At 36.0% G+C, this 144,179-nt stretch overlaps 1 pseudogene; it reads left to right on the forward strand.

The window, feature by feature from the left end:
* Positions 1-36,743: 36,743 nt before the first annotated feature.
* LOC149237830 (glucose-6-phosphate/phosphate translocator 2, chloroplastic-like) lies at positions 36,744-71,950 on the forward strand (annotated as a pseudogene).
* Positions 71,951-144,179: the final 72,229 nt, after the last annotated feature.

Raw genomic sequence — 144,179 nt, forward strand, 5'->3', positions numbered from 1 at the left:
ACAAAACTCCATTATTGTGGTAACAATGTAATTCCCTTGACTATAAGACTAGCACAAATGTGCTACATCAATATGCCATTCCAAAACTCAACCAACCTTAATTAGAATGAAAAAAAAACCATAGTATTCAACCAACCAGTTAACATAACCAAAACAATAAGTTTCGATTTTTCGGAGTAATAGGATTTGGGGGTAGCACTTGAGATTCATAAAGAACAATATTTTTTGTGAACCAAAACAATATAAGTCTTTGAACTTGATTGCATGAAAACATAATAGTGACAGTTATTCACCTTTTTTATCATTCTATTCTTAAATATATAGGGTTTTATATATAGAGGTTTGGTGGACCCATGCAATGGGGGACGACAAACCATAGGCCCATGGTACAAGGAGTTAAACCAATTGTTTTGCACCAATGGTATCACCATATGACCAAGTTTAATGTTGGACAAAGAGACTCAAAGCTTCTTAACCCATATGATCTTGCGATATGATCGTCACCAAAGGCCCATTGGTCATTCTTATGCTATGTCATAGTGGGCACATGTCATGCCTTGATTGGGCCATGTGTCATCCAATATTTTCCTATTGGATAACTCAAAATGCCATATTCTCCTGCCATGTGGCAACCTCAAGTAATACCACATCAATAGGCTTATGTCATCTTGCCATGTATGCACTACACGATTTATCGAACATTAATAGGCACTTGTCACTATCCATTAATCTGTTTCCATGTATCATCAATATATTGGTCCAATCGGATCGATTAAACCTTGATCATATTTCCTACCATCTTGTTGTTGATCTGTCCAAAGCATGGTGTATGGATTTGAGACTTGCATGATCTTTAACTATGTTAATCAATATGCAACTCTGCAAATTAGTGCCCATTGATCTACCTTTCAAAAGGTGGACCCTCTCCTAACTTGAATGATATTTAATAATTAAATATTTTGGGTTTAGGCCTATAGTTTGGCCTTTAATTTTTTCCCGAGACTAATACTGATTGTTAACAAGACATAACTTCTTGTCCAAGAGGAGTTTTTCTTAGAGGAATGTACCTTTGGAAAGGTATCAACGAGCACTCCAAAACCATACTATTGGTAGGCGATTTTGAACATGTTAGCTTCATCGAAAACTAAAATAAATTCAAGCACCCATATCCTCATGTAATGATACCTTGTGAAAGGTCAAGTTGTCATACTACTTCAAAAAGTGATTTTCTATTGTTTGATCATTAATGATGGTCTTCCCGCTACTTTCCATACATCATCCTTGACATCAATGACAACACTATGTGCAACAAGCCCAAATTATTTCAACATATAAATCATGTGAAAGCCAACACACACACATGATAGAAGTATCAGATAGCCATCACAACCATCATGAGAGTGCACAAGAATCTTTCCAAAAGTGAAGAACTTCTCATTGATAATGTTGCAATTTCAAGTACATATATGAAAAATTAATCAAAACCCAATAGTGGAAGGTGGACTACTCATACCATCTCCAACATAAGTCTACTAGCCTCATTACAACTAAATCTAGAAAATACCAAGGGTAAGAGTGTTGAGATTCACCTAAGTTCTAATAGCCACCCAAAGTGCTAAAAGCCCTTTTCTAAGGCATGAGGTTATATTTATATAAATGGGTAGCTCACTCTTCACCTTCGGCATGATTATTCAACTACCTCATAACCTATTCAACTCCTAGTGACTTTTAATATTCTTATGGCTCTTACATGGATTTGGTATTTTTTATTTTCATGACAAAATAATATTTACAATATGAGAAAATAAATATAATGGGCTTTGATGTTGTAGGTTGTAAGGAAGATATTGCATTTCAAAACAGATCCTTTGTTGTCTCATCCAAACCGTGGGGTAACCTTGGTGCCAGTTGAATTATCCAACAATTGTCACTGATTACTAAATCTTTGGGCTTGCTTAGAAGCTAATGGATACTATAGTGAACATCTATAAATTGAAGGCCCCTCGTACACATTACTATTCCTTTACTAAAGATTACTCTATGTAATGATGATGGTTTATCCAATGGCCATTGAAGGAATATGGAAAGTAATGGAGAAAAATACATGTTGATAGATTCTGTAAAAAAATTCTAACTCCATGCATTTTCATGCGAGGTTACCCAGAAATGTTACATATATTTTATTTAATATTTTAATGACTTTTAATATTCTGATTAGTGAATAAATTTATACCCAGTGCCATTTTTAAATGTAAATGTACTAAATTTATACATAATGTCATTTTAAAATGTAAAGATGAAGAATGTATAGAAATCCCTTTATAAAATAGCCTCCAAACCATAAGAAGGGATGGAAACAAAGGGATTTGATTAATGAAGTGCAAAGTATAACGAAGGATAGTGAGAGAGTTCGCTCTGTTATTAATTGATTATGGAAATGTTATCTGTGGATGTGAATGGTCAAACAATTCTTCTTGTATTTTTCATCATAACATTTATACTTCTGGTTCAAGTGGGAAACCCTAGATGTAACATTTGTGATTGAATTTATTACATGTAAGACATTTAACCAATTTCAGTACATGTAATTTTGGTAACCGAGCATTGCACAAATATGATCAGTTAAAAGTGTGGAATTTCCTCATTATTTTACATTAATTCCCAAATATTTAGCACACATATTGCAGGGCATGCGTTAACTGTAAGTTTTCACGGTGCAAGATGCGTAACACTATCCACAACTGTTGCCTAACTGGTACAAATTATTAAAGAGTAGAGTGGAAAACAAAAATTACAAGAAATAGACAATGCTTCTGTTGAACTTTGAATTAAGCTGCTACAATTTTTCTCTTAAGAGGACAACTTCCTCTTCCAATCTTTCAATTTTTTTTCTTTCTCATTTAGTTATTCAGATAGGCATCATTGTATTCTTTTTTCTTCTTCTAGTTCAAATTTGAGGGAAACAATAGTGTCTTCATTTGGACTATTTTACTAAGAGTTCTAATTTCCCCTTTTAGATTCACTTTTTCTTCGAGTTCTTTAGCCTCAACTGAATAGTATTTTCTTTCTTTCTTCATCAACCATGCTTGCACTGCTTTCACTATCCCTTTGTTTCTTTGAGTAAAAGTTTTTTTTCTTCTATATTTACTTCTTCTTTTGAAATTTGGGTTTGAATTTGGATTCATCGTCACTTTCATTCAACTTAGCATACAAATAATTAGATGCATAGTAACCAATTACTCCACATTCAAGATATTTGAAAGGAAGCTTACCCTTGAACCTCTTGGTTCCTCTCTTGAGTTTTTTAACAAACTTTCTTTCTTCTTCATCAAAATTAGAGTCTTCTTCATCCTTTTGTTTATTTTATTATTTTTTCGCCTTGAAAGCTACTTCCTTGACTCTTGAATTATCTTCTTTGATTCTCAACTCATATGCAGAAAGAGTTCCATGGAGTTGGTCCATTGCCATCTTTTCAGCTTCTATTAATTCTTCAAGGGCAAATACTTTAGGGTTGAATATTGATAGAAGTGATCTCAAGATTTTTCGAACTACATAACTATTAGGGACATCTTCACCAAGACCTACAATGGAGTTAGCTATGTTTTCCACATGAAGGAAATATGAAGCAATGTTCTCATCATCTTCCATCTTCAAACTTTCAAATTTTCCTCTAATAGCTTGTAATCATACTTCTTTAACTTTCTTATCACATTCATAATATTTCGGAAGTTTATTCCATAGCTCATGTGCTGACTTGTATTGCGTTACTTTGATGAAATTTGACTTCACTAATCCTCTTAGGATAGCATGCTTCACTTGTACATTATGTGTGAAAACTACCTTCTCTACTACATCTATTGGAGTAGCATTGGGGACTTTATATTTTGTGTTCACAATTTCCCAAACTTCTACTCCTAAGGAGATGATATATGTCTCCGTCCTTATCTTCCAGAATGCATAATTTTTTCCATCAAACATGGGTGGATTCCCCACTGCCCTGGCAGTTTCCATTTCTTCTTGATGTTTGACCTTCTAGTAGTTAGCTCTTCCTAAAGGTACCTGCGTTATCACCACTTGTTGGCCCAAAAGTCACAGTCAGAGGGGGAAGTGAATTAGTGTGAGGTAAATTTCATAATTTAACAATATTTCTTAACATTCATCCATATAGTAATGAACCATAAACGTTATGTCATTAATTATATCAATTCATCTTCATATCAGTAGCATGCCAAGAGAAAACAACAAGACATGAATACATGACATCAAAAGGAGACAATTTTTCTTAGGTGGAAACCCAAATGGGAGAAAACCACCAAATCTTCTTCTACCATGTTTTCAATTCCTTTACATCAATTTTCAAGCCCCAACTATGGGATTCAATTACCCCCAAAATATGCAAGCTGCCACTTGTGGTAGGCGACAATCTAATTGAGTCCCTTACCCCGAAGATGTAAAAAGTTTCTCAATATAGGTTACAACTTGATTTAGGTTCCAACCTCTAGATTGAGTAGGCTCCAACTTGATTAAGGCTCCAAACTTAGAAAATGAGTAGGTCCCAAGCTGCTCTAGGATCCAACCTCATTAAGGCTTCAACCTCCTTTCTTTTCTTCATTGTGGACCTTTATTTCATCACATTTTCAAACTGGATCCACAATCATAAATATCATTGAGTCATACATAAAGTCTTGAAATACAATACAAACAGATACTAACCATACAACCTACTACTGCAACAATCATTGGCCATACAATCCAACAATTGCACTAATCACTGTCCATGAAAATTTCACACAACCTGCAATCAATGTCTCAATTGTGATCATTATTAATATTTGTTGTGGGTTGTCATACTATTGCCCCAAAACTCTACTCCAACTAGAACTGTAATCTAATCATTCAAACATTTTCTCAAAACTTGTTATCTTCATGTGTCTAAGATACCTACAATATGTTCATAGAATTTTCAAACATACACAATAGATTCTGGTCATTAGTCATGAGCCAAAATTATCAAACTTATCTAGCCGCATCTATCTCTGAGTCTTAATTTCCAAACACCTTGTGATTTTCAATTTGGATAAATAATGACTCAAAAAACCACAAAAACTATAACAAGCCATATATTAAATTAAATGTTTGACATAACCATCATTCAATGCATTCTAGAAAATGATAGAAAATCGATACTGGTTCTATAAAATGACTATTGGATTCTAGCCCTGGACACTGGAAGTTGCTAACATAGCTACAAAATGGGTGAATATAGTAAAAAAATCAACTAACCTATATGTGTTGTAGGTGAAACTTTCAACCACCCACATATTATTCCTTCGACTTACCAGTTGCACCTAAGTGTGCTTTGGCATACTAGGTGATCCTCATTTGATTATACTGGATTCACCATATTCAATGAATTCCATGTTGACTCTTCAAACCTCTATGGGTCCGTGTGGTTATACTATACTCACTATGCTTAATCTTGTCATCTCTTAAGGGCCATGGTGGTGATAGTATACGACATTGAATTCATCCATTGTGGCAACAATGTATGGCTTTGGGCTCTTCCTTGGGCTCTTCAATAATGGAAATAAACTTGGTTACAATACTCAAGTGGTAACAATGCAATGGCCCCGGCCTCATCCTTGGCCTCATACACAACGAAGACAAACTTGTTCACAAAAATTCATTATAGTATAAATAATGTAATGGCCTTGGCTTCATCCTCAGCCTCATCCATAATGGCAACAAGATCGATCATAGAAATTCATTGCGATAGTATCAATGTAATGGCCTCAACTTCATCCTCGGCCTCATCCATAGTGGCAACAAACTTGGTCACATAACTCCATTATTGTGGTAACAATGTAATGCCCTCAACTATAGGACTGGCACAAAAGTGCTACATCAATATGCCATTCCATAATTCAACCAACCTTAATCGGAATGAAGGAAAAACCATAATATTCAACTAACCAGTTAACAAAACCAGAAAAACAAGTTTCGATCTGTCGAAGTAATAGGATTTGGGGGTAGCACTTGAGATTCATAAAGACAATTTTTTTTGTGAACCAAAACAATATAAGTCTCTGAACTTGATTGCATGAAAACATAATAGTGCGAGTTATTCACCTTTTTTATCATTCTATTATAAAATCTGTAGGGTTTTATACATAGAGGTTTGGTGGACCCATGCAATGGGGGACGACAGACCATAGGCCCATGGTTCAAGGAGTTAAACCATTCATTTTGCACCAATGGTATTCACCATATGACCAAGTTTAATTTTGGACGAAGAGACTCAAAGCTTCTTAACCAATATGATCTCTTCATATGAATGCGACCAAAGACCCATTGGTCATTCTTATGTCGATTTCAAATTGGGCACATGTCATGCCTTGATTGGGCCATACGTCGTCTAATATTATGCCTATTGGATAACTCAAAATTCCATATTCGTCCACCATGTGGCAACCTCAGGTAGCACCACATTGACAAGCTTATGTCATCTTGCCATGCATGCATTATGCCATGTATCAAACATTAATAGGACCTTGTCACTATCCATTAATTTGTTGCCATGTATCATCAATGTATTTGTCCAATGGGACCGGTTAAACCTTTATCATCTTTCCTACCATCTTGTTGTTGATATGTCTAGAGCATGGTGGATGGATCTGAGACTTGCATGATCTTTAACTATGTTGGTTAGTGTGCAACTCTGCACATTGGTGGCCATTGATCTACCTATCCAGAGGTGGATTCTCTCCCAACTTCCATGATATTTAATAATTAAATATTTTGGGTTTGGGCCTATAGTTTGGCTTTTAATTTTTTCCCTAGACTAATATTGATTGTTAATAAGACATAAATTCTTGTCCAGAAGGAGTATCTCTAAGAGGAATGTACCTTTGGAAAGGTAGCAATGAGCACTACGAACCCATACTATTTGTAGGAGAATTTGAACATGTTAGCTTCATTGAAAACTAAAATAACTTCAAGCGCCCATATGCTCATGTAATGATACCTTGTGAAAGGTCAAGTTGTCATACTACTTCACAAAGCGATTTGCTACTCTTCAATCATTAAGGATGGTCTTACTGCTACTTTCCATACATCTCCCTTGAAATCAATGACAACACTGATATGAATTTAAACAGGAACGTAACAAATTATAGATATAACCATAAAAACAAAGATGTAGCATAAATAACACTTCATTTCATTAATATCAAATACTAAAATATGCTTACAAACATAATGGAAATAAGACTAGCTCGGGCGATGATAGCATATCTCTTAAAAGAGATGGGCAGCTACATGCATCTGAACTTTGTTACAATGAGTCTCAAGGGCCTATTTATTATTGGGAAAACATGATAAAACCCTAAACAACCAAAACCCTAACCCAAAGAGATGTAACACCAAGAGTTTATGGGCCCCATTGGGGTTAGTTGGGCAGCCAAATTCCTAAGGTCATAACTTGGTCATATTATCTCTATTTGGTGCGTACGATACCTTGTTTGAAAGGTATCTCCGAGCACTATAGGTTTTGTCACAGAACATTTCCTATTAGAAAGGGCCTACTACGGACCTTAAAAAAACGCCATTTAATGGGTCAAAACTGCTCTGGAATTTTAGGACCCGAAAAAATGGTAAAAATAGTAAATGTTGAAATAAAAAAGGAAACAAATGAAACTGAATAGAGGTCTAGGTGGGATAGATGGGTAGCCACCACTATCCACCTGGATCATTCCTCCCCCCTTAGGAAGAAATGGTCCCCATTGCATGTGGAACCTCCATGAGGTGAGGAAATTTCTATTGAACCTGGTCCCTCGTGAGCCACTTGCCTTGGTGCAAGAGTTCGCCAACTTTGACAACCCGATATAGTTGGATCTTTTATTGGCGAGTGTTCTTGACCTGTGTGTCCATAATTCGATCAGTTGTGGCATGTTCCATGCAATTTGGATTTAACTGTATTGTTGTGAGATGTTCTCCAATGTCTGATGTATCTAGTAATGGTGGGAAGTATGGTCAAAGGCGGTCCACATTGAACACTGGGTACATACCAAGGAATGGGAGAATGCTGAGCTCAAAATCATTGTCTCCCACATCCTTGGTAATGGTGTAAGGACCATATCGGAGTGGCTTGAGCTTCCGATGAGCTCCTGTAAGGTGTTATTTCTGCAAATGCAACCAGACTTTGTCACCCACTTGAAACTTGTGTGGCACCTGATGTTGATCATGTCACCGCTTGTACTTTCCACTTGACTTCTCCAAGATGTCGCGAACTTGTTGGTGGATGTGTTGGATGCATTCAATAAATCAGGTTGCTTTATCTGCCTCGAACGATACATGTGTGGATTATGTCTTTGTAGTCGCCTGAGGCATGGAAACATCAATCAGACACAACGGTTGAAATCCTAGACCCACTTGAAAGGGACTATGACCAATCGAGCTATGGAGAGCTCTATTATAAATTTTTTGCACATATGGAAGACTCTCATCCCAGGTTCGAGGATGCTTGGAGTTGTATATGTAGATTATGTGCACTATCATCTTGTTGATGACCTCCATTTGGCCATCAATGTGGGGATGGAAGGCAGTCGACTTACTGAGCTTGGTGTCCAATAGTGTCTAAAGGCTTGACTAGAATGTGCTCAGGAACCTGCTATCTCGATATGATCTAATGGTTTGGGGGATCCTAAAATGTACCCATACTCATTCAAAGAAGAGTTTGGCAGTGTCCTCTGTTGTGATACTCTTCTTACAGGCTGCCAATATAGCCATCTTAGAAAATTTATCCACGACCACAAATACACAATCATTACCATGTTTGGTAGAAGGGAGGTCAGACATATAGTCCATGGAGATGGATTCCCATGACTGGTTGGGACTAGGCAGAGGAGTGTACAGGCCTTGCTTTTTGATGGATGGCTTGGCGATGGCGTAGGCATTGTAGGATCTGATATATTTCCTAACATCCAGTAGGAGTTTTTTCCAATGGAACTACCTTTATAGTACAACCACAATTTTCTCCACCCGAAAGTGTCTTGCAATCCGACTGTAGTGCGCCTCCCAAATCATTTTGTCACACTTACTTGAAGGAACACAAATGTGGCACAAGTAAAAAAAAAGTGTCATGGAGGTGGAAATCAGGAACTTTCTTCCCATATACTAGAATCCGGTATGTGGAGGTGAACTCTGGATCATTTTTGTATAGTTGTGTCCATCCACAGGTCTCGTGACCACAAGAGTTGAGAACAATAGTCAATGCTGCAACTGGGGGTCGACTTAGGTAGTCTGCAACATGATTGGTGCTGCCCGTTTTGTATTTAATGTTTAAGTGGAATTGTTGCAAATACGTAGACCACTTATGATGACAATCGTTCTGCAACTTCCCCTGTGTCTGTATAAACTAAAGAGATCGGTGATCGGTGTGGATGACCGTCTCCTTCCCCAGAATGTAGTGCTTCCACTGTCGGAAAGCCTGCACGATGGAATACATTTCTTTATCATAGGTGGGGTACTTCCAAATTGTATCGGAATTTTTCTCACTATGATAGGCCATTGGATGCCCATGTTGGGTGAGGATTGCACTAATATCATATTCTAAGGCGTTTGTCTCGATTTCAAATGGCTGCTGCAGGTTTGGTAGTGTGAGTACCGATGGAAAATAGAGGCAATGCTTCAACTCAATAAATGCCTTCTATTGGGACTCAGACCAAGAAAAATTTGCTTTCACCCCACCCTTAGTAATTGGACTCAAAGGCCAAGTGATATGGGAGAATCCCAACACGAACCTCCGATAAAACTTTGCAAGGCCTAGAATGCTGCGAAACTTTGTTACAGTGGTTGGCTTGGCCAATCCTGAATGACTTGGACATTGGTCGAGCCCACATGCACGCCACGCTCATCTATGATATACCCTAAGTATTGGACCTGGCTCATGCCAAAGGCACATTTCTCCAAGTTGGCACATAGTTTGTGCTGCCGAAGGGTTTGAAGGACCTATCGAATGTGTTGCAAGTGTTATTCCCTACTCTTGTTGAAGATGGGGATGTCGTCCAGATAAACCACCAGGAATGAGTTGGTGAAAGGCGGCAAGATGTCACCCATTAGCCTCATAAAAGTAGCGGGGGAATATTTCATCCCAAAGAGCATAACCAACCATTCAAAAAGGCCTTCCTTGGATTTAAAGGTAGTTTTCCATACATCTGTGGGCTCTATTGGAACTTGGTGATAACTAGACTTCATATCGATCTTGCTGAATACTTGGCCCCTTTTAGTCGGACCACTAGGTCATCAATCTGTCGGATTGGATATCTTTTCTTGACAGTGATTTTGTTTAATGCCCGATAATCAATGCATAGCCTCCATCTTTCATCCTTTTTCTATACTAGTACAATCAAGCTCCCACAAGGCAAGGAACTTGGTCGAATGTGCCCTTTTTGTAGCAACTCCTAGATTTTCCGCTTAATCTCTTCATTTTATAGAATGGAGTGACGATATATTGGCCCATTGGGTAGAAGTTCTTCGGGAGTCATATCGATTGAATGCTTGACCTAACAATGCAAGGGTACCCATGTGGGTGAGGATAGGATGTCTCTGTATTCTTCCACGACCGCATCCACCTGCTTATGCTGCTTGGAGGAACCCTTCCCGAGGACCATGGACATGGCTACGATCTTCCCCTTACTTTGACAGTGAATCAGAAAGAAAAAAAAATTCCCAGTCTGGGATATGACCTTACTACATTGCTTAATAGAGATCAAAGAGATGGCGGTATGTGGGGATACCTCCAGTATCATGGATAACTTAGTACCCAAATAAATAATAACAGAGTGAGGTCTAGACTCATATACATCATGACGCTTCCATAAGTATGGTTGTCCTAATAATATATCACGAAATTCAAGAGGAGAAACATCACACAGTACCTCATCCATGAAGGACTTGATGCTGTAGGGAAGGTAGCACTACTGGCTAACGCAAATATCTCGTCCTTGGTGAAGCCACCCGGTGGTGTACGATTGTAAATGTGTTGTATTCAGTATTCCAAACCACTTCACGACCTCTGCTGGAATGAGGTTCGTTTGTCTCTCGCTGTTGACAATGAACTACAACAGAGAACCCTTCACCCACATCTATGAGTGGAATAGGCACTCCCCCTCTTCTATATCTTTAGGCTCAATCTTCTGAATCTTGGTGGTGGCCACCATGGCACTAGGTTCCGCGTCAATGATCTTCTTCCCTTTGTCATTCCCCTTGTCAGATTTTGACTTAGAGTCAGAACATGCATCAGACTCAGAAGCCTTGAGCTTGGCCACTAGTGACTACTTGGCCCGTCACTCACTTGTGTTGTGAGTGGAGCTCTTATGGAACTCACCCCACTTTACCATGTCCTTATTTGTCTTTGTTATGTTGTTCTTTGCTTGTGGCTTTGATGGGTTATCCTGGGTCACCCCGCCTTGGTTTTTCTCTTTTATTTGCAGTTTGGGGGCGCCTTTTCCTTGCTTTGGATTTGCAGATCCAAAGTCTCACTTTTTATATTTAAGCTTCTACTCAATATTGACAGTGTATTGGTACGTCGTGTCAAGCGAGGAGATGCCAAGGAACTCCATCTCATCCTGGATGTACCTATGTAGGTAGCCACGGTACTTGAGTACCAAATGTTTCTTAGAATCCTTGATACCCAACTTCGTGCGAAGGGTATGAAAAACATTGTAAACTCTAGCACGTCTTGGTCCTTTACCTATTGCAGTGTGGTCCACTTTATGTATCCTCATAGCTCCTAACAGGGTAGTACCACTCCTTGATGGCATCCTGGAATGAATGCCAAGTGGGTGTGACCAAAAATAGTGAGGGTGTACTTTCATCCTTCTACTCGCAGTAAGTTTCCCACCTGTCCTTGGGGGGGGGGGCTTTGAGAAGAGGAAACATAATCTTTTCTCGACTGGAAAAATCATGAACATAAAAATATCCTTCTAGCAGATTTAACCATTTATCTACGATGTCCGCATCTATCTAGCCCTCAAATATGGGAATTTCAAAGTTAACTTGTACCTTAAAGGGTGTGGTGCTTCCAGAGTAGTTGTTGGAAGTAAATGTGTCGCCCCTGGGTAGTCGCTGAAGGATCTGAGCAAAGTTGTCTATCATCGCTTTCCTTTGTCGCTCGAGGGCTTCTTCGAGCAAGATTTTCATAATAGTTCTGAATTTTATTCCATACCTCATGTGTTGACTTGCATTGCATCAATTTGACGAATTTTGACTTCACTAATCCTCTTAGGATAGCATGATTCACTTGTACATTATGTGTGAAAACTACCTTCTCTACTACATCTATTGGAGTAGCATTGGGGACATTATATTTTGTGTTCACAATTTCCCCAATGTCTACTCCTAAGAAGATGAGATATGTCTCCATAATTATCTTCTAGAATGCATAATTTGTTCCATCAGGCATGGTGGGATTCCCCACTGCTCCGGTAGTATCCATTGCTTCTTGATGTTTGACCTTCTAGTAGTTAGCTCTTCTTGAAGGCACCTACACTATCACCACTTGTTGGCCCAAAAGTCACACTGAGATGGGGCAGCGAATTACTGTGAGATCAATTTCTCAATTTAAAAATATTTACTAACATCCATCCATATAGTAATGAACCATAAACATTATGTCATTAATTATATCAATGCATCTTCATATCAGTAGCATGACAAGAGAAAACAACAAGGCATGAATGCATGACATCATAAGGAGACAAATTTTTTTAGGTGGAAACCCAAATGGCAGAAAACCACCAAATCTTCTTCTACCCAGTTTTCAATTCCTTTAAATCAATTTGCAAGCCCCAACTTGTGGGAGTCAATTACCCCCAAAATATGTAAGCTTCCACTTGTGGTAGGCGACAACCTGATTGAGCCTCTGACCTCGAAGATGTAAAAAGTTGCTCACTGTAGGTTACAACTTGATTGGGGCTCCAACCTCTAGATTGAGTAGGCTGCAACTTGATTGAGGCTCCAACCTTAGCAAATAACTAGGCCCCAACCTGCTATACGATCCAACCTCATTAAGGCTTCAACCTCCTTCCTTTGCTTCATTATGGACCTCTATTTCATCACATTATCAAACTGGATCCACAATCATAAAATATCATTGAGTCATACATAAAGTCTTGAACTACAATACAAACTGATACTGACCATACAACCTACTACTACAACAATCATTGGCCATACAATCCAACAATTGCACTAATCATTGTCCATGAAAATATCACACAACCTGCAACCATTTTCGCAATTGCGATCATTATTAATATTTGTTGTGGGTTGTCATACTATTGCCCCAAAACTTTGCTCCAACCAAAATTGTAATCTAATCATTCAAACCTTTTCTCAAAACTTGTTATCTCCATGTGTCTAAGATACCTACAATATGTTCATAGACTTTCCAAACATACATAATAGATTCTGGTCATTAGTCATGAGCCAAAATGATCAAACCTATCTAGCTGCATCTATCTCTGAGTCTTGATTTCCAAGCATCTTGTGAATTTCTATTTGGATAAATAATGACTCGAAAAACCACAAAAACTATAACAAGACGCATATTAAATTAAATGTTTGACATAATAATCATTTCAGGGAATTCTAGAAAATGATAGAAAATCGACACCGGTTCTATAAAATGACTATTGGATTCTAGCCCTAGACACCGAAAGTTGCTAACATAGCTACATAATGGGTGAATATAGTAAAAAAATAAACTAACCTATTTATGTTGTAGGTGAAACTTTCGACCACCCACATATTATTCCATTGACTTACCAGTTGCACTCCTGGTGTGCCTTGTCATACTGGGTGATCCTCATTTAATTATACTGGATTCACCATATTCGATGAATGCCATGTTGATTCTTCAAACCTATTTGGGCCCATGTGGTTATACTATACTCACTATGCTTAATCTTGTCATCTCTTAAGGGCCATGGTGGGGATAGTATACGACATCGAATTCATCCATGGTGGAAAAAATGTATGGATTGGGCCTCTTCCTCAGGCTCTTCAACAATGGAAATAAACTTGGTTACAATACTCAAGTGGTAAAAATGCAATGGCCCCAACCGCATCCTTGGCCTCACCCACAACGAAAACAAACTTGTTAACAAAACTTCATTACAATATCAATAATGTAATGGCCTTGGCTTTGTCCACAGCCTCATCCATAATGGCAATGAGATCGATCATATAACTTCATTACAATAGTAACAATGTAATGGCCTCAGCTTCATCCTTGGCCTCATCCATAGTGGCAACAAACTTGGTCACAAAACTCCATTACTGTGGTAACAATGTAATTCCATCAACTATAGGACTAGCACAAATGTGCTACATCAATATTCCATTCCAGAACTCAACCAAACTTAATAAAAATGAAGAAAAAACAATAGTATTCAATCAGCTAGTTAATAAATCCAGAAAAACAAGTTTCATTATGTCGGAATAATAGGACTTAGGGGTACAAATTGAGATTCAAAAAGAATAAATTTTCTTTTTTTTTGAACCAAAACAATATAAGTCTCTCAACTTGATTGCATGAAAACATAAAAGTGAGAGTTTTTCACCTTTTTGATCATTCTATTCTGAAATCTTTAAGGTTTTATATAGAAGTTTGGTGGACCCATGCAATGGGGGACGACAGACCATAGGCCCATGGTTCAAGGAGTTAAACCAATTGTTTTGCACCAATGGTATTCAACATATGACGAAGTTTAATGTTGGATGAAGAGACTCAGAGCTTCTTAACCCATATGATCTTGCTATATGATCGTGACTGGAGGCCCATTGGTCATTCTTATGTTGATGTCATAGTGAGCACATGTCATACCTTGATTGATTGGTCCATGTGTTGTCCATTATTATTCCTGTTGTATAACTCAAAATGCCATATTCGTCTGCCATGAAATTTCATACGAGGTTACCCAAAAATGTTACATATATTTTATTTAATATTTTAATGACTTTTAATATTCTGATGAGTGAATAAATTTATACAAAATGCCATTTTTAAATGTAAATGTAATAAATTTATACATAATGTCATTTTTAAATGTAAAAATGAAAAATGTATAAAAATCCCTTTATAAAATAGACTCCAAACCCATAAGAAGGGATGGAAACAAAGGGATTTGATTAATGAAGTGCAAAGTATAATGAAGGATAGTGCGAGGGTTCGCTCCGTTATTGAAAGATTATGGAAATGTGATCTATGGATGTGAACGGTCGAACAATTCTTATTGTATCTTTCGTTATAGCATTTATACTTGTGGTTCAGGTGGGCAACCCGGAATGTAACATTTGTGATTGAATTTATTACATGTAACACATTTATTACATTTAACTAATTTCAGTACATGTAATTTTGTTAACCAAGCATTGCGCGGATATGATTAGCTAAAACCGTGGATTTTCCTCAATATTTTACATTAATCTCAAATATTTAATGCGCATATCTCAGGGCATGCGTTGACTGTGAATTTTCAACGTGCAAGATGCGTAACACTATCCACAACGGCAAACAATAAAACCCATGCTATTGGGTATTGAATGCCCTCTAAGACACCATATTTAATGCACTCTAAGAGCTTGACGGGACAGCCCTGGTCATTCTCCTCCGCCTCCGCCTTGATCGCCAACGCCACCACCATTCCATGAGAAAGCTCGCATATACGATACATACGATACACGATATACAATGTACGCATACGTGGCCAGCGGGCCCTCTCCGTTTCCGTTGGCGTTAACGGATATACCCTTCCCACTCCCGATGTCGGAAAACTAATTGCAATCGGTAGCCTCTGACGCATTGTGTCTTTTCACTGTAATTCACAGCCTGTATCCGTACTTTCTCCTCCGTTCTCCCACTGATCGACCTGCTCCCTTCAGAATGCAATTAAAGCTTTCTATTCTCATTTGAAATTTGAATTTTGAACAACTGACGCGCCACATGAATACCTGGCAAGCTAGCGCCAAATGAATACCGGGCAAGCTAGCCTTTTAGCAGTATGTTTCTTCCTTTTTGAGCGAGCCCTCTTTTTTGATCGTAGCTTTTTACAGGTTGAAGATGTTTTTGAGCGTAGCTTTTTACAGGTTGAAAATGTTTTTGGATGATTTTGAGCGTAGCTTTTTACAGGTTGAAAATGTTTTGGATGTTTTTGAGCGTAGCTTTTTACAGGTTGAAAATGTTTTTGGATGATTTTGAGCGTAGCTTTTTACAGGTTGAAAATGTTTTGGATGTTTTTGAGCGTAGCTTTTTACAAGTTGAAGATGTTTTGGATTTTATTGCAGAAACTTGGGCAAACTCTTTCATTATAGCGCTTCTTCATATCCCAAGAATACCCCAAGAATGTATATGGTGGAAGCATATTTGAGAAATTGGCGTTTCCATTGTCGAAAGCTCTAGCTATGTATTAGGCATCCCCCAGACAATTTCAGTACAAATATTATTCTCACCCTCTGGACCTACAAAGATGCGTGCAAGGATTGAGGATCATCGCAAAAGTACTCAATATAGAGTCTATGAGGAAATCTGCATATACAACCAGGAGTCCTCTCATGGTGGGACCGCTAATGGATTTCAGAGTTGCCACTGAACACGTGGGATGAAGCAGCCGTGGCAAAATGTTTCATTCTCATGAAGAAGGTCAGGTTTGGTCTGTGTTAACAAGAACCATATGGAGTTGAAAAGTCTCAGGACGGTGGATGGCTGAATATTTAAGGGCAGCCCTGGAACCAACACACAGGCCACCACCGTGATGCTTGCATTTATAATTTTAATACTAATTTTTTTATACATATAACAAGGTTAACCATAACATTTTATTTTTATGGTTATCAAAATGTTATTTCGCATATATATGGGAATGAATATTTTCCGAGGAAGATTCTGAGGTAATAGACATTCCCACTGTTTCATGTAATATTAATGTGGTTGCTTTATTTAAGCGTTTGAAAAGTTTGTTTGGTAGTAGGTTGAGTTGTAAAGTCAGTGACTATAAATAGCATTACCATGTATTAACGTGTATTGCAGTGGCAAACCTATGCAAAAGTGTGTATTTTTGAAGATCTTATCGAGCAATCCTGATATTGCATAACCTTATTCCACTGTGGGATGTTATTGCTCTCTGTAATCTTGAAGTTATGGAATTTTTACGTTGTTTTCTATTTTTTCATGAATGTTTAGTTTTTTCTGTAATCATGAAGTTATGGAATTTTTATTATCTTTTCCAATTTTTCATAAATTATGGCTGAGATTATCAAAATTTTACCATATGTGTTGAAGAGATTGTTAGTTTTAGTTTTCTGCATATTTAGAAAGGTCAGTGAAATTAAATAAATATTATAAATTATTATATTATATTATTATGAATTTTTTTTATATTAATTTTTTTAAGAAAAAAAATATAATGTAATTTTTTTATATTATTTTAATGGTTAAAAAAAAATTGTAGCTTTTTAAATAAAAGTAACAAAAAGGAGAAATCTAAACTTTCAATTCGTTTTTAGCACGAGGTTAAATGTTATTTTAAAATTAGATGACTTTCATATATTATGGTAAGATAAAATTGTGTTTTCAGAATAAGATGAACCTATTATTTAAGACTTATGTGTGGAATAACACATGATTCCATTACTTAAATAAATATAAAGTTAGTTTTTCGTTTTTCGGATAAGATTTAAAATTACATTTAACTAAAAGTTTAGCTTTCCAAAATGTAAATAAATAAATTAAAATAATTTAATTAATTAATTAATTAATTTTTTTAAATTTTGGAATAAATAACATTTAGAATTACTTTTAATTGATTAAAAATTTGGATTTTAAGAAGGTAAATAAATAATTTATTACTAGAAACATAAGAAAGTGTAAATATTTACTTCTCATAAATGAATAATATTTTCCATATATATATATATATATTAACTAGCTCAAAGAAGAAAATTAATATAGCAAAGATAAGAACGAATTCTCATGAGCTCCATAGTGAAACAGGTCGTTGGACAGTTCTTAAAAGGCAATGGATGGAAAGGATTTGCCATATATGTGAGAATAGGAACATCCAGGATGAAAACCACTTCCTCTTAAAGTGCCCCGCGTACAACCACATTAGATCTCAGTTTCACAATATTTGTTACAATACTGACCTGCCTAGCCTTTTACAATGTCAAAATTATAGTGAGCTCGGAAGACTTCTCTCCAAGCTTTTTGAGCATAGTAATAAAATCTTAAATCAAATTAAATAATTTTTTTTAGGTCCGATAGACCAATGTTTGGTCTCAGGGGACGTTAACCATCATCATCATCATCATAACTGTTTTTATTGTTAATTAATAAATTAAATATGTAAATGAAAAATGTAAAAAAAATTATAAATAAATATTTTTATAAAACCTTAAATAATATATTTATGTACATAAATTGAAAATTATATATAATATATTTATAAATAAAATTTTACAAGGTTGCCATTTTACTTCACTATTGCAAAGTGGTGAAGGGAGGTGTGTCAAGATGTGTGGATAGGTGTAAAATTTGATTCTTTAATTTAAAAAGGGAATATTTTTAGTTAGATTGATATTTTTAAATAGATATGAGATATTTAATATTTTTAAAATCAATTTATATAAGTACATTTGGTGTAGAATACACACTCATGGGGTGTACTCTTAAGACATTCCTTGATGTGAAGGTCATGGGTTCAAAATTTAATGGGCAACAATCCACTCATGTTAAGGGTTGGTGTGGCCAAGGCTGAGTGCCATCCTTGAGTGATTTTGACAACTTATATTGCCCCAGGGTTGTGATTTCTCAACCCAAAAGTCTAGTGTGTGGTCATTTTAGGACTCACACAATTTAGCAAACAAAGCAAATATATAAATTTAATAATCTAAATTTATTTTTTTAATAGTTGTTGAATTAAATTTAATAAATAAATAAATGAATATTTATGTTTGAGTAAAATAAAAATATAAAATATTTACATTGGATTATTTATCAAGGTTGTAGAAATTTTTGTGTTTTTGAGAATGTGATATACAATTTTTGGTAAAATTATCAATTTTATTTATTTGTTTTAAAATATGTTTTTAGATATATAAAAATATTTAACACCCTAAAATACTTATAAAACATTCGAATTATACAAATTATATAGATTACGAAAATAGAACTTAGCATTTCAAAAAACTTTGAAAAGTTCACAAAATTGAAAGAAAAAACTACAAAAGACAAAATGAAATAAATGATCTATGTAATGGTATTGGTTTATACTTCAACCTTGGATTTCAAGATTATTTTCCATATATTCCTACTAAATCATTAGCTTTTGACATGCTTTGGAACAAGGCTTTTTGGGATCAACCCATAGAATTACTCCTCATGAATAAGTTCGTTTTTCTAACCTTTATATACAAGGCTTGCTTTGATGTATTGAATGGTAGTAAACTAAAGGTAGTAGAGATACCATTATTAATATGTTTTTAAGAAAAATCAACTAATAAAGATTTTGAATTTTTATTTATAAATATCATTTTGCTAGATTAATGCAAATTGTATTTTGGATTTTCAATATGTATTTTTCATAAATTAGGGTTGTTTTGCATTTTTAATATGTATTATTTTTCATAAATTAGGGTTGTTTTGCATTTTTTTTTAAAGAAACAAAGTAATATGTATTTATCATGTTTGATTGAGATTAAAATATAATTATGTTAGGGAAATGATTTAATTTTAAGTTATTTATAATTTATATAATTATTATATAAAATTATATTAAAAAATTAAAGTTTAAAATTTTTATTTTATAAAAAATAAAATAAACTAAAATTAATATACATTTAAATTATTGAAATTGAGTAAGTAATATGTATTTTAAATAATAATATAAGTTTAAATGATTTCTAACTAATGATACAAAATTTAAAAATATTTATATTTTTTCAAATTAATTTTTATATTGTATTAAAAATTCTTAGCTTTGGTAAATTTGAGATGAAAATGAAATCCAAGGATTTGTAGATAATTCCTAAATGCAAGTGGGTGCATCCAATATCTCCATAAAGATGTCAAAATTATGAAAAATGTTGCATATGAAAAAATATTATAGATGTCGCGAGTTGTGAGAGGGAAAAATCCGAAATCTAGGGTTCAGAGTAGTCGCAGAGGCAGCGATCCATGGAGGGGTGCAAAGGAGGGAACTCCACTCCCTCCTTCAAGCAGGCCGTGATCAGCAATGGGAAAAAACCTATGGAATATGATAGAGGACCTGCAAAGGGAAGGAATAAGAACTGTGAAAAGGAACAAGATGGACAAGAATCCAAGGATAATAGTATTATTAAAGAAAATGAGGAAGAAGACAAGGAACAGGGAACAAAAAACAAAGCACACATGGGCCCATGTAAGCCCAGAGCTGTTGTTACTCCTAGAGTCACGTTAAATGTGCGTGCTCTGCAGGAGTACAGGGACCATATGCAAACCTACGCAATCATTTGCAAATTCATGGGTGTATGGCCCATTGAAAAAGCCTTACAAATGTGGATAAAATACCATTGGAAGCCAAAAGGAAGTATCGATCTACACTTGGGTTTGAAAGTTTTCTTCACTGTAGTTTTTGCGAACATTGAAGACAAGGATAGAGTTTTTGAAGGTGGGCCTTACTTCTTTGCTGCTGCAGGTCTCTATATGAGACCTTGGATCATGAACTGTGTTCCCGAATGTGAGACCTTTACTTCAGTCCCGGTTTGGGTAAGGCTCTACTCTCTTCCACTTGATTATTGGCAAACAAAATCCTTAACAGCCATAGGAAATAAGCTAGGACGGTTTGTTAAAGCCTCTGAAGCCACCAGGAGGGGAAAGTATACTTCCTTTGCTCGAATATGTGTGGAGATGGACCTCTTTGGAGCTCTTCCAGATGAGATAATTTTGGAAGTTTATGATGAAGAATGGGTTCAAACCATAGACTACGAACATATTCTGTTTAGATGCCGCAAATGTCATGAACATGGGCACCTATTCAGGAACTGCCCTCTCACTAAAATAAAGAATCAGAGTAAAGCGAAAGCTGTGACAGACTCCGAAAGCTTTCACAAAGTGGCACACGAAGGAAAAGGAAGCAAGAGGGGATCAAAGGCCCATAAGTTTGAAGAGATACAAACCAGACAAAATAAGTTCCAAGTCTTGGAAGTGGAAGAAGAAGTTGACACTGTTAACACCCAGGTTGTTCCCTATGACTCCCAAGGGAATACGGCTGGGGTAACCACTAACCAATCTTTGGATCACTGTTTCTAGCCAAACTGTGATCAGAGAGGGCTCTCTCTTTATGATTTGTATCTGTTATGATAGTGTTTTAGGCTAGGTATTATGCACAGGTTTTGTTTATGTTTTGGTTGAAGAGTTTCTTTCAGGTCTTGTGATGTAGTGTTCAAAGAGTCAAATATCATTGGGAAATGGAGTCTATGGCTGCAGGTGTCTAGAAACCTTGAGGTGAATTGGTGAAACTTACAGGGCCATTTGGATACTTCATACAACAAAATTTTTGATTTATAACATGAACAGGTGAAACAACCAGTGAAAGCATTTAAGAATTTTCACTAAAGTACTTAAGTATTTCCACCAAACTAGGTATGAGAAACGGATAGATGTCTCAGGAGCAAACTTGAATCCCTGGGAATGTCTATCACTGCAAAAGATATAGTTTTAAAGTGCAGCAATTAAGAATTACACTTCATTCACTGTATCTGAAGAAAACATGGATAATAGCTTAGATTGAGTTCAGGGTAATCAGTGATTAAATCCTGGAACTATTCTTCTACTTTGCTATTAAGTGTAAAACATTTAAACAATAAAAGAGAACAAAAGACTCGAAAAACATGTAATACAGAGATTTAAGAAAGACTTATTGTTTTATGAAACACTCTGGAATCCTGCAACATTCACCATTCATCACAATGCATCAAGGTACGCCAAGCTTCGGAAATTCCATTCACCCTTTGTATTATTTCTCTGAGAATTTTACAGCAAGTGAGATCCCCAAAATGAAAATAACAACAACCCCTTAAGCTTATGTGCGGGGCGAATATATACTTACGATTTTTACAAAAATATCTGAGTTCTAAGTTATCTCAGACTTAATATTCTCACCAACTTTTGAGATATTATTATCAGAAATTTATTACAGCATTGAATACAAAATAAAGGCGTCTTGATGTTCTGTCAGAAGATATTTTGGCCTTTGGGAGCTGCTGAGTCGGTTGGGATATTTTGATCAGATGCTGGAGAACTCGACTTTATAGCTCGTGCGCTGTATTTTTGGGTCTGCCACCTGTGATTGTGATTGCTGCTGTGGTGACTAAATAGCCCTGCTGAGTTGGCTCAGCATCTGTCTTTTCCTTGTAGATTTATCCACCAAAATTATGCCTGTGCATGACTGCTCATAAACTGGAGAAAATTAACGCTACAGGTTCTGGCTTGATAAGATTATCTGTGTCAAATTCCTCCAGACTTCCTGTGTGGGCAATTGGTGCTTCATGATTGCCTCCATAGTTTCATCTGCTTCTGTATACTTAAAGAAATTTGGTGGTGCATCAAACAGGTGATCAATTTCATTCATAATAAAAAACAGGTTGTCCACCCTATCATACAAATTCTGCCCTGATGCTGGCCCTGTTTCTGCTGAGGTACTGGGTTGTTTTGCAATTTGTGCTGCAGCATGGGCATCAACCCTTTTGATGTAGTTTTCCAGGGTAAGCAGTCTTCCTACACTGCTTAATATGCTGGGGAGGCCTCTGTTCTGTAATGCCAGGAATCTGTCCAGGAATTTGTTGATTTCGGTCTGCATATCCTGTGTTCTCCTCTCCAGCGTCCCAACTAGGCTTCGTAGTGTCAGGACTCTTTTAACTACTGAGATTGTCTCAGTCCTGTTAGCAATTCCCATGGTAGCTAGTTGAGAGCTAGTTTTGTTATTTAAAATATTGATCATTCTGCTGGCAGCATCTGGCATGTGGCCAAGGCTTGCTCTAGCTCTGTATATTTCCCTGTTTGCCTTTGTAATGAGTACTATTTGCTCATCCATAGTCTCAATATACTGCCACTGATTGGTGATGGACCGACCAATGTTACCCCAGAGGACTGCTTTTAACTCTGCTGTTACCTTTTCTAGTGTGAGCTCCTTTTCAAGTTCAGTTATCCTCTTCTTTAGAGCTTTTACTTCTCGTTCCTTTGCAGCCTCACTCTGCTTGCTCTTATCAAATCTTTCATTTACTTTAGTCAAAGATTTTTTGACTTCATCAAGCTCTTTCATTTGAGCCTCAAGAACTTGGATTTCGGCTTGCAGCTTCTGCATATCCAGACTAGGAGTCTGCTCTGTTGTTGGTGTAGCTGTTGCTGTAGCTGGTGTTGTAGGCCCTGTCTGTTGAGGAGGAGGAGTAGTTGTTGGAGGGGCTTCCTCAAGATTGATTATTTCAGGAGGAGGCTGGGAGGTTTGGCCCTCTTCTTTTTGCTTTAATGCTGTCTGTAGTGCTGCCTTTGCAGCTTCTAATTCTCCTAGTTTGTCTTGAGTCCGAACCAGCTCCTTGTACAGAGATATCATTAGATCTGTGGCATCCTTTTCCAGCCTTTGCTGGGCAACCTCATCTATTTGCGGATGGATGGTAGCTGGGAGCTTGATTTTCTTTCTTAAGGCCGCCATGTCTGCATCCCTTAGCTTCAACAGTTCTTGGATACCTTTAACATCTTTAGGATCATGTCCCATTTCTATGATTACATCTTCCAAGGACTTGATTCTGTTGTCCTTGGCTTGTGATGATGCTCTCTCCAATTCCAGCTGAGAGGCTGTATTATCAAGGCTGCTTTTCAATTTGTAATTTTCCAATGTTTCATCTGCCAAGGAGGCATACACCATTTCACCAGTTTGTTTATGCAGTTCAATTTTATCCATAGGGTGTATGTCTTTGGCCAGAACCTCCATGTTGGTCCTCAGGTAATCCGAGGCAGATTGGGGATGCAGAGTTGTGGGCATGAAGTGACTCATGATCATTTTGCCTTCACTTACATCAAAGGCAGACATGAGTCTTTGCTGATTGGTGGGAGCCAGGTTCAGCAAATGATTGTACAGCTGTATTTTAATAGGATCACTCCTCCTTTTAATGTCGATAAATTGCTGTTTGATGCTTACCTGTCCTTCTTTGTGCTGGCTGGAGGAGCTGACCTCTCCTCCTATAGCTCTATCATGTTCATGCTGGAATGAACTGGCTGAAACTTCTCCGCTGGGTGGGCCCATGCCCGTTGCTTGTCTTATTGGTATGTCATCCTCTGGAAAGTCATTTAATCTTTGTCTTTTCTCTCCCTGATTGATGGATGAAGTCAGGGGAGTCTCTCTATCTCTTTTCCTGGTTAAGTCCTCCTTTTGTGGGGTTTGGAGGACCGAGGTATCAAAAGTAGTTTCTGCCCTAGGAGGCACTATTTTCTGAGCCTGTTGCTCAGTGGAACTTGGAGCATCAATCACTCTTTCTTGCTGCAAGGGCTGCTGTTTATTATATTGTACCTCTTCTTGCTGCTGCCCTTCTCCCTGCTGCTCCATCTCTTCTTGCTGCTGTAGCAATGTCTCCACTTGCTCTTCTGTCAATGGAGGTGGCTGCTCCACCTGCTTCCCTTTATCTTTGCTGGCTGTCTGCGGTGCTTTCCCGGCAGTTTGCTGCTGTGTTGTTGATGATGTAGCAGCTGCTCCAAGCTGTTTTTTGTATGAGAGGGGAACCTGTCCACAAGTTTCTAAGTCAGCTTCCTTTTGAATATTTCTAGCCTCTCTCTCTAGTAGCTCTTCATCAGTAATTTCCTCTTCTAGGGTACCTTCTTCCCAACTTAATGCATTGGCATACTGTTCAATCTCAGGTTGTCTCTTGTGTGCATAGCTACCCAATTTGTATTTTATCCTCCTGAGGGAGACAAAATGATTGGGGTCATAGGGTATCCATTCAAAGCTAGTTTGCAGTCTGAGGCCCTCTAGGATATTGTTTGCCTCTTTCCACCCCTCCTCTTTTCTGTTGTATAGGAAAGGACCCAGCTGGCTCCTTACTTTTAACTGTGACTTCTTGTTCTTGCTCTGAAAATGGAGGTAGTCTGAGTTCCCAAACTGTCTGAAATATTCCAAGGCAAAAAGCCTCATGGGGACATACCTTGGCAACCTAAACGGGTTCAACTCACAGCCATATATTCTGATGACTGTGTGTTTTTGGTAGAGGTACCAATTACCAATGCTGTAGGATTTATTCAAATGGAGAATTCTCCTCATGTCATCAGTTAGTCTTGGAGGAGGAATACCATGCAATACTGTCATGGCTGGATAAACGAATAAGTCAATGAACTCAGAGTATATGTAAGGTGATACAGAGGTATGATGAAAAACAGAGGTCCAGAACACAACTGACCTTGGATTTCCCTGGGCATTGAGTTGCTTCAAAGGAAAAGAGAAGGTGGCTGGCTGATAAAACAAGAATAGGTGGTATATGTATGAGGTATACCTGAATAGTCTTTCCCTCTTCAAGTTCATAAACTGGTCATGGATTTTATCTGCAATGTATGTAGCATAATCATAATGTACAGCTGGGGGCTTACCAGGAGAGAATAGAGACAACATTGCCATTATGCTTTCATCCACATCCTCCATTCCCTTGAATCCTAGGGCATAGCTGATCAAATCCACTAACATCCTGCCCAATTCATTCAAGTACTGATATCCAATAGGAGGAGTTCTGATGGATTCAGAGCCTGGTTTTACAAACAGCTGATTGATTTTAATGAGTTGGTCACTTGACAGCTTGCTCCCTTTCTTTATCAAATTCTGAATATGGAGGGGGGTCAATTGCTTGGCAGTATGGAAGTGCAGCATCTCATTTATACTCTCTGGGGTGATATGGAACAGGACTGAGCCTGTGGGGCTGATGACAGCTCTTTGGCTTGGGTCATAGCATTCCTGGCAGCTGTAGACCAACTCTGGCATAGGATTTACCTGGGGGAGGTTGTAGATGGGCAAGTTTGAGTCCCAAATCCCCAAGATGTCTGCTCCACTCAGGTGCTGGGCTTTCAACTCATTCAGCATCTGAATATTATATTTGGAGCCCATAAGAAACCAGTCCAGCATTTGATAATCCATATCTCCCAGGGCTTTCCATTCTAATTCCTGGTGAGGAGCGTTGAGGGGCTTGATATTCAGAGCAATAGGAGTGTCCATGGTTTTCTTTAAGCTCAACAACTGTAAGTGAACGGCTTAAAAGGATCAGCACAGCACAGAAGTGATTTTTGTAAAAACAGTTTGAGTTTCAGGTACCAGAGGAGGAAATTATACAACAGCAATTGAAATACTGTTTATATCAGGAACAGGGCTACTGTCTGGTCTCACTATGTCCTCTTCAGCAGGTGAATTCAGTAAACAAAAGTCTTTCGGGAATGCGCAGAGAATACCTTTTTTTTAGTGAAAGTACAGGCAACAAGGCTCAGCTGGCGTTTTTGGACTTCACAATTACAAATGGGGTATATGCAGAGGGAAATGGCCGGTGAAATTATGAGTTTTATCGTCTCTTTAGCCCTCTGAGTAATTTTATTTTCAACTGCAGGCGTATGGAGGATAGAAAACGGAAAATACCTGGTAATTCACGAGCAGAGGTCGTGCACGCGTGCAAGGTTGGTGCTGTGGAGGTCGCCTTGGTCAACTGAGTAGGTTGGCGGATTTCAGGACGTAAACGGTCATGCAGAGGAAACAGTAGAGAAATGCATAAAAAATGGAAAGAAAAGGCGTTTTTTGGCTTAATATGGGCTTTTTACGATTTTGGCGCTTTTTTAGTGATGACGTCAGCGGGTGACGTGGCGGTATGCTGTTGGTCCATGGAGGATGGTGCGGTGGCAGCCACGTCAACGGCGAGGTGGACAAATAACGGAGATAAGGACAAGCGGACGTGACGCGGCGATATGCTGTTGGACAACGGTTGGCGGTTAGGACCGTAGCGGTTACGGTTAAGGCTAGCCGCTACGGTCTCTCGGGGCGGTTTGGGTACGGTCCCGGAAGTGTCAGGCCTTGCTCCGAGAGCCTTCATCGTGCGACGCGTGGACTGGCCCTGACGTGACGCAACGTCACGTTCTCGGGCGCTAAAGGTCCGCTGCGGGGGCTGCTCCGATATCACTGTGGATCGTCGGATCCTTAGGATCTGATCCGACGGTGGGCGGAGCAACAAAGTGCTCGGGTTATATGCGCGGGCGGAAAACTTCAGATTATGGGTTTTTGCAAGGTTTTTCAATGTATTTCAATTAAATTGAACCCGCGCGCTGATGCTTGGAATAAACGCCAAGGGGGGGTTTGGACCTTGGTAATTTTTTCAAAGAGGGTTTGAGGTTTTTTTTTAATGCAAATGAGGGTTTCAAAGGTAAGTTGGGCTGTAGCAAGGGGGAGTGGGATGCGATAGGTTCACCAAAGTGACCAGAGGTCATTTTGGTTCCTCTTTTTTTAAGAACATATGGCTATAATGCCAAGGGAAGGGGTATTTATAAGATTTGGGGCTTTATACACCATAGTGTTAATATTATTAGGGGAAGGGTAAGATAGGGGAGCTATATAGTAAAATTAGAGGTTAATATGAATGAAGGGAGCAAATGAAGGGGATCTCACTGAGTTTATCTGAAATTGATTTAGTTTAGAGACTAGATCAAAATGAAAAGATTTTAGACAAGAAATGTGGCTTCTGAATGAACAAGAACCACCATAAAACCATGATCTCTCTCCATGAATCTCAGCTGAAAAGGGAATGTTAGTAATGAAATGAAGGGGGAAAGGGAGGTTAGTCATGCTCCTTGCTGCAATTTGATGGAATTAACCACTTTGTCCATTGATAGATTTTGCCTTGGCAAAACACCTTTTGACATATGTGCAATGGTGAAAATACCCTTTCTGCAACCACAACTGCTTACCCAGCTATTTTCCTAGCATTTTTTGTTTCTCCTTGGAGGGTGCACTTGGACTTGCAAACCCTTACTTGCCTTTTCTTTTCTTTGGCTTTTTCTTTATTCTTTTCTATCTACTTCTACCCTTATTTCTTCCAAGGTCCCAGATTGAGCTGTTGGGAACCTTCTCTTCTCTACCTGAACTACTTGTCTGCCAAGATTGAACAGTTTGGACAGACTCCTTTCTCTATTCTACAACAGAAAATTTAAACATGGCATGATCCAGATTAGACTTTTGGACCATCCATCAAAACTTTGAGGCCTTACCAAGTTATTGTCACAAATCAAACTTTGTAGGAAATATGTGATGTTTGAGTCATCAAAGCAGAGCATATTTAGACCTTCCATAGCCAATCATGAAATATGAAACCTATTGGTATAGGTATCCAACAGACACAACAGAACAGATGAAGGGGGAGGAATTAATGGAAGAAGAGAAAGAAGAGGATAAGGACAAAACACCAGATAAAATCCTACAGACAGAAACGACAAGGAGAGATACAAAAATAGAAATGGATCATGAGATGACCCATAGTGAGATGGAAACAAAGGATCAAGAACTTCAGGCGATTCTTGAGAAAGAGAATCTTAATCTGGAAGATTTCTTGTCTCAAGGAACTAAAGGAGGGATAGAATCTCTACCTCCAGAGGAGTTCAATAAAGTCCAGCAACTATATCTATGGAAAACCCAAAACATAGGACCCGAGAGGCAAAGAAGCAAGGAAAAGCAGAGCAATGAAGGGGTAAAAATGACAAAACCCATACCTGGATTAGAACCCAGAAACAGAGGAAGAAAAAGAGGTCAGAAAAAGCTGAACGAGTTATTAATGGAATGTGGAAAGCTCATGATAGACTCAGGTAAGATGAAAGACCTAACCAGCTACTCCTTTACAAATCTTTAATAATGAAGTTTACTTCTTGGAATATTAGAGGTCTTAATAGTAAAAGAAAGCAGAGATTGATTAGTAACAGAATGAAACAAATAGCTCTAGATGTGATCTTCATCCAGGAAACCAAATGTTCCATTCATAGATTAAAAGAGATCAATAGCAGATGGCTCAATAGTTATGAGTTCCTGGAATTCAAAGCGGAGAATACAGTAGGAGGTATACTCACCTTTTGGAATCGTAAGAAAATAGAAATTTTAGATGCGGAGGCATCTCGAGACTATCTTTCTGTGGTCATCCAGCCGGTAGGAGACAAGGAAACATACCTAATCACAAATGTGTATGGACCTCAAAGATTGGAAGGAAAGCTAAAATTTCTTGATTCTCTGGAGGAACTCAGGGACAGACATGCAGGCATGCCTTCGATACTGGGGGGAGATTTTAACATGATTAAATCGCTTTCAGAGAAAAAAGGTGGAATAAGAATTCAAAGTAAAAACTCTCTGAAGTTTCAGTCTTTTACAGATATTATGAAGTTATTAGACATGGTAACTAGCAATGGAATGTTTACTTGGAACAACAAAAGAGGAGGAGAATCTCAGGTGGCTTCAAAATTAGACAGATTCATGATATTGGAAGACCTTATGCTCTGTAATAAGGAAATTTCAGCACGAATCCTACCCTTTGGAGGATCTGACCACTGGCCCATTCTTCTGGAGGTGCAGAGTATTGGCACTCCAAGGAATAGACCTTTTCGATTTGAGAACATCTGGATTTCTCATCCAGATTTCAACAGTAATATTGCTAAATGGTGGTCAGAAGATTTGAACATTTAGGGCACCAGAATGTTCCTTCTTCAAAAAAGACTAAAACACATCAAGATTAGGCTCAAGGAATGGAACGAGAATGAATATGGCAACATTTTTGTAGCGAAAAAAGCAATAGAGGGTAAAATGCAGGATCTCAACTAAGTCCTTATCACAGACGAATTTGATGAAACCAGCAAGCATTATGAATCAGGTTTCGCACTATGGCACAGGTGTTGTCCTTGATGGCAACTCACTCAAGTGGAAAATCACTGTTCAGGCTCTCAATATAATAGAAAATAAGATACCCACAGGTGCGCTTAACAAAAGTTGCGGACCCACAAGTGCCCCAAACAAGAAGTGCGGACATACCCGTAGGTCTTCCGAACAAAAGGTGCAGACGTCAAATTCACTCACTTTCATGTAGAGAAGCGCGCGCATGTGGGAATTTTTATGATTGGTCCATGGTATCTCGTCTGACGTGTTTGATCCTATGGTTTTGGTCTATGGTATTGCTTCTAAAATATTGAACCCCGGTTTTTGGGTCCCTTGTATTGGCTGTCTATGGTTTTGATCCATGGTTTGAGTAAGAGCTTGCCTATAAAAAGGAAAGGAGATTAATTGGCTAAGCACTTATGTGTGGAATATCTTAAGAGGAACAAGACATGAAATAATTGTAATCGGTTGGTGAGTTATAGTTGAACCTGAGCATGAGAAGACAGATCAATTGAGGGGCCGTGATCTCTTTGGCGCATGATCAGATCTGTGGATCTGACAGTCTGTGGCACATTGGAGGACTAATAATTTGGCTCTATTCGGAGGTCCGCAGGTGATCCGCAGCGCAAGTTCAGTGGTGTGCAGCTCACCGACAAGATCAGGTGCGGAGGTACGTAGTCCAGTAGAAGGTGCAGTGCGAAGGTGCGCAGTCCAGCAGAAGCCGCAAGTGCGGAGGTGCGCAGTCCAGCAGACAGATCAGGTGCGGAGATCCGCAGTCCAGTAAATGGCGTAGGTGTGGAGGTGCACAGTCTAGCAGACGGATCGGGTGCAGAGATCCGTAGTCCAGTAAACGGCGTAGGTGTGGAGGTGCGCAGTTCAACAGACGGATTGGGTGCGGAGGTGCGTTGTCGAGTAGACAGAGCAGGTGTGGAGCTACGCAGGCTAGACACAAAAGAACTACGAATATTCGCAGGTTTCTATTGGTGAAGTTGCAGACTTTTCTTGAAATATTTTTTGACTGCCTTTTGTCTATAGCTGCAGAATTCTGGGTTTAGATTACTGGTATTTCTTGTCTGGTTATTGCATTCTGAGAGGCTATTGGTTGATTCATTAATTGATTGTAAAAGGAGATTGGTTGATTCACATGTACTTGATGATTATTTTATGTTCATGGATCTAGTATGAAAATTAATGAAACGTGGTCCTTGGAAGAAAAGAAGTAGGTCAGCACCTACGTACTAGTAGCTTAGCTAGTACAAGAGCTAAGGGGGTTGTAGCTCCCTTCCAGGAGAGTGTAGAAAACGAGAGAGGGTTGTAGCTCTCTGCAGGTTGCAGCTTGCATACTGGTAAAGGACTGCACCAGTACAGAATCATTGTAAAAGAAGTTTCTAATTGAAAGAAGATAGAGACACATTGCAGCAGGTGGTTTTCACCCACATTGGGTTTCCACCTTATATCTGGTGTTCTTTGGTGTGACTGTCTGTTTTTCTTGTTCCTGTTCATTATTATATGGTATTGACATTCAAATTAATGGTCAACATCTGAAGAATAAATTAAATTATAAATCTAGAGGGAATATTGAAAAGAATTTGATAATATTGATTCACCCCCCCTCTCAGTATTATTTCCAACAATTGGTATCAGAGCAGGTCCTTCAGAAGAAGCTTGATCGCTTGAAGGAAGATCTATCATCATGAGCAACTACGAGAGAGAAGCATTGATCAGGCCACCGATTTTTGGTGGGACAAACTTCGTATATTGGAAGGTAAGAGCCACTGCCTATCTTCAATCTCTTGGTACAAAAGTATGGGATATCATAGATACAGGGTACACTTTTCCGTCAGCAACACCTATAGATCCGGATGGTAAGAAGCAATATGAAACAAATGCAAAGGTTGTTAATACTCTATTAGGATGTCTATCTCAATCAGAATTCGTAAAGGTTATGCAGTATAAATTCGCAAAAGAAATATGGGACAAGATTGTTCTGAGCTATGAAGGAGATGAACAGGTAAAACGAGAAAAACTTCAAACCCTCAGTATTCAGTATGAAAATCTCAGAATGCACAATGATGAAAGTGTGGCTAACTATTTCATTCGTGTAGATGAGATTGTTAATTGTATGAAAAACTTGGGTGAAGAAGTAAAAGAGGCTGTTGTGGTTGAAAAGTTTCTAAGATCCTTGTCCCCTAAATTTCAATCTAAAGTTTCTGCAATAGAAGAAAAGGAGAATCTACGAAACCTCACTATGTCACAGCTGCACAGAATTCTGACCGCTTACGAAATGAGGAAAGGAGGACCATCAGACAGAAGAGAAGCTGCATTCAATGCTTCAGGCAAAGGATATTACTATGAGTTAGGACATCTATCAGAAGAAGACGAAGAATCAAATTTTGTCAAGAACCTTCAACGGGGTGCTGGAAGATTCAGAGGTAAGTTACCTTTCAAATGCTTTGCTTGTGGAAGAGGCGGTCATTATGCTGCAAAGTGTTCTCATAAAGACAAGCTTGATAAAGGTAAGGAACCTGTCAGATGGAACAAGAAACAGAATGTAAATAAGAAAAGTTATTACACTCATGAAGACAGTGACGGACTTTCAAATAGTGACAAAGATGAACGAGGTAACAATTATAGACTCTTAATGGCTTTTGAAGATGATGATTTCACGGATGCTATAGATGAAGAAGGTATGTATGAAGAGATTTCTAAACTTAAAATTTGTTTGAAAGAGAAAAATATGATTATTGATACTCTGCAATTCCAACTGGCTGAAAAAGAAAAACTTCATGAAAAGTTAGAATGTGAAATTGTTGGTCTTAGAAAAGAGATTGAGAAAACAAAAGCTCTTAATCTTAAATTTATTAAAGGATATGAAACTTTGGATGAGATTATCAATGTGCAGCATTCTCCACTAATTAAGACAGGTCTGTGATATAATGAAGAAGCATCTCAAGCATCCACCTCCAAAATTTATCTTGATGCAGCAAGGAGGAGCAAGCAAAGGCCTAATAGAAATCATCAGGTAAATCAGGGACAGTTTACCTCAAGAATGAACAAAGACTATCAGGTAAATCGGGGGCAATCTACTTTAAGGACAAACAGAAGCTACAACCAGTCTCAGGTAAAACCTTCTTAATTTGCCTCAAGAATGGATGGAAATAGAAACTACAATCATTTGGATGGTAGATTTGATAATCACAGGAGTTTCTTCAATGGCCAATGTTTCTCTTGTCATAACTTTGGCCACAAAGCAGTTCAATGTGTTTCCTATAAGACAATCATGACTAGAGAAGCTCAAAAACAAAGGAGCATGACTGGGATCATGAAAAGAACTTACAATAACTTTTCTGCTTACATTACAACATCATCACCATACTGGTGTGGAGGCGCAAGAAATCATTATTATTATATCTAAAAACATATTTTAAAACAAATAAATAAAATTGATAATTTTACCAAAAATTGTATATCACATTCTCAAAAACACAAAAATTTCTACAACCTTGATAAATAATCCAATGTAAATATTTTATATTTTTATTTTACTCAAACATAAATATTCATTTATTTATTTATTAAATTTAGTTCAACAACTATTAAAAAAATAAATTTAGATTATTAAATTTATATATTTGCTTTGTTTGCTAAATTGTGTGAGTCCTAAAATGACCACACACTAGACTTTTGGGTTGAGAAATCACAACCCTGGGGCAATATAAGTTGTCAAAATCACTCAAGGATGGCACTCAGCCTTGGCCACACCAACCCTTAACATGAGTGGATTGTTGCCCATTAAATTTTGAACCCATGACCTTCACATCAAGGAATGTCTTAAGAGTACACCCCATGACTGTGTATTCTACACCAAATGTACTTATATAAATTGATTTTAAAAATATTAAATATCTCATATCTATTTAAAAATATCAATCTAACTAAAAATATTCCCTTTTTAAATTAAAGAATCAAATTTTACACCTATCCACACATCTTGACACACCTCTCTTCACCACTTTGCAATAGTGAAGTAAAATGGCAACCTTGTAAAATTTTATTTATAAATATATTATATATAATTTTCAATTTATGTACATAAATATATTATTTAAGGTTTTATAAAAATATTTATTTATAATTTTTTTTACATTTTTCATTTACATATTTAATTTATTAATTAACAATAAAAACAGTTATGATGATGATGATGATGGTTAACGTCCCCTGAGACCAAACATTGGTCTATAGGACCTAAAAACAAATTATTTAATTTGATTTAAGATTTTATTACTATGCTCAAAAAGCTTGGAGAGAAGTCTTCCGAGCTCACTATAATTTTGACATTGTAAAAGGCTAGGCAGGTCAGTATTGTAACAAATATTGTGAAACTGAGATCTAATGTGGTTGTACGCGGGGCACTTTAAGAGGAAGTGGTTTTCATCCTGGATGTTCCTATTCTCACATATATGGCAAATCCTTTCCATCCATTGCCTTTTAAGAACTGTCCAACGACCTGTTTCACTATGGAGCTCATGAGAATTCGTTCTTATCTTTGCTATATTAATTTTCTTCTTTGAGCTAGTTAATATATATATGGAAAATATTATTCATTTATGAGAAGTAAATATTTACACTTTCTTATGTTTCTAGTAATAAATTATTTATTTACCTTCTTAAAACCCAAATTTTTAATCAATTAAAAGTAATTCTAAATGTTATTTATTCCAAAATTTAAAAAAATTAATTAATTAATTAATTAAATTATTTTAATTTATTTATTTACATTTTGGAAAGCTAAACTTTTAGTTAAATGTAATTTTAAATCTTATCCGAAAAACGAAAAACTAACTTTATATTTATTTAAGTAATGGAATCATGTGTTATTCCACACATAAGCCTTAAATAATAGGTTCATCTTATTCTGAAAACACAATTTTATCTTACCATAATATATGAAAGTCATCTAATTTTAAAATAACATTTAACCTCGTGCTAAAAACGAATTGAAAGTTTAGATTTCTCCTTTTTTGTTACTTTTATTTAAAAAGCTACAATTTTTTTTTAACCATTAAAATAATATAAAAAAAATTACATTATATTTTTTTTCTTAAAAAAATTAATATAAAGAAAATTCATAATAATATAATATAATAATTTATAATATTTATTTAATTTCACTAACCTTTCTAAATATGCAGAAAACTAAAACTAACAATCTCTTCAACACATATGGTAAAATTTTGATAATCTCAGCCATAATTTATGAAAAATTGGAAAACATAATAAAAATTCCATAACTTCATGATTACAGAAAAAACTAAACATTCATGAAAAAATAGAAAACAACGTAAAAATTCCATAACTTCAAGATTACAGAGAGCAATAACATCCCACAGTGGAATAAGGTTATGCAATATCAGGATTGCTCGATAAGATCTTCAAAAATACACACTTTTGCATAGGTTTGCCACTGCAATACACGTTAATACATGGTAATGCTATTTATAGTCACTGACTTTACAACTCAACCTACTACCAAACAAACTTTTCAAAAGCTTAAATAAAGCAACCACATTAATATTACATGAAACAGTGGGAATGTCTATTACCTCAGAATCTTCCTCGGAAAATATTCATTCCCATATATATGCGAAATAACATTTTGATAACCATAAAAATAAAATGTTATGGTTAACCTTGTTATATGTATAAAAAAATTAGTATTAAAATTATAAATGCAAGCATCACGGTGGTGGCCTGTGTGTTGGTTCCAGGGCTGCCCTTAAATATTCAGCCATCCACCGTCCTGAGACTTTTCAACTCCATATGGTTCTTGTTAACACAGACCAAACCTGACCTTCTTCATGAGAATGAAACATTTTGCCACGGCTGCTTCATCCCACGTGTTCAGTGGCAACTCTGAAATCCATTAGCGGTCCCACCATGAGAGGACTCCTGGTTGTATATGCAGATTTCCTCATAGACTCTATATTGAGTACTTTTGCGATGATCCTCAATCCTTGCACGCATCTTTGTAGGTCCAGAGGGTGAGAATAATATTTGTACTGAAATTGTCTGGGGGATGCCTAATACATAGCTAGAGCTTTCGACAATGGAAACGCCAATTTCTCAAATATGCTTCCACCATATACATTCTTGGGGTATTCTTGGGATATGAAGAAGCGCTATAATGAAAGAGTTTGCCCAAGTTTCTGCAATAAAATCCAAAACATCTTCAACTTGTAAAAAGCTACGCTCAAAAACATCCAAAACATTTTCAACCTGTAAAAAGCTACGCTCAAAATCATCCAAAAACATTTTCAACCTGTAAAAAGCTACGCTCAAAAACATCCAAAACATTTTCAACCTGTAAAAAGCTACGCTCAAAATCATCCAAAAACATTTTCAACCTGTAAAAAGCTACGCTCAAAAACATCTTCAACCTGTAAAAAGCTACGATCAAAAAAGAGGGCTCGCTCAAAAAGGAAGAAACATACTGCTAAAAGGCTAGCTTGCCCGGTATTCATTTGGCGCTAGCTTGCCAGGTATTCATGTGGCGCGTCAGTTGTTCAAAATTCAAATTTCAAATGAGAATAGAAAGCTTTAATTGCATTCTGAAGGGAGCAGGTCGATCAGTGGGAGAACGGAGGAGAAAGTACGGATACAGGCTGTGAATTACAGTGAAAAGACACAATGCGTCAGAGGCTACCGATTGCAATTAGTTTTCCGACATCGGGAGTGGGAAGGGTATATCCGTTAACGCCAACGGAAACGGAGAGGGCCCGCTGGCCACGTATGCGTACATTGTATATCGTGTATCGTATGTATCGTATATGCGAGCTTTCTCATGGAATGGTGGTGGCGTTGGCGATCAAGGCGGAGGCGGAGGAGAATGACCAGGGCTGTCCCGTCAAGCTCTTAGAGTGCATTAAATATGGTGTCTTAGAGGGCATTCAATACCCAATAGCATGGGTTTTATTGTTTGCCGACAATGGTTGTGGATTGTGTTACGTATCTTGCACGTTGAAAATTTGCAGTCAACGCATGCCCTGTGATATGCGTGTTAAAAATTCGAGATTAATGTAAAAGGATAGTCTTAACGTTTCTTGAATGTTGAAAAGTTATAGTCAACGCATGCCCTGCGATTTCCACGTTAAATATTTGAGATTAATGTAAAATAATGAGGAAATTCCATGGTTTTAACTAATCATATCCGCGCAATGCTCGGTTAACAAAATTACATGTACTGAAATTAGTTAAATGTAATAAATGTGTTACGGGTAATAAATTCAATCACAAATGTTACATCCCGGGTTGTCCACCTGAACCAGAAGTATAAATGCTATAACGAAAAATACAAGAAGAATTGTTCTACCGTTCACATCCACAGATCACATTTCCATAATCTTTCAATAACGAAGTGAACCCTCGCACTATCCTTCGTTATACTTTGCGCTTCATTAATCAGATCCCTTTGTTTCCATCCCTTCTTATGGGTTTGGAGGCTATTTTATAAAGGGATTTCTATACATTCTTCATCTTTACATTTAAAAATGACATTATGTATAAATTTATTACATTTACATTTAAAAATGGCATTCGGTATAAATTGATTCACTAATTAGAATATTAAAATTCATTAAAATATTAAATAAAATATATGTAATATTTTGGGTAATCTGGTATGAAAATGCATGGAGGTAGAATTTTTTTACAGAATTTGTCAACATGTATTTTTCTGTATTACTCTCCATATTCTTGAATCAATGACCATTGGATAAACCATCATCATTACACGGAATAATCTTTAGTAAAGGAATAGTAATGTGTACAAGAGGCATTCAATTTATAGATGTTCACTATAGTATCCATTACCTTCTAAGCATGCCCAAAGATTCAGTAATCAATGACAATTGTTGTATAGTTCAACCGACACCAAGGTTACCCAAGGTTTGGATGAGACATCAAAGGGTCTCTTTTGAAATGCAATATCTTCCTCACAAGCTACAACATCAAAGTCCATTATATTTCTTTTCTCATATTGTAAATATTATTTTGTCATGAAAATAAAAAATACCAAAGCCATGTAAGAGCCATAAGAATATTAAAAGTCACTAGGAGTTGAATAAGTCACGAGGTAGTTGAATAATCATACTGAAGGTGAAGAGTGAGCTACCCATTTGTATAAATTTAGCCTCGTGCCTTAGAAAAGGGCTTTTAGCACTTTGGGTGGCTATTAGAACTTAGGTGAATCTCAACACTCTTACCCTTGGTATTTTCGAGATTTAGTTGTAATGAGGCTAGTAGACTTATGTTGGAGATGATATGAGCAACCCACCTTCCACTACTGGGTTTTGATGAATTTTTCATACATGTACTTGCAATTGCAACATTATCAATGAGAAGCTCTTCACCTTTGGCAAGATTCTTGTGCACTCTCATGATGGTTGTGATGACTATCTGATACTTCTATTATGCGTGCGTGTTGGCTTTCACCTGAGTTATATGTTGAACTAATTTGTGGCTTGTTGCACATAGTGTTGTCATTGATGCCAAAGGGGGTGCATGCAAAGTAGCAGAAAGACCATCCTTAATGATCGAAGAGTAGCATATCGCTTTGTGAAGTAGTATGAAAACTTGACCTCTCACAAGGTATCATTACATAAGGATCTGGGTGCTTGAAGTTATTTTAGCTTTCAATGAAGCTAACATGTTCAAATGCTCCTACAAATAGTATGGTTTCATAGTGCTCGTTGATACATTTCCAAAGGTACATTCCTCTTAGAACAACTCCTCCTGGACAAGAAGTTATGTCTTGTTAACAATCAGTATTAGTCTGGGGAAAAAAATTAAAGGCCAAACTATAGGCCCAAACCCAAAATATTTAATTATTAAATATCATTCAAGTTGGGAGAGTATCCACCTTTGAACAGGAAGATCAATGGCCACCAATGTGCAGAGTTGCACACTGATTAACATAGTTAAAGATCATGCAAGTCTTAGATCCATCCACCATGCTCTAGACATATCAGCAACAAGATGATAGGAAAGATGATCAAGGTTTAACCAATCCCATTGGACTAATAAATTGATGATACATGGCAACAAATTAATGGATACTAACAATGTCCTATTAATGTTCGATACATGGCATAGTGCATACATGGAAAGATGACATAAGCTTGTCGATGTGGTGCTACTTGAGGTTGCCACATGGCAGGTGAATATGGAATTTTGAGTTATCCAATAGGAATAATATTGGACGACACATGGACCAATCAAGGCATGATATGTGCCCACTATGACATCAAAATAAGAATGACCAATGGGCCTTCGGTCATAATCATATGGCAAGATCATATGGGTTAAGAAGCTCCGAGTCTCTTCATCCAACATTAAACTTGGTCATATGGTGAATACCATTGGTGCAAAACAATTGGTTTAACTCCTTGAACCATGGGCCTATGGTCCATCATCCCCCATTGCACGGGTCCACCAAACTTCTATATATAAAACCCTACGAATTTTATAATAGAACGATAAAAAAGGTGAATAACTCTCACTATTATGTTTTCATGCAATCAAGTTTAAAGACTTCTATTGTTTTGGTTCACAATTTTTTTTTTTTCTTTATGAATCTCAAGTGTTACCCCCAAATTCTATTACTCTGACAAATCGAAACTAGTTGTTCTGGTTTTGTTAACTGGTTGGTTGAATACTATGGCTTTTCCTTCATTCTCATTAAGGTTGGTTGAGTTATGGAATGGCATATTGATGTAGCACATTTGTGCCAGTCCTATAGTCGAGGGCATTACATTGTTACCACAATAATGGAGTTTTGTGACCAAGTTTGTTGCCACTATGGATGTGGTCGAAGATGAAGTTGAGGCCATTACATTGTTACTATTTTAATGAACTTCTATGATCGATCTCGTTGCCATTGTGGACGAGGTTGAGGACAAAACCAAGGCAATTACATTATTGATATTGTAATGAAGTTTTGTGAACAAGTTTCTTTTCGTTGTGGATGAGGCCGGGGCCATTGCATTATTACCACTTGAGTATTGTAACCAAGTTTATTTCCATTATTGAAGAGCCCGAGGAAGAAGCCAAAGCCATCATTCTTGCCACCATGAATGAATTTGATGGCGTATACTATCACCAACATGGCCCTTAAGAGATGACAAGATTAAGAATAGTGAGTATAGTATAACTACATGGACCCATAAAGGTATGAAGAGTCAACATGGCATTCATTGAATATGGTGAATCCAGTATAATCAAATGAGGATCACCTAGCATGCCAAGGCACACTGAGAGTGCAACTGGTAAGTCAATGGAATAATATGTGGGTGGTTGAAAGTTTCACCTGTAGCACAAATAGGTTAGTTTATTTTTTTACTATTTTCACCCATTTTGTAGCTACATTAGCAACTTTTGGTGTCCAGGGCTAGAATCCAATAGTCATTTTATAGAACTCGTGTTGATTTTCTGTAATTTTCTAGAATGCCCTGAAATGATGATTATGTCAAACATTTAATTTAATATATGGCTTGTTATAGTTTTTGTGGTTTTTCGAGTCATTATTTATCCAAATTGAAAATCACAAGATGTTTGGAAATCAAGACTCAGAGATAGATGCAACTAGATAGATTTGATAATTTTGGCTCATGACTAATGACCAGAATCCATTGTGTATGTTTGGAAAGTCTATGAAAATATTGTAGGTATCTTAGACACATGAAGATAACAAGTTTTGAGAAAAAGTTTGAATGATTAGATTACAATTCTGGTTGGAGCAGAGTTTTGGGGCAGCAGTATGACAACCAACAACAAAGATTAATAATGATCACAATTGAGACATTGGTTGCAGGTTGTGTGAAATTTTCATGGAAAATGATTAGTGCAATTGTTAGATTGTATGGCTAATGATTGTTGCAGTAGTAGGTTGTATGTTCACTATCAGTTGGTATTGTAGTTCAAGACTTTATGTATGACTCAATGATATTTTATGATTGTCGATCTAGTTTGAAAATGTGATGAAATAGAGCTCCACAATGAAGCAAAGGAATGAAGTTGAAGCCTTAATGAGGTTGGATCCTAGAGTAGGTTGGGACCTACTCATTTGCTAAGGTTGGAGCCTCAATCAAGTTGGAGCCTACTCAGTCTAGAGGTTGCAACCTTAATCAATTTGTAACCTACAATGAGTAACTTTTTACATCTTCAAGGTTAGAGGCTCAATCAGATTGTCGCCTACCACAAGTGGAAGCTTGCATATTTTTGGGGTAATTGACTCCCATAGGTTGGGGTTTGCAAATTTATGTAAAGGAAATGAAAATTGGGTATAACAAGATTCGATGGTTTTCTCTCATTTGGGTTTCCACCAAAAAAAATTGTCTCCTTGTGGTGTCATGCATTCATGTCTTGTTGTTTGCTCTTGTCATGCTACTGATATGAAGATGAATTGATATAACTAATGACATAATGTTTATGGTTCATTACTATATGGATGAATGTTAAGGAATATTGTTAAACTTTGAAATTGACCTCACATTAATTCACTACCCCCTCTCAATGTGACTTTTGGGCCAACAAGTGGTGATAGAGCAGGTGCCTTCAGGAAGATGTAACTACTATAAGGTCAAACATCTAGAAGTGATGGAAACTACCAAAGAATTGGGGAATCCCCCCATGTTTGATGGAACAAATTATGCATTCTGGAAGATAAGGATGGAAACATATCTCATCTCCTTTTGAGTAGAAGTTTGGGAAATTGTGAACACAAAATATAAAGTCCACAATGTTACTCCAATAGATGTAGTAGAGAAGGTAGTTTTCACACATAATGTACAATTGAAGCATGCTATCCTAAGAGGATTAGTGAAGTCAAAATTCATCAAAGTGATGCAATGCAATTCAGCACATGAGGTATGGAATAAACTTCAAAACTATTATGAAGGTGATAAGAAAGTTAAAGAAGTATGATTACAATTTCTTAGAGGACAATTTGAAAGTTTGAATATGGAAGATGATAAGAACATTGCTTCATATTTCCTTCATGTGGAAAACATAGCTAACTCCATTGTAGGTCTTGGTGAATATGTCCCTAATAGTTATATAGTTCGAAAAATATTGAGATGACTTCTATCAAGATTCAACCCTAAAGTCTTTTCCCTTCAAGAATTAATAGAAGCTAAAAAGATGGCAGTGGATCAAATCCATCATACTCTTTTTGCATATGAGTTGAGAATCGAAGAAGATAATTCAAGGGTCAAGGTTGCATTTTTCAAGGCGAAAAAAGATTAAAATAACCAAAAGGACAAAGAGGACTCTAATTTTTAGGAAGAAGAAACAAAGTTTGTTCAAAAACTCAAGAGAGGAACTAACAAGTTCAAGGGTGAGCTTCCTTTCAATTATTTTGAATGTGGAGTAATTGGTTACTATGCATCTAATTATTTGTATGCTAAGTTGAATGAAAGTGACGATGAATCCAAATTCAAACCCAAATTTCAAAAGAAGTAAATGCAGAAGACAAAGAAATTTTACTCAAAGGGACAAAGGGATAGTGAAAGCAATGCAAGCATGGTCGATGAAGAAAGAAATAAAATATTATTTAGTTGAGTTTGAAGAACTTGAAGTAGAAGTGGATATTGAAGGGGAAATTAGAACTCTTATGAAAATAGTCTAAATGAATACACTATTTTTTCCCTCAAATTTGAACTAGAAGAATAAAAAAGAATACAAGGATGCCTATCTGAATAGCTGAACGAGAAAGAAAGAAAAAAGTGAAAGATTGGAAGAGGAAGTTGTCCTCTTAAGAGAAAAATTGTAGCAACTTAGTTCAAAGTTCAACAAAAGCATTGATTCTCTAGATCATATTATTCACATGCATAGGTCTCCACTTATCAAGATAGGCCTTGGCTATTAAGAAGTTGAGGCATAAAAAAATAATGGCCCCCCTGGCTCATCAAGTCTAAAGAAAATTGATCAAACTTTTATAAAATCAAGTAATAGCTCACATGAATATCCAAATCAAGCAGTACATCAAGTCAAGTAGGTTCATTTCAATGATTTTCAAGGAAATTCCAAAAGGAATCAAAATGCAACAAATCAATAGAAAGGATCCACAAGTAAAATTAATGTGGGAAAAACAATATTGTTAATCACAAAGCATCCATTGGGCTTAATGGAACATGTTTAAAAATTGAATAGATAAATATGGCTCATGCTCAGGTTGAACAGCAAGGAACGATGACTCCTCCAAAAGGCATCCTTAGAAGATCGATATCTCCTTCCTTCCCAGGTATGAAATCAAATTTCTTGGTTATTGTTACTCATGTACTAAGTTTAGACATAAAGTGCAATATTGTTGCATCAATGATATGGTCATATATAGAGGATAAGAATTGTTGAAGACTAATGTTGAATGTCACACATGTCACAATGAGGGCCATATAGTATGAATTTACAAACTTAGCCTTGCATGGTACGATAAGGGGAGATTTCCTATGAGTGTCGGAAGATGGAGAAGAGGTTAAGGAGGACCTTCATTAGGTTTTTTTTCTTTGATCTAATCTTTTGGATAAAGACTCTTCAAGATCATAAATTTCTAAATCAAAACTTGAAGAAGCAATTATGAAGGAAGTATCTAGACTATGTTTTGATGGTGATATCTCACTTGTAAAAAGAATGCATGACCTCACGGAGAGTACAACAACATCTCAAGGAGAGAATACGAACAACCATAAGTAATAAATAGAAGCATAGAATTAGGGGGAACCTATAGTGGAAGCATGGTCATAGGGGGAGACTATTAGTTATAAAGATAAGAGAATGGTTTATGACAGGTCCACAAGATGATCAAGGAATAGGTACTCATAAAGGTTCATCTACATGTTAGCTTTTTGTAGATATATGTGATTGTTTTCCATTGATTTCAAAAGGTGAGAGATTGCATAAATTGATTTTACCAGGAAATATGGGAGGAATTGCACTTATTTTTATAGTGGGGAGAGATTGTACCACATTTCTTGGAGCCCTTGGTTTTCTTTAACATCCAATGACCATCAATATCTAAGGGTGTTTCCATCAATAACAAAGGTGGATATTGTTGTTGATAGTGTTGTAATTAAAGAAAAATGGATGTCATCGATGTCAAAAGGGATATATGGACAGTAGAATCAATACCATCCTTGATAGTCAAGAGAAACAGGTCACTTTGTGGAGTAGTATGATAGCTCGACCTTTCACAAGGTATCATTACATGAGGATGTGGGTTCTTGAATTTATTTGAGTTCTTGATGAAGCTAAGATGTTAAAATTATCTTACAAATAGCATAGTTGTGTAGTGCTCTTCAATTCCTTTCGAACAATATATTCTACTCAGAAAAAATCCTTTTGGATGAGAAGTTATGGCTTAAAAAATAGTATTAGTCGGGGGAAAAAATTAAAGTCCAAACTATGTGGACAAACCCAAAATATTTAACTGTTAAAGATCATGAAAGTTATGAGTGGATCCACATTTGAACAAGTAGATTAATGGATATGAGCGCATAGAATCACACACTAGTTAACATAGTTAAAGATCATGCAAGTTTCAGATCAATGACTAGATGGTAGGAAAGATGATCAAGCTTTAACTAGTCCCACAAAACCAATTGATTGACAACACATGGAAGCAGATTAATGGATACTGACATGGACCTATTAATTTTCAGCACATAGCATAATGCATACATTTCAAGATGACATCAACTTGCCAATGTGGAGCCACCAAAGGTTGCCACATGGCAGGTGAATATGGCATTTTGAGTTGTCCAATAGGCTCAAAATTAGACGACATGTAGCCCACTCAGGGTATGCCACATGGCCATTATGATGTCATAATGATGTCAGCAAAAGAATGGAAAATGACCCTTCATTCATGGTCATATGGGCTAAGAAGCTTCGAGTCTCTCTGTCTAACATTAAACTTGCCCATATCATGAATATTATCAGTGCAAAACAATTGGTTTAAATCCTTAAACCACAGGCGTATGGTCGACCCTCCCTCGTAACTCACGTCTGCCAAAAATCTATATATATGACCTAATAGATGTGTGAATAGAACGAACAAAAAGGTGAATAACTCTCATTGTTATGTTTTTTTGTGACCGTGTTCAGAGACTTATATTATTTTGGTTCGCAATGAAGTTTCTTGTTCATTTTGAATCTTAAGAGCTAGTAGACTTATGTTGGAGATAGTATGAGCAACCCACCTTCCACTATTGGGTTTTGATGAATTTTTCATACATGTAATTGTAATTGCAACATTATTAATGAGGAGCTCTTCACTTTTGGAAATATTCTTGTGCACTCACATGATGGTTGTGATGACTATCTGATACTTCTGTTACGTGTGTGTGTTGGCTTTCACATGAGTTATATATTGAACTAATTTGTGGCTTGTTGCACATAGTGTTTGATCCAGGTGGATATTGGTGGCCACCCACCTATCCCACCTAGACTTCCAGTCAGTTTCATTTGTTTCCTTGTTTATTTCAGCATTTACTATTTTGAGCAGTTTTTTGGGCCCTGAACTTTTGGAGTAGTTTTGACCCCCTAAACAGTGTTTTTTTGAGGTCTGAAATAGGCCCATAGCCATAAGTGGCTACGAGCTTGGGGCAAAACCTGTATTACTCAGAGAGACCTTTTCAACAAGGTATCGTACATGCCAAACGAAGATATTATGACCAAGTTATGACCCTGGGAAGTTGGCTACCCAACTAACCTCAATGGGGCCCAAAAACTCTTGGTGTTATATCTCTTGGGGTTAGGGTTTTGGTTGGTTAGGTTTTTCTCATGTTTTCCAATAATAAATAGGCCCTTTAGCCTCATTGTAACACAGTTCATAGGCATGTAGCAGCCACACCTCTTCTCAGAGATAAGCTACCATCGCCCGAGATAGCATTATTTCATTCAGTTTGTAAGCATATTTTAGTATCTGATATTAATGAAATGAAGTGTTATTTCTACTGCATCTTTGTCTTTATGGTTATATCTGTAATTTGTTGTGTTCCTGTTTAAATTCGGATCAATGTTGTCATTGATGTCAAGGGGGATGTCTAGAAAGTAGCAGCAAGACCATCCTTAATGATCGAAGAGTACCAAACTGCTTTGTGAAGTAGTATGTCAACTTGACCTTTCACGAGGTATCATTACATGAGGATATGTGAGGCTAGTAGACTTATGTTGGAGATAGTATGAGTAGGCCAATTTCCACTATTGGGTTTTGATTAATTTGTCATACATGTACTTGCAATTGCAACATTATCAATGAGAAGCTCTTCACTTTTGGCAAGATTCTTGTGCACTCTCATGATGGTTGTGATGACTATTTGATACTTTTATTATGTGTGCATGTTGGATTTCACATGAGTTATATGTTGAACTAATTTGTGGCTTGTTGCACATAGTGTTTGATCCAAGTGGATATTGGTGGCCACCCACCTACCCCACCTAGACCTCCAGTCAGTTTCATTTGTTTCCTTGTTTATTTCAACATTTACTATTTTTCGTAGTTTTTTGGGTCCTGAACTTCCGGAGCAGTTTTGACCCCCTAAATATTTTTTTTAGAGGTCCACAGTAGGCCCATAGACATAGGCAAGGGCCTGTTGCAAAACCTGTGGTACTCCGAGAGACCTTTCCAACAAGGTATCGTACCCACCAAACATAGATAATATGACCAAGTTATGACCCTGGGAAGTTGGCAGCGCAACTAACCCCAACAGGGCCCACAAACTCTTGGCGTTACATCTCCTAGGGTTGGGGTTTTGGTTGTTTAGGATTTTCTCATGTTTTCCAATAATAAATAGGTGCTTAAGTCTAATTGTAACATAGTTCAGAGGCATGTAGCCACCACATCTCTTCTCAAAGATAAGGTACCATCGCCCGAGCTAGTCTTATTTCCATTCGGTTTGTAAGCATATTTTAGTATTTGATATTAATGAAATGAAGTGTTATTTCTGCTGCATATTTGTGATTATGGTTATATCTGTATTTTTTTGTGTTCCTACTTAAATTTGGATCCGTGTTGTTATTGATGTCAAGGGGGATGTATAGAAAGTAGCAACAAGACTATCCTTAATGATCGAAGAGCAACAAATTGCTTTGTGGAGTAGTATGACCACTTGACCTTTCACAAGGTATCACTAGATGAGTATATCTCAAGTTCTTGAAGTTATTTTAGTTTCGATGAAGCTAAAATGTTCAAATGATCCTATAAATAGTATGGTTTTGTAGTGCTCATTGATACCTTTCCAGAGGTACATTCCTCTTAGAAATACTCCTCCTAGACAAGAAGTTATGTCTTGTTAACAATCAATATTAGTCTGGGGAAAAAATTAAAGGCCAAACTATAGACCCAAACCCAAAATATTTAATTATTAAATATCATGCAAGTTGGGAGAGGATCCACCTTTGGACATGTAGATCAATGACCACCAATGTGCAGAGTTGCACATTGATTAACATAGTTAAAGATCATGCAAGTCTCAGATCCATCCATCATGCTCTAGACAGATCAACCACAAGATGGTAGGAAAGATAATCAAGGTTTAACCAATCCCATTGGACCAATAGATTGATGATACATGGAAACAGATTAATGGATAGTGACAAGGGCCTATTAATGTTCGATACATGGCATAGTGCATACATGGCAAGATGACATCAGCCTGCCAATGTGGTGATACCTGAGGTTGCCACACGGCAGGCAAATATGGTCTTTTGAGTTTTCCAATAGGCATAATATTGGATGACAAGTGGCCTAATTCAGGCATGACATATGCCCACTATGAAATCATGGTGACATCAACATAAGAATGACTAATGGGCCTTCGGTCACGATCATATGGCAATATCATATGGGTTAAGAAGCTTTGAGTCTCTTTGTCCAGCATTAAATTTGGTCATATGGTGAATACCATTGGTGCAAAACAATTGGTTTAACGCTTTGAACCATGGGCCTATAGTCTGCCTTCCCCCTTTGTGTGGGTTCACCAAACTTATATATATAAAACCCTACAGATTTCATAATAGAATGATTGAAAAGGTGAATAACTCTCACTATTATGTTTTCATGCAATCAAGTTTAGAGACTTATATTGTTTTGGTTCACACAAAAAAAAAAAAGTTCTTTATGAATCTCAAGTGCTACCCCAAATCCTATTACTCGGACATAACGAAACTTGTTGTTTTGATTTTGTTAACTGGTTGGTTTAATACTATGGTTTTTCATTCATTCTGATTAAGGTTGGTTGAGTTCTGGAATAACATATTGATGTAGCACATTTGTGCCAGTCTTATAATTGAGGCCATTACATTTTTACCACAATAATGGAGTTTTGTGACCAAGTTTGTTGCCTTGAAATGATGACTATGTCGAACAATTAATTTAATATATGGCTTGTTATATTTTTTGTGGTTTTTCAAGTCATTATTTATCCAAATTGAAAATCACAAGATGTTTGGAAATCAAGACTCGAAGATAGATGCAACTAGATAGGTATGATAATTTTGGCTCATGACTAATGACAAAAACCTATTGTGTATTTTTGGAAGGTCTATGAACATATTGTAGGTATCTTAGACACATGAAGTTAATAAGTTTTGAGAAAAGGTTTGAATAATTAGATTACAGTTCTGGTTGGAGCAGAGTTTTTGGGAAACAGTATTACAACCCACAACAAAGATTAATAATGATCACAGTTGAGACATTGGTTGTAGGTTGTGTAAATTTTTCATAGACAATGATTGGTGCAATTGTTGGATTGTATGGCCAATGGTTGTCGTAGTAGTAATTTGTATGGTCAGTATCAGTTTGTATTGTAGTTCAAGACTTTATGTATGTCTCAATGATATTATATGATTGTGGATTTGGTTTGAAAATGTGATGAAATAGAGGTCCACAATGAAGCAAAGGAAGGAGGTTGAAGCCTTAATGAGGTTGGATCCTAGAGCAGGTTGGGGCCTACTCATTTGCTAAGGTTGGAGCTTCAATCAAGTTGGAGCCTACTCAATCTAGAGGTTGCAGCCTCAATCAAGTTGTAACCTACAGTGAGAAATTGTTTACATCTTTGAGGTCAGAGGCTCAATCAGGTTGTCGTGACCTAACAAAATTGGAATTTTGCATATTTTGGGGGTAATTGACTCCCACAGGTTGGGGATTGCAAATTGATTTAAAGGAATTGAAAAATGGGTAGAAGAAGATTCGGCGGTTTTCTCCCATTTGGGTTTCCACGTAAAATTGTTTGTCTTCTTGTGATGTCATGCATTCACATCTTGTTGTTTGCTCTTGTCATGCTACTGATATGAAGATGAATTGATATAATTAATGACATAATGTTTATGTTTCATTACTAGATGGATGAATGTTAAGAAATATTGTTAAATTGTGAAATTGACCTCATACTAATTCACTGCCCCCTCTCAATGTGACTTTTGGGCCAACAAGTGGTGATAGTGCAGGTGCCTTCAAGAATAGCTAACTAATAGAAGGTCAAACATCAAGAAGCAATGGAAACTACTAGAGTAGTGGGGAAGACCCAAATGTTTGATGGAAAAAATTATGCATTTGGGAAGATAAGGATGGAGACATATCTCATCTCCTTAGGAGTAGAAGTTTGGGAAATTGTGAACACAAAATATAAAGTCCCCAATGCTACTCCAATAGATGTAATAGAGAACGTAGTTTTCACACATAAGGTACAAGTGAAGCATGTTATCCTTAGAGGATTAGTGAAGTAAAAATTCGTCAAAGTGATTCAATGCAAGTCAGCACATGAGGTATGGAATAAACTTCAAAACTATTATGAAGGTGATAAGAAAGTTAAAGAACTATGATTACAAGCTCTTAGAGGACAATTTGAAATTTTGAAGATGGAAGATGATGAGAACATTGCTTCATATTTCCTTCATGTGGAAAACATAACTAACTCCATTGTAGGTCTTGGTGAAGGTGTCCCTAATAGTTATGTAGTTCGAAAAATATTAGGATGACTTCTATCAAGATTCAACCCTAAAGTCTCTGCGCTTGAAGAATTAATAGATGCTAAAAAGATGGCAGTGGATCAACTCCATGGAAATCTTTCTGCATATGAGTTGAGAATTAAAGAAGATAATTCAAGGGTCAAGGAAGTTGCTTTCAAGGTGTAAAAAGAATAAATTATAAGCAAAAGGATGAAGAAGACTCTAATTTTGATGAAGAAGAAACAAAGTTAGTTCAAAAACTCAAGAGAGGAACCAACAAGTTCAAGGGTAAGCTTCTTTTCAAATGTTTTGAATGTGGAGTAATTGGTTACTATGCATCTAATTATTTGTATGCTAAGTTGAATGAAAGTGATGATGAATCCAAATTCAAACCCAAATTTCAAAAGAAGAAGTAAATACAGAAGACAATTAAATTTTGCTCAAAGGAACAAATGGATAGTGAAAGCAGTGCAAGCATGACCAATGAAGAAAGAAATAAAATACTATTCAGATGAGGTTGAAGAACTCGAAGCAGAAGTGGATATTGAAGGGAAAATTAAAACTCTTAGGAAAATAGTATAAATGAATACACTATTGTTTCCCTCAAATTTGAACTAGAATAAGTAAAAATAATACAAGGATACCTATCTGAATAGCTGAATGAGAAAGAAAAAATTGTGAAAGATTGGAAGAGGAAGTTGTCCTCTTAAGAGAAAATTGTAGCGGCTTAGTTCAAATTTCAACAAAAGCATTGATTCTCTAGATCATATTCTTCACATGCATAGGCCTCCACTTATCGAGACAGGCCTTGGCTATTAAGAAGTTGATGCATCAAAAAATAATGGTCACCCTGGCTCATCAAGTCCAAAGAAGATTGATCAAACTTTTATAAAATCAAGTAGTAGCTCACATTAATATCCAAAGAAAGTAGTACATCAGGTCAAGTAGGTTCATTTCAATGATGGTCAAGGAAATTCCAAAAGGAATCATAATGCAACAAATCAATAGAAAGGATCCAAAAGTAAAATTAATGTAGGGAAAACTATGAATATTGTTAATCACAAAACATCCATTGGGATTAATGGAGCATGCTTCAAAAATGAATAGGTAAATATGGCTCATGCTCAGGTTGGACAACAAGGAACCATGACTCCTCCAAAATGCATCCTTAGAAGATCAAGATCTCCTTCCTTCCCCAGGTATCAAAGCAAGTTTCTTGGTTATTGTTACTCATGTACTAAGTTTAGACATAAAGTGAAAGATTGATGCACCAATGATATGGTTATATATACAGGATATGGTTAGACACCTAGATGGAGATATGTCGACCAAATCAAAATAATTCCCCAGCCACATCCGCAAGTGTTGAAGATTAATATTAAATGTCACAAATGTCACAATGACGACCATATAGCATGAATTACAAACTTAGCCTTCGATGGTATGATAAGCGAAGATTTCCTATCAATATTGGAAGATGGAGAAGAGGTTAAGGAGGACCTCCATTAGGTTTTATTTCTTCGTCTAATATTTTGGGTGAAGACTCTTCAAGATCATAAATTTCTAAATCAAAACTTGAAGAAACAATTATGAAGGAAGTATCTAGACGATGTTTTGATGGTGATATCTCACTTGTAAAAAAAATGCATGACCTCAGGGAGATTACAACAACATCTCAGGGAGAGAATAGGAAAAATCATAAGTAAGCAATATAAGCATAGTATTAAGGGGCAACTATAGTGGAAGCACGGTCGTAGGGGGAGACTATAAGTTATAAAGACAAGAGAATGATTTATGACGAGTCCACAAGATCATCAAGGAATAGGTACTCATACAGGTTCATCTACATGTTAGCTTTTTGCAGATATATGTGACTGTTTTCCATTGATTTCAAAAGGGGAGAGATTGCATAAATTGATTTTACTAGGAAATATGGGAGGAACTGCACTTATATTTATAGCATGGAGAGATTGTACCACATTTATTGGAGCCATTGATTTTCTTTAACATCCAATGACCATCAATATCTAAGGGTGTTGACATCACTAAAAAAGGGGGAGATTTTTGTAGATAGTGTTGTAATTCACGAAAAAAGGATGTCATTGTTGTCAAAGGGGGTGTATGGACAATAGAATCAATACCATCCTTGATGATCAAAGAGAAACAGGTCACTTTGTGGAGTAGTATGATAGTTTGACCTTTCACAAGGTATCATTATATGAGGATTTGGGGTGCTTGAATTTATTTGAGTTCTTGATGAAGCTAAGATGTTCAAATTCCGTTACAAATAGTATAGTTGTGCAATGATCTTCAATTCCTTTCCAACAATATATTCTACTAAAAAAAAATCCTCTTGGATGAGAAGTTATGGCCTATTAAAAATATGTATTAGTCAAGGGAAAAAATTAAAGGCCATACTATATGGACAAATCCAAAATATTTAACTATTATAGATCATGCAAGTTGGGAGTGGATCCATATTTGAACAAGTAGATCAATGGCTATGAGAGCATATAGTCACACACTAGTTAACATAGTTAAAGATCATGCAAGTTTCATATCAATCCTTCGTGTTCTCAATAGATCAATGACCAGATGGTAGGAAAGATGATTAAGGTTTAACCAGTCCCACATGAACAATTGATTGACGACATGTGGAAGAAAATTAATGGATACTAACATGGGCCTATTAATGTTCGACACATAACACAATCATACATTTCAGGATGACATCAACTCGCAAATGTGGAGCCACCAAAGGTTGCCACATGGCAGGCAAATATGGCATTTTGAGTTGTCCAATAGGCTCAAAATTAGATGACATGTAGCCCTCTCACAGAATGCCACATGGACATTATGATGTCATAATGATGTCAGCAGAAGAATGAGCATTGACCCTTCAGTCACGGTCATAGGAGAGATCATATGGGATAAGAAGCTTTGAGTCTCTGTGTCTAACATTAAACTTGTCCATATCATGAATATTATCAGTGCAAAAGAATTGGTTTAACTCCTTAAACTACAAAAGTATGGTCGACCCTCCCTCGTATCTTTGGTCTGCCAAACATATATATATATATATATATATATACGACCCAATGGATGTGTGAATAGAATGAACGAAAATCTGAATAAATCTCATTGTTATGTTTTTTTGTGACCATGTTCAGAGACTTATATTGTTCTAGTTCACAGTGAAGTTTCTTATTCACTTTGAATCTTAAGAGTTACCCTCGAATCCTATTAGTCCGATAGAATAAAACTTATTGATATGGTTTTGTTGACTAGTTGGTTGAATATATTTTTGCCATCATTTTGACTAAGGTTGGTCGAGTTCTAGAATGGCATATTGACGTAGTGCATTTGCACTAGTCTTATAGTCAAGGCCATTACATTGTTACCAATGTAATGAAGTTATATGGCTAAGTTTGTTTCCATTGTGGACAAGGTCGAGGATAAAGTCGAGGCTATTACATTGTTGCTACTATAACGAAGTTTTGTGATCGAGTTCATTACCATTGTTGATGAGGCTGAGTGTGAATCCGAGGCCATTGCATTGTTGCTACTAGAACGAATTTTTGTGACTGATTTCATTACCACTATGGACGAGGTTGAGGCCAATGCATTGTTGCCACCATAACAAAGTATTGTAACTAAGACTATTGCCATTATAGATGAACCCAAGGATGAGGTTGAAGCCATAAATTATTGTCATTGTGGATGAAGGCGAGGCCATATATTATTATTGCTGTGGTCCCTAAGAGATGATAAGCATGAGCAAAACAAGTATGGTATAACCACGTGGACCCACAGAGGTATGAAGAGTCAATGGGGAGTTTGCTGAATATACCCAATGCACACTGAGAGTGTAGTTGGTAAGTCGTTGGAATAATATGTGGGTGGTCGTAAGTTTGACTTGCAACACAAATATGTTAGTTTATTTTTTTAATATATTTTCCCATTCTATAGCATTGTTATCAAATTTTGATGTCCTGCACTAGAATCTGATGGTCATTTTGTAGAAACAATGCTACTTTTCTGTCAATTTATAGAATGCACCCTGAAACTACGATGATGTCAAATAATTAATTAACTATATGGGTTGTTATACTTTTTGTGGGTTTTTGGAGTCATTTTTTATCCTAATTGAAATTGGAAGATGTTGGGAAATTAGGACTCATAGACAAATGCACCTAGATAGGTTTGACAATATTTTAGCTCATGATTGATGACTAAATGATATTATGTATGTTTGGAAGGTATATGATCATATTGCAGATAGGTTAGATACATAAAGATAATAGGTTTATAGAAAATGTTTTAATGATCAAATTACAATTTCGGTTGGAGCAGAGTTTTGGGACAAAAATATGAAAATTCGAAACAATGATTGACATTGATCATAGTTGATACAATGGTTGCAGGTCATGTGAAAAGAGAATGGAAAAATATTATTGTAGTTGTTGGATTTTATGGACAATGATTGTTGTAGTAGTAGGTTGTATGGTCAGTTTTCGTATGTATTGTAGTTTATAACTTTATGTCTGAGTTAGTCATATTCTATGATTGTGGATCCAAGTTGAAAATGTGATGAAATAGAGGCCCACAAGGAAGCAAATTAAGGAGGTTGAAGCATCAATTAGGTTGGATCCTAGAGCAATTTGAAGCCTACTCATTTGTCGAGGTTAGAACCTTTAATCCTGTTGGATCTTAAAGCATGTTGGAGCCTACTCAATCTACAGGATGAAGCCTCAATCACGTTGTAGTCCATACTGAGAAGTATATTGCATCTTCAAGGTTTGAGCCTCAATGAGGTTATAGCCTACCACAAGTGGTAGCTTGCATATTTTGGGGGTAGTTGACTCTTGCAAGTTGGGAACTACAAATTGATGTAAAATAATTGAAAACTAAGAAGAATAATATTTAGCGGTTTTCTCCCATTCAGGTTTCCACCTTAAAATTTTTGTATCCTTGTGACGTGATGCTCTATTGCATTATTGTTTTCTCTTGTCATGAAAATAATATGATGATGCATTGATATAATTAATGACATAATTCTTATGTTTCATTACTATATGGATGAATGTTGATAAAGATTTATAAATTGTGAAATTGACCTCACATTGATTCACTCCCCCTCTTAATGTGACTTTTGGGCCAACATGGCTTGTGGCTCATATGTTTTCTCATGAATGTTTTCATTTTCATTCCATGCATTACACTAGTGATTAGTTGTGAACTACTTTGCAATTAGTTTCTAGTGCTATTTTATTGTTACATGTCTTGGATGGATTTAGATAACTAACTCCTCTTGAGATGTACTTTGTCTTATTGTTGTGCTGTTACATTCTTGCATCACGCGCTTCAAGTTCATCATTTTTGGGCTGATTCATTCTCACACTTCCAATATTTTACACTCGCCTCACATTAACATCTCTTCATTCAATACCCAAGAGAAAAAAAACAAATATGGTGGAAATCGACCCACATATCAGATGTGACTCCTATCCCAAACTGTGTGAGGCTTAATTGGGACATCATACTGGGGACATCCCCTTACAATTAGTAGTGCATTTCTCCCCGTCAACAATTTTGGCTCTAGAAGGAGGGCCAAGTGACAAAATGACCATGTGGAATCCATGTCTTAAATTTTGATTTTAAAATGGCTTCTTCCCAAATCCCTATTTGGAGTTTTGTTTATGGAAAAGTAGGTATTGGAACTCCTATCAAGATAGTTGATCTCTTATCAAAAAATGATTTTGATGGTGAAGGTGAAATTTCTACATTTGAACATATCTATCAATTTCTTGAAAGTTGTATCTCTAATGGTGTACACCACGAAAGTTTCACATGCATAATTTTCACTCCCACCTTTGAAGGTCTCATCAAAGTATGGTGTGAAACATTGCCACCCACATCTATCCTTTCATTAGAACATTTCATTGATGAGTTTCAATCTTCTTTTGGAGAATTTAATTTTGAGGCATTGTGTAAAGTGATCAATGAGCTTATAATGAAACTGAATGAATCCTTGAAATATTTTTCAAATGTATTTCACAATATTTGTTGTATATTTCTTTTGAAAGACATGGATTTAGATTATTTGAAGGAATGGCCTCAAAGGTTAGTTTCCCTCTCCATGGAACAATATGACTCTAAATCAAATATTGATCATCAATTACATGAATTTTTTAATGATCCACATGTTGCAAATAAGCCAAATATTATGATTAATTTTACCATGCCAATCTTTATCTCTTTTTCAAGTGTGATTCAAGAAAAATGTGAGACCTCAAAGGAGGAAATTGTCACATCTCTCATGTTCTTTCATCTTCATCACCCAATGAAATGATTTTTTTGGAAACTAATGGAATCTTGGTTATCAATGAAGAAATCACAAATGAAGAGGAGAAAAGTTGTCTTATTTTAGAAACTAAGATAAATTCCTCAGAAGTGGGACAAGCTTAAATTGGTGAATTGTCTGCTCATTATCTTGTTGATGGGATTTAAGTTGATCCCATTGAAATTGTATTAGAGACCATTTCTAAATCTTCGTGATTTTCTCTTATCTTTAAGTTGATCCCATTGAAATTGTATTAGAGACCATTTCTAAATCTTCGTGATTTTCTCTTATCTTTATCTCCTTGCAGTGACCAAGGCATTATCTTGGATGAAAACGATGTTATGTAACCAGATCACAAAATAGAAGAAAAATTAGATCAAAGACTTCAAAATAATCCTCTTCGAGGGGGAAACCTCCTTTTACGTCACATAAATGAAAAATTCTTGGATAATTCAAATGAAAATACCTCCTCGGTATATATAGGAGTCTAAGAGGTCACAATATAATGAGAGCCTACATAACAATAACAATGTAAGGGCACAACAATAACAATAGGTGGCTACACTAACAATAACAATAAGGGGGCTACACTAGTATTATAGGGACCTAACGTGCTCCTTTCCTTCAAAAAAAGTGTTTTCATCAATGCTTGAGTAGTTCTATATGTTTTTGTATAAAATTTTCATTCTTCCATGTGGAATCTTCAGCAGGTAAGTTCTTCCACTTAATCAGAGACTATAAAATTGATCGATTTCATAGATTTCAAGTTATTTTTTCTATGACTGCTTCAAGCTCCAATATTATTTTTCCTTCCTCATCAAGTTATGGCAATATTGTTTGAACTGGGAACTTGTCATAGATAACCTTCTTTAAGAATAAAACATGGAAAATTGGGTGTACTCAAGAAGATACAAGCATCTCCAATTTGTATGCCATAGTACCAATCTTTTACAACACCTTATAAGTACCATAGTACTTGGGTGATAATTTATTATCCTTCTTGACTTACTTGAGGGACATTTGTGTGTTTGGTTGTAGTCAAAGTACCTAGTCGCCTACGTCAAAACTTCTTTCACTGCGATGTTGATCTGCCTGTTGTTCATTTCATTTTGCACTAGAGTGAGGTTATCCTTTAAGAGTTAGATAACTTGTTGTTGATGCTCGATGTGATGTTCCACTGCTTGCACCTTAGAATTTTCTCTAAAATATGATGTGATGGACAATGGATGATATACATAAAGTGCCATAAATGGGGCCATTTTTAATGTAGTATGGAAGAAGTGTTATGCCACCATCCAGCCAGAGGTAAAAACTTGACCCATTGTGTGTTTTTATCATATACAAAGCAATGAAGATATTCTTCCAAACATTTGTTCACTATGTAAGTTTTCCCGTCATATTGAGGATGATAAGATGAGCTATGAGATAATTGAGTATTAAGACAATAAAATAATTTTGTCCAAATTTTTTTAGTTAAAATGGGATCTCTATCACTTACAGTAATATTTGGTTTTCCATGTAATTTTTGAATTGTTTCCATAAATGTAGTAGCAATTGTACTAGCTTTAAAAGGATGAGATAATGCATAAAACTGTTCATACTTAGTAAGTATATCAACTACCACCATGATGGCACTCTTTCCTTTGTACTTGGGTAACCCTGTGATAAAATCCATTGAGAGCTCCTCCCAACACTGACTTGGAGTGGCTAAAGGCTGTAACAAACTTGGGGTCTTAATTGTCTCAACTTTATTTTGTTGGAAAACCAAACATTTTTCCACAAAATTTTTAATATCAGATTTAAGGCCATCCCAAAAAATTTCCATCTTGAACATGTGGTAAGTTTTTTAAAATATTGAGTTCCCTCCTAAAGGAGAGGTGTGTAATTCCAAACGAATCTTTTGTTTGAGTTGGGAATTCTTGCATAGATATAAGAAATCTTTGTATCATAATGAGTCATTTTTCTAGACAAATGTATCAGATGTATTGGGATCTTGCTGAAACTTTTGAATGACTGTCTGCACCTCTTCGTCATTCTTCCATTCATCCCCTTGCTTCAGTTATCTAGTGAGGTTGGATAATAGAAATGGCAGAGAGTGATGCTTCCACATTCTCATCCCTTCTTGAGAGTTCATCTGCAACAACATTTTGCTTCCCTTTTTGTAGATGATTGTAAAGCCATAACCCAACATCTTAGTGTCCCATTTTTTCTACTCTTTTGAAGATAATCTTTGTTACAAAAAGTATATAATGCTATCATGATCTATTTTTACCTTGAAGTGTCTTCCCATTAGGTAAGGGTGTCATTGATTCAGGGCATGTAGTATAGCCAACATTTCCTTCTCATAAATTGGTTTCTGTAAATACTTTCCCCTGATTGGACAACTTTCAAAAGAAATGGGTCTTCCTTCTTGCATTGAGACAACACGAATTCCAATTCCTAAGGCATCACATTCCACCATAAATGTTTTTGTAAAGTCTAGAGTAGCTAAAACCAAACATTGTAACATTGCCTCTTTAAGATGTTCAAAGGACTTAGTTGTTGTTATTTTCCCATAATTATTAATAAACTTGTGATAATACCCTATCAACCTGAGAAATCCTCGAAGATGCTTTAGGGTTGTGGGGATTTTCCATTCCTTGATGGCTTTAATTTTGTTAGGATCTACCTTAACACTGTCATGAGATACAATATGATCCAAATATTCCACCTCCTGTACCCCAAAGAAACATTTGGAGGTTTTTGCATACAATTGTTTCTCCTCCAATAGTTTGAGCACCCTGTCAACATGTTGAACATGATCCTTCCAAGACTTGTTGTAGATTAGTACAAACTAAGATCTACAATATAAAAATTTTAAAAATAATTTAATAGTATTTAAATAAAACTTTTTCCTTGTTTATTTTAAATTCTTTACCCTTATTTCTCTAAATTTTATTTTCTAATTTAAAAAATGACTAATCCATCCATATATATAATTTTAATAATTATATATAAATTTAAACAAACCAAAATAAAGACCATATATATCTATATATATATATATATATATATATATATATATAGATATAGATATATATATATTTGTCTATCCTTTTCAAGCATATGATTAACCTTACTTTTGAAAATAATTTTTTTATCAAATATCATTAGAAAAACTTGCTCGAATAATGGGTTACTTCGTTACGAGTCCAACCAATCGAAGGGAAATGTATAAAAATTTTCTGACCGTATCGAATTCGAATTTTCCGTATTAATGGCTGAACCGAACCAATTTGGCGGATTTTTGAATTATTCAGGCCAATTCGGCCAAACTTGGTAACTATGAAATACACTGAAGATTTACTTGTTATGTTTCTATGTTTTTGATTTATGTGTTTACTATCATTGTTTTGTCTGAAGAATGTATAATGACTTAATGCAAGTTGTGACTTCATTTATAGAATGAATGCAAGTACTGTGCAATGGAATGGAAGGAATAATAATGATACTGTCGTTGTAGCATCTGTAATACAATAAATCAATGGTAGGTGATTTAATATCATTATAATCCATGAAGTTCTTGGTTAATGAATATAAATACAGGAATGAATGTCATGTTTTTGTGTAGTATAGTTGTGTTGCATCAATGAATAAGTTGTAGGATAACTCTTGTGTAGGGAATGGTAGTTGGGATGACGCTGAGTGTTCTATGTCCCCTGTTTCCACATCCTGGTCCTCAATCGTCTTAGTTCTTTGAAAACCTTTGAGACATCTTGGGTGAGACCTCAACTACTCTCTGCAGCTATTTAATATGCTGATGTCTTGGGGTTTTTTTTACTTCCACCTATTGAACAACTGGGTCACCCCTCCACGTCAACAAATGGTTTTGTGGTCGAGACCTAGGAATTTGAGGCTTAGGAATGTGGAAACCGTATGATCTTAGACTATTTAGAAGCAAGAGAAGATGAGTTTGCAGCAGAAGAGACAAGAAATCTGCAAATCAGCCCACAACGTTGGAAAGAAAGGTAAATTTTGATTTCTATGAAATTTTATTTGTGGAATTTCCAGTTTTAGTATTTGAATGGTTACAAAGGCAGTCTGAGTTGGGGATAGCTATAATTCCTCAAGTACCTATTTCCTGGACAAAAGACTATGTGAGATTGTTAAAGAATGTCAATAATCGTTGGTCAAGATTTGTAGATTTGTGGTGTACCAATGTCATCGAGGGTTACATAGTGGAATTTTCTACGGAAGCATCTGATTCTTTTAATGTTGTGGAGAGAAAGTTATTTTCTGGACCCAAGCAAAGTTACATAGTGGAATATGTTGTGGAAGCATCTGATTCTTTCAGTGTTGCAGAGAGAAAGTGATTTTCCACTCTATCCCTTACTTCTAGTTCAGACATCATGCTTGCTACTTGGGCATTCCACCCTATCCCTTACTTCTGGTTTAGCCATCATTCTCGTTGTTATCCACCACAATGTCCCAAGCTAAGAGGAATCGACGGAGGTAACCACAGACCAAGCTTTTAGTTTGGTAGCTATCCCTACCAAACCTGAGAAGGTTCTCTCTATGGAATCACATCTAGCAGATGACTGAGATGTAAAGAATTTTAAGCTAGACAGCTAGGCTCAGGTAGGTTTTGATTGTTTGCTGGATGATGGCTTAGGTCTAGGGAGCTAGGTTTAGGCTTTGAGAATCAGATTTGTAGAGATGTAATGGGGCAAGGTAGGCACACACTTTAGCACTTTAGGGTTGTCATTGTGTATATGGGAGATAGGTAGGGTTTCTAAACGAGCATGAGTCTCATGAATTCATTTATATCAAAAGAAAAATGAACAATAATGTGAAAGCTTCTCCAAAACATAGCATTACATGAATGAATTTTGTTTATTATCTTAGGAAACAAGCACATGAAACATGGAAATGGAAATGAAAGATACAATACATTCAAACTTATGATCACAGAAGGAAAAACACTGCTAAAACACATACCACAAGAATCCTAGCATAATAGTTGAGAACTCTGTCTTTTAGTTCTTGCCAAATTTTCAATTACACTAGCATTCAAGGCTTAATTCCACTGCATCCAACCCTTGAAAATGATTACAAAAGGCCTCATATAGGCTCTGAAGTTGAAATCCTCCCTAGGAGGTCAAATTTCCAGCAAATAAAGTCAAATACATGCACCTATCTAATCACTACTACATATTAGGGAGGTTACTAAACCATTTCCTCTTTTATTTAACTATCACAAGATATTTGTCCAAAGCATTAAATGGAGGATAAGACACCTATTTACCCATATAGTAACCCATTTACATTTTCATTTGACCATTTACATTCATCCACTTTCACCTTTTGACCTTTACAAAACTCAAACTAGAAACTCTGAAAAATTACACAGTGAAAATTTTAATTAAAATCTCAAAAAATTGCAGAAGCGTAGTGCCACATTTGAGGCCATTTCTAGGTGCCTTCCTAAAGTCAAAATTGAAACATGAAAGAATGGTAGACTATTCTTGTCTGTCTAGTTTCCATAACATCTTGAATTTTTTAAAATGACCAATGGGAAAGCCTCCAAAAACTCATTATCCCAAGGTGTCTCCAGAAGGATCGCACCAGCCAGGAAAAGGTTTGCCCCTATTGAGAGCTAATTTTGGTAGACTTTTAGGATTCCATTATGCATTCTAAAATATGGGTCAAGTATCCCCACGTTTCTACTTTCAAATGAGCCATCAATCTCCAAACAATACCCATGGGAAGGCCTCCAAAACTTGATATTTCGAACCTTACTCAGAAGCGTCGCGCCAGTCCAGTTTTAGTGGCAAAGGCATGAAAAAAGTGAGTTTTTTTTATTTTTTGATCAAAATAGGAAGCTTTCATGCAAAACTAATCTTAGATTTGGCATGTACTCATCATTATTCACTCATCCATGTAGGAAAAACTTCATTTGGATGTCCAGGGAAAAAGGGTCGTGCCTCTGCGCATGATCCAAAATGGATCGTAAAACCCTCTAAGTCTTCATATAGTTAAAAAAGATTACAAGGGGAAAACATTAGAAAATGGCAGAAAACACTATCGCAAAGGAGAAAAAGAAGAAATGGCGAAAATAGAGTTAAATGGAGGCTTAAGCAACATCGCACAGGATCCGTCAGATCTAGCCGATCAACGGTCCAGATCTAATCGGAATATTGCAATCGGTAGTAGCAGGCGGAGTTAATCAGGCGCAGCCTTATGGGAAATCACGATAGCAATCAGCGTGATTAAACGAGGGCTGTTGATCAAGTGTGTAGATCAAAAGTCCAAATCTACTCGTGCTATCACATCGCCAATACACACACAAAAGTACTTACCAGGACCCGAGGACTATGCGATATGTGATTGCGATATATCACATTGCAAAATTGCATCGTGACAATACAGAGGAACGGGGTTGATACATATGTGACTTGCAATAAAGCTGGACCCAATGGATTTTACGGGTGCAAATATATATATTTTGAGTTCCGAAAGAAAAGGGTTTTTTTTATGTAAATTCGCATTTTCGTTAAATAAACGAAAAACAAAGGAAATGCGAACGGAGCGATAAAATAGACCAGAAAGGGTTTATACATGCAACGATATATATTTTGAGTTCTGCAATGAACGGGATTTTTGGCAGGCCTTAGGCGGTAAGTGGTATTAGACAGGCTCCGCCCGATCCCATACATTGGCCGACATGTGGCTTGGCGTCGGAGAGAGAAAACCGCCTTTTCGGGCGGGTAATCTCCTTACGCATAAGTCGCCCAAAATGAATAGCAACTGTTGAATCAACGATCATATATATCAACGATGGACTTGCGATAGTGACCAAAGGCAGATTCGAAAGGATTATAGGGTGGAATACTTGAAGTCCGATAAATGGTATTTTGGCGGATTTTATAGCATTTTTGTGTATTTCTCTATGTAAACAAAGAAATGACATTTTTTGGATTTCAACACACTGATAGTCCCTTCCGTTACAAAACAGGTGGCCACCATACCTGAAGACGTTACACCATGATTGGTTAATGCTCAGAGGGGATTTGAACGGATAGAGACTGGAAGCTAGAAAGCCAAAAAGGGAAAATGAACAGACAAGCGTCAATTGGCTTAAAAGCCACTGAATGACAGAGATAGAGGCAGGCAGTGCTAAGATAGAGAAAAAACAAGGACAGAGAGCAAGAGGGAGAGTCTGTGTACTCAAGAAAGACTTGGGGGATCCAAGTAAAGCCCTGTTGTTTTATTCCTGTTGTGTTGAGACTCAATTTGAGCTCACATTTGTAAAAAATATGCTCTTGAAGACATAATAGAGAGGTCACCACTGAAAGCTAGACCAGGAGACATAGCCCAAGAGTTTTGGGTGAACTCCTTGATATTTTGTTGTGTTATGCGTGTATCTGTTATGTTTTTCTAACTGCTTCATTGTCTATATTATTCACAATCTTTTTGATCCGTTGCACTAAGTACTATAGGCAAATCCTACACATGAGTCTGTAATACCTTAATATTAGTCTAAGATCGCATTTTCAAATCAAGTGGTATAAGAGCTTTAGGTTTGCTAAGGTTAGACAAGCTTGTGCTGGATTCTTGAATGCTAACTAGGTCAAAGCTCAAACTAGGAGAAGGAGAACTTGTTGAGACTAATCCAGAGATTGGAAGAGTCTACTCTCAGAGGAGAATGGTCGGAGAAGTCCCATTGGAATTAGAATCGTAGTTCATGGACAGTTTTATGGCCATGTAAGCCATGGTGGAAGAGATGTATCGAGAATTCAAGAAGGGTCGAGGTGAAAGTACTTCAACACCCAAACAAGACAAAGGAGCAGAGGAACCTTCTCTAGATGCCCACCCAGAGGGCAAAGGGAAAGGGGAAAAGCTTCCTCCATCATCTCCTCCACCATCACCTCCATCATCCTCATCTCCTAGCCTTGAAAAGAAAAAGAAGAAAACATCTTTCATTAAATTAGATGTAAAGTTTGATTTGCCAATTTATGACGAAGAATTAAATGCAGAAAAGCTAGATAACTGGATTAGATAGATTGATGTATATTGCAAGGTGCAAAACATTGATTCAAAGAGGAGAAAGATTTGGCTCGCTAGCCTTTGCCTTGGAGGAACTGCACTAGTGTGGTGGGAAGGCAAGACACAAGCTGATCTGAAGAGACATGGTAAAATTCTTTCTACCTAGAATGAATTTGTTTCTGCCATTAAAAAACAGTTCTATCCTCTAGCTTATATGCAGCAAGCAATGATGAGTTGGCAAACTCTTCACCAATTAAGGGGCAAAAGTGTACAAAGTTATACCCAGGAATTTAGAAATAGATCTTTAACTCTAGGCATATCTCTAGACTCACCTGAAACTTTGCTGAAGTATATAGGTGGTCTACATATCTATTTGAAGCACACCATTCTCATGTCTAATCCCACTAGCCTAGATGATGTATTAGTTCAGGCTACACATCTAGAAGCTAGAGGCAAGAATGTGAACCCAGAGATTGGGGGATCATCAAAATCCTCTGCAAGCAAGAACAAGGAAAAGAAGAAGCTGAAATGGAAGGAAAGGAAGACAAACACTGTACACAAGGACAAACCTTCATGCACTCACTGCAAGAAGGATGGGCACGATGATGAACGTTGCCAGTCATTGCATCTGGAGCTGAAACCTAAGAAGTTCGGTGGTAAGAAGAAGAAGACTGCTGCTGCTATTTAGAAAGACTTGGGGTTAGACTCAGTGGATGAAACAACAGTCACAACCACAGGTATAAAAGGTAAAAATTCTGAAGCATCTACAAGTAATTCTGCACAATCTATTGATAATGAAGATAATGAGAGGACAAGACATGAGCTTTTTCATATTAGATTTATTTCCAAGCACCAAAAGATTGATACTTTATTTGATAGTGGATCACAAGTAAACTTGATTTCTGAAACAATTGTAAAGAAGTTGGGCTTACTAACAACACATCACAAGAAGCCATATCCATTAGGTTGGGTATGTGATAAAACAAAGCTACAAGTGACTAGACAATGTAAACTTAGATTTGCTATTCGGTCAACTTTTGTAGATGAGGTTGAGTTAGATATAGTTCCCTTAGATATATGTGGTATTGTTTTAGTAAGTCCTTACTTGTATGATAGAAAAGCCATTTTGTATAGAGCTGAAAATAAGTATCAACTCACTAAATATGGAATAGAATATATTGTAAGAGCTCATAAACTCAAAAATAACTATTCTCTCATAAACTCAGGGCAAATGAAAAGAATTGTAAATTCATGCAAGCAATTTTTAATGATGGTTGTAAAGGAAAAGAACCCTGATAAAACCAATGTATTTGAAGGCTGTGAAGCTAAATAGAAAGCTGATTTAGTTAAAGTTGTTTCAGAATATGATATCCTATTTCAAGAACCTAAAGGTATGCCACCTAAAAGGGAAAATAGTACATGATATTCATTTGCAGCAAGATGCTCCATTACCTAACATCGGAATGTACAGGTTTTCCGCTTTAGAAAATGCAGAGATCAAGAAGCAGGTACAGGAGCTGCTTGATAAAGGGTTCATAAGGCCAAGCACATCACCATGTGGATCTCCAATCGTACTGGTGAGAAAGAAAGATGGTTCGTGGAGGATGTGCATTGATTATAAAGCATTGAATAAAATAACGATCAAGAATCGTTATCCTCTTCCTCGCATTGATGATCTATTAGATCAGTTGAAAGAAGCAGTTTACTTTTCCAAGTTAGACTTGCGTAGTGGCTATCATTAGGTCAAAGTTGTAGAACAAGATGCATGGAAGACTGCTTTCAAGACAAAGCAAGGGCTATATGAATGGTTGGTTATGCCTTTTGGATTAACTAATTCTCCTGCCACTTTCATGAGAGTTATGAATGATGTACTCCGACCTTTTATTGATGATTTTGTAATTGTATATTTAGATGACATTCTTGTTTTCAGTAAAACATGGGAAGAACATTTGAAGCATGTAAAGCAGACTTTAGATGTTTTGAAAAGAGAAAATATCTATGTGAAGTTATCAAAATGTGAATTTGGAAAAACATCTTTAAATTATTTGGGTCATATTGTAGGGGGTGGTGAATTGAAGATAGATCCCTCTAAGGTTGAAGTCATTGTGAACTGGCCTAAACCCAAATCTGCTACAGAAGTTAGGAGTTTCCTAGGAGCAGCACAATATTAGAGAAAGTTTATTGCTAACTTTTCCTTGATTGCAGCTCCCTTACATGCTTTAACAGGATTGAACAAGGTGTTTCAGTGGGGAGGCAAACAACAGATCTTCAATGACCATTTGAGATTGAAACAGATGCCAATGACTATGCCATGGGAGTAGTGTTAATGCAACATGGTAAACCCATATGCTATCATTCTGAGACATTTACTTCTGCAGTAGTTAATTATCCCACATATGATAAAGAATTCTATGCATTAGTACAGAGTGTGAAAAAGTGGAAACATTACCTAACGAGCAAAGAAACAATCATACATACAGATCGTCAGCCACTTCAATATTTTCACTCACAAACTAAATTGTAGCAATCAATACATTATAGGTGCATGGGTTTCCTACAACAATTTCATCTTGTCATCAGATATAAGAAAGGCATACACAATAAGGTTGCAGATATGCTGTCAAGACCAATCATAAATGCATCTACTATACTTAAGCATAACTCAGTAATGCATGAAAGATACATTGAAAAATATGCTCAAGATGTAGATTTTAAAGATGTATATGCAACCTTAAGTCATGACAGACAAGTAGAAGAATTGGATTATTATGTTAAGGACCAACTCTTGTATCATTTGGGAAAGTTATGCATTCCACAAATGAAAAGAGTTAACATAATCCGAGAAGCACATACTTCTCTTATATCAGGTCATTTTGGTGTAAGTAAAACAATTGCACAGTTGCAAAGGTTCTGTTATTGACCAAGAATGCATGAAACAATTTCTAGATATATTGAAGGGTGTACCATGTGTGCTAAAAGCAAGCCCAGTAATAGAAAATTAGTCTTGTACACCCTGCTTCCAGTTACTTCTCGTCCTTGGGAAAGTGTTTCCATGGACTTTGTTGGGGGGTTGCCAAAATCTAGAAAAGTTCATGATTATTTATATGTTATTGTGGACAGGTTCAGCAAAATGTGTATTTTAATACCTTGTAGCAAGCAGATTATAGCTGAACAAACAACGAAGTTGTTCTTTTAGCATGTATGGGTTCATTTTGGGTTACCCACTTCCATTGTATCTAATCGAGATTCCTGATTTGTTGGGAAGTTTTGGTCAAGTCTGTGGGAATTGATGGACACTAGATTGAAGAAGAGCACAACATTTCATCCACAAACAGATGGCCAAACAGAGGTGGTCAACAGGACAATGATCCATTTTCTTAGGGGATATTGCAGCAAGCATCCCAAGCTTTGGGATGAACATTTGTGTTATGTGCAACATGCTTGCAATCGTGCCAAGCACTCTTCTACTCAGAGATCTCCTTTTGAGACTTGTTTTGGTTTTACACCAAAGTCTCCCTTGGATTTTGTCTTTGGTAAAGACATAGCAGTTGATGGACACAGTGATGTGGACAAAGCAACCAAGTTCATTGAACAGATCCAAGAAATTCACCAGGCAGTGCAGGAACAACTAGAAAGAAGCTAGGCCAAGTACAAGGCAAGGCATGACAAGCATCAAATTGAGCATAGCTTCCAAGTTTTTTATCAAGTCTAGTTGTACATCAGCAAAGACAAAATGCAAGGTGAAGGTAAGAAGCTAAAGCTAATAAGGTATGGGCCTTTCAAGATACTTGAGAAAATTGGTGAAAACGCTTTTCGCCTTGATTTGCCAGCTTATATGCACATCTATTCAGTTGTTAATGTAGAGAACTTGAGACTGTTTGAACCTTCATTGATTGAAGATCCCGAAGAGCAAAGTCAATTGCCTTCTATTGATGATCTGTTGCTTGAATATCTCAATGAGTTGCAGGAAGACATAGTTTTGGACAAAAAGGTGAGAACTACGTGCAGAGGGGATGTTGAGTACCTCAAAATCGGACTCAAAGGTTCAAAACCAAGCAGTGCATGATGGATAGAGATTGGATAAGTGAGGAAGTTGTATCCTCACTTGATTGATGCTTAAAAACCAACTTTTGGTGGTCCAAAAGCTTTTTCAGTGGGAAGATGTGATCCAAAATGGATCCTAAAACCCTCTAAGTCTTCATATACTTAAAAACTATCGCAAGGGGAAAACATTAGCAAATGGCGGAAAACACTATCGCAAAGGAAAAACAAGAAGAAATGGTGAAAACAGAGTTAAATGGAGGCTTAAGCAACATCGCACAGGAGCCATCAGATCTAGCCAATCAACGATCCAGATCTGATTGGCATATCGCAATCGGTGGTAGCAGGCGGAGTTAATCGGGCGCGGCCTTATCGGAAATTGTGATAGCGATCAACGTGATTAAATGAGGGTTGTTGATCAAGCACGCAGATCAACGGTCCAGATCTACTCGCGCTATTGCATTGCCAATACACACACAGAAGGACTTACCGGGGCCCGAGGACTATGCGGTATGCAATTGCGATATATCGCATCGTGACAATACAAAGGAGTGGGGCCGATACATATGTGACTTGCGATAAAGCTGGCCCCGACAGGTTTTATGGGCGCAAATATATATATTTTGAGTTCCGAAAGAAAAGGGTTTTTTCTATGTAAATTCGCATTTTCGTTAAATAAACGAAAAACAAAGGAAATGCGAACGAAGCGATAAAACAGACCTGAAAGGGTTTATACATGCAGCAATATATATTTTGAGTTCCATAATGAGCAGGATTTTAGGCGGGCCTTAGGCGGTAAGTGGTATTGGACAGGCTCCGCCCGATTCCATACACTAGCCGACACGTGGCTTGGTGCTGGAGAGAGAAAACTGCCTTTTCGGGCAGGTAATCTCTGTACGCATAAGCTGCCTGAAATGAATAGCAACCGTTGGATGAACGATCATATAGATCAACGGTGGACTTGCGATAGCGACCAAAGGCGGATTCGAAAGGATTATAGGGTGGAATTGATAATATTTGAAGTCTGATAAACGACAATTTGGCGGATTTTATAGCGTTTTTTTGTATTTCTCTGTGTAAACAGAGAAACAACTTTTTTGGGATTTCAACATGCTGATAGTCCCTTCCGTTACAAAACAGGTGGCCACCATACCTGAAGATGTTACACCATGATTGGTTAACGCTCAGAGGGGATTTGAACGGATAGAGACTAGAAGCCAGAAGCCCGAAAGGGAAAATGAACAGACAAGTGTCAATTGGCTTAAAAGCCACTGAATGACAGAGACAGAGGCAGGCAGTGCTGAGACAGAGAGAAAACAGAGACAGAGAGCGAGAGGGAGAGTCTGTGTACTCAAGAAAGACTTGGGGATCCAAGTAAAGCCATGTTGTTTTATTCCTGTTGTTTTGAGACTCAATCTGAGCTCACATTTGTAAAAACTCTGCTCTTGAAGACATAATAGAGAGGTCACCATTGAAAGCTGGACCAGGAGACGTAGCCCAAGAGTTTTGGGTGAACTCCTTGATTATTTGTTGTGTTATGCATGTATCTGTTATGTTTTTCTAACTGCTTCATTGTCTATATTATTCGCAATATTTTCGATCCGTTGCACTAAGTAATATAGTAAAATCCTACACATGAGTCTGTAATACCTTAATATTATTCTAAGATCGCATTTTTAGATCAACGTAGCACTTTTGTGTGCCATTTCCTGCAAAATTTCATAAAAAATTCAAATTGCTCCAAAATTTTCAAAATTTTCTCCTTGGCTGCTATGGATGATAGGCTAAACATCCTTGGATGTTTTAGCCACCAATTTCATTCTTTTACCCCTTTTTCTTGACTCCCTTTGCTTGTCTTGGACTTCTTTTAGTTTTGTTTTCAATTTCTTGATTTTGATTTGTGCAATCTGATTCCTTGTTTGATAGTGGTGGGTCATGTGCCTCAACATCTGATTTTCCCTTTTAGCCCTATCAAGAAGCTTCTCTAGATGACCATTGAATTTGCCTAGCTAATATTCCTTTTCTTCATTGATTTCCATAACAATTCTGTCTTCAATACTCAAATCCTTGTTTAGTAGGTTTTGGTCTCTTTCTTTCTGCAATTCCCTTTTAGGAATTTGAAGTACTTATTACAAATAAAAAAATAAAATTACATTTGAAATCAAAATTTGTTGAAGAAACTTTCTTATTACCACTCATTTGCCGGATTTTATGCATGAATTGAAAGTTTTAGTGACCTTGAAACCCTAATGACCTAATGGAGACACTGAATTGAATGAAGTCATGATGGTGATGATTGCCATGATGATGATAATCTCTTAATGATGAGACACTTAGCTGAGTGATGAAAGTGACTGGCATGTGAAATTCTTGAGAGAGTGGAAATAACCCTAGACACACTAACCAATGACCAAATTTTATCCTGAAAACCTAGTGACATGATAAAATTTGACTTTGAGACCCCTAACAAAACTTGGTAAAAGCATATTTAATCTTTGGTGATAGGCATAACTGACTGACACTAACACTCACTACCTTGGTAACCAGAGTGGTGGAGGCCCAAGAAACTACTCTCCACTTCTGGAAGGCTTTGATCTCTGTAACTATCTCATCTCTCTACTCATTAATTGGTTCAATTTTTAACATCTCTTGATGCTAAATTTCTATTTATAACAAAAAAATGTGTTTGGGATAGGTTGCAATTACACACAACATAAGACACATAGCAACCACTGTGAGCATGTCTAAGGTTGTTTCCTTCACCCACATCATCAATAACGTAGAATCAACATTTAGTATAGTCGTATCTCGGTGCCTCCTGAGACAACATTTTCCACTGCCTCTCTACCTATCTCTATTACCCATCATATGGGGTTGTGCTCTTGCCGCAACCACAAAGCTCGATTTCAACCTTACAGGTGTCGTTAATTGGTTCCAGCAAAATTTACACACAAATATTATTAATTCACAGCATTTTTCTCTGGCATGCATACTTGTAATTATGATAAAGAAGCTGAGAAAACAGGATTGATTGAAAATGTTTGCATAATTCAGGGTTTATGGGTGCCATGATATCCAAACTGGAATTTGTATTCCGGAACATATTCTCCAAGAAAGGCATGTCGGGGAAGTGGAAGTCAGTGGGGAAGATGAACTACTATGCATGACTCTCTATGCTCTCACTGGCTATTTTAACATCCTTTTCATTTGTTCTGGAGGGTCCAAGACTATGGGCCATTGGATGGAACAATGCTCTACACGCCATTAGTCCTCAATTTTCATGGTAAATTCACTTCTATTCAATGTTTTTTTTTTTGGCACGATATTTGATAATTCTACTAACCAACAATTGACTTGACTTACCAAGTGGGTGTTTTCTTAGAGTTTGTTCTACCTTTTGTACAACCAAGGTTCATACATGTCCCTGAATGAAATATCTCCATTAACATTCATCATAGGAAACATAATGAAAAGTATTTCCGTTATCGATTCATCCATCATTATCTTTCACAACCCAATCAATCCCATCAGTGCTCTAGGAGAAACTGTTGCCATTTTGTGTACATTCTTCTATTCGCAGGTATGATATTTGTATATGTTCTTCTTATCCGGTAAATGGAAAATAACCATATGAAGACATGACATGTAAATTTATTTCAAATGATGAGACCTATTAAGTTTCATTTACTAGCAAAGCAATCAGGAACATATAGAAAGACAATGTTCTCTTCAAAATGAGATGGAAGGACATCCAATTCCAATTCCCTGTGAGGTCATTTCTAAGATTGACATCCAAGTTCCGGTGAGGCCATTTTCATGTTGGATTTGATTGTGAGGTCATTTCCATGTTTGACTCGATTGTGATCCTTGTGTTGTCATCATAGATATTCCAAATTCCCATTTGCCTTAATGTTTTAATGGTGAATTTTATTTTTCATTAATTATAATGTTTTTGAATTTTAGTTTTTTATTAACTATGATGTTTTTTAGAAAATGGCTTTTAATATTAGGAAATTTTTATCATGATTTTAATAATAACGTGTTTTTTTTTGTTCTGTTTCATTAAAATATATTAAAAGTTTTATTATTTACATATAAAAATTTAAATTTAAATTTAAATAAAAATATTATGAATATAAAATTATGACTATTATTTCTTAGAGGTGTAAATGTTTCTTAGCTATTTTCACTCTAAAAAAGGTTGTACTACAAGGGATTTCATCCCTCTTAGTGCTTGATAGATCCATGATTAAGATGGATCTACACTACTCTTAATATAAATTTTCTATACATGATATTTAACACAAACTTAGCATGATAATGACATTGGTGAAACCAAAAAAGACCATATAATGACCATTAGATGGTGACAAATAATAAACAATTATGGTTAATTATGTTTAGGCTTTTAGGAATTTAACAAGAAGTAATGTTACAGAAAGTGAAAATAGTTATCCCTTCCACCTACTTAGCTTATTGAATTATTCATGATCCACCTTGCCCTATTAATGGATTGAGAGGTTCTTTTCTCCTCCCATATTTCTTATATTCCTTTTCATACAATGAGCCACAACTTAGTTCTTTGCTCCTTTCCATCCTTCTGGTATTCTTTAGTGTTTACCTATAGCTAACATCCTACAGTTGCACTAGTACAAAGACTTATTAATCATTTAACATTATAAAATATTTAAATAACTACTGAATTAACGTGTGTGAAAGGGTAATTTCCAGCTTTACTTGATATTAAAATACTTTCCATCCAATGACTAATGGCCAAAATTAAAAAGTAGTTAACTTATAATTTAGTACAAATAACAAGTATCTACATGGATTTAACTTAGAATAACAATTATTCCTTCACCTCACTTGCTTCTATGACAAACTGCCTATATAGTCCAATGTTTTGCAATGGCAATTCTAGCTAGATCTCGTGCTCGAATTCCCTTTAGATTTTATATATATTTTTTGTTTATTTTATTGTCTATGAATTGGGCATATCTTGGAATGAAAAATCCTCTTTTTATTTAATTTGATTTGCCAATATTTATTCCTATTTTCAAGTTTATTTCAAGCTTTAGTTATAATTGAGCTCTACAAAGTTATTCCTCAACCCAAGTGAAGTGACTTTGATAGTGATATGTAAAAATTCTAAGAATGATGTAAATAAATCTCATGTTCTAGAAAATTTCCATATTTGTACTAGATATCACACGTGTCCATACCTACATGAAGCTTAGCAATTTACTTATGATTTCCTATCACTTATGCATTTGTAGGTGAGATGTTTCTTACAACCTTAGTGTGGCTTCTATTCAATGATTACATTGTTGTATATAGTATTAGTATAGATTGCTTCAACCCAAAAGCTATTTGAGAGTTTATTTCCTTAACAATGATCTTTTCCATCTCAACAATGGTCCTCTTTTCCTCTATACATTGCAGTTATGTTGCGCAAATACCTTGAGTGTTGCAATACTTGGAGAATTAATTAGAGTTTATTTTCCCAAACTCTAATTTCTGAGAACCTTAATTTTCTTATCAATTTTCTTTTCGAGTTTCAACCATTGCTCTGTATTTCTTCAATGTTATAAGAGCTAATGACTTGTACTTGACAAAGCACAACCATTTTTTTCTTTAAAGGGCATCGATGGATGTCATAAAATAATTTGGACTTTGTATGTTTTTTCTTCATCCATATTTTTTTGTCAAATTTATCCCTATGTTTGTTGTCTAAAATGTGAAATTTACAATAACTCATGTTGAATTGGAGGAAAACATGAACCATATTTTTTTATTTAAATGATACAAATTCTAGACTTAAGATATCCATACCTTTGATGCCATAGTTGATTTTTTGAGTCATTTTAAGCCACCAATGCTTCTTTTCTTATTGTTGTAATTGACTTTTACTTGAGAAAACAAAACCAATTTTTACTTGCAAGGGCATTGATGGATGTCATAAAATAATTTGGACTTTCCAATGACTAAACATGCATGTTTTTTATTCATCCAACTTCTTTTGTCAAATTTATCCCTATGTTTCTTGTCTAAAATGTGAAATTCACAATAACTTGTGTTGAATTGGAGGAAAAACATGAACCATATTAAATTTCTTTAAATGTTTCAGATTCTAGACTTAAGATATCCATACCTTTTGATGCCATAGTTGATTTTTAGAGTTGTTTTCAGCCACCAATGCTTCTTGTCCTATTGTTGATACTATATACCTATCAAGATCTCCTTCAACAAATTTTTCAACCACTTGGTATTTGTCCCTCTTGAAACCCTTTCCATCAGATATAATCTTGGAATGATGCTTTAGTATTTGTCTTCTATAGTTTCTTCTTTAGGCCCAGTACGTACATACTCCACATATTTAACACCTTCATTAGGCACTTTCATTGGGTTTGTTCCTTAGCCTTTGACCATGTGTATGTTCTCATGTCTCGAAGCAATTATCTTTTGGTGACTTTTATTATCATTCAATTAGGCAAACCACTCACTTTTTCATGTCATGTGGTATATTTAATATCTCCTTAAGAATATTTTTGCTCAATAGTGAAGTAATAAAGAGTATAACATCTCTCTTCTCTTCACTATCACAATTTTGACTAGGCTTCTTTTGATACAAATTACTTGAATGTCCTTTACATTTTGCATGAGAAATTTCATACTTCATTTCTACAATCCTTATCATAATGACTAGGTTTTCCATAATAATAGCACTTGCATTTGATACCTGGGCTAAATTTTCCTCTCCTTTATGCTTTGAACTTGTGATCTCTTTATCTTCATCTCTTATGATTCTCTTTGGTGGAAAAAACTTTGCATTCCTTTGCCTTATTCTTTAACACAAAGGCATGTTCACAACTCTCTTCTTCATCATATAGCTTATTTTTTTGTTCATCAGGTAAGAGCAGTCTTCTTAGATTATTAAATGTGAAGGACATAACTCATGTTGATAAGTTGAGACTTGCTACAAACACTTAAAAATATCAAGAAAAATTAATGGCTATAGAGACAAGATCCCTGCTCTCTATCTTTTCACATCCAGTAATAAGTTGATCTCTTATATTTTTGACACTAGTTAGATGCTTATGTGGATCTTCTAACATGGAAACCTGTAGAAAAATATCCATTAAGGAGAGGGGTTAGAAATTGACAACCATTTTGTATGCTCATTTCCATGAAAGTAGTGCCACATCAACATCTCAAACATTCTCTATGCTAAAGATAAAATCCAAAAAATTAACTCAGTTAATCTATTGCATGCAACCTTTATAACATAATATATGCATAAGGTTTGCATGAACTGATATTGGTTAGGGAGAAGGTTTTATCAGTGATGAACATTAATCTTTTTTTTTTTATATATATATTTAACATATTTTCAAGGCACTCGGTTACTTTAGTACCCCTTGTTTAAGAATATATTTCCATTAAATTATTATAGTATTAGGGGGTTTACGCAGTGCATTATATTAGATATCATTTTTGGGATTCAACTGCATTAAGTAAGTCATTCACGTATGACCATTTCCATGAGAGGTAGTCGTAACTGAGTAATTTCTCATGATTTTTGAATAGTTCACTTAGCACTCTTTGCATCGGGTGATGCTCACAGGGGTGAAGAAGTGGGATTGAAACTAGTGAAATGAATCACATAGCGTCAATCATCACTTCCGGGGCTTGCACCCGGTAACGTGAATGAATTACTTAACGCAGTTGAATACCAAAAATGATATCTAATAAATTATTATACTTTATACTAAATCTATAAAATGTTGAGGATCTATTTTGTTTTCAGTCTCCATTTTTCCTTAACTTTGTAGTTGTACTATTAATATAATTGATATTATAAAGGAATGAGCAAGTTCATTTGAGAAAAATCTTTGTGTGGGCTACTTTTTCTTTCATCTACAACTATTTTCAAAATTTAACACCTTACTCTTTTTTTCATTCTCAACTTTCCTCCTTCGTTTCTTTGGACCTTACTTGGGTTCTGTCTATTAAGCAAGTGGAACTAGTTTCATGATTTAGCATCTTTGTATTATCATCATTGATTTGCTGGATCGATTTTCAATTTGATTACTTTAGAACTCCTTGCATGTAAGATCCCAAATCGCTAAATAATCAATAGATCTAGAATATTTTAGTGTTCTAAATGAAAAATTGACAAGCCAAGTGTAGAACACAAGGGATCTAAAATAAATGCAACCTCTTATTTATATTAATAGCTAAAAACGAGATAGATTCCCATACAAATAAGATTGGAGCTCCTACAAATGGCATGCATGGCTGCTCATTAAAGACTACTCTAAGACACTGAAGCTCAATCGTGGACCCTAGATGGAATCACCAGTCAAATTCATCACAGGGTTTTCATCCCAGGATTAAGCTAGAATTGGCCACGGTAAGTTATCAACAAAAACATAATAAGATAGACAAAGTCAGGATGCCCAAAATGCCTAGCTCCTATCATCTTTTAAAGGCTGGATGGACTCTCTCGAAGCCTTATTTTATTATTTTCCCTCGAAAAATGAAGGTAAATACCATGGGCCGATACCATGGGAAAACACCACGGTAAACACCATGGGAAGATTCCGTCCACTTTGACCATATAAAAAAAGGGAATATTACAAATCCTTTCGCCCAAAGATTGCTTGCCCTCAATCAATCCACTTCTATCCATAGCAGAAGTATTTGTACATTGATACCAAGAGCCCATACAACCCAATGTGTTATTCCATGCCTCCATGCTAAATGATCCTTCGATACCTGGATCCCAAACAATCCTTCGACCAATCACTCCCTCAATAGATTCACCTGGATACTAAACAAAATTCCACCCAATCCTGCCCCTAATAGATTCTCCTGGATCCCAATGCCATCTAAGTCCTCGGACCTGTGGGTTATGATACCATGTAAGCCCTCCAACACTGCCCCTTCTTAAGGGCCCAATCTGTAATATGCCCTTAGCTAAGAGTATCCTCTTAGGAATCATCCCATCAATAGAGTTCCAATTCATAATCTCTCACCAATCCATGCCATGGGAAAGATGAATGCCTATGATACCATTGTAAGATCCCAAATCACTAAATAATCAACAGATCTAGAATATTTTAGTGTTCTAAATGAAATTCTTACAAGCCAATCATTAAATACAAGGGATCTAAAAGAAATCTAACCTCTTATTTAGATTAATAACTAAAAACAATATACATGCCCATACAAATAAGATTGGAGCTCCTACAAATGACATGCGAGACTACTCATTAAAGACTAATCTAAGACATTGAAGCTCAATCGTGAACCTTGGATGGAACACGGGGGTTTCACTCAATGAACCTCTAACATAGCACGTGCATTCGTGGCATACTAAACAATAGCTTTTATTGGACTACATATTGGAAAATACCTATGAAAATCACATTATTTAACCCCCTACCAATACGTACCCAATACATGTTCCCAATTTAAAAAACACCTGCTTCACTAGATATTGTAGGTGTCCTTTTTTTCATTAACATTTTTTATACCCCTTTATATTTTCTCATTAACTTTGAGTTCAATTTTTAATACTTGCCAATATAAAAACCCTTAACCGCCTATTATATGCTCAATATATTATGTCATTTTTTCCTCAATATATATCCCCCAATATGAATGCACGTGGTATGGTATTGCTACCCCAGTGAAGCCATCATGGGATGGAACCACCAGTCAAACTCACCATGGGGTTTTCATCCCAGGATCAAGCTAAAACTGGCCATGCCAAGTTCTCAACAAAAACATAAGAAGATAGGCAAACTTAGGATGTCCCAAATGCCTTGCTCCTATCCACTTTTAAAAGGCTAGATGGACTCTCTAGAAGCCTTATTTTGTTGTTTTCCCTCGAAAAACAAAGGTAAATACCATGGGCCAATACCATGGGAAAACGCCATAGTAAATACCATGGGAAGATTTCGTCCACTTTGACAATATAAAAAAAGGGAATATTACATTGTCTGAGAATTTCTTTCCATTAAATTATTATGTTTTATGCTAGATTTATAAAACGTTGAGGATCTATTTTATTTCCAGTCTCCAATTTTTCTAAATTTGTAGTTGTACTATTAATATAATTGATATTATAAAGGAATGAGCCACTTCTTTTGAGAAAAAATTCGTGGGGGCTAATTCACCTTTCATCTACTATTGTTTTGTCACATCCAGTAATAAGTTGATCTCTTATATTTTTGACACTATTCAAATGCTTATGTGGATCTTCTAACATGTAAACCTGTAGCAAAATAGCCATTAAGGAGAGGGGTTAGAAATTGACAACCATTTTGTATGCCCGTTGCCATGAAAGTAGTGACACATGAGGATCTCAGACATTCTCTATGTTGAAGATAAAATCCAGAAAATTAACTGAGTTGATCTACTGCATGCAACCTTGATAACATAAGATATGCACAAGGTTTGCATGAATTGTTATTAGTCAGGGAGAAGGTTTTATCAATGATGAACATTAATCTTTTTTATATATATTTAGCATATTTTCAGGGCACTCAGTTACTTTAGTACTCCTTGTCTGAGAATATATTTCCATTAAATTATTCTATTTTATACTAAATTTATAAAATGTTGAGGATCTATTTTGTTTTCAGTCTCCAATTTTCCTTAACTTTGTAGTTGTACTATTAATATAATTGATATTATAAAGGAATGAGCCAGTTCTTTTGAGAAAAAACTTTGTGTGGGCTTCTTTTTCTTTCATCTACAACTGTTTTGAAATTTAACACCTTAGTATTTTTTTTATTTCATTCTCAACTTTCCTCTTTTGTTTCTTTGGACCTTACTTGGGTTCTGTAGATTAAGCAAGTGGAACCAGTTTCATGGTTTAGCATCTTTGTATTGTCATTAGTGATTTGTTGGATCAATTTTCAATCTGATTACTTTAGAACTCCTTGTCTGAGAATTTCTTTCCATTAAATTATTTTGTTTTATGCTAGATTTATAAAATGTTGAGGATCTATTTTGTTTTCAGTCTCCAATTTTTCTAAACTTTGTAGTTGTACTATTAATATAGTTGATATTATAAAGGAATGAGCGAGTTCAATTGAGAAAAACTTCATCTGGGTTAATTTACCTTTCATCTACTACTGTTTTGAAATTTACCACCTTAGTAATTTTTTTTGTCATTCTCAACTTTCCTCTTTCATTTGTTTGGTCCTTACTTGGTAACTTTAGATTAAGAAAGTGGAATGAGTTTCATGGGTTAGTATCTTTGTTTTGTCACCTGTGATTTACTAGATCACTTTTCAATTGAAACACATATAATAACTCTTTCATGTTTTTACAAGTCAAATAAACGAGTACGTTATATATATTTTGGGGCCATTAATTTAAAACCAAGGTGAGGTGTGGTCTTTTGATGTAAAAAAGTAGTATTTTCATTATGGTGCTTATGGATCTCACTTGCTTGATTTTCACGATAAAATAGTTTAAATGTTGTTGAATGATCTCTACATTATTTTCAACTACATGACATGGGTTATATTTTCTTGAACAAAATTTATTGGATTAAAACAAGAACATGGCAGACACCAAGGAGATTAGTGGTAAAGAGCAATGTGATCTTTTGAATAGTTTTAAGGATCATGAAGGAAATAATACAGAGGTGAGTCAACAGTCAGAAGAGAAACACATGCAATTTTCTCAAGAAGAGGTGTAGTTGATGCTATTCTTGGGTTCAATTTCCAAATAGGAGATATGTGTAGTTTTATTCAAGGGTGGATCTTAATTCACATGGAAATTCAAAATTTATTTACAAAATTGTTATAGTCCTTTGTAGACACATGTTTCAAACTATTAAAAATTTGCTTTGTACTGATTAAGGTTCTCTATAGCAAGATGAAGTGATCAAGAAGAAATATAGAGAAATTGTACTAAAACAAATGATTTATTTCTTTATTTACGAGGCATTCATGTTGGCATAATCAAACAAGGTCTTTAACTTGAACATAGGCCTCATGATTTGTAAGGCTCAACAAAGTAGTAAAGAAATATAGAGAAATTGTACTAAAACAAATGATTTATTTCTTTATTTATGAGGCATTTATGTTGGCATAATTGAACAAGGTCTTTAACTTGAATATAGGCCTCATGATTTGTAAGGCTCAACAAAGTAGTATTGTAGTAATATTTCATTGTAGCATGGTCCTTGACTTTCATTGATATTTTCATGTCATTCAATAGTTGTCAAAAAAATATTTTCTTTGCAATATTTGGTGCAATTGCTAATCATACAAATGTAAGTTATACATCATGAATAGACAATAATGCATTTCTAAATACCAAGCATAAGCATGTCGTAAAAAGTTCTATATCAATAAAGCATTTAAAATATAATTATAATTAACCAATATTGAATAAATCCTAGTAGAACTAACGAGTACTTAGTACTACTAGTTATCAAAGAGGAGTAGATCTCCTCCTGTCTTAGCTCGGCATGATTCATCAATAATTAATAACCAATTCATCTACCACTAATAACCAGAGAAAACCAATGCCTAGGGACTTGTTGTTAGAAATCTGCAGTTTCTAAATCTTAAAGTGACCCGATTAAAGCATTAAAGCATTAGATCTTAAGCGTTGAATTGGTATATGATGGACGTACCAGATTAGAGTTAAATAATATATATAAAGGATTGGGTCCTCTCTCTCCCACACACAAGAGTTGTATTCTTCTCCATCAAGAAACGCATAAAGGAAGTGAGGGCAAGAGGAGAGAAACCGAATTCTGAGAAGAAGACAGAAGACAGAAGACAGAAGATGGCAGCCATTACTTCTTCCGCTGTTAATCAAGGTATGTCATCTTAAACAAAGATCATATTAAGTTTGTCAGTGAAATATTTGGTATTGATAATCTTTGCTGTAAGTTAAGATATTTTACATTTGGTATCAGAGCCAAAATCAATAACTGAATATTTCCTATGATTGCCCTTGCGAATGAATATAATGGAAAGCTGTTAATCAAGCTGTGCATGTCGATGCCGAAGGGGTTTTTCTGTGTTTTTTTTTTTTTTTTTTTTTTTAATTTTACTTTCGGCAGAAGCGTGCAAACCGACATATTACTGTGCTTTTCCTTAAGATTTTTACTAGTTTAAACGCAATATCCCTAAGTTTCATCGTTTTATCTAGAGTTTTATATGCCCTGCGATCATCCATTAAGTTTTGGGAAATCCTGGAGGTTTAACATTCCCAAATATCAGTTATGAAAATGGCAATGACGAGTCCATCCTCCCTTGGAAAGATCGATTTCCTTGCTGGTGGGTACTGTGACAACATGAAACCGTTGATCTGAAGAATAGCCTCAAACTGAAGGATCGAATCCCCACACTGGCTATTCGACTTGAGAAGAAAAATAGTAGTCGGCCCTTTTGAATACGTCCTTCTGTAGCCACCGGCTTTTAATTCTGAAAAATATGCTCGGCCTCTGTACTAAGAATCAAATCCGACCCCTCCTGTTTTGACAGCTCCTGAGAATGATAGGTGTGCTCACGAGAAACTCAGGCTACCACTGAATTTTCCAGCGCTGTCAAAAGTTCATCGTATTGCCAGCTTCGAATCATACATTCTGTGCCTGGGCATATAGTTTGGAGTGACGTCTTTCCTTATTGGATTAATTCTGTTTTGAATGCGTCATATTGTATGATATTTATTAGAACGTTTTTTGGATTTTAGGGCAAGATTTATGCACTTTTGGCATTGTTTGAAATTTGGGCTTCTCTGGAGAATAACTATGAATCCCCTCAATATCGAAATGTATACTATAATCACATAAGGGTTTGAATTTTATGCCCACCCAAACAATAATACTAAAGCTAAAGTAATGCGATATGGGGCCGATATGGTGAATAAATTCATCGTTATTACTTGCCGTCCTGTCTCAACCGCCGTATTGTGATTTTTTCATCATTTTGTATTTGCTGTAATGGAATCTGCGAAACTCTAAGTTGTTCCGTGGTGGTTGAGTGGTAAAAATCAAGGTTTTGGTTGATGCTAGCTTGAGGCGTAAGATTTTGGTCCATAGTGGAATCAATAACAGCATATAAATATCTTGATATAATCCATTATATATTTTGTACAAGAACATGCTCTATAGAATAATGTGTTGGAAATTTATTTCCACAGAGTAATTGCGTTGATAATAGAAGTTATTGACGTTTGATTGTTTTGCCATATAATGATGGATCTCTATAGTAATTGTTCTGTGACTGATTGTTTCGCATCAAGTATGTGTTATAAATCATTTATGCACATGAGATTTATGATTTTGTTAATCACCAAAGTGGTCAAAATCAGAACAATCATTTAGTGCATAAGTGACATAATGATTATTGATAGAAATTGCCAGTTATAAAATACCAATTAAAACTCGCGTCACTAATGATAGAACCTGAGAACTTACCCAAAGGAAAGTCTTGTTCTATAACTAGTTGACATGATGAGGTTTAATAGATATTTTGATTAAATAAATATTGATCATCCAAAGATGTCAGTTCTATTTGATTGAATATATTTATTACCTGCTTATGTTTTGGTATTTAATTATGTTAAGTATAAGATAGTATCTACCCAAAGGAGTGCTATATTATACTATTATGTCTACATCTGAATCGCGTTAGTTATGAGCTTATAGTGATTTCATTTTTAATTTGCAGGAGTTACCATGAATACACATGCTTCATCTGTTACATTGTTCACTGGTGTTAATTTTTCTGAATGGAAAGAACAAGTCAATTTCCATTTAGGTATTCAGGATCTTGACTTAGCACTCCTTGTGGATAAGCCTGCTGCTCTTACAAGAGATAGTACTGAGGCAGAAAAATCACACCATAAAGCATGGGAACGCAGTAATAGATTGAGCCTTATGTTTATTAAGATGACTGTTGCTAACAACATCAAGTCAACAATTCCACAAACAGAAAGTGCTAAGGAATATATGAAGTCTGTGGAAGAGCGTTTTCGTTCAGCTGATAAGTCACTCGCTAGTACTCTTATGGCAGAACTCATGACCATGAAGTTTGATGGGTCACGAACTATGCAAGAGCACATTATAGAGATGACTAATATTGCAGCAAGGTTAAACTCCCTAGGACTTATAGTAGAGGATTCTTTTCTTGTCCAGTTCATCCTGAACTCGCTACCTTCTGAATATGGACCTTTTCAGATTAACTATAACACTATAAAGGATAAGTGGAATGTTAATGAATTGGCCAGTAGACTTGTTCAGGAAGAAGGACGTTTGAAAAATCAAGTGAATCACTCAATAAGTTTTGTGAGTAATAAAGCTGGTAAAGAAAAGAAAGGAAAATCAAGTCATTTCAAGAAGAAAAAGGCACCTGCTAAGAATGGGCAGGATGAGGAAAAGAAGGAACTAAAGGATGTCCAATGTCATTTCTGTAAAAAAGAAAGGACATTATCAAAGTGACTGTCCGAAAAGGAAAGCTTGGTTCGAAAAGAGAGGTGATTATCTATCTTTCCTATGTTTTGAATCAAATTTAGTTGAAGTTCCTATTAATACATGGTGGCTTGATACTGGTGCTACAACTCATGTTTCCAACAATGTGCAGGGATTTCTTACGATCCGAACCATAAATCCAAATGAAGATCGTTTTCTCTTTATGGGAAACGGAATGAAATCTTCAATTGAAGGCATTGGGACTTATTGTCTAATTCTAGAAAGTGGATATGTATTAAACTTATACAGTACCCTTTATGTACCTTCATTATCTAGAAACCTTATTTCCGCAAGTAAATTGGATATTTCTGGTTTTAGATGTATGATTGGATCTGGTTGTTTTGATTTATATAAGAATACTGATAATGTTGGTTCTGGTATTCTAATTGATGGTTTATATAAATTGAAACTGAATGACACTTATGCGAATTCCTTATTAAATGTAGTAAATAATGTTGGATGTAAACGTAGCATGTTGAATGAAAATTCTGCTTTCTTGTGGCATAAACGACTAGGTCATATATCCAAAGAAAGAATGATGAGATTAGTAAGTAATGAAATTTTGTCAAATTTGGACTTTAGTGATCTAGAATTATGTGTGGATTGTATTAAAAGTAGACAAACCAAACATAATAAGAAAGGAGCCACTAGAAGCAGCCAGCTTCTTGAACTAATACACACTGATATTTGCGGACCTATGGACGCTCCAGCCTTTAATGGAGAAAAGTATTTCATCACTTTTATTGACGATTTTTCCCGTTATTGCCTAGAATAGTTCCTCCATCTACTATTACTCCAAATGTTGTTCCAGCTGTTGTAGAACAGCATGATGATAATGAACAACATATAAATGAAGAAGTACTTCCTGAAGGAAATGATTTACATAATGCTGATATGCATGAACCACAACAAGTAGCATTAAGAAGACCTCAAAGAAATCGTAGGTCAGCTATTTCTAATAATTATGTGGTTTATATGCAAGAATCAGATTATGATATTGGAATTGTTGATTACAAGGAGTTTCTGAATGGAGATCTTGATGAGGATGTTTATATGGATCAACCTGAGGGTTTTTCTGTAAAAGGTAAAGAACAATTGGTGTGTAAACTTAAGAGGTCAATATATGGGCTTAAACAAGCATCCCGACAATGGTATATTAAGTTCAATACCATTATTACATCTTTTGGTTTTAAGGAAAATACGGTTGATCACTGTATATACCAAAAGATCAGTGGGAGCAAGTTTATTTTTCTGGTCCTTTATGTTGATGACATCTTGCTTGCTGCAAATAATTTAAGTATATTGCATGAGACTAAGGAATTTCTCTCGACGAATTTTGAAATGAAAGATATGGGAAAGGCATCCTATGTGATTGGATATAGCGATTCAGATTTTGCTGGATGCATCGATACTAGAAAATCGACTTTTGGTTACCTGTTTATGTTTGCTCAAGGTGCCATATCATGGAAAAGTGCGAAACAGACTATCGTTGCTTCATCCACTATGGAGGCAGAATTTGTGGCATGTTATGAAGCCACAATTCATGCATTATGGTTGTGGAACTTTATTTCAGGACTTGCGGTTGTCGACACCATTAGCAAGCCGCTGAAAATTTATTGTGATAACTCTGCAGCAGTATTTTTCTCAAAGAACGACAAGTACTCTAAAGGTGCCAAACATATAGAACTGAAGTATCTTGTTGTGAAAGATGAGGTTCAGAAACAAAGAGTGTCAATCATGCACATCAGGACAGAACTTATGATTGCAGACCCTTTGACGAAAGGGTTACAACCAAAACAATTTAAGGAACATGTTCAAAGAATGGGTCTTGGTTGTATTAATAATAATTGATGTGTGACATTCTGAGCTCTTTTATGTGTTTCTGATATACAATTATGTGTCTCTTGTTTTAATGAAGTATTGCGTATTTTATGCAATTTTAAACAAGAAAGAGTCTTATAAAGATATTATGTTTAATCATTATGATATAAGACATTATGTGGACCATTATGCTGTTTTATATAAATTATGAGTATGAATTGATGGATTGCTGGTATTGTAGTATATGGAAGGGAATGCATTGAATTAATAGTGCACAACCGCCATAACTCTCAGCAATTTATCATAGTATGATGTTCAACACTTAATATTATGAATACTCGGGTCAAGTGGGAGAATGTTAGAAATCTGCAGTTTCTAAATCTTAAAGTGACCCGATTAAAGCATTAAAGCATTAGATCTTAAGCGTTGAATTGGTATATGATGGATGTACCAGATTAGAGTTAAATAATATATATAAAGGATTGGGTCCTCTCTCTCCCACACACAAGAGTTGTATTCTTCTCCATCAAGAAACGCATAAAGGAAGTGAAGGCAAGAGGAGAGAAACCGAATTCTGAGAAGAAGACAGAAGACAGAAGATGGCAGCCATTACTTCTTCCGCTGTTAATCAAGGTATGTCATCTTAAACAAAGATCATATTAAGTTTGTCAGTGAAATATTTGGTATTGATAATCTTTGCTGTAAGTTAAGATATTTTACACTTGCATGCAAACGACTAAAGATAAACAAGGGAGAGTTTCATCCCTGAACCATAATAATAATCATTATTATTAATCAGAATCTTTCCATTACTCATGATCTCAAACGATGCAGAGACAATATATGTACGTAGAAGATATACACAAATACAGTAAATTATTCTTGAATTTGACACTGATATTTTGGTAAAATTCATTAAAAGTAATTTAAGGACGTTCAGAAAATTTGGTAAAATCATTAAAAGTAATTTAAGAAGGTTCAGAAAATTTAGAAATTTTGGTATTATTTTTTTGTAAATTTCTAGAAATTTTGGGAAATTTGGCTTATAGCTATTAAATTTTAAGATTTTATATATCCAAAAAAATTGATCAATCTATTTCTACTATTCAAACACATTTATGATCAAATTAAAAAAAAAAAAAAACCCAAAAAATAATTTTCCAAACTATTTTATAGAATATATAAACCACACCAAAATTCATTATGTATAGCAATTTATTGCTATCACCATTGATTTGAAAATTTGGAAGTATTTTGTACACCAATCAGTTGTTATCAACATCAATTTTCCATTAATGGGGAGCTTTGGATTATCCAATTCCCAACAATTTCCCCCAGCGTGAGCCAGGTGTGTTTCGAACTCGAGAACTTTGGCTCCGATACCACTTGTTAGAGTCACTATTGTGGTTACACCAAAACCCACGGGTGTTAATAAACAGACACATTGCTAGTGTAAGAGAAATCGTGACTCCAATAACCATTTTGTGTTGGAATAAGATTTTTATTTTTTTAATCTGAAACTTAGAACGTTTAAATTATTTTCAATGATGGAAATAGATATAACATTTTCAAAAAAAATTGATAAAACTCGATAAATATAATCTAAATTTCTAAAAATTTCTGATGCTGCCCCCGAAAAAACCCATTCCTTTTGAAAAAAAGCTGTTTAGACTACTCTAAAATGAATTATGTGTAATCAATGGATATAAACATCAATTTGAAGATTTGAAAGTAATTTATCGTACGCTTCTGCTAGAATTACGGTTGCATAAAAGTCGGTTGCGAAGTCTCATTATGATATTTTAGTCTCCACTTAGAGCCGATCTATTTCAGTTGGTTATTCATTATCGGTTACTGCTGCCTGGTTATTCATTATCGGTTACTACCACCTGACTATTCTAAGTTGCATTCTTCGCAACCGTTATGAGAGTTTAGCCAACTCAGCCGATTTCTTTGAGTTAGTTATTCATTATAGGTCACCACCATCTTAGTATTTTGAGTTGTATTAAAAAAATCTTAGTTTTCAAAGTCCACTTTAGTGTTTTGAGTTATATTCAAAATTCTTTCTTAGTTTTCCAAAAAAAAATTATTTCTTTTTAATTATTACCAACACAACCACATTTATAGTAATATAAATGTGATTAATAAACACTCATAAACTTATATTACCAATAAAAATAGTATTAATAATACAATATAATATTAATAATAATATTATATAATAATAAATAAATATAAATAATTTTAGAAAAGAAAAAGAAATAGAAATAAATAATAAGACACATAGGCAAACATTAAAAAAAATAATGAAACACAATTTAATTTATTAAATAAAAAGTAAATAAAATTTATTTAAATAGGATAAAATAAACAATGAAATTAAGTAAAAAATATTAATAAAAATTAATAACCTTAATATATAACATTATCCATCATAGAAAAATATGATAAAATAAACAATCAAATTAACTAAAAAAAATAATAACCGAAGTAGAAATAGAAATTAATATTATTATGATTAACAATTCACACTATTAATATTATTATGATTAACAACTTGTCCTGACGATGAACCACACTGGTTGGTTCGAAACGCGTCGACAAAAGATTGATTATGTGATTTTGCCGAAGATTATCTAAACAATGTTATGGATCACAGAAGTCTAAATTCCTTAATTATTATGATTAACAATTCACACTATTAATAATAATACTATTTGTTAATATGGAAAATATTATTATTCAGAATATGATTAATATAATAAAAAATTTATTATTATTATTATCCACTTTTAAGGGCTCCAAATTGGTGTATGAGACCCTCTTGTTTGTGGGACAATGGACCCACCTCTGTGCAACGATTTGACACCAAATTGGTGTATGAGACCGCTCTTGTTTGTGGAACAAGGGACCCACAAATTGGTGTATGAGACCGCTCTTGTTTGTGGAACAAGGGACCCACCTTCGTGCAAGGATTTGACTGCTAACTCTACGAAGGCATACATACTCTACCCCCCTCTAGTTTTGAATCGGTGACCTATTAAGAGGAAACACATGCTATTAACCATTAGGACCACTCAAGCTGTATGGCCCACTTAAAGAAAAATAATATAAATATAAAAATTAAAATTTTAATATAATTACGGGAAAATAATCTTACAAAAATTTAAAAATATATATAAATACAAATATTGAAGAGTAAGTATAACCATAGGAAAAAGTAAAGGCATTGAAGAGAACATAAATTTCTGCATGATCAACAACCATTGTGAATCACTAACAAGCATTAACGATGATTAACAAAGGACGATTATGACAATCTTGGTCACAATGCCACAAAAAAATGATAACAAATTTTAAACAGTACAAGACCAATGACAAGAACACAAAATTTACTAATATTGAAAGAAATAAAAAAAAAAAAACATATTTTTAATGAGGTATATTATATTTCTAACAATAACAACATATTCCACAACAAAATCCCACTTTCAACACTTGACTCTAAGAATAGAATTATTTGATACAAGCCTCTTCCTAAACATAGCCAGGGCAGTGGCAAAAGCAACACCAATTCAAATCAACAGGATAATGATCATGATACTTCACGCTTTCAAGCCAGTCCCTTCTCATTTTCCTCCCTAATTCTCTTTGGTGCAAATGATATAAAGTTTGAACATTTGATTTCATTCCATTCAAAACACAGATATGCTCATCGACAAAATAAGGATGGAAGCCATGTCTTCTATCAAACCTTGCATGAATAAAGGTAACAAAAATAATGGTTTGCACAATAGATTTAATTGCTTTGATGTAATATAGACCATCATTGTTCTCCATATTTGTGAATCATTGACAAAGAAATACAATTAAATCAGTGCATTCAAATAAAACAAATAAACGTAAACGAAACTGTTGATTTATGATTTTGGTTATTTCATATTCAAACATAAATGTAACGAGATTCAAAAGAAGGAGAGAAAAAAGTGGAAACAAGTACAATTCAAGCAATGAAATAACAACAACAACAACACAAAAAAAATTACTAGCACACGCAATTTTTCCCAAATGGTCACTTTACTTACTTGACCAATCAACAATTCTATTAAAATCAGCAACAAGCAGAACAAATAACTTATAAAGGTGCATATAAATAATTGCAAAAAATAACAAAAGCTAGAGAGAAGTAATCTTCTTTTTTCTTAAAGATATGCATACAAATAATTGCAAGAAAGAAGAACAAATACAAAAAAAGAATTCATCAAAAGTAAATTGTATTCAAGATAAATACCCCAAAAATGATATTGACTTTAATTGTTCCTCCTCTTTCTTTCTAAGTGTAACATATGCATTGTCTTGCATTTTTGCATAACGTTGAAAAGAAAAAGGCAGTGAGATCCACAAACCATCTATTGATTTCACTTTTGATATAACTGTAAATGTTATACCTTGCCTTTCTCTATATCCAATATCTACAGTGGCTTGTTGTAAATTCATCCCCTATGATTTGTGTATTGTCAATGCCCATGCCATTTTCAAAGGCATTTGTCTCATATTCCCCCTAACAACAGGCGGAATCGATACAAGAATTGGACAATCCCTATCAAATGGAACACCACAATACTTTTCAAACATAATTGTAACAAATTGTGGAAGTTGTGGTGGCTTTGAACCAGACGCAAAGAAAATATTTTCAATATATCCAAGTGCACCATTAACCAGACCAACTTCAACCCACAAATTACACGTTAACATCACGCACTCTCCATGACATAGCAGTACTTCACACTCCAACACATCATCATCACTATCACTTATTTTTGTTCTTCTATTGCATTCTACAACACATCTCACAATAGGAGAATTTAATGATTTAAGCATTTTTTGATTGTGCAAATTGACGAGATTATTCATCGCAAATAAGTGAACAGAAGAATCAAACAAAGTCCTTTCTTGTTGATCCAAGCAACTATCAACACATATCATAAGAAGATCCCAATCAACAAGAAAAGGCTCTACATTTCTAATATTGGTTAAAATATTGCAAAAAGACACTTGTCTCAGATCATCTCCTTGTTGTCTATAATTTTTTTTAGATCCACAACAATGTTGAAGCTTTCCCACAAAACTTTCCCAATTGTTCTACTTGAATACAACAGTTTATCCCTAATAGGAGGCAGTTGGGCAAGGTCACCCACAAGAATGATGGACCTACCACCAAAAGGACAATCCTTGTTTTCAGGAAAGGCTTCTTGCAAACGAGAATCTATTTACATGAATATCCTTGGACCTATAAAGCTCATCTCATCAATCAATATATATAGAAAATGCCTCATTTCTTCTTGAAACACTACCAAAGCCTGCCCACGCAATGGCTTCATATATTTTATAGGAATTTTTAAAGTTGAATGTATTGTTTTGCCACGCATGTTAAAAGTAGCAATACCAGTTGGAGCAAGCAATAACAAAGGACTTTTTCCATCCATTGTTGAAATAGAAAGAGCATGATAAATATAGCCAATGAGAGAAGACTTCCCTATTCTAGTAGTACCTGGAATAATCATTTTCAAAGCACCATCATTTCCACCATTAACAAAGTGTAGAAAAACAATTTCAAAAGAAGCTAGTTGTTTTTATGATACAGAGGAAGGCGAAAAATATGTGTCCCTAACGAAGTTGCAATTGAGAACATCTGCAGACTGCACATCTTATACAAAATTAAACCCTTGTTCTAAAAAATCATTTAAGACCATCATTTCTTGCCAATTATAATCAATATCAAATTCCCTTCTACCAAGATTATTAAGGTCTGAAATGTTTACACAACTTGGAGGAACTAACCACGAAAAAACCCGCCACTCTTTGAAGTCTCTATCAATATTTTCTTCATGTATAAGCGGATCCACATCCTCTTCATTGGCTTCATTTGGAAAAGGGTCTCGATCAACATGCCACACGTGATATCTCCAATTCCTCCAATTCTCAATAATACTTTCAGTAGACAACTTGATATCTAAACCAATGTCACGAAACAACTTGTATAAAAGCAACTCACTCCAACAAAATGTTTCAAACTCTTCTGACCCCTCATCAAGAACAACATAAAACTATGGCCAAACACAAACGATAACATGGTTATCGCGTGGCCTCCATTGCTCCTGCCTACGCTTCACCTCAAAACTCCACAATCTTGTTGTTTCTATCAAGCACAAATGTTCCAAAAAAATGGGTTGACTTTGATAAACCTGAATGAAATTGTTTCCAAGAAAAAAATCATCAAAATGCAGTGAAAGCCTTTGGTACACTTTCTTCCCAACATTCAACGAGAATAATTTGTGACTACATGCAACAAGAGGCAACTTTAGCAACAAATGGAACATTTCTCAAGCTCCAATGTCACGCTCAACTAGCGTTTTAGCAAGGAACCTTCTATACACGGATAATGCAGGAGCCTCAAAGCCACTCCCACCTTCAACTCTGGTCAACATTTCATGATAAATTTATGATCTTATCTCTACCTTTGAAGTATATTTGTCAATACACTTCAAAACCTGATGTCGTGAAAGAATTGGCTGACAATCAACATTTTCTCACCACATTCTTAAAACATCAACATTGTGAACATTTAAATGGTCATCATTTCATGTCAGTTCATACTTTTTTTCCCTTTCTCATTTATGCACAATGTTGAATCCACACGAACCTCCCATGGAGCATGATAACGACATGAAAGGACAAACCCTTTTTTACGTAAACAAGAATTAACCCTGCATTTCATATGCCTTTGGACACAATTCACTAAATTATCATATTCTTCTTCGGGATTTCAAGAAAAAAATTGTTGAGTATTCAAAAGACATGGATCATCATTTATAGTTTGAGGGATCATGACATTTTGATGATGTATATCATGCGGATTCCAGATTGTAACATATTTGTCAAAGTAGCACCTCAATGCGCCAACAACAGTGGCATTGGACCAATCCAATGTTTCCATATCCAATGCTTCAAGCAACCACAAGAAATCGTGGATGTGATTCGAACCTCTATGCTACCACTCATACCTAACAAGATTCAAAACATGCAGTTAACATATAATAACGAACCATAAGAACATACTTTTTTCTTAAAATAATTATAAAATTGTTGAAAAGGATCGACAAAAAGCCTATACCAAAATTATTTAGCACCAAGATATCTTTGCAAGACTATGTCACGAAAGATATTGAATCTTTGGTGCATGTACATAGAGACTATATGCGAGTATTGAATAACATTTTGAATTTTTTTGGCATGCTCACTTTGTCGACAATAATCTCTATTTGAAGGCATAACACTATGCAAATCATGCCACTTTGTGTCAGCCGCACTTAATGTAAAAAACAAAGTAGGACAACCCCAACTAGTTGATCATGTCAGTCAATTCAGCACGAAACTTTGTCCAATAAGCCCTCGTACCCATAAGAAAAGATCCAAAATGCATTAATTTCTTAGCCAACTTATTATTTTCCAAATCATAAAGTTGCTAACCCAACTCCTGAATAGTTGTAGGTGCATTTTCATGAATATTTTTCTTCAAAAAGAAAGAATTCGTTCCTTGACTACGATGCCACATAATCATATTCAAAAAGAAATATCGAAATCGAGGATGGCTTCCAAACCTTTGATCATAAAATTTCAATAGATGCAAACCATTTTCATGCATCTCAACATTGGAAATATGAGGATGCAACTAATCAGCATCACCTGTAGGGAATAAAGTGGGGAATTTTATATCTAGCAGTCCTTCAATGTTATATTCATTAATGGGAGATGTATCAATATTCTAGCTGTTATCACCCCAAGAAACTCTCCTAGGTTGTATATCAGAGATGCTCGAGAACATTACAAACTCAACAAAAATTTTGGAAAAAGGTGGATGAATGGAAGAAATGATGCATATTCAAGCCAGATAACCACTTCTACTATGCTTAACCCCAGACATGGGTGAACACCCTCAGACTACAAGGCTTTAGACCACCAATTACTCATAGTTTAAGGAATAGGTGAACATGGAGAATACTGACCACACCAGCAAATGCACAAGACCATGTGATGGCTGGCTGCAACTAGTAAAGAGGCCTGCAAATCTATTTCCTAATGCTCAAAGAGGATGACAGCTCTCTGGCACCAATAAAACAGAAACCTGCATACATATTCAATGAAACATACTAGATTCTAACACAGAGGTGGGATGACAACCCCTCTAATGCTAAAAATCAAGAGCACATGAACAAATGGATAACAGGCACAGCCTGGAACAAAATAGAAGTGGAAAGTGAGCAATTAATAGCAAAATAAGCTTGTATTAGCTAAAAATGAAGACCAGACGCTGCAGGTATCACAGTAGTTACAGTCTCCAGAAGTTGAACTTTACATCAAAACAATATCCATCAACCCCCATTACATCTTGTTTCTTGGTATATATAGAGTTTGTTTACAAAAATATATGTTATCTTATGCGTGGAGGGGTCATAATGGACCACCAACCACATTAACTGTCTGATATGGGTCTCTGCTGCAATCTGCTGTTTCAAATGAGTGAATTTGACATTCTCTGGTACTCTGTTGTCCTTTTTGGGCAGCTGGAGTGAACTATGGATGAAATTCCATGCCTGATAAATGCTTTAACTACTCGAGGTTGTCCTTTCCTTCTTCGGCTATACTACTCTTGAATGCAGTAGTTGAAATATTAATTGCGCAGAGTACTTGGTAGCTGATCGCTTCATCCTTCAGGTGAATGATACAGGTCAGAGGCACGAAAACAACATGGAGGATGCATGGGCGGGATGGGAATAAACAACAGTCATCAGATCCTGTAGATGGACGGTGGAGATTGAATTGGAGGGAGCTATCGGGGAAAATGGGCAGAGACAAATGTGGGCCGTTGGATCGCGGTCGGGCAGATCTGACAACTATCAGGAGCGGGAGCTGCGCGGGATTTAATCGGCAAGGACGACGGTAAGTGGTTTCCCTGCACCGCTTACGGGGATGGGCGGTAAACATACACGGAGGAGCGATCCAATACAATTGTGACGCATGGCGAATGTGATAGGGAATAAACCGCTCTCCCTGCGGGTTATCGTGCGTGCGATTTACGGGAGCGGGAGGCGCGAATGCCATCCGATCGCAGCGGGGGTTGATCGGACGGCGCAGAGCTTACATGCATGTGCTTATAGCTGATGTGACGTGAATAGGGCTTGTGAAAGCATTTGGTTGGGTTATCGGGGTTTTATAACGTTTAAACTAAAACACTCGGGAGCTAAGGAAACACGGCTTTTATGTTAAATGTGGGTGTAAAATAGGGGTAGCGGGGTTGATGTGACAGGGGAAAGCTGCGGGTAGCGCCTTTTTGTGAAGGCGAGGTTATATGGGTTAAACTACAGCACTTAGGGGCTTGGCCGAAAAGAGGTTTTATAGAGTTTTGGAGGCAAAACGGAGAAAAACAAGGTCGCGGGAGTTATAAGGGTATAAAGCAAATGAAGGGGAAGGATAAAATGAACTGCTGCGAGCTCCCTTTTTGCAAAAAAAAACACATGGCCACAGTGTCTTTGACCCAGCAAATGCTGAATTATGCAGCAAAGCTAACACTGGCTCCTTCTGGGGATAAGATCCTCCCTATGAGCTCTCAAGAACCTGCAGATCATTTCCTTCCTGATGAAAACAAATTAGCAAAATTCCTAGTGTTCCATTGGGCATGGAGTCTGATTAAAACTGATAAAACCAGATATTTACAACCTTTAATGCCAAAAGACCTTAAAACACATAAATTTTCAAAAACTGCCAATTAGCTGGGCCATCAAAAACTGCTTCTCCTCCCATACTTTCCAATATGAAGGTGTTGTTCCCTTGAATCTGAGAAATTATAAAAGGGCCTGTCCAGAAAGCATCAAATTTCCCATGGTTGCCTTTCTTTTCTTTTAGTGCATCCCATTTCAACACCAAGTCTCCAACCTGAAAATTATCTGTTTTGCCTTCTTGTCAAAAGCTTCCTTGATCTTTTTCTGATGTGCAGCAGCCTTTTCAACTAGCTGCTTTCTAATCTGATGTACCTCTGCTAAATCAGTGATCCTCTTTTCCATCTCTTCTTTCTCATTCTGCTCTTCTTGAAGGAATTTTGCCACAGGGAGAGTTAGCTGAATTGGGAATACAACTTCAGTACCATATATCAGCTTGAAAGGAAAATTCCCTGTGGATTTCTTAATGGTCACTCTGTCAGCCTACAGTGCATACTTGAGCTTAGAATCCCAATTCTTTTTATTGTCCTCTAACAACGTCTTAATTATCCTTATCAGGCTTTTGTTAGAGGATTCTGCTAGACCATTTCCTTGAGGATAATATGAGGTGGAACGAACAAGTTTAATACCCATTGAATCACACATTTCCACCAATTCTTTTGCCCTGAAGGCTACTGCATTATCTGTGATTAATTTATGTGGAAAACCAAATCTGGTGAAGATATTCTCTGTCAAAAACTTCATGACCACCTTATGATCAGCCTTCTTGGTAGGGATTGCTTCAATCCACTTGGTAAAATAATCAATGGCTACTAATATCCATCTATACTGGCCACTGGAATGTGGATTGATTTCTCCAATAAAATCCAAGCCCCACTGCTGAAAAGGTCCTTTTGCCAGTATTGGTTTTAGGGGAAGGGACTTCAACTGCTGCTTTCCTTCAAATCTTTGGCACCTGTCACAAGATTTAACAAATGAAAATACATCAGAAAATAAAGTGGGCCAATAGTACCTAGCTCTGAGAATCTTAGGGGCAGTGGTTTCCCAATAATGGTGTCCTCCACACATGCTGGTGTGAAACTAGTACATGACTTCTATTGACTGTTCTTTGTCCAGACACCTTAAAAGAATTCCAGATGGATCCCTCCAGTAGAGAAGATTTTCATTAATGCAATATTTAGCTACCCTAAGCTTTATAGTTCTGGCTTGACTTTGAGTAAGGTCTGAAGGAATTTCTAGCTTCAGCAAAAAATTAATTATTGCAGAATACCAATCACAAGAAGCTAGATTTTCTGCTACTGACTGCTTTCTGTCTGGTTCAGCTGCTTCCTCTTCTTCATCTGTCTGACCACTTTCTGCAATTGTGCACAGGAAATCAATATCCAATGATCTGCAATTTTCTTCAGCTAATAACTTGGCAAGACCCTGACCTCTGACAAGTTTGGTGGGCTTCAATTCTATATTAAATTCAATTAGCTTTGCAATCCATTTAGCCCTTCTTCCATCAGCATCAGGTTGTGTCAAGACATCTTTTATTGCAGCAGAAGGTACATATGCAATTATCTTAGAATGCAAGATATAAACTCTGAAAGCTTTCAAGGATTTGATAAGGGCATATGCTTGTTTTACGATAATGTCATACCTCAGTGCAGCATCCCTCAAGTTTTTGCTAAAAAATGCCACCAGATGCTCTGAGCCTTCTTCATCTGCTTGTAATAGAACTGCTGCAATGGTGTCTTCAGAGGAAAATGAGAATACATGGAACTCCTTGCTGTAGTCTGGACTTATTAAAGTGGGAGCCTCCATAATAGCTTTTTTAATGGACTCAAAATATCATCTTGCTACATCAGTCCACCTGACCTCTAATCCTTTCTTCAACATGGAGGTAACATGCTTCACCAATTCTGCAAAATTTGGTATAAACCTCCTTACAAAATTAATTTTGCCCAAAAAGGATTGGATATCCTTCTTCGATCTTGGGACAGACAAAGTCTGTATTGCTTTTACTCTTTCTAGGTCAATTTGAACACCTACAACAGAAACAACATGTCCCAACAGCTTGCCTTCTTCTAAAGCAAATTGTGATTTTTTAGGATTGACTGAAATCCCAAACCTTCTGCACTTCAGAAACACTTTTTTCAAATGCTGCAAATGATCTTGATGGCTACTGGAGTATACTGTTATATCATTTAGGTAGATGAGAACAAATTTATCCTTCTCCCCCACAAATGCTATATCCATAGCTCTCTGAAAGGTGGCACCAGCATTCATCAATCCAAAAGGCATCTTGGCATACATAAAAGTGCCCCAAGGAGTGGTGAATTTAGTCTTCTCTTGATCACCTGGATGCACAACAATCTGATTAAACCCTGAAAAATCATCCAAGAAAGACGTTACTTTGGCTCCTGAGACCTTCTGCAGCAAATGCTCCCTCTTGGGTAGAGGATAGTTGTCTTTCTTAGAGCATTTATTTAAGTTTCTGAAATCAACACACAGTCTGATTTCTCCACTTTTCTTCCTCACTACCACCAAATTTGCTACCCATTTTGAATATCTGAGAGGAACTATGATCTTGGTAGCCAGCAACTTCTTAATTTCTTTTTCAATTAGTGGAATAAGCATAGGATTTATTGGTCTCAGCTTCTGTTTGAAAGGGATAGTATCTTTCTCCAGAGGGATTTTATGCTGAATGATCTTTTTATCATAGGTTTTCAAGTCACTATACTCCCAGGCAAACACATCAACAAATTACTTCATTAATTTGCAGTATTCAGAACTTTGGTCAGCAAACATATGGGTGGACAAATTTATGTATCTAGGCTGACCTGGACTTCCTATATCATGCTTACAGACTGTAGATTGATCTTCTTTCTGGGCAACCTTGTAAGGCACATAATTTTGGTCAAACAGTCTTTCTAGAGGAATTAAACCCTTAGGGATATGATTACTGGGAAGCTGGACGATGTTATTTTTACCAATTTTATTTCTAAGCTGGGATTTAGGGCTTTCTTCCAAGGCTTCATTTTCCTGGTCAATTTGCATTTCAGAAAACTCATCAATGACTTGCAGAAACCTATTTATCTCATCATCATCATCAAAAACTTTCCAATGATGGACATTATCAGGCAAGGATGGTCTGTACTTCATTTGGACTTCATAAACTAGTCTGGAAGGCATGGGAGGGATAAATAGGCTAGCAAACACAGTAAGGGAATTAGCAAGCTGATTTTTGGCTCTAGGGATATACGAAATACAGAAATAATCAAAGGAATCTTTGAGTCTCCATACCTCATCTCTGTATGCTTTCAGCCTTGGGTGCTTTGCCTGAAATGTTTTATTTACTTGCTGAATGATCAAATCCGCATCTCCAAATACCTTTATGTTTCTAATTCCTCTGTCTTTTGCTGCGTTAAGGCCCAATAGCAGAGCCTCATACTCTGCTATATTGTTTGTGACTTGAAAAGCCAGTTTGAAAGACAGTTGTGTGGTTTTTTGTTCTGGAGATATCAGCACCACCCCTACTCCTGCAGTCTCCTTGGAACACGCTCCATCAAAGAACATCTCCCAAACCTGAATTCCTTGCTCTTCCTTAGCCTGATTTGTTGGTTTCCTGAGCTGCACTGAGGCCTTCTGGTATTCTTCTATTTGGAGGATACATGCTCCAAAATCAGTGTCCACAGCGTATATGGGATGATTAGTAGTATTCTTCTCATCACTGATGATATATGCCAGCTGCACTTCTCTGTACAATCTCCTGCTTTCCCCTCCAAAAACTGGGACAGTGGCATAAGATAGATCATTTTGTAATGTCCTACCTAGTCTCTTAATCCATCCTCTAGATAACAGTATGCCAAATTTAGGAGGGACATCTTCTACCACAATATCCATCATCATACTCTTCATGGGCAGCTGAGTTAGGGTAATGGCTAAATCTTTAATCAATCCTAGGCATTTCACTTTCCTTGAATCAAAAGAGAATAAATCATGATAAGGTCTAGTGATATCAAGGCCCAACTCTTCCATAACAGCTTTAGGCATTAAATTGTGGCTGGCCCCTGTGTCTAGCAGGTAATTGTGGAGTATTTTGTCATGAATGGTCAAGGAGACATAAAAATATGGAGAATTATTATCAGTAGGTTCAATCATGGGGCTAAGCACAACAACAAGCTTATCATCTTGAAAATTGACAGAGTCAGTGGAGGTTTGTGTGGTTTCCAGCTCAAGAAAGGATAGGCTTTCTAAATACTTCACTCTTTACCAACTCTACCAGAGGCACAGATATTTTCAACTTTTGAACTTTTGACTCAAAGCTGAAAGAGGAAGGTAACTTGTCAGAACCTCTTACCTCTTGAACTAGTGCCTTTACGATGATTGGGTCAGCTGCTGGTCTTCTATGTCTGATATTCTGTGACTCTGTTTGGACAGCAGCTCTTTGGGAAGGATTCTCCTTGACATTTTCTGCATTTGGCCTCAGGTTATATCTTCGCTGCTCCTCAGCTTGTAGGATAGCTTCTCTATCCCATTCTTGACTGTCTTGTTCCTGCAACAATGATTATTCATAAGTAACCAAAGTAAAAAATGCAGCGCTGCTTTTATCTTCCATGTAGTGAATTTCATCCTCATCTTCAAATTGTTCCTCCTCCATGACTACATTTTGGAAAGGAGCTTTAAGTTTCTGTTCTTCTTTTGATTCTTCACCCCTCTGAATAATTTGCAACTGTTCATTTTCTCTTCTAAAAGGATTTGGGTTTCTTGGAGCAAATGTGTTTTGCTGCCTTGTTTTTCCTGAATTCTACTCAACCTTCAGCTTAGATATTTTAGCAGCCAATGACTCTATCATCTTAGTCATTTTATCTAATTTAGGTTCTGAAGATGATGTAGAGGAGGTAGAAGCCTGACCTCTCTGCCTCCTTCTGTCAGCTTGACCTTTGAGCTTTTCTGCAGCCATAATATTGGATTCCACCTCTAGTGTTGCATCCTGCATATCAGCTAGAGTGGCACATCTTCTTTCTCTCAATAACAGGTAGAAATCAGAGTCAAAAGCATTGGCATAAGTGAGTTTGGCAGAGGTGGGGGTAGGCTTTACCTCAGCTTATACATACGATTGAATCTTTTATTAAAATCAGGCAATGATTCCCCATTTTCCCTCTTCAGGTTACCAAACTCAGTATGATAATACAACAAATATTTTTTATCTCCCTAGTGCTTCAAAAATGCATCATCTAAGGCTTCAATATCTGTTATAGATCTCTGGGGTAATTCTCTGAACCACTTCCTAGCCTCTCCATCAAGGCTCTGGACAAAAACTCTCATCCACACATCATTTTCACTTATATCTAAGTTATCAGCATAACTATAAAAAGCTTCAAGGTGTTCTTCAACTGTTACTCCCTCTGTGCCAGTGAACTTAGGCATATATTTCTGATATTCTCCCACAGGCATGGGATTTAAAGGAACAGGCAAGACCAAGGGTCCATATCTAGCAACAACAATTCTTTCAATCTTCGTGGGTGCTTGTTGGCCTGCCATAATTGGGATATGTGGAAGGATACTAGCAGATTGAGTAGTTTGAAACAATGAAATGGATGACAAGGACAAAGGGATGTTATGGACTATATGGGAAGCTTTCTTTGGACTGAGATTCAAAGGGGAACTAGAAGGACAAGGGACTGTATTAATCTCTGAAGCAATTTCCTTATTAATAGTGTTGGGCTCTAAATCTTCAAACTGTATATCTTTAGCTATAACTTTATCTTTCAGAGATACATGAGATTTCTTAGGCTTACCTGATCCTGATGCCCCTTTCTATGATGCTTTCTTCAATTTGACAGTCCTCTCAGGGTCAAGCACTAGTTCAATTGGTGATTTCTGAGGATTTCTTCGAGTATGTCTTACAAACTGAGCCAGAACTTCAATGTGGAGTCGCCAGATAGATGATTACAACCAAAAATGTGCCCAGACCTTTTCTATCATCAAAATCTAGAACTGTGTCGTTCTCCCAGGGAAGCTAAGCTTCAATCTCCTCTCCCCGGCAACAGCGCCAATTAATGTTATCATCCCAAGAAGCTCTCCTAGGTTGTATATCAGAGATGCTTAGGAACATTACAAACTCAACAAAAAAGTTGGAAAAAGGTGGATGAATGGAATAAATGATTCATATTCAAGCCAGATAATCACTTCTACTATGCTTAACCCCAGACATGGGTGAACACCCTCAGACTACAAGGCTTTAGACCACCAATTACTCACAGTTTAAGGAATAGGTGAACATGGAGAATACTGACCACACCAGCAGATGCACAAGACCATGTGATGGATGGCTGCAACCAGTAAAGAGGTCTATAAATCTGTTTCCTAATGCTCAGACAGGATGACAACTCTCTGGCACCAAGAAAACAGAAACCTACATACATATTCAATGAAACATACTAGATTCTAACACAGAGGTGGGATGAAAACCCCTCTAATGCTAAAAATCAAGAGAACATGAACAAATGCATAATAGGCACAGCTTGGAACAGAATATAAGTGGAAAGTGAGCAATTAACAGTGAAAGAAGCTTGTATTAGCTGAAAATGAAGACCAGACGTTGCAGGTATCACAGTAGTTACAATATCCAGAAGTTGAACTTTACATCAAAACAATATCCATCAACCCCCATTACATCTTGTTTCTTGGTATATATAGAGTTTGTTTACAAAAATATTTGCTATCCTATGCGTGAAGGGGTCATAATGGACCACCAACCACATTAACTGTTTGATATGGGTCTCTACTGCCATCTGCTGTTTCAAATGAGTGAATTTGACATTCTCTGGTACTCTATTGTCCTTCTTGGGCAGCTGGAGTGAACTATGGATGAAATTCCATGCCTGATAAATGCTTTAACTGCTCGAGGCTGTCCTTTCCTTCTTCGACTATACTGCTCTTGAATGCAGTAGTTGAAGTATTAACTGCGCAGAGTACTTGGTAGCTGATCGCTTCATCCTTCGGGTGAATGATACAGGTCAGAGGCACGAAAACAACATGGAGGATGCATGGGCGGGACAGGAATAAACAACAACCGTTGGATCCTGTAGATGGATGACGGAGATTGAATCGGAGGGAGCTATCGGGGAAAACGGGCGGAGACAAATGTGGGCCGTCAGATCGCGGTCGGGCAGATCCGACGGCTATCGGGAGCGGGAGCTGCGTGGGATTTGGCGGTAAGTGGTTTCCCCGCACCGCTTACGGGGATGGGCAGTAAACGTACACGGAGGAGAGATCCAATACAATTGTGACACGTGGCGGATGTGATAGGGAATAAACCGCTCTCCCTGCAGGTTATCGTGCGTGTGGTTTACGGGAGCGGGAGGCGCGAATGCCGTCCGATCGCGGCGGGGGTTGATCGGACGATGTGGAGCTTACATGCACATGCTTACAGCTGATGTGACATGAATAGGGCTTGTGAAAGCGTTTGGTCGGGTTATCGGGGTTTTATAACGTTTAAACTAAAACACCCGGGAGCTAAGGAAACACGGCTTTTATGCTAAATGTGGGTGTAAAACAGGGATAGCGGGGTTGATGTGATAGGGGAAAGCCGCGGGTAGCGCCTTTTTGTGAAGGCGAGGTTATATGGGTTAAACTACAGTGCTTAGGGGCTTGGCCGAAAAGAGGTTTTACAGGGTTTTGGAGGAAAAATGGAGAAAAATAGGGTAGCGGGAGTTATAAGGGTATAAAGCAAATGAAGGGGAAGGATAAAATCGACTGCTGCGAGCTCCCTTTTTGCAAAAAAAAACACACGGCCATGGTGTCTTTGACCCAGCAAATATCGAATTATGCAGCAGAGCTAACACTAGCCAATCTATTCGTTCAATGGATGTGTTATTTGCATTCTCAATAAATCTTCTCATTTGATCAACGTCCCTAGATTCATTAAGAAAATGAGAAATAAAGGATGATGGGTAACAGTGCAAACAATTAGCCCCATCTATTTCAATCTAGGTATCCATCCTAGTTATTTCATCAACATGACTATCAACATATTGTAAGATTCTAGAAACATTAGTACGTCTTTCCGCGAGAGCAACAACTGAATCCATGTCAATTTCCACATTCATGTAGTACTTTTCCATTTCAATTTTATAATGCAATGTATCCATCACACGTTGTCTCTTCACAAAGCATGCATAGTATTCAGACTAAACACCTCACCTTCTTATGATAAAAAAATCTAGTTCTTCAACATGTCATAGAAGCTTCTTTGCAATCAAAGAAATATGTTGTGGAAAACTTATCATGTGGCCTCTATATTTATATTTACCACCACGAGCATGTGTCACTTGCAATATTGGATTTACCAAAGCTATTAACATCTCTTCAACTTGTGTCAAGACTCTTAGAACCTCAGTTTGCTCACCTATATCCATGTTGTTAAAATGAGAAAAGCGATGAGAACTTTTCTCACACTTACATATTTTACAAATGGGCCCCTTGTGCAATCTAAAAACTTGTATACCAAGATAACATTCATTGCACACATGGCACATATGCACAACAGACAAACTGTCAATCCTTGACTGAAATTTTTTATGGACATCAACCATGTCTCCACTAAAATGATAGGGACCACTTTCATTTTCTCTATGAGACACCATTCTAGTTTGGTGATGATGTGAAACAACTCGTGCAACTGGAGTATTGGTTTTATCAGTTCTTTCCATAAAAGAATGGTAAATCATTCTTGTACATTCATTCGAACTGAGAAAATTATGCTTAGAAGAAACAAAAGAACCTTTGTAAGAACGAAATATCTACAAAACAAGTTAAATTTGTTAATCAAATAGAAACAATTTACATTTTCTTCATTGTTGCATTATCCATGTGGAAGTTGCGGAACTGATATTTCTTGCATTGGTTGCAAATTTATTTCTCCACCACTATTCACTTGAGTAGTATTCTACCAAAAAACATCAAAAATCAAATGCATAAAACAATATAAATTTAACATTCACAAGCACAAAACCTTTCAAACAAAATATGCATTAAGCACATGTGTTGCACCAAGAGTAAAAGCATCCTCACATTCTTTGGATTCAACAATATTCTCTCTATATCTACATCGACAAATATTGGTTCCAACATTTCCAACATATCAGCCCAAATTATCAACCATTCTAGCAAGCATATTACTATCACCAAAAAAAATCATACACAACAAGTTGTTCAATGGAATCAAATTCCATATCTTCCATTATAGCATCTCTTCCACCATTTCCATGGCCCCCAAGGTTCTCACTTCTATCAAGGGTCCCTATGTAAACACAATGTTCCAAAACATACAACATTTGAGAAAATATATGGAATAGCAGCAAAATTTGGAGACAATCAACAACAAAGCAAATAAACATGCCAACAAAATGTTCACCTACCTAAAGACAAAAGTTTCTAAACTTACGGTTACTCAGGCCATATGTTTCATCATTTCGTGAAGTTTAACAACTTGGTCATTGATCCTCGCATTCTAGAAAAAATAAAGGTTGCATTGCTTTTGAATCTATTTGTCAGTTATTAATCATTTCAACAATGTACTAAAAAAACAATACAAGGAAAAAAGACAACAGTAAAAACTTCACATGAAGAAGAAGAAGAAAAAAATGCAAAAGAAAAAAACTTGAACTGCCTATATTGTTGCAACAAACACATTACATAGAGATTCGACAGGGGTAACTATATTAACCATATAGTTTTTACTAAGAAAGGCCTAACCTTGTTCACCAACACAATCTTCCAAATTTTCAACCATTTCAGGAATTTTTTCATTCCTGCAGTTGTTATCAACTCCCAAAATTGCATTTCTTTCATTGTTTTCACACAAAATACCATTGTCGTTCATATGAATACTCTCTTTCCAAACACAATGTTCTCAAAGAAGACAAAATTTAGTAAAAATTCAAAAAATATAAGTTCTTTCACATCATAAACATCCAACAAAACGACAATCAAAACAAAATCTTCGTTGCAGAAAACCACTCCTCTTTTCATACTTATGATTTATAACTCCTCCTTCTTCATGATTTTCTAAAGCTCGTTTTTTTGTTGATACACAGCTTTTCTACGTGCTTTAATGACTTCCTTATTCTGCTGATACCACTGTCATTAGTATTCATTTTATCGTTGTTGTGTAGTAGCAGAGTGCGATCTTTTTGCACCACTCAACATTTCTATGATAAAGTTAAATTCAGTTCAAAACTCATTTTGCAATTCCCTTGGAGGCTAATACTTACTCTTTGATCTTGAAAAAGCTAAAAACTAACAAAACTGCAGAGAAGAAATATTTGAAAAATTATGTTTCCCATGACAAACTTCAAACACATGGAAAAATGATCCCCTTACACATAATTGATACAATAACAAGTTCCGCCAATTATGGATTCATACCAACAAAACCTTTCTTTCCAATAAGTAGGAAAACCTTTCATTTTTTACAAATTGCAAAAAACAAAGAAATATGAACCGCATTCCAAATTTAGCATACATATGTCCTCAATATAACTTCAAAATGTGAATTACAATGATCTTAAAAAAATATTTAAAAACATTAAACATACATAGGGTCTTCAGCATTATCAAAAAACAAACATGTTCAAGCCTCAAAGGCTAATTCAATACATCCATAGGTAGTGGAGCTATGTCAACAATAGAATCTGCATTTGGAATAAGTGAAAAAACATTTCCATTTTGAATGACATCATCAAAATATTCAACCGTTTGTAGATAGAAGCATGAGGCTATGAACCACATTCCAAATTTAGCATAGCTATGCCCTCAGTATAACTTCAAAATGTGAATTACAATGATCTTCAAAAAAATATTTAAAAACATTAAACATACATAGGGTCTTCAACAATATCAAAAAACAAACATGTTCAAGCCTCAAAGGCTAATTCAATACATCCACAGGTAGTGGAGGTATCTCAACAATAGAATCTGCATTTGGAATAAGTGAAAAAACATTTCCATTTTCAATCACATCATCAAAATATTCAACTGTTTATAGATAGAAGCATGAGGCTTCAAGCACAGACAATCCATCAACAATTGTTGTTTTGCACAATCCAGTCACTAAATCATACACCTTTAACTGCACTTTAGACCAACCCAACATAAGGACTTTTTCTTGAACTATGCGCAAAGGTAGGTAACCTAAACATTTACTATTTATATCCACAGAGACAAATTCAAGCAATGACCATCTATACCCCCAATCATCTTCAAAATATTCTAGACTTCGCTCTTTTGAGAGTCTACCAAATTCAAAATTCTCTATCTCTTTAAGTGACCAAACTGAGGTGGAACCACAACATAAACAAGTTGATTCTTGTATAATACTAATGACATACATTGTATGTCAACAATAGGAATAAATGAATAACCCCAATTGTTTCTATTCAGTTCCAACCAGTAGATAGTGTAACCATAACTAGGGTGATCTTCATAATCTCTGTCTAGATATACCCAATAATTTTTTTATTTAAATGCCTCCTTTGGTGGCACTACACCACCATATGGAAGGTTTGTCCTCTTCCAAACGTTGTCAGCACTACTGCAAATGAGAAAATGTGAATCCATGTTTTTAGAAACATGTTTCAAAAACATCCATTCATATTTTTGTGGACTGCATTTTTGCAATAAAGAGAAGAATCCTCGCTCCCCAAGACTAAACGGTCCAACATTTCTAAATGTCTTTGTAAAAGGGTTGACAATGATTTTTATTTTTTTGTATGCAAATAACTTCCAGGTGTTCTGAACATAATCATTGATCCCACTATACATTCAATTTTGTATGCAGAATGAAGAAAAGGAAAAACCATGGTAGAAAAGCAACCACTATTGTTAAGGTATGATGCTATCAAGCAATCATCGGCAAAACGAGCAAGGAAAGAAATAAATCCTAACTCTTTCTCATGGCATCGATCACAACTCGTGAGGAAAAGTGGGTTTTCCAAAACAATACACCATTGTCTACAAACCAACTTAAATTTCATCAAGACCGATAAAGGAAGCCAATGAAACAGAAGCTCAATAATCTCAAAGGGGAGAAATTTCCAAATAGAAGGATCCATACCAAAAGCAACAACTTTTGCTAGGAACAAAAGAAAACTTCCCTTGTCTACTACAAAGAAAAGAAAAAACATATCAATCATAATAATCACAACATTCATTCATTATTTTAATGTGCAAATTGATTAGGAAAACAATTTATTTTCATCATTACTTGGTTGCTATACACTTCAATATTAGAGTAAATAAATTAAACGGTGCAACTTAAAACTTTATAATTAAAAAAAAAAAAACAATTTTTAGTAAAAAATTCAAATCCGTGTAATAACCACTAAAATTTAAGATAATTGCTAACTATAATCAAAATGTCCAAAATAAAATATTAGTAATGTGCACTAGTTCTTCATTACAATTACTTCATAACTATACAAATTATTTTCATGGATATTCACCTCTTTAGGGCTTCTACTCTGACTTACATAGCAAGATTGAAAAATATAGACCCTTGCCAAAAAAATTCGATAATAAATTACCTAACAAGATTGAAAAGTCTAAACCCTTCTTTAATAAAAACTAAATTTCAAACATACTTCCCCAAAAACAATATTTCTATAAAAATACAAAAACAAAATGACGAAGAGGATAGCTACCATGCTAATAATGTTTTTTTTAATGTATGCTCATGTCATTGGCAGGGATAGATATTTTTTCAAAAAAAAAAAATTGTAACTTTTCATTAACTTCTGAAAATACTATTTTTGTTGATGCATCATCATGCATTTGTTTAAAAAATATAATTATATAGATCAAGGCTATGTAAAGTACGAGGCACTACATATCATATATCAATCACAATCAAGGTCTTAAAATTATCAAAAAACAAAATTATAGAGCAAATATACCAAGTCTGTGAATTCCTGTTCTTGTTGGTATCCATCTATGAACAGTCGGCGATAGTACTCATGTGCATCCTCTCTTATCCATTCATTGATTTTCCATATGCCAAAGAGTGTGTTCAACACCAAATTTAGATAATGTATCAATTGTTGTATTGTGCTTCTTCTCTATATGTAGTAACATAGAATCTGATAAAAAAAATAATTAAAAAAAATGAAGAGTATCCTCAAAAATAAACGGCAGTGTGTGACTGACATTTTTGTGCCTCAGTGAGCCAATAAAGTCATTGATGGCTATAAATATAAATGCACTTCTTTAATTATTCTTTTATTTTCACTAATTCCACCGAATAAATAATTTATCATAACAATATAAATTAAATAAGTAAAATACTAACCAAATCAACTTTTTCGAAAACATATATATTCGATTTATAAAATTTTCAATATTCTACCAAAATTCCATTATAATTAAGAGATCCTTTAAACTAAGTAATTACAAAAATGTTAAACGTGTTTTAAAGCAATATGTTAACAACTCTCCATCCGAATAGAGAAAAGAATATTATATTTTCAAGAATGAAGATGCAGAGCCTTAAATAGCTCTTCAAAATATCCAAAAGAGGAAAAAATTACAATTCAATATAGTGAAACAATACTATACTATTATATATTATTATTATTATTATTTATATGTGAAATATATTGTTTTATATTATTTTTAACATATAATATTTATCCTATTTTGAGGTGATATTGTAGTGTTAATAAAATGGTGTTATATTATTTAAAAGAAAAAAAATTAGATTAATTTTCTTTTAATATAAATTGTAAATTTTTATATATTTATTGATTAAATTTAAATATAAAATTTGAAATATAATAATTATGATTATGAATTATTAATTTTATTTTTATTAATTTTTAATTAAGTTGATATTATGTTTTATTATTATTATTTTTTAATATAACATATTATTTTGTGGATATTATAACATTATTTCCAGGTGTAATAAATATTATATATTAAAAATAAATAAAACAATGTATTTCACATATAGATAATAATAATAAATGTCAAGTCTATATATATGTAATTATATGTTTTATGAAGATTTTAATAAAACTAAAAATGAAATTATTTTTACATATAAAAATGTGAAATTTATATAAATATAAATAGATCTATCTTAACTCAAAATTTATGAAGCACCAAGCATCAAGATTGTGCAAAGCTCCATCAAGTTTGGATGCTCATTGGGATAGTTTAATTCCCCTAAAGGTTACTCTCATCTTCAACCATTCCCCATTACATTTGAACCAGTGTTGGTGGGAACTAAACCCTACACGAACCAATTGGTCTACACCTCATGGGTATGTACCTATGTTGGTTTACTTACATATACCATTGCATCATTATACAACATAGATCCATTTTAACTCCGGATCTACGAAGTGTTGAGTGATCAAATCTCTACTTATGCAAACCTTATTATAAGTGCAAAACTTGAGGAAATGTTTGCACCTTGAGAAATTTGATTCCTCTAGATGGATCTACCTCCTCTAGGTACTTGGTAAATCTAGAGTTAAGCTAGTTCTTAGAAATATTATTTATATTTATAAATCTCACCAGTGATATTATTAAAATTATTAATTTTAATTTATTGAAACCTTAATGATACATATATAGTTAGATGTTTTATTTATTTAATTTAATTTTTTTAATGTGGTATGTAAATTATTGACGATATCTAAAAATAGATAGAGTGATTTCTTGATTTTTTTTATTACATGGTGATTAATTAAATGTTGTGAAATATGAATCATTATATCCAAAAATAAAATCCTTGAAAATAGTTAATACTCAAGTAAAATAGATAGAAATAAAATGTAAATAAATATGCTTACCATGAGTACCTTTATTTATGTTTTTCTGAGTGCTTATGTAGAAGTAAAATTTTAAATGTGTAGATGTACTAGTCGTTACTACCCACCAAAATTTATGCAAGTCATTTATCCACTTCACATAAAGCAAGACTATAGGATTTCATTTGCTTATTGACCATTATTAATTTAACACTGATTATAATTTTTTTATCAATTTTTTATTGGAATTTTTTTTTTGTAATTTTATTAATAAAAACAAAATTACAATACAAGAAATTGAATTTAATAAATTTATTATTTTTATTACATTTTACTTTTTATTACTTTTTTAATTAAGTAGAGATTATGCTTTGTTATTAATATTATTATTATTTAACAACAATGAGTACTCTTTGTATTAATTATGCGCGCGGTTGTGGAAAAATACACAAGAGATTTACAATTCATATACATCCATGGGCTTGTAGACAATCAATCCATGCCCAATTGTCCCTAGTCACTACAAAAATAGACAATACTCTATTTAGTCTACTAGGATATAGCCGACAAAATTGAGACAGAAGGAAAACACAGTAAAACCTAGACATTATGTTTGAGGTTTAAGCATCAAGACCAGCAGGGCGGTTTAGATCAATGTCTGAGTTTTAAACTTCTGAAGGGGTGCTCTGTTCTTCTGGGAAGGAGCTCGTCATAACCATCTGGAGTTGAAGATCCTCGAGCATGTTGTGTAGCGCCTTGAACTCATCCTCAAGCCTCGCAATCTACTTGCATTTGAGCTCTATTACTTCAGTGTTTTCATAGGCCACCACATTTTGACAATGTAGCAAATCTTGAAGGTCAAAGAGCTCTGTTTTAGTCACTGCAAGCTCCTGGGCACATTGGACACACATTGCAGTAGTCACGAGGACTAAGAGAGGGTGCTTGTGACCCATTTCTAATTCTCAGCATCAATTTTCACCACCTTGCATAAGCATGCACACCGACTACCCTAGGTTCCCATAGCCATCCTCTCAGAGCGCCACTGCAATGCAGGGAAATCATAGAAGGTGAAGCAGAGGGGATTCAACTCCTCACTGTGGGGATTATCCTAAATTGAAACCCACAAAGATCGTTGGGGAAAGCTAAAGCACACAAGCAAAGAAACACAATCTAAAATGGAAGATGCAAACTCACACCTCTAAGACTTTCGAGTTCTTATCACCGAGATGGTGGAACCCAATCCAACTAGAATTGTAAACAATAAGTAGAATGGGAAATTTCAAATAGCACAAATGAAATCTATAGTAATTTCCATGCAAAACCTTCTGTGATGGAGTAGTGACGAAATATAGCCTCTAGGATCCCAATGTGGCTCCATCATTTCCCTAAGAGGAGAGAGAGCTTTGTTTATTTGCAGCCAACAACTCGAGAAGATGGATTGTCTAGTCTGAGTTGCGAGGAGTAAATGTGAAAAGAAGGATGAGAGGGCTCGCATTGTGAACATCTTCCAATTCCTTAGATAATCCTTGAACAAGGAACTAGACAAGAATACTCCCACGCTTAACTGTGAATCCAACCCAAGTAGAATTACGTGGAGGGGAAAATGAAGGTCACGCGTCTGGAGAGAGAGGTAGTGCTTCATCATGTAGGCAAGTGGGGAGGGATGGAGGAGTGAGCTCACAATGATACTAACCAACCGAATAAGTGGTGTATAATTAGTTACATTGGGATCAGGGAAAATGCACATTGAATGCTTTGGATGGGTAGGACTAGGGGGGAGGACATAAAGGAGCTGATCATGGGAATAGATAGGTAATGGGAAAAAAACCAGGGATGCCATTAATTTTTTATTGTCCTTCACTTAAGTGGCCAGCTATGTTTGCCATCGAGTCAACTTATGAGTTAAGGTTTATGAGAATATGCCAGATTCATGTATTATTAAAGGTGAAGAGAATACCTTGTGGACGTTGGAGAGTATAATTTAGATGATTGTCATGAGTAAGGGGGGAGGTTTATAAATTTCTTATTACAAGGTAGGAGTCTCCCAAAAATGTAATGTTGCTTATGAGTTAAGGTTTATGAGAATATGTCAGATTCACGTACTATCAAAGCTGAGGAGAATACCTTGTGGACGTTGGAGAGTCTAATTTAAATGATTGTCATGAGTAGGGGGGAGGTTCTTAAATTTATTATTACAAGGTAGGAGTCTCCCAAAAATGTAATGTTGTTAACTTCCCTCTTTTGGGCTAGGAGGAGCCCCATATACAATCCATAAACCTCAGCTTGATTATTGGTCCTTTTACCTAGACCCCGGGCGTATTTATCGACTATTAATCCTTCGAGATTGTAAAGAATCCTTCCCTCTCCTGCCATCCTTTTTGTTATTATTATTATTGTTTAATCTAATGTTTTATTTTACGAACACTATAACATCTCTAATTGATTGATGAAATGGCCTTTTTAGAGTATTTTTCATGGTTAATTTTAAGAAAAATTTGTAAATTCCAATGCCCCATGGATTAGTGCTAAATCTATTTATGCATTGAAAATTGTATTTAAAAAAACAAAAAACCACAATCTTGCTTCAAATTGTATTGCCAATTTTATAAAAAAAAATCATTTCATTTATAATTTAGACTATGCTTTAAATTGGCATATAAATGTTTACACTCATTGACAAAAACTACATCGTCTCCCCATATTAAGTCAATATTTAAATGTTTATATTCATTTATAGATACTGCAACATCATCCCATAATAAGTTGTAGAGCTTCATTTTATGTAACATTGTTATAGGTATAGGTATAAAATAATCATAATTTTTTAAATGTAAATTAATATTTCTTTTCAATTTTATATTATGTTTGAATGTAAAGTTTTTCTATTAATTGATTATATGTTTTATTTAGCTTAATTATTTTATGTTTTTATAATAAATCATACATGGAATTCTGTTATTAAAGAGATATTTTGAAAATTTGTTTACAACCTATTAACTTGGTATTCTTTTATATGTGCTTTAATTGTAGTTAAAAATTAGAAAGTATGCGTGCCAGTATTAAGGGAGATATCTCTTACAAAAGTTTTACTCATATGACCCAATTTGGATGGGCAATTTTGTTTCAACAAGGCTTTTTAAAGTGTTCTAATGAAAGACTTCTTTTATTAACACTTCACATAAACAACCTAACATCTAGAAGAACTTACCTTTGATACTTAGGTTATATATATGTGCCTTTTGATATGTTTTATTATGATTTTAGTTGGTATAAACTTTGATTCGTACATATATGTGTATTAAAGGAGGGGCACATGGAATTGTTTAAATTATGTAGCTAAGATTATAGCTGATCCATTTCACCATTATAGATTCCTAAGTAATAAAAGAATATCCTTATTATTTCTTCAAAGTTATTTTAAGAAGAATATGTTTGACAATTGTTATAGCTTAGTCCAACATGTATTTTTTATTGTATTACAATGTACGTTGGGCTGGATGCCTTGAGTAATGGTCTAAGTCCGTGAACTTGAACTATTTTTTTCTACATGTCATGACTTGGGCATGCACTACCACTTTAAAGAGATGGTCATAGTTTACTAACATAGAGTTTATATATATTAATTAGGAATTGCATCTCATGTTGTAATGGGAATGTTGTAAGGCTGTAGCATAAGGAAGAGTGTTATTAATGAAGGTTGTTGATTTAAGCAAGTAACTATAGTTTGAAAGGTGTAATGGTGAAGTTTTGCATTCCAAAAACTTGTGCAACATGTATACCTTGTGATGTCAATACTTGCAAAATAAAATGGGTCTTTGGCTTCAAAGTTTATCAATACCATAATCCACCCAAAGATAACAAAGATACTTAAGAAAGAACTACTTTTAAGTCTTGCTTGCAAATTGACAAATTGACAGGTTTTCAATGTACTTCACATTTTCCATAAACAAACTATTAATTTACAAAAAGGACGTCAAATTAATCTGAAAAGATTACATAATACCATGTTTTTGCTTGACACAAGGTTGCCTCAAAGTGGTTGTAGACACTAAATATCCATACTTTGGCAACGATGGAATCTTTCAAGTGAAATGGATGACCAATAAAGGCTTGAGAGTAGTCCCTGGGAGTCAAGTTCTAAGAAGATTGAAGAGAATATATGTCTATATTATGATGGCTATCCAGCCTTCCAAGAGGGAAGGATTTGATAAATTTCAATAACTGAAATCACTGAGAAGCAGGAGCATAATTCCTTTGTGAAGAAGATGATTTCCTCACTATAACATGAAGTTTACCATCTTCACTCATCTTGGCATCAGTGTGCAGATGTTCTCTTCCATCTAGGGACATAACATCTGATCCAAATTTAAAAGAACCAATGGAATTAGCAAGCCTAAGAACTGTTCAACTATGAGTATCTTGGCACTTTTGTATTAAAGAAAAACAACAGAAGTGTGTGCCAGATAATACATTGCAAGACAACAATCTGCATCATCAGAAACTGATGAGCAACATTGTTTAATTAGCCATTCTAAAAGTAATGAACTTACCTACCTTTTGGTCTCCATGGCAAACTTGGATTAAAAGTGTACAAATTTAGCCATCAATAAAACAATTTGATATTTCTAAGCGAAATGTAATTAGATTTTATAAAAAATAATCAAATTATGTATTTCCAAAAATGATACACCCTTATATTTATAAATTGTAATATTTAAATGGGATGAAAAAACATAAAATTATATAATCAATTCGATAATAAAATTAAACAAATATAAAATATTCAAATTTCACGGCCTTAAATATTCATATTTAAATTTACCAATTCAAGAGCTCTAGGCAAGGTTAGTCCCTGCCTTACGGCAGCAGGGACTGTAATCGTTCTGCATTGAAATATGAGCTGAAGAAAAAAAAAAGCCAAATGCTTAACCCAAAGACTTGTGGTATATGATTTAATTTACTTTTTCGTCAGCCTATTAAACACAAGAAGAAAGGTGTTATGTTAACGAATCAAAAACTTGGAGGTCTTATTTGGCCTCTTCTCGAGGCCAAGAGAAACATAACTTAGTATTAAATTCCATATTATTGAGAAGAGGCCAAGAGAAAGTATTAAAATCCATATTATTGAGAATTTCTGGCGGAATTTTTGGCAGAATTGAGTAATGCTAGCCTTACTGTAGCATTGCTTAGTTAAAATTAAATGTTTAATTGTGCATGTGGCTGCTGGTGCAGCTCGCTCTCGCAGAGTGATTACACATGGTTGTTAATATTGACAGTTGTGTTGAAGAAACAACATGCCGACTGAAATTTGTTACCGGGTTTGAAGGGCATGATACTCTGAACTTTAGAGAGCATAAGGGGAAAATTGATATTGGATTCAGACATGTCCACGAAAATCTCCTCATCTGTGCTCTCATAAGGTGAATACAAGTATTACTTACCTACAGTGTTGTATGTCTCAATGTCACTAAAATTTTTGTGATTCTTTCAATTTGATTTGAGAATGGCACCATTGGGTGTTGATACAACTTAACAGCATAGGATTCTAGGTTATTGCAGTGATCAGTGGATGGCTCCTTCTCTGCCATTGCTTCTTGCAAATTCATAATCTTATATTTTATAATTCTGTTTGTAGGTTGCAATTCGAAAGTGGTGTGTAACGGTAAAGAGGAATTTGGGTATCTTACCTTCGCTGGGCTGAGTGGTATCTGTTACCCTTCAGCGCTTGACCTAACAACCACCCTCGCCCTCCCCACCGCCTTCCGCCATTCGCAACGTTCACCGAGCCGATGAGAGCTGATAGGTGGGCTTTCTTTCCATGTAGTCGAGTGATGCATCTTTGCTACGTCCACCCGGGGAAAGGGGTTTCCATGGGAGCAACGGGGATTTTTGCCGCATGGCTGCAGACAGGGGTTTCGACAGAACATTTCTGCCATTTTTTCCTTCCTGCGGCAACTGTTCCACTACCACTCCAGCCGTGCACGAATCGGGGATACTATTTTCTTTCAAATTTTTGTTTCAAAATTTTTGAGCGGGAGTGCTCAGTTTGAAATCCTGAGCATTGAATGTCCGTGTACCTGGATTAACTACATTTTCACTAAGGAGTCAAAGCGGTCTTTTCCACCAGCTACAGTGATCTGCGTAACTGCATGAGTTGTGAGAGGGGATGGGGATGAGTCGATGGCCATAGATGGATACAGATGTAGTTGCAGAGCATTAATATACCAATAGTTACATATATATTGGTTGCAGTTTTACATAGTTATTTGAATTAAGAGAAGAAGATGCAGTGACATAGAGAACCAGAAAGGAAATGTGTTCTTAATCTCTGTGACCAGAAAGGAAATGTGTTCTTAATCTCTGTGCCCATTATTAAGAAGAGGGGTTTCTCATTAACCCATTTAGATGAATGATGTATCAGAAGCTTTCCATGACTCATGATCTCAAACAATGCAGAGACAATATCTGTAAGAAGAAGATATACACAAATAAATTAAATTATTACTGAATTTGATATTGATATTTTGATAAAAGTCATGAAACACAAATTAGTTCAGAAAATTGTAGAAATTTGTATTTTTTTTGGGATTAAAATCTCTATAAATTTTGGGAAATTTGTATTATTATTATTTTTTAATCTCTATAAATTCAAAATTTAGCTGTTAAATTTCAAAATTTTATATACCTTTCAAAATTTTATATATCAAAAAAAGAGATTTTGGGAAATTTATAAAAAGAGATTTTGGGAAATTTAACTTATAACGGTTAAATTTCAAAATTTTATATACCCAAAATAAATTTCAAAATTTTATATATTCAAAAAAGAGATTTTGGGAAATTTAGCTTATAACGGTTAAATTTCAAAATTTTATATACCCAAAATAGAGGTTTTGGGAAATATTTTGGGAAATTTAACTTATAACAGTTAAATTTCAAAATTTTATATGACGGTTAAATTTCAAAATTTTATATACGGAAAATTTAGCTTATAGTTATTAAATTTCAAAATTTTATATACCCAAAATTTAGTTATAAGCAGCTTATAACTGTTAAATTTCAAAATTTTATATACCCAAAATTTAGTTAGCTTATAACTGTTAAATTTCAAAATTTTGTATACCCAAAAGATTTTTATGGTGTTAAATTAATTTCTACCATAAAAATACCTATTCAAACTTATTCAAACACACTTGTTAAATTTCAAAATTTTATATACCCAAAAGATTTTTATGGTGTTAAATTAATTTCTACCATAAAAATACCTATTCAAACTTATTCAAACACACTTGTGATCAATGTTTTGAAAAAAAATAATTTCCGATTCAAACACACTTGTAATCAAATTTTTTGAAAAAAAAAACCAAAAAATAATTTTCCAAACTAATTTGTGGAACATGTGGACAACACCAAAATTCATGATGTATAGCAATCTATTGCTATCAACATTGAGTTGAAAATTTGAAAGTAGTTTGTACAACAATCAATTGTTATCAACATCGATATGAAAATTTGAAAGTAAATTAGAGTATGTTTTTATTGGATAGAGAGATTCTGTCAAAATTAATGCACTTTTGTAAGTTTGCCTCTATGAAATTTTGAAAGTAAATGAGAGTATGTTTTTATTGGATAGAGAGATTCTGTCAAATTGTTATCAACATCGATATGAAAATTTGAAAGTAAATTAGAGTATGTTTTTATTGGATAGAGAGATTCTGTCAAAATTAATGCACTTTTGTAAGTTTGCCTTTGTGAAATTTTGAAAGTAAATGAGAGTATGTTTTTATTGGATAGAGAGATTCTGTCAAAATTAATGCACTTGGTTAAGTTTGCCTAGCACCTGAGTTTTAGTTTTTTTTTTTTTTTTTAATTTGAAACTTAGAATTTGAAATTTTTATTGGATAGAGAGATTCTGTCAAAATTAATGCACTTGTGTAAGTTTGCCTAGCACCTGAGTTTTAGTTTTTTTTTTTAATTTGAAACATAAAATGTTTGAACTGTATTTTAATGATGGAAAAATAAATTTAACATTTTCAAAAAATTGATAAAACTCATAAATATAATTTAAATTTCTAAAAATTTCCAATCCTATCCAAAAAAATCTATTAGAAAAAAAAAAACATTTTCGAGTATTTCCAATCCTATCCAAAAAACCATTTTAGAGTACTCTAAAATGATGAATTATGTGTAATCCATGGGTATAAACATCAATTTGAAGATTTGAAAGTAATTTATCGTACGTTTTTGCTAGAATTAGGATTGCATAAAAGTCTGTTGCGAAGTCTCATTATGATATTTTAGTCTCCACTTAGAGCCGATCTATTTCAGTTGGTTATTCATTATCGGTTACAGCCGCTTGGTTATTCATTATCGGTTACTGCCACCTAACTATTTTAAGTTGCATTCTTCACAACCTTTATGAGAGTTTAGCCAACTCAACCAATTTCTTTGAGTTAGTTATTCATTATAGGTTACCACCATCTTAGAAATGAAATGAAATGATATTTTAAGGTCTACGAGACTAAAAATAGTCTATGAGACCATTAGTTCCCTATTTTTTTCTCTTTGCAATTCAGTGCTTTTCCAATTCAAATTGATGATGAGCTAACCCAACCTTCCAACAATCTCCTTGCTAAAAAGACAATGCCAAGAAACTGATGCTAACATGTTCTTATAACTTTCTCTGATGTCTTTGAATGTATCACATTCCAAAATGAAATGTTTTTCCAATTCCATAGCCCCAGACATGCAAAATGTGCACACCCTTTCTTCCCAAGCTTCTTTAGGCCTTTTCCACCATCCTTCACACCGAAGTTGATGTGAGTTGGTATAAGAACCTTTGCCCTCCACCAAATGCTAGCTCCAATGAACTCTTTTTGTTGTAAATCACAGGCAGGGTTGAATTCCTCAATGTAATATTTATTCTTTCTACCCAAATCTTTTCCCCATACCTTTTTACGAACCTTCTCCATAACGAAATCCTTTAGCTCCTTGCTATTTGTGGGATAGCCATTGAGGTAGATATCTCATCTTTACATCCATGTGTAGTTTTGTTTCATCCATGTTTTCTTTCTTTCACTGATGCCTTCATTGAAGATAATATTAGGCCATCTACTTACTCTCATTTGTTCAATTCTTTTTAAGTATCTTATGAGCCGCACCATAGCAATTGCTTCAATGGAAGTTGCTCTTGTTTCACTCAACATTATCTCATAAGATACCAAACTTTTTATTTTGAACTTGCTCATGATCAAGTGCTTTTGGATTTTCTCAATTTGTTTCCATTTTGAGACAGGAGTGCTGCTAGCCCACAATTCACACCCATATAGCATCACTGGACAAACTAGGAGTCCAAAAAGCACTTTAATTGTTTTCCAATCCCATAACTCTGCCTCTCTACATCTGTTTTGAAGAGCATATAATGCTTTCCACCCTCCTAAAATTCTCTTCTTTCTACAGTCCTCCCAATTGAGTTTGTTGTTGAAATCAATCCCAAGGTACTTGTACTCTTTTACTTCTTCAAGAATGTTGTCTTCAAAGAAGAAAGTATGTTGGCTTTGCTTCCTTTTATTAGAAAAAATCATTATTTTCGTCTTGCTAGTATTGACTTGCATCCGCACTGCTCTACAAAAATGCTCAAGGGCATATAAGTGCATTTGCAATCCACGGGCCGATTTAGAAATCAATACAATATCATCAGCATATAAAATAAGCTTTATCACAAGCTCCCCCAACCAAACACCATCTCCACCTTGCAGATTTAGCCACTCTTCCAATTTATTAATATATAGACCAAAAAGAGTGGGGGATAGAGGGCAACCTTGCTTGACTCCAATGTCACTTCTAAAGCTTTCTGAAATACCTGCTGAGGTTCTAATTTTGACTTTCACTTCTTCATAAAGTCTATGGACAACGGCTCTATAATGCACATGAATTTCAAGTTCTTCCATTCTATGCCACAACTTATCCCTAGGGACTGTGTCAAATGATTTTTTGAAGTCAACAAAGTAGCAAAATACTTCTTCTTTGTCCTCCCAAACCTTTTCAACAATGTGTCTCAACATCATACCATGATCCGCTGTAGAATGTTTCAGCCGAAAACCCGCGTGTCCTCTTGCCCTCTTTTCTTTTACTTTTTCCCACTTTCTAATTCTGTCTTCTACCATGCTGCCGAAAAGCTTTGCAAACAAAGGATTGATCATAATTGTTCTATAGTTGGATGGATTGTTAATGTCTCCACTTTTAAAAATGGTTATTGCTAGGCTAGTTGTCCAGTCTCTTGGGAATCCTTGTTGAATGATGTTGTTGAATATTTTCATGATGTACGATGCAAGAGCGTTCATTCCCCATTATAGATAATCTGCTTGAAGTTCAACCAAGTCCTTTGCCTTTCCTGTTTCATCTTCTTAATTCCATTCTCCACCTCCTGTAATGTGAAGCACTTTGAATTTGTGTTGATCCTAGGGGGGACTCCGCCTTAGATTCTTTCTCATAGAGTTGCTTTGCATAATCAAACCATTGATTGGTTGTAATATTATTTTCAATTTGCTTCTTTCTTGGTTGCAGTTCCTACCAGAAAAGCTTTGGATTATTCTTGCTTAAATATATTAACTCTTCTCTCCTTGTTTGCATGAACTCATATTTTCTCCTTTTTAGTATCTGCTTATATAACTTTACATTCATCTTCTCTTTTTCTACCTTTTTCAAGGTTCTCTTTGCCATTTTACATTCCTCATCAAACCAAGCATTTACAAGAAAGAAATTTGATTCTGATTTCCTATTTTTTGCTCTTTTGCACTTCTCAAGTGCACTTTGGATTATATTTATTAACTCATGGCTGCTGAAGCATTTGAAACCAGTTTTCTCTTTCTGAATTAATCTCTCTAACATTGTCTTGAAGATAGTACCATTTTCTTATGTTAGAGGAATTGTACCCCTTGATAGTGATTATCGAGAGCATTGGGTTTTCCTCTTATGCTGCCTTTCTTCTAACCATGATAACCTTATAAAAATTGGGTTATGGTCTGATTTTAAGTCCCAAATATGCTCTCCAATACTAACTTCATCTATCTTTTCTATTAGTATTTTGAGTTGTATTAAAAAAAAATCGTAGTTTTCAAAGTCCACTTTAGTGTTTTGAGTTATACTAAAAACAATTTCTTAGTTTTCAGAAAAAATTAATTCTATTAATTATTACTAACACAACCACATTTATATTAATATAAATGTGATTAATAAACACTCGTAAACTTATATGACGAATGAAAATAGTATTAATAATACAATATAATAATAATAATATTAAATAATAATAAATAAATATAAATAATTTTAGAAAAGAAAAAGAAATAGAAATAAATAATAAGACACATAACCAAACATTAAAAAAATAATGAAACACAATTTAATTTATTAAATAAAAAGTAAATAAAATTTATTTAAATAGGATAAAATAAACCATGAAATTAAGTAAAAGATATTAATAAAAATTAATAACTTTAATATATAACATTATTCATCTTAGAAAAATATGATAAAATAAACAACCAAATTAACTAAAAAAAATTAATAAAAATTAATAACCGAAATAGAAATAGAAATTAATATTATTATGATTAACAATTCACACTATTAATAATAATATTATTTGTTAATATGGAAAATATTATTATTCAGAATATGATTAATATAATAAAAAAAAAGTATTATTATTATTATCCACTTTTAAGGGCACAGCCAAGAGAGACACCAAATTGGTGTATGAGACCCTTTTGTTTGTGGGACAATGGATCCACCTCCGTGCAACGATTTGACACCAAATTGGTGTATGAGACCCCTCTTGTTTGTGGAACAAGGGACCCACCTTAAAGTATTATTATTATTATCCACTTTTAAGGACACAGCCAAGAGAGAAACCAAATTGGTGTATGAGACCCTTTTGTTTGTGGGACAATGGATCCACCTCCATGCAACGATTTGACACCAAATTGGTGTATGAGACCCCTCTTGTTTGTGGAATAAGGGACCCACCTTCGCGCAAGGATTTGACTGCAAACTCTACGAAGGAATACATACTCTACCCCCTCTAGTTTTGAACCAGTGACCTCTTAAGAGGAAACACATGCTATTAACCATTAGGCCCACTCAAGTTGTATGGCCCACTTAAAGAAAAAATAATATAAATATAAAAATTAAAATTTTAATATAATTACAGGAAAATAATCTTACAAAAATTTAAAAATATATATAAATACAAATACTGGAGAGTAAGTATGACCATAGGAAAAAGTAAAGGCATTACAGAGAACATAAATTTCTACATGATCAACAACCGTTGTGAATCACTAACAAGCATTAACGATGATTAACAAAGGATGATTATGATAATCTTGGTCGCAATGCCACAAAAAACTGATAAAAAAATTTAAACAGTATAGGACCAATGACAAGAACACAAAATTTACTAATATTGAAAGAAATTTAAAAAATATATTTTTAACAAGGTATATTTTATTTCTAACAATAACAACATATTCCACAACAAAATCCAACTTTCAACACTTGACTCTAAGAATAGAATTATTTGATATGAACCTCTTCCTAAACACACCCAGAGCGGTGGCAAAAGCAACACCAATTCAAATCAACAGGATAATGATCGGGATGCTTCACACTTTCAAGCCAGTCCCTTCTCATTTCCTCCCTAATTCTTTTTGGTGCAAATGATATAAAGTTTGAACATCTGATTTCATTCCATTGAAAACAAAGATATGCTCATCGACAAAATAAGGATGGAAGCCATGTCTTCTATCAAACCTTGCATGAATAAAGGTAACAAAAATAATGCTTTGTGCAATAGATTTAATCGCTTTGATGTAATACAGACCATCATTGTTCTCCATATCTGTGAATCATTGACAAAAAGATACAATTAAAATCAATATATTCAAACAAAACAAATAAACATAAACGAAACTGTTGATTTATGATTTTGGTTATTTCATATTCAAACATAAATGTAACAAGATTCAAAAGGAGAGAAAAAAGCGGAAACAAGTACAAATCAAGCAATGAAACAACAACAACAACAACAACACAAAAAAAATTATTAGCACATGCAATTGTTCCCAAATGGTCAATTTACTTGACCAATCAACAATTCTATTAAAATCAGCAACAAGCAAAGAAAATAACTTATAAAGTTCCATATAAATAATTGCAAAAGTAAAGGTGCATATAAATAATTGCAAAAAATAACAAGAGCTAGAGAGAAGTAATCTTCTTTTTTCTGAAAGATATGCATACAAATAATTGCAAGAAAGAAGAACAAATACAAAAAAAGAATTCATGAATAGTAAATTGTATTCAAGATAAATACCCCAAAAATGATATTGACTTTAATTGTTCCTCCTCTTTCTTTCTAAGTGTAACATATGCACTATCTTGCATTTTTGCATAACGTTGAAAATAAAAAGGCATTGAGATCTGCAAACCATCTATTGATTTCACTCTTGATATAACTGTAAATGTTAGACCCTGCCTCTCTCTATCTCTAATATCTACATTGGCTCGTTGCAAATTCATCCCCTATGATTTGTGTATTGTCAACGCCATGCCATTTTCAAAGGCATATGTCTCATATTCCCCCTAACAACAGGCAGTATCGGTACAAGAATTGGATAGTCCCTATCAAATGGAACACGACAATACTTTTCAAACATCATTGTAACAAATTGTGGAAGTTGTGGCGGCTTTGAACCGGACGTAAAGAAAATATTTTCAATATATCCAAGTGCACCATTAACCAGACCAGCTTCAACCCACAAATTACACGTTAACGTCATGCGCTCTCCATGACATAGTAGAACTTCACAATCCAACACATCATCATCACTATCACTTATTTATGTTCTTCTAATGCATTCTGCAACACATCTCACAATAGGAGAATTTAATGACTTAATCATTTTTCGATTGTGCAAATTGACAAGATTATTCATCGGAAATTAGTGAATAGAAGAATCAAACAAAGTCCTTTCCTATTGATCCAAGCATCTATCAACACACATCATAAGAAGATCCCAATCAACAAGAAAATGCTCTGCATTTCTAATATTGGTTAAAAGATTGCAAAAAGACGCTTGTCTCAGATCATCTCCTTGTTGTCTATAAATTTTGTTTAGATCCACAACAATGTTGAAGCTTTCCCACAAAACTTTCCTAGTTGTTCTGCTTGAATACAATGGTTTATCCCTAATAGGATGCAGTTGGGCAAGGTTACCCACAAGAATGATGGACCTACGACCAAAAGGAAAATCCTTGTTTTCATGAAAGGCTTCTCGCAAATGAGAATCTATTTGTATGAATAGCCTTGGACCTATAAAGCTCATCTCATCATATATATATATATATATATATATATATATATATATAAGTGCCTCATTTCTTCTTGAAACACTACCAAAGCCTGCTCATGTAGTGGCTTCATATATTTTATAGGAATTTTTAAAGTTGAATGTATTGTTTTGCCACGTATGTTAAAAACAACAATACCAGTTAGAGCAAGCAATAACAAAGGACTTTTTCCATCTGTTGTTGAAATAGAAAGAGCATGATATATACAGCGAATGAGAGAAGAGTTCCCTATTCCAGTAGTACCTGGAATAATCATTTTCAAAGCACCATCATTTCTACCATTAGCAAAGTGTCAAAAAATAATTTCAAAAGCAGCTAGTTGTTTTTCTGATAAAGAGGAAGGCAACAAATATGTGTCCATAACAAATTTGCAAATGAGAACATATGGAGACTGCACATCTTTTAAAAAATTGAACCCTTGTTCTAAAAACTCATTTAAGACCACCATTTCCTGCCAATTATAATCAATATCAAAGTCCCTTCTACCAAGATTATTAAGGTCTGAAATGTTTACACAACTTGGAGGAACTAACCGTGGAAAAACCCACCACTCTTTGAAATCTCGATTAATATTTTCTTCATGTATAAGCGGCTCCACATCCTCTTCATTGCCTTCATTTGGAAAAGGGTCTCGATCAACATGCCACGTGTGATATCTCCAATTCCTCTAATTCTCAATAATACTTTCAATAGACAACCTAATATCTAAACCAATGCCATGAAACGATTTATATAAAAGAAACTCACTCCAACAAAATGTTTCAAACTCTTCTGACCCCTCATCACGAACAACATAAAATTATGGCCAAACAAAAACGATAGCATGGTTATCGCGTGGCCTCCATTGCTCTTGCCTAAGCTTCACCTCAAAACTCCACGATCTTGTTGTTTCTATCAAGCACAAATGTTCCAAAAAAATGGGTCGAATTTGATAAACCTGAATGAAATTGTTTCCACACAAAAAATCATTAGAATGCAATGAAAGCCTTTGGTACACTTTCTTCCCAACATTCAACGAGAAGAATTTGTGACTACATACAACAAGAGGCAACTTTAGCAGCAAATGGAACATTTCTTGAGCTCCAATGTCACGCTCAACCAACGTTTTAGCAAGGAACCTTCTATACACAGATAATGCAGGAGCCTCAAAGCCACTCCCACTAGCAACTCTGGTCAACATTTCATGATAACTTTCTAGTCTTCTCTCTACCTTTTAAGCATATTTGTCAATACACTTCAAAACCTGATGTCGTGAAAGAACTGGTTGAAAATCAACATTTTCTCACCACATTCTTAAAACATCAACACTGTGAACATTTAAATGGTCATCATTTCATGTCAGTTCATACATTTTTCCCCTTTTCCATTTGAGCACAATGTTGAATCCACAAGAACCTCCCATGGAGCATGATAACAACATGAAAGGACAAACCCTTTTTTACGTAAACAAGAATTAACCCTGCATTTCATATGCCTTTGGACACAATTCACTAAATTATCATATTCTTCTTCGGGATTGCAAGAAAAAAATTGTTGAGTATTCAAAAGACATGGATCATCATTTACAGTTTGAGGGATCATGACATTTTGATGATGTATGTCATGCGAATTCTAGGTTGTAACATATTTGTCAAAGTAGCGCTTCGATGCGCCGACAATAGTGGCATTGGACCAATCCAATGTTTACATATCTAGTGCTTCAAGCAACCACAAGAAACCGTGGATGTGATTCGAACCTCTATGCTACCACTCGTACCTAACAAGATTCAAAACATGCAGTTAACATATAATAACCAACCATAAGAACATACCTTTTTCTTAAAATCATTATAAAATCGTTGAAAAGGACCGACAACAAGCCTATACCAAAATTATTTAGCACCAAGATATCTTTGCAAGACTATGTCATGAAAGAATTGAATCTTCGGTGCATGTACATAGAAACTATATGTGGGTACTGAATAACATTTTGAATTTTTTTTGGCATGCTCACGTTGTCGATAATAATCTCTATTTGAAGGCATAGCACTATGCAAATTAGGCGACTTTGTGTCAGTCGCACTTAATGTAAAAACAAAGTAGGACAACCCCAACTAGTTGATCATGTCAGTCAATTCAGAATGAAACTTTGTCCAATAAGCCCTCATACCCCTAAGACAAGATCGAAAATGCATTAATTTATTAACCAACTTATTATTTGGCAGATCAGAAAGTTGCTGACCCAACTCCTGAACAACTGTAGGTGCATTTTCATGAATATTTTTCTTCAAAAAGAAAGTTGTTCCCTGACTATGATGCCACATAATCATATTCAAAAAGAAATATCGAAACCGAGGATGGATTCCAAACCTTTGATCATAAAATTTCAATAGATGCAAACCATTTTCATGCATCTCAATATTGGAAATACGAGAATGCAACTAATCAGCATCACCTATAGGGAATAAAGTGGGGAATGTCATATCTAGCAGTCCTTCAATGTTATATTCATTAATGGGAGATGTACCAATATATAGCCAATCTATTTGTTCAATGGATGTGCTATTTGCATTCTTAATAAATCTTCTCATTCGATCAACGTCTGTGGATTCATTAGGAAAGTGAGAAATAAAGGATGACAGGTGATAGTGCAAACAATTAGCCCCATCAACATATTGTAACCTTCTAGAAACATCAGTACGTCTTTCCGGGAGAGCAACAAATGAATCCATGTCAATTTCCACATTCATGTAGTACTTTTCCATTTCAATTTTATAACGCAATGTATCCATCACACGTTGTCTCTTCACATAGCATTCATAGTATTCAGACTAAACACCTCGCCTTCTTACAATAAAAAAATCTAGTTCTTCAACATGTCGTAGAAGCTTCTTCACAATCAAAGAAATATATTGTGGAAAACTTATCGTGTGGCCTCTATATTTATACTTACCACCATGAGCACGCGTCACTTGCAATATTGGATTTACCAAAGCTATTAACATTTCTTCAACTTGTGTCAAAACTCTTAGAACCTTTGGTTGCTCACCTATATCCATGTTGTTAAAATGAGAAAAGCGATGAGAACCTTTCTCACACTTACATATTTTACAAATGGGCCCCTCGTGCAATCTGAAAACTTGTATACCAGGGTAACTTTCATTACACACATGGCACATATGCACAATAGACAAATTGTCAATCCTCGACCGAAATTTTTTATGGACATCAACCACGTCTCCACTAAAATGATAGGGGCCAATTTCATTTTCTCTTTGAGACACCATTCTAGTTTGGTGATGACGTGAAACAACTCGTGCAATTGGAGTATTGGTTTTATCATTTCTTTCCATAAAAGAATGGTAAATCATTCTTGTACATTCATTCAACCTGAGCAAATTATGCTTGGAAGAAACAAAATAACCTTTGTAAGAACGAAATATCTACAAAACAAGTTAAATTTGTTAATAAAACAAAAACAATTTACATTTTATTCACTGTTGCATTATCCATGTGGAAGTCACGGAACTGATTTTTCTTGCATTGGTTGCGAATTTATTTCTCCAACGTTATTCACTTGAGCAGTGTTCTACCAAAAAACATCAAAAATCAAATGCGTAAAACAATATAAACTTATTATTCACAAGCACAAAACCTTTCAAAATAAATATGCATTAAGCACATGTGTTGCGCCAAGAGTAAAAGAATCCTCACATTCTTTGGCTTCAACAATATTCTCTCTATATCTACGTCGACAAATATTGTTTCCAACATTTCCAACAGATCGGCCCAAATTTTCAACCATTATGGCGAGCATATCACTATCACCAAAAAACTCATACGCTACAAGTTGTTCAATGGAATCAAATTCCCTATCTTCCATTATAGCATCTCTTCCACCATTTCCACGGCCCCCAAGGTTCTCACTTTTATCAAGGGTCCCTATGTAAATACAATGTTCCAAAACATACAACATTTGAGAAAATATATAGAATAGAAGCAAAATTTGGAGACAATCAACAACAAAGCAAACAAACATGCCAACCAAATATTCACCTACCTAAAGACAAAAGTTTCTAAACTTACAATTACTCAGGCCATATTTTTCATCATTTCGTGAAGTTTGACAACTTGGTAATCGATCCTTGCATTCAGGAAAAGATAAAGGTTGCACTGCTTCTAAATCTATTTATCAGTTATTAATCATTTCAATAATGTTCTAAAGAAACAATACAGGGAAAAAAGACAACAATAAAAACTTCACATGAAGAAGAAGAAAAAAATGCAAAAGAAAAAAACTTGAACTGCCTACATTGTTGCAACAAACACATTACATATAGATTCGACAGGGGTAACTATATTAACAATATAGTTGCTACTAGGAAAGGCCTGACCTTGTTCGCCAACACAATCTCCCAAATTTTCAACCATTTCAGGAAATTTTTCATTCCTACAATTGTCATCAACTCCAAAAATTGCATTTCTTTCATTGTTTTCACACAAAATACCATTGTCATTCATATGAAGACTCTCTTTCCAAACACAATTTTCCCAAAGAAGACAAAAGTTAGTAAAGATTCAAAAAATATAAGTTCTTTCACATCATAAACATCCAAGAAAATGACCATCAAAACAAAATCTTCGTTGCAGAAAACCACTCCTCTTTTCATACTTACAATTTACAACTCCTCCGTCTTCATGATTTTCTAAAGCTCGTTTTTTTTGTTGATACGCAACACTTCTTTGTGCCTTAACGACTTCCTTATTCTGTTGATACAACTGTCATTGGTATTCATTTTATCGTTGCTGCGTAGTAGTAGAGTGAGGTATTTTTGCACCACTCAACATTTCTATGATAAAGTTAAAGTCAGTTCAAAACTCATTTTGCAATTCCCTTGGAGGCTAATACGTACTCTTCAATCTTGAAAAAACTAAAAACTAACAAAACCACAGAGAAGAAATATTTGAAAAATTATGTTTCCCATAACAAACTTCGAACACATGGAAAAATGATCCCCTTATACATAATCGATACAATAACAAGTTCCACCAATTATGGATTCATACCAACAAAACATTTCTTTCAAATAAGTAGGAAAAACTTTCGTTTTTTACAAATTGTAAAAAACAAAGAAATACGAATTGTATTCCAAATTTAGCATACATATGTCCTCAGTATAACTTCAAAATGTGAATTACAATGATCTTAAAAAAATATTTAAAAACATTAAACATACATAGGTCTTCAACATTATGAAAAAACAAACATGTTCAAGCTTCAAAGGCTAATTAAATACATCCGTGGGTAGTGAAGCTATGTCAACAATAAAATCTGCATTTGGATTAAGCAAAAAAACATTTCCATTTTGAATCACATCATCAAAATCTTCAACCATTTGTAGATAGAAGCATGAGGCTATTAACCACATTCCAAATTTAGCATAGCATTTTGAATCACATCATCCAAATCTTCAACCATTTGTAGATAGAAGCATGAGGCTATTAACCTTGCAGGCACCATTAAATGAGACCGAAGGCCGAGACAGCTCCACAATTCTCATAGCCATGGCACCTGCAGAGCATTATGCAATTCATCCCCCCTTGCTCCATTATGTTTGCCCTCCGCAGGCCACAGAACCCTGCTCTCGCACTGTAATAGGTAGCTAATGTTGGCTGCTAAGTTGTATTGACCTGGGCAATGGATTTCATTATTCTCATTCCAGTCTCTGCAACTTAGACCAGGCTCAGACCTCCTCTACCCATTCTCTGCGCAGATACTCCACCAACCCCTCTGCTACCAACCTTGCTCTCAATCCTGCCATGGCTTGCATCCGACATCACATGCGAAGCAGGAGAGGAGGCACTTGTGGAGGCATCATCCGCCCACCAGCATCGCCAAGCTCTGACTTTGACTCCCCTGATTCTTCTACTGACAATCCCAATCCACATAGCTCATTCTATGGCCGGTACCCCGACACCCGAAGTGGAAGGGGAAAAGCCAGGCTCCAAGGTACAGGACGGAGGGATGATGCAGTCCACACAGCCAATTTCCCCTTCCTCCGCATCCAGCTCCGCATACCACTCAATTCCGTTTTCGCAACACCCTGACCCGACCTGTCATCACAGCCACTGTGACTATTTCTTTCTCTGAAGAAATTAACCCACAGGCACCTCCGTCTGAGCACAAGGATGAGCAGAATAGGGCAGCCCAAAGCAACAGAGGCATTCGCATCCCAGGTAATCAATAGCCCGACGATGGCAGAGCAGCCCTACATGGTAAAGCTGTGGCTGGCAGTCAACCAGCTGCGGAAAGCAAACATGGTGACACGCAGGCCTTGGGAAGCCGATGGGGCGACATGTTTGAAGTGCATGCGGGCGCGGGTAGCACTGAGGCAGTCCATCTAGCTCAAGGTAGTGACATGCCAGATGAAGACGATGATTGGTACAAATACACATGTAGGATCGAAGAAGAACCGGCCCGGACAATCTCTAGTCTTGCCACTTGGTAGCCAGTTGCTGTGTTTTTTGCCAGGTGGATGTTTCTTATGATGATTGGGCTTTTTTGGTTAAGTGTTTTATGGTTATAGCTATGCATAGTCTTTTGGTTTTTTTTTTGGACAACACTGATAACCCCTGTGTGGGTTCTTTCTAGTTTCATGGACTGGTTTCCCCTATGTTGGGGCAGTCAAAGCTAGACAGGTTTATTTTGTGATGAATGATGCTCAGAACTATTGAGGTCATACCTCTCTGTAACTACCTTTTTGTATCATATTAATAGAACAATATTACTTAGAGAAAAAAAATAATGACAACATTCATTCATTATTTTAATGTGCAAATTGATTAGAAAAACAATTTATTTTCATCATTACTTGGTTGCTATACACTTCAATATTAGAGTAAATAAATTAAAGAGTGCAACTTAAAACTTTATAACTAAAAAAAAAAAAACTTTTTAGTAAAAAATTCAAATCCGTATAATAACCACAAAAATTTAAGATAATTGCTAACTATAATCAAAATGTCCAAAATAAAATATTAGTAATGTGCACTAGTTCTTCATTACAATTACTTCATAACTATAGAAATTATTTTCATGAGTGTTCACCTCTTTAAGGCTTCTACTCTGACTTATATAGCAAAATTGAAAAATATAAACCCTTGCCAAAAAAATTCTATAATAAATTACCTAACAAGATTGAAAAGTCTAAACCCTTCTTTAATAAAAACTAAATTTGAAACATACTTCCCAAAAACAATATTTCTATAAAAATACAAAAACGGTATTTCTATAAAAATATTAACTCTATATAAGAAAGAAATTATGGATGAAAATAAAATGACAAAGAGCACAGCTACCATGCTAATAATGTTTTTTTAATGTATGCTCATGTCATTGGCAGGGATAGATATTTTTTCAAAAAAAATTGTAACTTTTCATTAACTTCTGAGAATACTATTTTTTGTTGATGCATCATCATGCATTGGTTTAAAAAATATAATTATATAGATCAAGGCTATGTAAAGTACGAGGCACTACATATATAGGGCATATATATCCATAAAAGCATTTACATATCATATATCAATCACAATCAAGGTCTTAAGATTATCAAAAAAACAAACTTATAGAGCAAATATACCAAGTCTGTGAATTCCTGTTCTTGTTGGTATCCATCTATAAACAGTCGGCGATAGTACTCATGTGCATCTTCTCTTATCCATTCATTGATTTTCCATATGCCAAAGAGTGTGTTCAACACCAAATTTAGGTAATGTATCAATTGTTGTATTATGCTTCTTCTCTATATGTAGTAACATAGAATAATAAAAAAAAAAAAAAAAAATGAAGAGTATCCTAAAAATAAAAGGCAGTGTGTGACTGACATTTTTGTGCCTCAGTGAGCCAATAAAGTCATTGATGGCTATAAATATACATGCACTTCTTTAATTATTCTTTTATTTTCCAATTACTAATTCCACCGAATAAATAATTTATCATAATTTTAATTATTCTTTTATTTTCCAATTACTAATTCCACCGAATAAATAATTTATCATAACAATATAAATTAAATAAGTAAAATATTAACCAAATCAACTTTTTATTTTATTTTCGAAAACATATATATTCGATTTATAAAATTTTCAATATTCTACCAAAATTCCATTATAATTAAGAGATCCTTTAAACTAAGTAATTACAAAAATGTTAAACGTGTTTTAAAGCAATATGTTAACAACTCTCCATCCGAATAGAGAAAAGAATATTATATTTTCAAGAAGGAAGATGCAAAGCCTTAAATAGCTCTTCAAAATATCCAAAGGAGAAAAAAATTACGATTCAATATAGTGAAACAATACTATTATATTATTATTATTTATATGGGAAATATATTGTTTTATATTATTTTTAACATATAATATTTATCCTATTTTGAGGTGATATTGTAGTGTTAATAAAATGATGCGTTATATTATTTAAAAAAATTTAGATTAATTTTCTTTTAATGTAAATGGTAAATTTTTATATATTTATTGATTAAATTTAAATATAAAATTTGAATTATAATAATTATGATTATGAATATTAATATTATTTTTATTAATTTTTAATTAAGTTGATATTATGTTTTATTATTATTATCTCTTAATATAACATATCATTTTGTGGATATTACAACATTATTTCCAAGTGTAATAAATATTATATATAAAAAATAAATAAAGCAATGTATTTCACATATAGATAATAATAATAAATGTAAGTTCATATATATGTAATTATATGTATTATGAAGATTTTAATAAAACTAAAAATGAAATTATTTTTACATATAAAAATGTGAAATTTATATAAATATAAATAGATCCATCTTAACTCAAAATTTATGAAGCACCAAGCATCAAGATTGTGCAAAGCTTCATCAAGTTTGGATGCTCATTGGGATAGTTTAATTCCCCTAAAGGTTACTCTCATCTTCAACCATTCCCCATTACATTTGAACCAGTGTTGGTGGGAACTAAACCCTACACAAACCAATTGGTCTACACTTGATGGGTATGTGTCTATGTCAGTTTACTTACTTATAGCATTGCATCATTATACAACATAGATCCATTTTAACTCCGGATCTAGGAAGTGTTGAGTGATCAAATCTCTACTTATGCAAACCTTATTTTAAGTGCAAAACTTGAGGAAATGTTTGCACCTTGAGAAATTTAATTCCTCTCGATGGATCTACCTCCTCTAAGTACTTGGTAGATCTAGAGTTAAGATAGATCTATGTTGGTTCTTACTCTTCTTGGTACTTGGTAGATCTAGAATTAAGCTAGTTCTTAAAAATATTATTTATATTTATAAATCTCATGAGAGATATTTTTTTTTTAACTCAAACGGGTATGATTTTATTTATTTGGTATGAAGCTTGGAATTACATCATGGTAGCCAATACTACATTTCTTCTGTTTCTGATTCTAACACTATCTTTTGAACTACTACATAATACCATTTCCTCAAGAATTGCAGGGATGAAATGAACTTTCATCGTTTATAAGAAGTTGGCCTTTCCCAAGGGTACACCCTTTGTTCGCCATCAGATCTGCTTCTTTGTTCAGATTTCTGAGAATATGGAGAAATTTATATGAGTCAAAATCGAGCAGAACTCTCTTCAGCCTATTTAGTGTTTTGTTGAGGCATGCATTAGTGAACAGATTTCCCGTGTTTAAATTTTTAATTATGATCTCTGAGTCTCCAAAGGCTTGAAATCCTTTGTCTCCTCTGTCCCTGACTATATGACAAGCTTTGAGGAGGCCTAGTATCTCCGCTTGATTATTGGTTTTCTGTCCAATACCCCAACAAAAGCTATCCCTTCTTGTTCCATCCGGGGCGTAGATGACCCCTCCAGCTCCTGCTGCCCCAGGATTGCCTTTGGAGGCTCCATCAAAGAATATTGTTGTAATTTTTTGCTTTCTCCACCATTCTTGGAAGTTTTCTTCAGAATCTCTTTTGCGCCAGGCCTGATTTCCTGCTTGAGGGATTGTTAGCTGCTTCCTTGGTTGTGGGTGAAGGGGACCCAACCACTTCTCTTCTACCGGAAGGAGCAATGGATCACCTGCATAGTTCTGTTGTTGCACTGCTTCTAGAAGAAAGGACTTAGCTTTTGCCGCAACTGAGAAAGGTGTGTGCGCTTTTTCATTGAAATCATATCATTCCTGGACAGCCAAATCTGCCAGCACACGAATTTGGGTATGGCGTTCCAGACTTTCCTCCAGATGGATTTAACTGGAATTTTGTTGGGGTAACACTGATTCCATGAATCGAAAAGTTCAGCTACTGAGTTGTGGGAAGGAACTGTGGTTTGTAGCTCATGGAGGGAAAGTCCCCAAACTTCTTTTGCGAATTTACATTCTATGAAGAGATGCTTGGCAGTTTCTAAACTGCTTCTGCACATCTCACATCTGTGCGGACCTGCAATGTTTTTTTCATCAAGTTATCTCCAGTTAGAAGCTTATCTTGGGCCAGCGTCCAGAAGAAAAAATTTACCTTGGGCAGAGCAAGCGGTTCCCAGACTTTCCTCCAGAACTCCGGTGTTTTGCTGCTGTTCCTATCTGGTTGGATGGCATTGTACGCTTCTGCTGTAGTGTATGTTCCAGAGCGCCCCCAACCCCAGCAATCTCTCAATTTTCTATTAACTGGGGCCGCATCTTCCAGCATTTCTTCTAGGATGTATTTCTGCTGTTGTAGTGGTCAGGAACTCCAAAGAAGTCCCATCCCTGCCAATCTCCATGCCTATCCCATTTGGATAGATCGAACACGCTGATGACCCCTGCACGTTCCAGCCACTCTTTTATCCCTGCAATTTCTTCTGTCTCTGAGAGCGGGTTTCGGTCCATGATTCAGTCATACCACAGATTTGTACATTTACCATTGCCTGGAATTTTATACACTTTTTCTTTGAAGAAATTCAAGCTTCTGTTGCAAAGTTTCCATACTTGAGTGCTGTTAGGAATTTGACTGACCTGTAGGTTTCTGAGCGGCACATTAGAAGCGTATTTGGATTTCAGCATTACGCTGACAGGGTGCATTGGCTCCTTAAATAGTTTCCAAAGAATTTTTCCTCCCATCGCCAAATTAACAAAGGCTGGATCTCGAATTTGTAATCCTCCTTCCGGAATTGGTCGTTTCACCTTCTCCCATTTGACTAAATGAATTTTTTGTTGATTGCCCTTCCCCCCTTGCCAGAGAAAGTCGCGCAGAATTCTGGATATATTGTCTGTCACTCTCTTTGGGGCAAGAAGAAAGGCAACTTGGTAGATTGGAAGAGCCGATAAGACCGATTTGATCAAAATTACCTTACCTCCTTTTGTGAGCCAGTGTCCACCCCAGGAAGCGATTTTTGACTTGATTTTTCCGATGATTTCTGCCCATAATGACCTCTTATTGTTTCCAATTATGATGGGAAGGCCGAGGTATTTTATCCTCTCCCATTGGGCATGACCGTTGAAACCCAGAATTTTGGCTATGCCTGTGAGTTCTTGCTGCCCTATGTTCCATCCATATACTTCACTTTTCCTTTCATTGATGGAGGCGCCCGATACCCTGCAGTAGCGTTTTAGCTATTCGCGCAGATGCCCCACCCAGGAGTAGAGAATCATCCGCGAAAAGGGCATGGTTCAGAGCTGGAGAGCTGATAGAAGGTTTGAGGCCTGGGAGGGAACCTGAGGATTGCTCGAAGGCTAGCTTTCTGCTGAGGGAATCGGCCATCAGAATGTACAGGAAGGGAGAGAGCGGGCATCCCTGCCTGAGACCTCTCTGGGCTTGAAAAAAGGAGGTGGGGCGGCCATTGACGAGAGGGGCGATCCAGGGATTATGAGTGCAGGCAACGATGAGATTGACAAAATGGGGAGAGAAGCCGAAGGAGTGGAGAACTTTGTACAGGAAGGAACGATTGACTCGATCGAACGCATTAGCCATGTCAAGCTTTATCAGCATTCCTTTTTCCTTTCGCTGATTGCTTGAATGTATTGTCTCCTGGACTTGAATGACATTCTCCAGTATATGCATGCCTTCTACAAAGCCCCCTTGGTTACTTGAGATCAGCCTGTTGAGAAGAGGTTTCATCCTGGTGGCTAGGAGCTTAGCTATAATTTTGTATGAAGCGTTGCAGAGCGAAATAGGCCTGAATCTGGCAAAGGTTTCAGGATTGGTTTCCTTGGGAATAAGAGCAAGGTAGGTGGAGTTGGTTCCTCCTCCTACCTTGGCTTTTTTCATGAAGCCTTTTATCATCTTTATTAGATCTTCTTTGATGATATCCCAACAAGTCTTGTAAAAATGTATGGTGAATCCGTCCGACCCGGGGGCCTTGTCCGGATCCATAGACCAAATGACTTTGATGATCTCTTCTTCCGTGATGGGTTGGGTGAGAGCTGAGTTGTCTTCAGGGCTGACCAGAAGAGGGATGTTTGAGAGGAGATCTGCAATATCTTCCTCACTGCCTTGATTACCTGCGGTGTACAAACTTTTGTAATGACTTACTGCTGCCTCTTTAATTTCACTGGAACCTTTGCATATCTGCCCTTCTGCTGTTGTAATTTCAGAAATGTGATTCCTAGAGAGTCTTGCTCTATATTGGCGATGGAAGAAGGTGGTATTCCGATCACCCGCTTTCAGCCACAGGCTTCGAGATTTTAATCGCCAATGCTCTTCCTCTGTTCTGAAGGATCGAAATGCTGAGCATTGAATTTTAACTTCTTTATCTAGCAAGGATGGGGTTATCTCTCTGCTTTCCATTTCAGATTGCAGTGCCTCTAATGTCTGCACTATTTCTTTTCTTTGGCTGGAAGGATGTGGGGCAGGCTTCCTTATCCATTCCTTCAGGGCTAACTTTGTTGCTTTGAGCTTCTGTTCCCATATGTAGCTGGAGGACCCAGTGACAGGCTTGACCCATGCTATTTTCACTGTGTCTATGAATCCATTCCTCTCTATCCAGAGGGGACTGAATCGAAAGGGGATTGGGCCTAGGTCTTCTTCATCTTCCAATATGAGCTGAATTGGTTTGTGGTCTGAGGTCAGTTTGGGGAGGATTTTAGTGGTAATAATTTTCTTATTCAACATCAGGGTGCCTTGTGCTAGGAATCAATCCAGTCGGGCTACGATATGGTCTTCCCTCGCTCTGTTGTTGGTCCATGTGTAATGCCCTTTAATCGGATTGAAATCTTGAAGATCCCATTACTGTATAAGGTCTTCCAGCAGGGGAAGCATGGGATCTCTGTTGTTGATTCCACCCCTTTTTTCTTTGGGTTTTAAAACTATATTTAGGTCCCCAGCAAGGATGATGTTGTTAGGGGATCGCTGCTCTAGGAATGCAATGAGGGAGTTCCAGCAGTCCCTCTTTTCAGAATAAAGAACAGGTACATAGAGATTGAAAAGGGAGAAGGTTAGTGAATGTGCATACTTACATGAGATATGTGGGTTTTTTGGCGATAGTGAACAGAGAGAGAACGAGGTCGTAAGCGCGTTAATGGCGGTTTAACCTAGCTAGGGTTAGGATTTCCCGCAAGCGTTGCAGGTCTGGAACCCCATAGACCCACTCTGGCAGCACAGTTTCAAAGGGGGCATTGTTGTCGGACAGGATGGACGCAGAGGGGTCCAGTGGGACCCCGACTTTTAAGCAAGTTGTCTTGCAGAAACAACCTCAGCAGATGAAAGAGGGAGTAAGAATCGAGGGCATGAGCAGCAAGCTGCATAGCAGCAGTAGGAACAATAAGGAAAAAAGGCCGATACCGTCTGACAAGACAGACAAGACCGCAGACGCCAGGAACACCGTAAAGCGGAATACTGTTGACAAACAAGACAAAACTGATGGCAAATCGCTGCCATCAGAAAATGAAAAGGAGCAGCCCACAAAAGACAAAGAACCAAAAAATAAGGGAATAATCCATCCGGAGAAGGAGGGGGAAACAAGCGCAAACCCCAAAAGAACCCATGTGACCAGCAACGTATGCAAGCCAAAAAAAGAAGACAGCCTGCGGATCACAATCAATGACCCTGAAATCCAAGCCTACAGGGAACACATGGCTGAGCACGCCATCATCTGCAAATTTATGGGAATCTGGCCGTCTGAGAGAACCCTGTGCCAATGGATAAGACAGCAGTGGAAGCCAAAAGGGGACGTGCAGCTACATTTAGGAGCTAAAGGTTTTTTTACAGTCGTTTTTACAAGCCTAGAAGACAAGGATAGAGTGTTTGAGGGTGGCCCATATTTCCTAGCAGCAGCAGGACTCTACATGAGACCTTGGAAGCCAAACTTCGTCCCGGAGAAGGAGACTTTTACCCAGGTGCCTGTCTGGATCAGACTTTTCTCTCTTCCAATCGATTATTGGGGTTATAATGCACTTAAGCAAATAGGGGACAAGCTCGGGACCTTTGTCAAAGCCTCCGAAGCAACCATGCAGAAAAGATACACAACCTACGCGAGAATCTGTGTAGAACTAGATGTCTCTGGAGCGCTACACGAGGGGGTATGGCTCGAATATAGGGATGAAGAATACTTTCAGGCGCTAGACTACGAGCAAATACCTTTTAGATGTCGGAAATGCCACGAGCATGGGCATCTGGTTAGGGACTGTCCTTTGAATAAGAAGGAAGCAGAAGAAGAGAAAACACAGAATACCAAAGACAAGACCAACTTCACCAAACCAAAGAACAGGCAAAGAGACAACAGAAGGAGGAATATGAAAGGGAACACAGATAGAAATTATTTCAGTAATCCCTTTGAGATCCTAGACCTGGAGACGGACTCGGAGGAAAAGCAGAACATGCTCCACAGGGAGGAAAGGCAAGAGAACCCGGAAAAACTCACAGGGGAAGAAAAAAGAACAGATGCAACAATCACAGGCGAAATCCTCATGCAAGACAGAACAGTAGAAACAGAGGAGGAAACAGATATGTTAACTAGTGAAGCAGGAAGCGAGGATTTGGAGCTGGAAGATACCCTAGCAACGGATGGGATGGACCTAAGCGCGCTGGTGGAAAGCTGGAAAGCCAAAGGGATGGAAGCAGTTCCAGAGGAAGAAATAAGGAAGGTCAATGACCTCTATATAGCGCGGCAGAAGGCAATAATGGTAAAACAGAAGAGCAAACTCGGTATAATCAAGGGAGGCTTACCCCATTACCAAACGCAGCTAGGAAGAACCTCAGGCTCCAGACACAAACGCCGAAGAGGCCGTAAGACAAGCATAGAACACCTACAGGAACTTGGAGAGATGTTAATCAATGCCGGCCTGATAAGGCAGTTAAGTGAGTACCCGTCCTTCCAACAAAATAGTTAACTATGAAGATCATCTCATGGAACGCCAGAGGGATAAGTAGTCAGGCCAAACAGAGAGTTCTGAAATGGAAGATGGAAAAGTATAACCCGGACATGCTGTTTCTTCAAGAAACCAAATGCAACAGTGAACTCATAGACAAGCTACGAGGGAAGTTAGGTAGGAATCTCGAAGTTTTGGAGATTGGAAGTAAAGGACGCGAAGAGGGTTTAGCGACCTTTTGGGATACAAGAAGATTTCAACTAATCACAGCTGAAGCTAGCAAAAATTACCTGGCACTGGAGGTGCAACCGACAGGTAATTCATCTTCTTTTCTATGTATCAATGTCTATAGTCCCCAAAAGCTAGAAGATAAAATTAGTTTTCTTGATTCGCTCACCAAATTCATAAATAGACACCATAATGCAAAATTTATTCTGGGGGGAGACTTCAATATGATAACCTCCCTCCTGGAGAAAAAAGGAGGCCTAAGGAGACTACACAGGGATGGAGAGGCCTTTATAAGTTTCATAGATAAGGCAAAACTGGTTGATGTTTATCCCAAGAGTGGCAAGTATACGTGGAACAATAGAAGGAGGGGAGATAGGCTCATATCTTCTAGACTAGATCAGTTTTTAATCTCAGAAAGCCTGCTCTTAGAAGGAACGACTGTGGAATCAAATATCCTCCCTAGTGGAGGATCAGACCACTGGCCGATATCTCTAGCAGTTGAGATACAGGGCTCTCCTAGAAACAAACCCTTCAGGTTTGAAAAGTTCTGGATAGAACACCCCACCTTCCTTGAGATGGTAGAGAAGTGGTGGTCAGATCCCATAGGGGAGGAAGGCTCCAAAATGTATATTCTTCAACAGAAATTAAAAAACATCAAACTAAAACTGAAAGATTGGAATAAGAAAGTCTTCGGAAATATCTTCCAGGAGAAGGCCATCATCGAAAACAAACTGGAACAGATCCAAAAGGAAGGTATGGTAGGACGCAGAGAGGAGGAAACCAGCAAGCTAGAAGAGGAGCTCACACAGCAATGGCACAACAGATGCAAGCAGGAAGAAACACTATGGAAGCAGAAATCTAGAATCCTTTGGCTGAGAGAAGGGGAGCAAAACACAAAGTTCTTCCACAGATCAGCTATGGACTACAGAAGCGCCAACAAAATACTGGAGCTAAAAAACGATGAGGGAGATATCATCAGAAATCATAATGAAATTTCAGCCTCCCTCACAAATCACTTCAGCCTCATAGCGCAAGAGCCAGATACTAATAGGGAGGAAGCCATCAAAGAAATCACCGATGTAATACCTAGAATGATTACAGAAGAGCAGAACTGGTCCCTAAGAAAAACAATCACAATGGAAGAAGTTGAGGAGGCAGTTAGAAGTATGCCCAATGATAAAGCTCCGGGTCCAGATGGTTTCACCATCAATTTCTACAAAGCATGCTGGAACATCGTCAAGCAAGACATTTGGGAGATAGTGGAAGACTCAAGACGGTCCAATACCATTCTTAAATCCTTAAACTCTACCTTCATCGCTCTAGTTCCCAAAGTGGAGGCAGCCAACACTCCGGATAAATTCCGACCTATTGCATTATGTAATGTCATCTATAAAATAATTTCAAAGGTCATTGCAAACAGACTGAAAGCTATCCTACCCAGCATCATATCACAAGAACAGTCTGGCTATGTGGAGGGAAGGCAAATAATGGACAATATCCTGCTAGCCCAGGAGATGATTCACTCTCTCCACTCTCGAAAAGAAGCAGGTATGCTCATGCAGTTAGATCTCTCCAAAGCTTATGACAAGGTAAGCTGGTCTTATTTGGAAGCAGTGTTAGCAGCTTTTGGCTTCAGCAATCAGTGGATTAAGTGGATTCTAGCCCTCATCAAATCGCCTAGATACTCCATCCTCGTGAATGGGGCTCCCTCAGCTTCCTTCCTCCCCACCAGAGGCATAAGACAGGGAGATCCCCTATCCCCCTTTCTGTTTGTTATTCTCATGGAAGGCCTAAGTAGATTAATAGCAAGGAGAAAAGAAGAAGGCCAAATAAGAGGTCTACAACCCATTAGAGCTTGTCCAGCCACAACTCATCAACAGTTTGTGGACGACACCATGTTACACGGTGCCCCCACAGTCAAAGAAGCCTTAGCCTACAAAAATATCCTCAATCTGTTCAGCCAAGCCTCGGGCATGGAGATTAACTTCCCCAAATCCACTCTGTTCTTCTTCAACACGCATCCATCCATCCAGTCTCATCTCTCCCGTCTACTGGGGTTTAAAATTGGCTCTTTACCTTCTAGATACCTTGGTGCCCCCCTAACTCTAAAACTGTGGCAGAAAGGCCATTGGGAGAAGGTTCTAGCTAGCATGGAAAGGAAATGTAAACACTGGACATACCGAGCCTTGAATTTTGCTGGCAGATTAATTCTAACAAAAGTGGTTTTGCAGGCTATTCCTCAATATATGCTCTCTATTCTTCCGGCACCGAAAGGGGTTTTAAACCAAATACGAGCCATACAGCGCTCCTTTCTGTGGAGCGGAAGCAGCGAGAAGAAAAAATGGTCTCTTGTAGCATGGCAGAAACTATGTAAACCTAAGAACAGGGGGGGTCTGAATTTAGTTGATCCCGCAACAGTAAACAACATCTGCGGAGCTAAGATTTGGTGGAAATGGATCTCAGAAATGAGCCTTCCCTGGGCAACTCATTGGAAGGAGAAGTACATGCCAAACAGCAACAATCTAGACATAATAAGGATGCAGAACACCCACAACGGCTCACCAATATGGAATCATGCTCAAGCTAACAGAAGCATTGTCCAGGACTATAGCTTCTGGGAGATCAGAAATGGCAATCAAGCTCTCTACTGGGAAGATGCCTGGCAGCAGTCTCCCAAATTGGACTCCCCTCAACTCCTTCCCCTGAAACAAACTCAGCAAAATGCAGGCAGATTCACAGTTAGTCAGTATTGGTCTCCCAACAGTGAGGACCAGGATTGGAGGGAATGGATGGCTTTCGATCCAACCCACAATGAATATATGCAGGAAACCATTCAAGACCTGAATCAACGAATCTCAAAAAGGAAAATTCGAATTGCAGCAGAAAATGACAAGCTCAGATGGGGTCCAAAAGGCAACGGGAACTTCTCCCTGAAAGAGGCTCGGAGCATCATAGAGGGGGAAGAACAACCGAACATAATGCCCTGGGCAACTAAAGTTTGGGATAATCTTCTATGGCCGAAGATCAGAACTTTTCTCTGGCTACTAATGCAGAAGAGGACTCTTACATGGGAAAACTTAATGAAAAAAGGGTTCAGGGGACCATCCAGATGCCCTATGTGCACTAAGGAGGAGGAAACAATGAACCACCTTCTTAACTCCTGTGAATGGGCCTCCCAGCTCTGGAACTGGATGGAAAACATTTTTGGAGCTTTGGACCGGAACAAAGATTCTATACAGGAAACTATCACTAACTGGAGAAGTAAGTTTTCAAGAGTAAACAGAGTGGAAGGTATCTGGAGATCTGCCCCTGGCTTTATTGTTTGGACCATTTGGAAAGAACGAAACCGAAGGATTTTCAAGGAAGAAATTTGAAGCCTAGAATTAGCACAGGAATCTATAACAATCAATATTAAACAGCTTATACAGGCTAAATGTAAGGTAGAAGCAGATGAAAAACCTATGCCCAAGGACCTACAAATCTTAAAGGCGTTTCAATTGGAAGCATCCGGTAATCAATCAAGAGGGGGAAATTTACCACAACCTTCATCGCAAATTTTAAACTGGCAATGCCCTCCTAAGGGTGGCCTGAAATTGAACTTTGATGGAGCTTCGCGAGGCAACCCAGGTTTAGTAGGCATTGGTGGTGCCATTCGCAATCAGGCAGGGGAAATTATCCATATTTTCTGCAGAGCTTTAGGTGAAAGTACAAACAATGAAGCAGAGTTCGCAACACTGGAGTAGGGCTTAAAAATTCTAAGAAATCTCCGGAGAGGAAATATAATAGTCGAGGGGGACTCCCTCCTGGCTATAATGGCGGCTAAACGCCTACAGGCAGGTACGAGCATCAGCAAGGCTACCAGGCATTGGAGATTGGCCAAAGCGACGGAAAGCATAGCAGAACTCATCATGGAGTTGAGAGGCTTAACCTTCCAGACAGTGAGGAGAAAGGCTAATGGTCTGGCTGACCATC

Source organism: Pinus tabuliformis, chromosome 8, assembly GCF_031772625.1.
Source record: "Pinus tabuliformis cultivar Carrire ecotype Pingquan chromosome 8, CPIR1, whole genome shotgun sequence".
Classification (NCBI taxonomy): domain Eukaryota; kingdom Viridiplantae; phylum Streptophyta; class Pinopsida; order Pinales; family Pinaceae; genus Pinus; species Pinus tabuliformis.